General features: G+C 38.5%; 1 protein-coding gene and 1 pseudogene across 4 annotated transcripts; one reads left to right on the top strand and one right to left on the bottom strand.

The window, feature by feature from the left end:
- Positions 1–35,018: 35,018 nt before the first annotated feature.
- LOC120237983 lies at positions 35,019–35,445 on the bottom strand (annotated as a pseudogene).
- A 15,799-nt stretch (positions 35,446–51,244) lies between these two features.
- CPEB2 (cytoplasmic polyadenylation element binding protein 2) lies at positions 51,245–121,544 on the top strand. 4 transcript variants are annotated; one of them, XM_039241567.1, is made up of 12 exons: positions 51,245–53,118; positions 55,956–56,237; positions 57,066–57,155; positions 65,560–65,650; positions 82,112–82,162; positions 90,646–90,669; positions 104,978–105,148; positions 106,336–106,425; positions 110,827–110,945; positions 111,232–111,346; positions 113,805–113,986; positions 119,145–121,544. In XM_039241567.1, the coding sequence occupies exons 1-12, from the start codon at positions 51,460–51,462 to the stop codon at positions 119,370–119,372; spliced, it is 3,102 nt and encodes a 1,033-aa protein (XP_039097498.1). In that variant the 5' UTR covers positions 51,245–51,459; the 3' UTR covers positions 119,373–121,544. The 4 variants fall into 4 exon arrangements, with proteins under 4 accessions (XP_039097498.1, XP_039097499.1, XP_039097500.1 ...); XM_039241568.1 differs by lacking the exon at positions 90,646–90,669; XM_039241569.1 differs by lacking the exon at positions 57,066–57,155.
- The last annotated feature ends 22,605 nt before the right edge of the window (positions 121,545–144,149 follow it).

Here is a 144,149-nt window from a genome sequence, read left to right on the forward strand (position 1 = left end):
ATAAGTGGAACAGGAGAAACTTAACAGAGGACCATGGGGGAGGAGAAGGGGAAAAAATATTTGGGGAGAGGGAGGGAGGCAAACCATGAGAGACTCTTGAATACCGAGAACAAACCGAGGGCTGATGGGGGTGGGGGGGAGGGGAAGGGGGATGATGGGCATGGGGGGGGCACTTGTTGGGCTGAGCACTGGGTGTTATATAGAAACCAACTTGACAATAAACTATAAAAATAAATAAATTAGATAGATTACAGAATTATCGTTCTTTTGGGAGTGAGTGTGGGGGGTTGTAAATAAAATTGCAGGTTGCTTGCTGGTCTCTGCAGGAGGAGAGCCTCACAACTCTGACACAGGCATCTGTAGTTGGCAGTCAGAAAGTTTGTGTCCTGACTCTGTCCCTGATTATTAACTGGGGACCCTTAGGGTGTGTGTATAATCTCTCTGAATCTAGGTACTCTCATCCATAAATTGAAGATAATTAAACTTGCCTCACAAGGTTATAATGCAAATTAGTTTAAATGATGCAGTGTTTATGAGCATGCCAAGCAAGTACAAGGTCCTCAAAAAAATGACAAAAAAAATAGGCGTCTGCATTTATGTAAATTATACCGTGGAGCATTATACTTTCTTGAGGGACCAAGTATTATTTCTAAATAATATTTATTATCCTTTTTTCTTCTCATTATGAAGACATACTTACTGTAGAAATTGTGAATCCTCCATAGAAATGAAAGTCGCTTAGAATTCTACCTCCTTAAAGAACATGACTTAGAAAAGCTGTATTTGTTTCTTCTGAGGTTTCGCTGATAGTATATAGGGTGATTTACACGTTTATAATTATAATACTATTGTTAATAAAAATTTTGTGATTATCTCCCTGAGTGAAATACCCAAATGAAATAACTATAAAAGGGATTTGAAACCATTGGAACTTCGAATATACTTTGCCTAATTTTCTCCAGAAAAAGGTAGTATTAATTTATACCAAGACCAGCAGTGTAAGTTTTCCTATTTCCTCACATCCTCGTGAACTAGTGAACTGAAGCATGGGGGGAAAAGCACAAATACCATTGTGATACACAAACAAAAAATCCTATTATTTATGTTTATATTTAATACTATATTTTATTATAATTTTTAATAATGACATCATCACATTTGTAAAAATGAATATCATATTTTTGTTTTCAAATCAAAATGTAAAACCTCATCATCCAATAGTGATTTCCAACTCTTGCTGCTATGATTCCAGACATCTCTCTATGGATAGAAAGATATAAGGACAGGTAGGTAGTTAGAGAACAAAAGAGAGAAGGAAGAAGGGTGAAAATAGGTGTTATTAGAAATAGAGTCGATTCTCATTTCTCCTGGATTCTGTATTGGTTAATTTGTCTACATACTGTATCGTAGTGGTCATTTTACAATATATACAAATATTTAATCATTATGTTGTGTACCTGAAACTAATGTAATATGTCAATGTATCTCAATTAAAAATATTTTTTATTAAAAAATTTTTGTAAACTCAAAATCAATACTTATTACACTTACTTAAGTATTCACTGACATGCACGGAGCAGCAAAAAAAATTGAGTCATGCAACCTGAACGTTCCCAGTTGAGGTCAAACAAGCATTGCTCTGTCTTCCTGTTTCACGGTAAATAAGTGTTCTTTGTGCAGTCTATTTAGGGCCAAAGTTCTTGCATTTTTGTGCTGTTTGGTAGTGATTTCACTAAAGTGTTATCCTGTGCTCCTAAGTGCAAAAGGGATATAATGTACCTTATATCCTGTACACTTGGAAATGGGTACGTGAGATAAGCTGTTTGTGGCGTGACTTACAAAGCAGTCAGCCCTGAGTTCATGTTAGTAAATCAACAACATATGTTAAATGTTTTTAAACATTTAAACATTGAATGTATTGATTGGTTGATGAAAATGCTGTGATCAGAGGCTTCTAGGAACCTAACCCTGTATTTCCTCTAGGAACAACGATTCTGTATTTGTTAATTAACTTTTTGCAATGACTTCATAGAACATAATTACCATGGATATCAAGAATCAACTGTACTTAAGAAAACTTAGAAATAAAATTTTATCATCTTATACTATAAATATTTCTATTAATAATAGCATTAAATTTGTTTTTACTTGACTTAATGGTAAAAGTATAAATCATGTAGAATTAAAGGAACTGCTGAAAATTATTCAATTTTCTTCCCAACAAGAAATATCAACAAAAAAATCCCTCTATATGATTAAATCGAAAGGGATGAAAATGATTTTGAACTTAATGAAAGGCTGGAGTCATGTGTTTTTAAACTCTGCTTCAACTTTACCTTTATGGACTCTCTGATATGAAGCTATTGGAATACTTATATCTCTCCCACACACATCTTCCCTCCACCTCTCACTCTATATTTGTTAAATTATTATTGTGGCACTGTTAAAATCCGGGTCATATGTGTTTGGAGCTGTGACCATAAATTCTAAAGCTCTTCAGACTCGATCTGTTTATGATCTGATTTAATATTCATCAGCAGTACTTTGGAGTGTAGTTTCTCCAATCCTGGACTCTGACATTGCAATAAAGTGGTTTATCAGTTCTATTAGAATAGTAGTGTGTTGTTATCCTTAGAGCAGAGGGGCATGCCTTTACAGTGCACACACAGCACACACACACACACACACACACACAGGCACACAGAATACCAAATTACATCATGTGTGACAAGAACCCCTTCCTCCTGCTTCTCCCTTACCCCCCTGAGCAGTCCCTCTAACAGGTCACAACAGGCCTGGCAGCAACAGCTCCCAATGTCAGGGGAAGCTGGCCACCCTAGGAATACCATTTTCAGGTCCAGGAGCCACACTGCATGGCACACGTTGGCAATCTGAAGCTGCCCTAGAAAGAAACAATGCCTTGCTATATTTCACTGATTCTAAAATACATTTTTTTCACATTTTAACATTTCTGAAAATGAAGTGATCATGAATTCACGTTATGTCAGAATTTAATTGGCAATGGTTTTTGTTTGTTTCTTAGTGATACACAGGAACAGTGATGGCATCTTTAATACACTACTGTGGCACAGACCTGAAAGGCAGTCCGAGAAGAAGTGGGGGGGAGGGGACGGCTGCGGGTGATTAACAGAGAGAAAAGGAGGCTTGGGCAATTGGGGCAGAAAATGGCAAAGGTGAGTGAGTAGGAAGATTCAGAGTCACGGATGGAGAATATTTTAGTTGAAACACCGTGCAAAGGTCACTTGTCCATGATCATCATCCTCAAATATTTGAAGGGCTGTCATGTGGAAAGAGAGAACACACCCGCTTTGTGCAACTCCTGAGGGCAGAGTAAGCACCAACAAGTGGAGTAAATATTGCTGTTTGGGGCTCAAAAAAAAAATAAAGGATTTTCAAAGTTTTGTTTTGTAAACAAATTGGATGAACATCCACAGGGGAAAATGAGGTTTATTGGAAGGAGTCAGGAAGAGACATGCTTTCCCAGATATCCCTGCCTTGAATTTGAGATTTGATGTAGCAACTTTTTTTCTAGTCTTAAGATACCAGAATTTTAAGAATTCATGCCCATTTTAGCCTCCACTAGGGAGTTATTTTATGTAAATAATCAAAAAGAATAATGGGGATATGTGTAGAAAAATGTTAATTATAAAGTAAGAAAGATTCAGTCAATATATCCATTCACTGGGATATGGTTATATAAATACAATGTGATAAAATATACAGCAGATTAGAATAACTACTATGAAAACCATGTACCAGCAAGGAAAACTATGTGGGATAAAATCTTCAGTGGGTAAATAAATCACAATACATCCTCACTGATTGTATGTAAAAGTATCATATCTGTAAATGGACAAGGACTAGATAGGAATAGATCAATGAAACAAGTGATTTTATGAGGGGCAGAGTTCTATGTTCAACTTTGTCTCTTTTTAATTTTTAATCTCCATGATTACTGTGGTTAGTAATCCCTGTTGTGAGGAATTTAGCGCCTGCTCTGAGGAACATAACCTGGGTCCTTTCTAATATGAAGACCATGCACTGTAAGCTCCCGGTGCTCCTTCCCAAAATACTTATATCTATAAAGGATAATCTTAAGTTATTTGGACCTAATTAGTCAATAAACAGACCTGGTATCTCTTTTGGACTAGGAATCCCATAAAGAAATAACTGAGATAGTATGGGCAATGTGAACCAAGAGAATTTGGGGAAACTCTCACATAATCCTTTTGGACAAAAAGCTCATCATTTAGTGGCAAAAATTGGGCCATAAATAATACAAAAAAAACCCCTAGCATAATAAATCACTCGATGTACATGAGCACAAAATAGGGGAGGGGGATTCAGCAGGGAGGAAACAGGAAGAAATTTAGACCCTGTGGGAGGCATCAAGAAAAAACTACACAGGAGGAATAACTGCTAAGGTTGGTTGCTTTATTTTATCTAAATAATATATGCCCCTTTTTAAAAGTCAAATAAACTGATTTATACTGAAAAATGATAATCTACTGTCCCACTCTCTTTCAGATCTCCAGTTCTAGTCTCTAGAGCCAACCTCTTTCAACTATTTTACCTACTTCCTCTGGTAATCCTTTCCCTATCTCTCCATAAGATGCTTATACTGCTATGCCTTGTTTCATGAACTCCTATTATAGAATTTAAGCATTAAACTTTTTTATACCATCCTTAACTTCTTAACTTAATTATATATCAAACACACTTAACTATATATCAAATACTGTGGTTTCACATGCTTTCTCATTGAATTGATAGGTTTTTTTTCTAGAGTTAACTGAGTTTTAATTTGTTCATTTTTAATGTATTATCAGTACTTTTTAAAATTAAGTTTTTATTTTAATTCCAGTATTTTAACACGCAGTGTGATATTAGTTTCAGGTGTACAATATAGTGATTCAACACTTCCAGACATTGTCCAGTACTCATCACAAGTGCATGCCTTCATCCCCATCACGCATTTCACCCATTCCACCACTCACCTGCCTTCTGGTAACCATCAGTTTATTCTCCATAGTTAAGACTCTGTTTCTTGGTTTCTCTCTCTCTTAATCTCTCTCTCTCCTCTTCTCTTCTCTTCCCTTTGCTCATTTGTTTCGTTTCTTAAATTCCAACTATGTATGAAATCATATGGTATTTGCCTTCCTCTGATTTATTTTGCTAAGCATTATACTCTAGCTCCATCCATGTTGGTTGGTTGGTAGTTTTTTGCTTTTGTTTTTGCTTAGGTGTGTTTTCATCACTTCCTGTCAAAACCTTCCCAAATACCTAGTTATCCTGGGTTGTCTATTAACTTTTTTTTATCTGAAGCACTATGAGCATGGGTACAGACTTAATTGTATGGTTTTATTTGGGAGTAATGAAAGGGCATGTCATCCTTGTGAATGAAAAACTCCATATGTCTGTCTCTGGAAATCTTTTTCTCTGGAGCTACTTCATTTCTCCACAGAACGATCTAATCTGCTGCTAGAGATATTCAGGAAAGGGATGTATGCTTGGATGCTGGCCTTCTGTGGCAATAGGGGAAGGGTGCTGAGGATTTCATGGTTTGTTATATAGATCATCCTTAATCTTCTGCTGTAGCCCCATTCCATACCACCTTGCTCTCTCCAGATCCTGGTGATCCTGAGACCAGGGTCTCACTAGTTTAATTCTCCAAAGGCAAGAAATAAACTGTCTTCTGACTATGAAGTCATGGAAGGATCTAGATGTCTTCCAGTCACCCAGTTTTAACATGTGCCTCCCATACTTCTGGTGCTCCTGGTGCCCTTCTTGGAGAGCCTCTTAGAGGCTCCATAGCAAGTCACATGCAGGTATTTAAGTGGGAGCTTTCTCTACTCTTCTAAATTGTTTGCCATGCCTGCATCTGTTTTCTACCTTCAAAAAAGGGGTTGAACCATTCCATTCATTATTGTCTCTCCCATTCTTTTTGTCCTTGCAATATCTACACTTCTGCCACTATTTTAAGGGATAAGGGAAGGAGAAGAGGTAAGCCTATGGGGACAGTGTGCTTTGGTTTACTGGACGCCTATGTCAGTTTCAAAGGCGCACTGGGGTTATCTAAGAGGAGGGAGTAGAAGAAGCAGGCGAGGCAGATTTCTAAATGATGGTCTTCTAGCAGATATATAAAATAATCTACCCATGGATAAAGTCTTCTGCCTGCACTCAACTTTCAAGCTCAAGGTCTGGAAGGATACACATTTCATCTCTGGTCTTTCACTTAGTGGCTGTGTATCTATTGGGAAAATATATGGACTTCCATTTCCTCATGTGTCAAATATGGAGAGTCACTGGACCTATATCATAACTTTGTTGAACCAATGAAAGGAAATGATGCCTTGTGAAGAGCTTAGAACCATATCTAACAAAATAGGAAGCACCAAGTAAACATCAACTACTGTCATCAACATCATCATCTAACTACACAAATAAACAGCAGTAGAGAAAATTTGGCTAAAGAGACTGGCAAAGATAATTTAGATATGCAGAAAAGAAAATTGTACGAAGAGCCAGTGATGGAGTTATGAGAGTCTTATGTTGGATTCTGTTTCCTAACTGAACTAGAGTCATTTGAAAGGTTAAACTAAGTATGAGTGTTTGTGTAAGGTGTAAGTTAGGAAACTCTCACACAGTTACTTATTAAATGGTAGCTATTTTGTTATCATTGTTAAATGTAGGAAGAGTGGGACAAAGAGGCACCATGAAAGTTCAGACATGGAAAGTTGGGATTATCTTGCAAAGGAGATTGGCTGTCAGGTTTCAAAGCTGGTCTATAGGCACTCTGATATGCCAGGCAACCCCTGGTAATCATGAGGAGCCCCACTGTTTTCTCCTACAGGGCCTCCGACTTGCCTCAATACCTCTCAATTCCTGTTCATCCCTTTCCCTCAAAACACTATAGCTGTGAGTGGGAGGCACCCAGTGGGTCTCCTATCACAGTATCCAGACACAATAGGTTTTGCTAATAAATTAAAACTGCTCAAATTCTCTACATAAACATTTTGAAGAAGAGCATGAGGGGATAAGGATAGAAAATAGCTGGTTTGACATGCTTTTCATTTCATGCTCATACCCCTAAATATCCCATATCCAGGCTTTTTTTTTTTTTAAACAAAGTCTTTAATGCATAAACTAGGCACATTGAGTGTCACCTAAGTAAGCAACCCAATTTGACTCCAACTCTTTTCACATATCCCCCAAATCCCACAGGAGCCTACCTGGCAGCACTTACCTCCCACTGTACAAAAGAGTTGATAGCAAAGTGTTTCAGGAAAAGCCTGCAGTGCTGACTAACTCCTTTTTACCTTCATGCATTTAACATTCTTTTCTTATTAGCTAGACATTTTGTTACAGATTATTACAATGAAACAATGCTTGTTAAAACAAATGAGGAAAAGATGCTCTCTGTAATGTCTTGAATGTTACTCTTTATAGAGTCACCAAATTGCAGGATTCAACAATGTTCCCTGTCACCAAAGGGAATGAGTAACTTTTTTTGCATAGTACCCAGGGTTGAGAAGCAGCCCATGATGGAACCTCAGGCTTTGAAGGTGCATTTATAGTTCTCAAAGTGTTTTCATGTATTTATATCATTTGGTTCTAGCCAACTATCTGGTGAGAATAAAATTCCATTCCTGCAGTGGAAAAGCAAGCACTCGGCGAGGTTTGGGTGACTCAAGTCAAGGTCACACAAGGTATTGAGAGCACAGAGCATGGCATACAAGTAGCTGGATGAAGAGCAATCTGGGTAGAAGGAGACCTGGGCTCTCTTCCTGGCTCTGAGTCTAATAAGCTATGCAACCTTGGGAAAGGCACCTCATAATTCTGGGCCTCAGCTTTATTTGACAAATGAGTAGGACAAGCTAAGAATTCACCCAAATTTAATATTCTGAAATTATAAGATCCATTCCAGACTTTCAGAGCTCCTTCAACAGTACAGGACAAGGCAGTTTATCCTCTGGGATTAAACCTCTTCTATTACCAAAGAGCCCGTTGTATCTCTGTTCCTCAATTTCTGTTGCTTACTTTGGATGACGAACTACAGACAGGTCTGTCTTTCTTTAGTGATGTTTGGATTGACTCTCGTTAACCAACAGGAACAACAGATAATAGCAAGTGCACAGTCAGGAAGATAGAATGCATCCAAAGAACAGTCAGTCCTTCTAGAATTGGGATAAACCTGATGGAAGGAAAAGAGATATATAACAAGAGATAACAAGAGGTAAGAATGGAGAAGGGGAATGAGATCCCACTAAGAATGACTCCTCTTGTTGCCATTTTAGCCTTGTTTTTATGCATGTTGTGATTTGCTCCCAAAAGGATTTCAAGTGGATTAAGTAAGAATAGAAACAAAACAACAAGAATTCCGAATTGCTTAAATACTAAGGATGGTATCTGGTTCAGAAGAGATGTAGTAAGAAATAACAGAGTTGCATCTTTCTAATGTGTAGATTTTTAAAATTTTTTAAATGTTTTATTTATTTCTGAGAGAGAGAGGCAGCGTGAGCAGGGGAGGGTCAGAGAGAGAGAGGAAGACACAGATGTGAAGCAGGCTCCAGGTTCTGAGCTGTCAGCACAGAGCCCGACGCAGGGCTCGAACCCAGAATGGTGAGGGCATGACCTAAGCCAAAGCCGACTGAGCCACCCAGGCATCCCTCCAATTTGTAGATTTTGACACACACACACACACACACACACACACACACACGCAAACACACAAATCTAAAATTTTTGAAACAATAGTAACCTTTTCTAGACACCAACACATTTTTTAAAACCCCATATGTTGATTAGATTCTGTAATGGATATTTATGTTTAGTTTTATTTTTTTTCCGAGTAGCAAGGAGAAGCCTAGGGACCAGTGAGACTTGAGGATTTATTAAGAGAGAGACTCTAGCTCAGCTCCTCTGCAGTTCTCTGATCATCTTTTCCCTAGTGTTTTTACTTCCCTCCAACTCCAGTAGTTTCCAATGTGGAGGCAGAAAGTGCCTGGCCCAGGAAACTAAACTACTCCTTGCCTCTCTGGCCTGAAGTGGGTTACACACTCATTCGTGACTCAGCCCTCAAGTCCAGGGAACTGCCAGGTGCTGACAGTCTTAGGCCTGCATTCCTGAACCACTGTGCCAGGTTGGAGGGATTAGCCTTAGTCTGCTCAACTCCACCTCTGGAACTGAGGATGGAGCCAGCATCCCTGAAACCACAGGCTGGGATGAGAAAGGGTGCATCAGTGAATGCAAGTGGGGTAATTTACAAATGGTGAAGAAAAGGATGGATACAAGATATGTAAACAACAATGTCCCCTACACTTAGAATATATTAGAAAATGATATAGGCACTGTGATGCAATACAATAGTATTATAATACTATCTTTCTTTAATAGTTTATTGTCAACTTGGTTTCCATAAAACACCCAGTGCTCATCCCAACAAGTGCCCACGTCCATGTCTGTAACCATATATACTAAGTAACAGTATATAATGGTATGATGTTATAAATACAAAAATAAAGATAAAGGGATAATAAAGAAAGATGGTAAGATGCAAACAATAAGGATGATACTAGACAGACTCCAAAAAGTAAAAGTCCCAAGCAAATATTGAAAATGAAATGGCAATTTAGTTTTGAGCTTCCTGGAAGCTCAAAGAGCAAAGATGGAAGAATGATCAGTTGAAAGGAGTAATGGAGTATACTTTGGAAGAGCAAATCTATTTCTGGCCCCGAGTCCCAGAGAAAATGTTTTTCCCATGGGTTTTCATAAAATGGTCACTAAATGATATTATGGAACTGTTCTTAACATATGTACAGTGGACATATTTTAAAGCATCTGTCAATACCAGCTCAAATTTAATTTAGGCTACTCTGAGATTTTTAATTCAAACCAAAGCCAATCCAAACTCTTGAATGCTTAAGATTAATCCAAGCATGAAGTCTAGACATATCAAAGCCATGTTTCTCAAACTGGGATGAAATGAGTACCCCAGGGGACACAACAGGAGATAAATGGCATACATTCCTGATGATTGGTAGGAAACCACTTAAGCCTGGATTTTCCTTGGTCATAAAGGATATAAAACATGAATTGTATATTTTAAAAAATAACACACATATACACAGAATGGAATATAAATGCATAAATGCTTTGAAAGAGGGAGTATGAAACCTCAATGGAAAGAATATCCCTCATGTTTGGACAGCCCCAGGTTTACATGCCCTGACCCCCAGGAGGCTATCATGCTCTTTTAGCCTTGTGGTTTGTTCCGGAGAAGACTTGAAAACACTTTCCCTTGCAATTCCTTTGCTGGCCAACTCCTGGTCACCTCTTGCACCTTGTGGTATTTCTCCCATTAGGTCACTCCTCACATTTTACTGCAGTTACTTGTTTAATATCTGTTTTCCCTGATATTGAGTCAGGAATTGGCTGCCTTGACACTTCAGTTCCTAGCACAGCGGCTGGTCTGGCATAAGAGGTCAATGAATTAATAATGAACTAAAGATACTTGCTTGCTATGGGTTGAATTGTTTGTCCCACACACAGATTTATAAAAAGTCCCAACCTCAGACTGTGACTTTATTTTGTAGATAGCCTTTATAGAGCTAATAGAGCTAAAATTAGGTCAATAGGGTGGGCCCTTCCCTAACCCAGTATGACCGATGTCCTTATAAAAATGGGGAATTTGAAAAGAGACGTGTGGGGAGGAAAGATGATGTGAAGACAGAGCCAAGAAGCAAAACCTTCTCTTCTTTGCTCCTGGCCCTCAGAAGGAACCAACCATGTTGACAGATTGATCTGGGACTCCTGGTCTCCAGAACGTTGAGACAATGATTTTCTGTCATTGAAGCCACTCCATTTACAGTTCTTTAGTGTGGTGGCTCTAGCCAAGGAACACAGTGATTTCCAGATCCTTCACATGACTGCCCCCTCCATGAATATGTTTCTTCCAAAAGGGCATTTGACAGAATAAGTCCTTTGCAAAGACAGTGAGGTTGGCATTGCCTTCCTCTGAAGCCACTGTTGTGGCAATAAGGCAAAGCCCCTTTTGGGAGATGGAGGTGTGCTCCAGGAAAAAGGGCTTCCTTCCCCCCTCATCCCCGTTCCAAGCCCTGTATCTGACAGATTCACATAGACCACCTTGCTCATACATGAATTCTAATGTTACTAGCTGTGTGACTTGGGGCCAGTTGATCAACCTTTCCCTCTCCCTTCATCATAAAGAAGAAATGGTATAATATACCTAAACAAAAAACCAAAGTACTGCACATAAAAACTCCTCATATGGTGCTCAATATGTGAGAGAACTCCAGAAATGTAAGTCTCCTTCCTTGCTCTCTTGCTGTTCTTGTAAATAGGATACACATTTCCCCATAGAAGGAGTAAACAGGCTTCTAAATACAATTTCAAGACATCTTTTTCCTTTAATCTGACTGCCTTCTACATTAGGCAGAAAATCAAGGAGATAGTTTGAGTAAAAGGATGACAAATAAGTGTCATTTTATTTTGGAAAGAACTAAATTATTATGAACTGAACATCCAAACTAGTATCTTAAAATTTCTCATTATAAAACAATCCAGGTCCATTGAGCTTCCTTATAAACTGTGGCTGAGGTTTACACTTCAAACAAATGTTTTTAATTTCATTATACACTACCAAACCAACCAAATCATTGCATGTGTAAACTCAACCTCCATATCTTGCAAATGTGCTTTTTTTTTATCCCTAATGCTTTACTCTGTGTGATTCTCATTGTTTAATTTTTTTTTTCCTTTATATTCTTCTCAGTAGCTGTTTGAGTGTTCCTCAAACCAAGCAGAGACCAAAAAAGAATAACATTCTCAGTCACAGGTTTGAGGCTATTTGATTCCAGTGATTACTTCATAAAGATTAAAGCCAAATAGAAACTCCTTTTCCAGAACTAACAATAAATAGATGATTTTGGTACAAATTAATTTGCCATGAAGGACTATAGAAAATTCAGTACTATTATTTACTTCAAGCCCCAAACATCTTTGCAAGAATACCAAAATCCTAGGTTAACATTCTGTTTTACTTACTATGACATTACTAACAATTATTAAGTAGGGCCAAATGTGATGTAAAAATTAAAGAATTCTACTAATATATACTTAGCATCATCTATGGGGCATTCAGTTACCTGCCACACATTTGAAATTCAGGTGTATATTATAAAGTGGTCAACAAATTTAAACTCATTATTACCTATATGCCAAATAACTTGGATGTAAACTTAAAATTTTTTTTAAATAAGAGAAGACAAGCTAGGACCACTCAAGGCAGGGGCATTTAGAGTCATAGAAGTGCTAGTTGACATCCTTACAACAAACGTGGGAGACAGGAAAACCACAGAACTTGGTCACAAGTCCATCAAACCCCAGTATTTGTTTCTTATAGAGGCAGAGAAGGTTAAATGTATAGCAAACCCAGGACTTTGCTATAATACAACTCAATAGAAAAAAAATAGGGAAGCTTCAGAGTTTCCTTGAAGGGCAGCGGTTAGTAACCATATACTCTAAAGGGCCCCTGACTGGCCAGATCTCTTGAGAAATAGCCATATAGTCTCTCAAAGCTCTTCTCTATCTCTAAAATGAAAATAGTGATTCTGTCACTGCTTCCTGCACAAGCTCGTGGTGGAGATCAAAAGTAAGTGAGCTGTGTAGAGTCACTGACATGATTTCACACCTTGACCTGCCCTTTCTCTTCTCGGCTTCCAGGGCCCCAGACTGTCTTGTTTCCTTTACATTTGTTGGCTAGTCCTGCTCAGCCTTCCATGCTGGTTTCACTCTCTGATCTCTAAATTTTGGAGTAACCTAGAGTTCAGTCCTCATTCTTTTTCTCTTCTCTATCTGCAGTCTCTCCCTAGGTAATCTCAAAGCTTTAAGCATGACTCATATTGCTGGTCACCTCCACATTTATATTGCCAGTCCTAACTTCCCTTCTGAACTCCAGACTTCTAAACCAAACTACAGACTTGACATCTCTAGTTGAGGTCAAATAGGTATCTCAGACTTTATATGGCCAAAATAGACCTCTTGATTCTTCATCACCCTAGCCCTCCCTATTTTAGCCAATGCCATCCACTCAGTTGCTCACACTAAAAATATCTAGGCGATATCTTGAGGCTAGTCTTTCTCTCTTCTCTCACATCCAAGCCATTGGCAAGACCTAACCACACTATCTCTAAAGCTGATCTCAAATCTGTCCACTCTGTCTACCTCTTCCACCACTGCCCTGGTTCAACCCACCATCTTTGCTCATCTGATGTCTATAATCAATTCTGAACTAGTTCCCCACTCTACCTATTGCCCTTTGCAATAATGTATTTACATTTATTATAACTTTTATATAAATTTATGACATGTAAACAATGCATATAACAAAAATATAATTTTAATTTAAAGATCTACCAAACAGTAAAAATATGCATGTGTATGTAAAATAATAAAACTGAACAAAGGCCTAGAAGGATACCTACAAAATCTATGATGCATTTAACTTCTTAGAAAGAAAGTAGGGTAGGAATAGAAGACAAAATGGACTTTACTTTTACACATAGTATTTCCTCAAAACCCATAAGAACTTTAAATGAACACATGAGTATGTTAAAATGTCAATTATCAGTTGGACATTTGGATATTATTCTCTGTAAATTTTTCCTAATGTTCCCAATAAAAAGAACATAAGCACATAGAAGGGAAGATAAAGAACAATAAGTTAAGAGAGGAAATATCCCTGAGCCCAAGAACATTAAAAATTTAAATATATTCTATGCATAAACAGCTGGCAAAATATTTCAACTCAATGAAAATGAAAAATCAAAGTCTTGCTCTACTTCCGATTTTAATCGGAATGTTTCTACTTGCCTCCACACTGTACAAAATATTGTAGATGTAAATCATATCATAACCTGTTTAAAGTCCTCCAATGGATTCCCAACATGTTTAGATTCAAATTCAAATTCCTTCCCATGATCCACAAAGTCCTACTGGCTTTAAACCATCTCTCCAACCTCCTCCACTCCTTTAACCGTCTCTCAACCTCATCTAGGTCCTGGCCATGCTGCCTTTCTCTCTGTCAGACACATGTTGTTTTCCATATGAAGCCTCTTGCCTTGGTCTCTCCTTTGCCTGGACAGCTTCCCCCCCACCCCCCGAATCTTCTTGTCATGCAAGCCTTTCCAGATACGGCAGCCTTAAAGAGACTTCCCTTGATCAGCTGATCTGAAGGAACCACCTTGGCATTCTCTATCATACCACCCTGTTGTCATTCTCTCCACAGCACTAACTGCAAGCTGGTGTTTCACTGTATGTTATGTGCTGGTTTTTCTTCACTGCATCTCCTTCACCCTCCATCCTTTTCCCAGAACATAAATTCAACGAATGCAGAAGCAGACACCATATGTCCCCAGCACCAAGAACTGTGCCTGGCACATAGAGGGCGTATGAGTGTACTCTGGGTGCATAACAAATCACACCATTTTAATACCTTAATCCAACATCCATTTATTACTTCACAGTCCTGCAGGTCAGGAGGAGTCCTGGCCCAGGGTGGCTGGGTTCTACAGCCTGCTCAGGGCTCTAGAAGCTGAAATCAAGGTGGGAGCCAGGCTAAATTCTTTTCTGGGTGCTCTGGAGAAGAATCTGCTTCCAAGTTCCTTCAGACTACTGACAAAATCCAGCCCCTTGAGGCTGTAAGATTGAGGTCTTCATTCTCCTGCTAACTATCAGCCAGGGGCCATTCTTAGGTCCTAGAGGCTGCCACATTCCTTACATGTGGCCTCCTCCATCTTCAAGCCGCAACCTCACGTTAAACTCCTCCTGTGCTCTGAATATCTGACTTCCTCTTCTATAACCAGCTGGAAAACTGTTTTCAAGGGAGTCATGTGATTCAATGAGGCCTAGCTGGATAATCTCCAGATCTTAAGGTCAACTTGTCAAGGAATACAATCCAGTTACAGGAGCAAAGTCTATCATATTCGCAGTCTTGGGGATTATAGAAAACACGCATGGCAGCGGTAGGGAATCTTGGCCTCCATTTCAGAACTCTGCCTACTGCACAGGGTACCACAGACATTTGCTGAATGAAAAGCAGTGAATAACAGATGTGCTCGTGTAAAATCATAAATAACATTGCAAATGTTAGCATTAAAGTAATTATGATTCGTAACGATGTTCCTGTGACATCATGAAAAGGCTAAAGTGGGTATGATTGCCATTGTGAAGACCGTCCATCAAAGCAAGGCTATTTTTTATTTAAATTTTGGGGCTCAGAAAGATATACTCTGGTCAGCTGGCAAAGTTAAAAAAGACAAAAATGAATACAAGTAAACAAAAACCATAAGCTAATTGACAAGGGTTGGTTTCCATTTGGCTCAGCTACTTGCTAGCTCTGACTTTGGGCAATTTATTTTAAATATCCAGTTCAGGTTTCTTCTTCCTTCCCTCCTTCCTTCTTTCCATTCTTTCTTTCTTTCTTTCTTAAAGTAGTGATGATAGGGACAGCAGTGATGAACTGAGACCTCCAGGCAGCCAGCTGCCCTGCCCTGCTGCACACACCTGCCAGCCAACGTCTCTTCATCTTACTCTAAACCTTGGCTTCTTGCTTAACCTTGGCTCTTCCAGTACAGACATGGTCAGCGTGATCCTTGCCATCCTGGTTCCTGAGTGAAGCTGTCATGCACGCATGCATCCATCTGTCCAACCATCCATCTATCCATCCATCCATCCATCCATCCATCCACCCCTCCATCTTTAATCAAGGATATAATTAAGCACAGAATTCATTTATATCATAATTTGTGCTAATATCAGTTCTCTTACACAATAAATATTATTTTGTCACATTAATTTGTAATATTAGCCACACATATCACTTTGAGAGTGAATGGAAAGATAAAGAAGGTAAATTTCAGTAATAATAAATGAACTGTTTTCTCAGCTATATTTTGCAGAGATGGCATTGCAAGGTTGAAAGAGTGTGAGCTTAGTGGCACAATCTCAGCATTTACTGGATGACCTGGACAACTTTGTGGACCTCATTTTTTCTATCATAATCTGAAAAGTAGAGATAACATCAGCCATCTTGCAAAGTAAGTGTTAAATTCTGTATGCAAAGGGCAAATAAAGTATAGTGATTGGATTAGAGCAAAATAAAATGCAGAAAATAAATGTATATACCTGCAAGAAAAAGGAATTTTGATTTTTTAAAATAAGCTGGAGGTAGGACAAGCCTTCTTAAACATTCATAAATTATAAAGGAAGAGTATAATAGGTGTGAATATATACAAATTACTAGCCTCTATATGGTAACATATGTATTAACAAAATTCTTAATTTTGTTAATTAATATGCTTAAGCATATAGCAGACCAGGAAAAAATAGTTGCAATGTATATAACTAACAAAGATCAATAGCTATAGTATCTAGTGAATTCCCTCAAATTAGTAAGAAAAATGATAATAAAATAATAATAATATATATTTAAAATAATAACAATAAAATAAAAAATTTTTAAAAAAATAATAGTCACACAGGGGCACCTACCTGTGTGGCTCAGTCAGTTAAGCATCCAACTTTGGCTCAGGTCATAATCTTATGGTTTGTGAGTTCGAACCCTGCATCAGGCTCTGTGCTGACAGCTTAGAGCCTGGAGCCTGCTTCAGATTCTATGCTCCCCTCCCCACCCCTTCTGTCTCTCTGTCCCTCATCAGCTTGCCTCTGTCTCTCTCTGTCAAAAATAAACCAACATTAAAAAAATTTTTTAAAGAAAAATACAACCCCACAGAAAAATGATCATTATATATCAACAATTCACAGAAGAATTACAAATAGTCAATAAAGATCTGACAACATTCTCAACTTAGTTCTTAAGGGACACAGACTTAAATGATAAGGTGGTATCATTGTTTTCACCCACCATATTGACAAAAAACTTAAATATTGATAATATAACTTATAGACAGATATATGGGAAAATGGGTACTTTTTTATATGTTGCTATAGATGAGATGCTATAAGTCAAAGTGTTTGCTGTACAGCGGGCTTCGCTAGTATGCTCTCGGTTCCAAATATGGGGGAAAGTCAGCTTCAACTAACTTGAATAAACAAATTTTAAAAAGGAAATTATTATAATAATCATTAAAAAGAAACTTGGATAATTCTCAAATCTCAGTGCTCCTGTTTGACTAAAACATTGGGAACCAGGCACTCAAACTGCATTTGGACTCTTCCCTTCTGTTCCTCTCTGCATGTTGCCTTCATATTTCACCTTCATGGTGCTGACTGGCTTTCTTATTTGGTGGAAAGTGGAGAATTCTGAATTTTATGTCTTATGGCTTCAACCAACCAAAAATGACTAATTCAAATTTCGAGTTCCCCAGGTCTAAAAATCCTAAGGAAGGGATTCACTGGCCCTGATTGGAATCAGTGATCACATCTGGACCAATAATTGATGAACTGATAAGTGGGATTCCAGGACTGGCCCAGCTTGAGTCTGGGCCCACCCCTGATACAATCCACTGCAGCCTTTGACTTGGCAATTCCCACCAGAAGGAAACAAGAAGGCATACATCCTAAAAGAAGGGAACGTTATTCCCAGAAACAACAAAGTATGCTACCCAGATACAAAAGTAATCAAAATATACAGGAATAAAATATATTTTTAAAATTAATTAGGCAATTAAAAGATAAATTAGTAGCTAAGGAGAAGTATTTAACACTATCAAGACTAAATGCATATAACTGTATGTCCACATTCTACAACTTGTCATTTACCCTAAAAAATTAACATATATACACAAAAAGAGGTTAATTTTAAAAATATATTTATGTATTTTGGGGAGAGCACATGCAGGGAAGGGACAGAGAGAGGGGGATAAAGGCTTCAAAGTGGGCTCTAAGCTGACAGCAGTGAGCCCGATGTGTGGCTTGAACTCACAAACTGTAAGATCAAGAGCTGAGCTGAAGTCAGAAGTCAGACGCTCAACCAAAAGAGGTTAATTAATTTTTAATTTATTCAAAAATATTGTGTGCATACCATGTGCCTGTGCTGTTTTAAGAGCTGAAGTAATAGTGGTAAAAGACATGAAAGTTTCTGCATGTATATTTGAGTGGGGAACACAGATGATAAGCAAGGGATTGGCACATTGCAATTGTTTATTATTAAGCATTCTGAGCAATTTCGATTTCTAGACTTCACAATCTCACAATATGAAGGTATTTTCAATTTATGCTCAGGGAGTTTTCATTATCCTCAAAGCTCCATTTGTGATACCACATACACTCGCAATTGGAAATGTATCAGGTTATGTCTAATTTTTATGGAATTGCACACTTTACAAAGAGCTTTCACATTTACTATCTCATTTCTCTCGTGTACCACCACTGTGACTTAGGTAAAGGCAGCCATTATTATTATTTTGATCAGCACTGAATCTCCAGAGCCAAGCAAAATGCAAGGTATAAAGCAAGCATCAAATAAGAGTTTCTTGGAATAATCAAAATTAAGAGGCACACTGTAAGCCTTCTAACTAGAACTGCTAATCCCAATTATTGGATTTTTCTAGCCACACAATATTTGCCATTTCTGCAATCATCTATGCCATTTCTACAATCATCTAATCATAAGATTTTAAGGTACTTTCATTATACTTTGTAGCTGTCATTCTTTCTCAGCTTAAGGACTTTGGAGTGTTGCTTTTTTATTCTGAAATAAATAGATATTTTGTTGATGGTCAATTTATAAAACATGAACTACTCTTATAGAAGCTGGAACCATTAGCAATACCAATACTAGAGCTCAAAGTATGGAGTGTAGAAAGTAATGCTGGCTGAGGACCTGAGCCTCCTGAGAAATCCAAGGCTTGTGTTTCCATTGAAACACTTATGTGTGACTTGGACAAGTCACCACCTCTCTACAAAATGAGGTGATTATTCTAATTGAATGCTGATCCCTTCTGGCTCTGAAATGTGATGGTGCATCAACTTTTTCAGCCACGCCTGCTGAATAATTGTGGAGATCAAGGGTTGTGTTTTAGTTGACTCTGAAGGGCAGGGATACACATTGCAAAACAAAGTCATTCCAGGCAGTTCTGTGAGCAACTGAGTTGCTCCACAAGTTGCAAACTGGTGACGAAGAACAAGTATGGGAATTCTGTTTCATGATAAAATGAGCCAACAGAGGAGAGTTTGTTTGGGCGACCCTCCTTAGAGAAGTAAGACCCATTGTAGACCGGGACAGGACTTTGCAGAAGCCTACATAAAAGCCATGGATGTGGACAACAGAAAAGGAAAATCTGCTCTTAGTCAATCACCTTGTACTAAAGGTTTGCTGACCAAACCAATCCTTAAACAGGCTATAACACCACTAATTACATCCTTCCGGGTTACAAAGAATAACAAATACATATAGCCCCCTCACCTAAATTTTCATGATAGCCTTCTGCAATGGAAAGTGAATGGGTTTTGGAATCTCAAAAAACCCTGGCTGCAAAGTCCAGCCTCTGCTCTGAATAACCTTGAGTAAGTCATTTAATCTACCTAAACCTCAAGTTTCTAATCTACAAAATTATGATAAAAATATTAACTTTCTAAGATGTTAGTCATAAATGCATTTAAGCTCCTACTTGAGTCCTGACAACAAGGACAATAGATGCTGAATAACTATATGGATGTACCACGGTGTGTTTATTCACTTATTGAGGGATATTTGGCTTGTTTCCAGTTTTGGCTACTATAAATAAAGTTTCTTTGGACATTCATATTCAGGCTTTTGTGTGAACATAAGTTTTCATTTCCCTGAGATAAACGCCGTAGGGTGGATTACATGGTCGCTGCACGTTTAGGTAGTAAAGAATTTGCCAAAGTGTTCTCAAATGTGGCCGCACAATTCCCAGCATTTGGTATTGTCACTACTTTTTTTATTTAATCAATTCTTATAGCTGTATAGTGATATGTCATCACAGTTTTAATTTGCATTTCCCTAATGCTAATGATGTACACATTTTCATGTGCTTATTTTCCGTCTATCTATCCTCTTTGGTGAAGTGTCTGTTCATGACTTTTGTCCATTTTCTGACAGGGTTCTTTCTTTGCTGTTGAATTTTGAGAATTCTTTATATATTCTAGGTGTTGGTCCTCTGTCAGCTAAGTGGTTTGCAAATATTCTCCTCCAGTCTGTCTTTTCATCTCCTTAAATAATATCATTCCCGAAGCAAAAATTCTAATTTAGCAATCCTAGTTCCTTTGCCTTTCCATGTAAATTTATTTTTTTATTTATTTTTATTTTTTAATGTTTATTTTTGGTAGCAAGAGACAGAGACAGAGCAGGAGCAGGGGAGGGGCAGTGAGAGAGAGGGATGCACGGAATCCGAAGCAGGGTCCAGACTCTGAGCTGTCAGCACAGAGCCCAATGCAGGGCTCAAACTCATGAACCGTGAGATCGTGACCTAAGCCGAAGTCGGATGCTTACCTGACTGAGCCACCCAGGCGCCCCTCCATATAAATTTTAGAATAGTATTTTCTACAAGAAGTATTACTGAGATTTTGATAGGAATTTCATTAAACTGGTGTTTCAGTTAGGGGAGAATTCACAGGTTTACTATACTGATTCTTCCAACCCATGAACATGGCATTCCTCTTCATTTGTTTAGATCTTCTTTGATTTCTTTCATCAGTATTTTGTCCTATAATATTTCAGCATGCAAGTCCTGTACATATTTGTTTCATTTACACCTAACTATTTAACTTTGTAGGCAATGTAAATGGTATTATGTTTTAATTCTGGTGTCTGTGTGTTCATTGCTAGTATATAAAAATACAAGAAGCAGATCAAGATGGCAGCTTGGGAGGATCTTCGACTCCTCCCTCAGATACAACAAATCTACAGTTACATACACAATTCTCTGTGAAAAAAAGCCTGAAGTGTAGGTGAACAGATCCTCCACAGCAAAGGCCACATCCAGAGGGGTAGGAGAGGCCTCCAGATACAGAGTGTCACCAAAGACCCCACCCCCTTGATTGGCAACCCACAGTCAGGCAGAGTCCGGAGGGATCCCACACATCAGGCATCCCAGCTGCTGGGGACCTATACTGGAGAGAGAAGCCTCCAAAACATCTGGCTTCAAAGCTCAACAGGGTCGCGTGCAGGAGAAAACCAGGGCGGTAGGAATGGAGGCTCTTAGAGCGCTCATGTGCAGACTCAGGAACCTGGTGAAAAGGCGCCTAGACCACATCTGAAGGAGATTCATTTGGTAACCCTAAGGCAGCAGACAGGAGGAGAAGCCTGTTGGGGCTCTCTCAGCGGGTGGAGGCGCTGGCAGCCACCATTCTGGGTGTACCCCCTCCACCTTACAGGCGCCAGTGTGGGTGAGCGCCATCTTCTCACTCTAGCAGCTGACTGACCAGCAGAGGGGAGGGTTTTCTGCGTCCATCCTTCGCCCACGTACTCCCTCCTGGCACCTGAGCTCAGGCAGCACTCCACTCCTCCCCCCTCCTCCCTGCTGTTCCCTGTGCTTGTGGATTCAAAGATTCAATATCATGCAAATGACTGGTTACCCAAGGCAATTTACAGATTCAATGCAACTCCTATCAAAATTCCTATGGCATTTTTCACCAAAATAGAACACATTAGAAATTTACATGGAACCACAAAAGATTATACAACTCAATAACAAAAAAATAACCCAGTTAAAAATGGGCAGAGGGTCTGAAGAGAAATTCTTCCAAAGAAGAGGTACAGATGGCCAATAGCACATAAACAGATGTTCAACATCACTAATAGTCATGGAAATGCAATTCAAAACTAAGATGAGATAACATCTCATACCTGTCAGAATGGCTAGCATCAAAAAGACAAGAAATAACAAGTGGTGGTGAGGATGTGGAGAAAAGAGAATCTTAGGCATTCTTGGTGGTGATGTAAATTGGTGCAGCCACTCGGGGAAACAATATGGACTTCTACAAAAAATTAAAAATAGAAATAACACATTCCACTCTTGGGTATTCATCCAAAGTAAATAAAACACTAATTCAAAAAGATATATGTACCCCTATATTCATTGCAGTATTATTTGCAATAGTCAAGATATGGAAATATACCTACCTGTCCACTGATGGATAAATGGATAAAGGAGATATGGTATTCACACACACACACACACACACACACACACACACACACACACACACTAGAATACTGTTTAGCCATAAAAAAGAATGAAATTTTGCTGCATGTGACAACATGATGGAAGTTGATATTATGCTAAGTGAAACAGGTCTGAAAGAGAAAGACAAATACTGTATGATTTCACTTATTTACATAATCTAAAAATCAAAACAGGGACACCTGGGTGGCTCAGTCAGTTAGGCATCTGACTTCAACTTAGGTAATGATGTCACAGTTCGAGAGTTCAAGCCCCGTGTCAGGATCTGGGCTGACAGTGCAGAGCCTGCTTGGGATTCTCTCTCTCTCTCTCTCTCTCTCTCTCTCTCTCTCTCTCTCTCCCCCCCTTGTGCTTTCTCTTTCTCAAAACAAAGAATCTTTTAAAAAATAAAAATAAAGACAAATGGGGGTGCCTTGGCAGCTCAGTCAGTTGAGTGTCTGACTCTTGATCTTTGCTCAGGCCATGATCTCACAGATAAGATAGAGGTCCTCCTCGGGCTCAGCCCTGACAACATGGAGCCTGTTTGGGATTCTCTCTCTCCCTCTTTCTCTGCCCCTCCCCCACTCACTCATGCACTCATGGGTGTGGGGGTGTTCTCTCTCTCTCAAAATAAATAAATAAATTTTTAAAAATAAAAAATAAAAACAAATGAACAAACAAAACTCATAAATACAGAGGACAGGTTGGTGGTTGCAAAGGGTGGGCAAAATAGATGAAGGGGAACAGGAGGTACAAACTTCTAGTTAGAAAATAAATAAGTCATGGGGATCTAATGTACATCATGATGACTATAATCGATAATATTGTATTGCATATTTGAAAGTTGTAGGAGTAGATATTGAAAGTTCTCATTAGAGACACCTGGGTAGCTCAGTCCATTAAGCGTCAGACTTCAGCTGGGGTCATGATCTCACCACTCATGGGTTCAAGTCCCGCATCAGGCTCTGTGCTGGTAACTCAGAGCCTGAAGACTGCTTTGAATTCTGTGTCTCCCTCTCTCTCTCTCCCCCTCCCCCACTCACACTCTATCTCTCTCTCAAAAAATGAAAAAATGTTAAAAAAAACTTTAAAAAAAGAAAGTTCTCATTAAAAGAAAATAATTTTTTATAACTTACTATGAGGACAGATGGTAACTAGCCTTATTGTGATCATCACTTCACAGTTCATACAAATATAGAATCATTATGTTGTAGTCCTAAAACTAATATAATATTAGATGTCAACTATACATCAGTAAAAAATAAATATGTGTAGAAAACAATTGGTTTCTGTATGGTTATCTTGTATCCTATCTTCTTTCTAAACTTATTTTTGAGTCCTAGGATAGGTTTTGGGAGGGGGTACGGTTTTGGTTTTTTGTTTTTGTTTGTTTGTTTGTTTGTTCTTTGTTTTGTTTTTTTTTTTTACAAATAGTTTATTGTCAAATTAGTTTCCACATAACACTCAGTGCTCATCCCCACAAGTGTCCTCCTCCATGCCCATCCCTCCTCCCCCCCACATCCATCAGTCCTCAGTTTTTGTCAGCATTCAAGAGTCTCTCATGGTTTGCCTCTCTTCCCCCACCATTTCCGCCCTTCTTCTCCCCCTTGTTCCTCCATCAAGTTCCTCCTAATCCTCCTATACGTGCAAACATATGATATTTGTCCTTCTCTGCCTGACTTACTTCGCTCAGCATAACACCCTCAAGGTCCATCCATGTTGCTACACATGGCCAGATTTCATTGTTTCTCATTGCCATGTAGTATTCCATGGTATAGATAAACCACATCTTCTTGATCCATTCCTCTGTTGATGGACACGTAGGCTCTTTCCATGTTTTAGCTATTGTGGAAAGTGCTGCTATGAACATTGGGGTACATGTGCTCCTATGCCTCAGCATTTCTGTATCCCTTGGGTAAATTCCTAGCAGTGCTATTGCTGGGTCATAGGGGAGTTCTATTGTTAGTTTCCTGAGGAACCTCCACACTGTTTTCCAGAGGGGCTGTACCAGTTTACATTCCCACCAACAGTGTAGGAGGGTGCCCGTTTCTCCACAATCTCGCCAGCATCTAGAGTCCTCTGATTTGCTCATTTTAGCCACTCTGACTGGCGTGAGGTGGTATCTCAGTGTGGTTTTGATTTGTATTTCCCTGATGAGGAGGGATGCTGAGCATCATTTCATGTGTCTGTTGGCCATCTGGATGTCCTCTTTGGAGACGTGTCTGTTCATATCTTCTGCCCATTTCTTCACTGGGTTGTTTGTTTTTCAGGCGTGTAGTTTGGTGAGTTCCGTATAGATTCTGGATATTAACCCTTTATCTGATATGTCATTTGCAACTATCTTTTCCCATTCCGTTGGTTGCCCATTAATTTTCTGGGTTGTTTCCTTGGCTGTGCAGAAGCTTTTAATCTTGATGAGGTCCCAATCATTTATTTTTGCTCTTGATTCCCTTGGTTTTGGGGATGTGTCAAGTAAGAAGTTGCTGCGGTGGAGGTCAAGGAGGTTGTTTCCTGCTTTCTCCTCTAGGGTGTTGATAGTTTCCTGTCTCACGTAAAGAGAAATCAAGAAACTGATCCCATTCACAATTGCACAAAAAACCATAAAATACTTCAGAATAAGCCTAACCAAGGATACAAGAGATCTGTATCATGAAAATTATAGAAAAATTATGAAGGAAATTGAAGAAGACACAAAGAAATGGAAAAACATTCCATGCTCATGGATAGGAAGAATAAATATAGTTAAGATGTCATCACTACCTAAAACACTCTACACATTCAATGCAATTCCAATCAAAATTGCACCAGCATACTTCTCAAAACTAGAACAAACTATCCTAAAATTTGTATGGAACCACAAAAGACCCCGAATAGCCAAAGTAATACTGAAAAATAAAACCAAATCGGGAGGTATCACCATCCCAGACTTTAGCCTCTACTACAAAGCTGTCATCATCAAGACAGTATGGTATTGGCACAAAAACAGACACATAGACCAATGGAACAGAATTGAGAACTCAGAAGTGGACCCAAAAGTATACAGCCAACTGATCTTTGACAAAGCAGGAAAGAATATCCAATGGCAAAAAGACAGCCTTTTTAACAGATGGTGTTGGGAGAATTGGACAGCAACATGCAGAAGAATGAAACTAGATCATTTTCTCACACCATGCACAAAAATAAACTCAAAATGGATAAAGGACCTGAACGTGAGACAGGAAACTATCAACACCCTAGAGGGGGTACGGTTTTTTTGTTTCTTTTTCATAGATGCTTTTGAGATTTTCTATGTAGACAATCATATCATCTGCAACTAATAGCAGCTTTATTTCTTCTTTCCTGATCTGTATACCTTTTATTTCCCTTTCTTGCTTTATTTGTACCAGCTAGAACTTCAGTGTTATATTGATTGAATATGATGAGCACTGACATCCATGTCTTGTTCCCAAATCTAAAGGGTTTTGGTCATTCACCATTAAATATAATGCTAACTGTAGATATTTTGTAAATTCCTTTTTTGTTGTTGTTGTTGTTTTTTTTTTTTGTAAATTCCTTTAATCAAGTTATGAAAATTCTCTGGTATACCTATTTTTCTGCAAAGAAATGTTTTAATCATGAATGGGTGCTGAGTTTTGTCAAATGCTTCTTCTGCACTGATTGATAAGATCATATAATTTTTCTTCTCTACTTGTTAATATAGTGGGTTACACCAATCGATTTTCCAATATTGAGAAAGTCTTGCTTTCTTGGATAAATATCATTTGATCATGAAGCATAATTCTTTATATATGTTGCTTAATTCTATTTGTTAATATTTTCCTTAAGATTTTTATGTTTATGTTCATGAGTGATATTCATCTATAATTTTCATTTTCTATACTGTCTTTTTTGGATTTTCATTTCAGAGTTATATTAGCTTCATAAGGTGAATAAAAAAGTATTACTTCTAATTTTTCTCTGGAAGAGATTGTGTACAACAGACTTAGTTATCCTCTAGTGTTTGGTAGAATAATCCAGTGAAAACATCTGGACCTGGAGATTTCTTTTTTGATAACTTTTAAATAACCGATTCAATTTCTATAAGTATTTTGGGGCTTTTCAAATTATCTCTCTTATTGGATTTATTGTGATGGCTTGTGCTTCTTGAGGAATTGATACACTTCATCTAAGTTGGCAATTTTTTTCTGTGTGGACTCATTCACTTATTATCTTTTAAATGCCTGCAGGATCTATAGTGATATGCTCTGTTTCATATGGATAATCTGAATCTCTTCTCTGTTTTTGTCAGGTTTGCTAGTGGCTTGCCGATTATACTGATATTTCCAAAGAGCCAGTTTTTTGTTCATTGATTTTCTCTGTTTTTCCTGTTTTCAATTTTATAAATTTCTGCTTTCATCATCATTATTATTTACTTAGTTCTGTTTGCTTTGGGTTTATTTTTCTTTTCCTTTAATTTCTTGATATGAGAGCTTTGATTATTAATTTGAAATTTGTTCTATATTCTAATGTAAGCAGTTAGTGCTATAAATTTTCCTCTCAGCATTTTTTTAGCTGCACTTTCACAAATTCCTATTTTCATTTTCTTTCAGTCCATGTGTACTTTTTTAAAAAATTTCCCTTGAGATTCCTCCTTGACTCACGGGTAATTTAAAAGTGTGTTGTCTAGGGCAGTGGGTGGCTCAGTCAGTTGAGCATCCGACTTCAGCTCAGGTCATGATCTCACAGATTCTGGAGTTTGAGCCTTGCATCGAGCTCTCTTCTGTAAGCACAGATCCTGAGTTAGATCTTTTGTTCCCCTCTCTCTCTGCCCATCCCCTGCTCACACTCCCTCTCTCAAGAAATAAAAAATAAAGTGTTGTCTAGTTGTTAAGTGTTTAGAGAGTTTCTTGTTATGTTTCTATGAATTATTTCTAGTTTGATTCTATGTGGTCAGAGAACATGCCCTGGGTAATTCTAATTCTCATAAATTTGTTGTGGTTTGTTTCACGGTCTAGCATATGGTTAGAGGCTTAGTATATGTCTCCTAGGGTGCTTGAAATGAATGCATATTCTGTCGTTGCGTGGAGTGGTTTGTAAATGTATATTAGATCTTGTTGGTTCATGGTGTGGAGTTCTTCCATGTCCTTGATGATTTTTGGACTAGTCATCCTATCAGTTGTTGAGAGAGAAGTACTAAAGTCTCCAAGTATAATTGCAGATTTGCCAGTTTCTTTCTTTTTTTTAAATTTTTAAAAATGTTTTATTTATTTCTAGGAGAGAGAGAGACAGCGTGAGCAGGGGAGGGTCAGAGAGAGAGGGAGTCACAGACTGAAACAGGCTCCAGGCTCTGAGCTGGCAGTCAGCACAGAACCCGACGCTGGGCTCGAACCCATGAACCACGAGATCATGACCTAAGCGAAAGTCGGACGCTCAACCGACTAAGCCACCCAGGCGCCCCTTTGTCAGTTTCTTTCTAGTTCCATGAGCTTTGCTTCCCATAAAATAATTATTCGTATGTTAGGACTTAGGTTTGTCATTTAATTCCATCTCTTCTGTTTTTTCTGTTTTTAACTTCTCTGCTTCTTGCCCTCCTAATGGGCTACTGATACATTTTCAGAATTCAATTTTGATTGATCTCTAGTACCTTTGAATATCTTTTTGCCCAGTTTTTTGTGGCTGTTCTATGTGACACATACATAATCTATCACGATTTACTGGTGTTGACATTTTTACCATTTAAAGTGATAGAGACAGGGGCGCCTGGGTGGCTTAGTCGGTTAAGCGACCGACTTTTGCTTGGGTCATGATCTCGCGGTTCGTGGGTTCGAGCCCCGCATCGGGCTCTGTGCTGACTGCCAGTTCAGAGCCTGGAGCCTGTTTCGGAGTCTGTGGCTCCCTCTCTCTCTGACCCTCCCCTGCTCACGCTGTCTCTCTCTCTCTCTCCTAGAAATAAATAAAACATTTAAAAAAAAAAACAAAGTAAAAAATAAAGTGATAGAGACATTTTATTTCTTTTATGTCTCTTAACCTTCCTACACTAAAAATATAATTGTCTTAAATATTTCCCCTACAGACCTTTAGCACCATACCAGACAGTACTACTATTTTTGTTACAACCATTTAACATAATTTAGAAAATCAAATGGAGGCCCCTGGGTGGCTCTGTTGTTAGGCATCTGGCTTTGGCTCAGGTCATGATCTCACAGTTGGTGAGCTGGAGACCTACATAAGGTGAGCTCAAGCCCTGCATCCAGTTAACAGGAGCCCCTCTTCAGGTAAAACACAAGCCCCTGGTGAGCTCCACTTCTCTCTCTCTGTCTTTCTCTCTGCAGGATTTTCTCTCCCTCTGCCCCTCACTTGCTCCCTCTTGAAAGAAAGAAAGAAAGAAAGAAAGAAAGAAAGAAAGAAAGAAAGGAAGGAAGGAAGGAAGGAAGGAAGGAAGGAAGGAACTGAAAAGATACTCATATATTTGCTTACTACATTCCTTCTTCCTTCCTTGATATTTCAATATTCTTTTTGTTTAAAGAATTTCCTTTACCCATTCATTTAGAGTAGTTCTCCTAGAAACAAATTCCCTTAGTTCTCCTTTATCTTAGAACATCTGATTTCCCTCTTACTCCTGAAGGCTGTTCTTACAGATCTAGAATTCTGCATTAATAGTTCTTTCCTTTTAGCAGTTAAAAAAAAGTCATGGCATTTTCTTCCAGCTTCTGTGATTTCAAAAGAGAAAAGAGCTGCCCTTTGAATGAATGTTTTTTTTTTTCTTATATAGTTAAGGTATTGTTTCTCTCATGCTTTAGGAGTTTTTCTTCATCTTTACTTTTTAGATGTATGACCATAATGTATCTTGGAGTGGATTTTTTTGTTTGTATTTGTTCTTGTTGTTGTTCAATCTATTTGGAGTTCACTAAGCCTCTTGAATCTATAGGGTTTATATTTTTTGCCAAACATGGGAAGCCAATATTTTTTCAAACACTTTCCAGTCTCAGTCTCTTTCTCCTCTCCTCCCAGGATGCTGGTGACACAGATATTAGGTCTCTCATTGTTATCACACAGGTTCCTGAGTCTGTGCTCACTTTTACTTAAGTCTATCTTTCTCTGTCATCAAGATTGAGTAATTTCTATCATTTTCTTTGGATTTACTGATTTTTTCCTCTGATTCCTCCATTCAGCTGTTGAGTCCATCCACTGAGGTTTTTTGTTTTTTGAGGTTTTTTGGGGTTTTTATTGTTTTCGTTTTGCTTTGTTTTTTGGTGTTTTTTTTGGTTATTGTATTTAGAAGTTCTAAAGTTTAGGTTTCTTTGCTGAGATTTTCATTTTTTAATTTGTCTCAAACATGCTTATAATTGCCATTGAAGCAATTTTAAGATGGCTGTTTTAAAATTTTGTCACTTGGGAGAGGGGAAGAGGGGTGATGGGCTTGGAGGGCACTTGTGGGGATGAGCACTGGGTGTTATATGGAAACCAACTAGACAATAAACTATACTAAAATAAATTAAAATAAAATAAAATTTTGTCAGATGAACAGGAGAGACAGAAAAAAATAATGTGCAAACTTGAAGAAAAATAATAAAAAGTTACTAATCTGAACAACAGAGAATAAACTGAAAAGAGAGACAGACTGACAGACAGACACTCAGGAGCCTATATGACTATATTAAGTGTTCTAACATTTGTAGCCCAGAATGTGGAAGAGAGCAAAGAAAAGAGCTGAAAGAAATAATGTCTGAAGACTTCCCAGATTCTATCATCTCAGTCATCTTGTTAGCACTCATTGTCTTTATTCATTTATGTTGAGGTTTTCCTGGTTCTTCATATTATAAATTATTTTCAGCTGGAACATGGACACTCTTAGTATTCTGTTAAGAAACTGCAGATTTTATTTTAGCTTTATGGGGGCACACGAGTGGCTCAGTCGGTTAAGCGACCGACTTTGGCTCAGGTCATGATCTCACAGTCCGTGAGTTCAAGCCCCATGTCATGTTCTGTGCTGACCGCTCAGAGCCTGGAGCCTGCTTCAGATTCTGTGTCTCCCTCTCTCTGCTGCTCACTCCTCCCTCTCAAAAATAAATAAACATCAAAATTTTTTATTTCAGCTTTCTTTTATAGTATGCTTTCTATGGTATCTCTGCTAGAGGAAGAGTAGGGTGTTGCCTCATTACTATTCCATTGACATTGACCAGGTTCCTCACGTGGCCTCTGTTGACACCTGAGGAGGTGGGGAGAGGAGCTTCATGGTACTGCTGGGAAGAAGTAGGATATCCAACTTCCCAGGAGGCCTCCCCAATATTCCCAAAGGGAAAGAGTAAGAGTACCTCATAAATCCTCCCCACATGCCCTCCAATGTCACTGTAGGGGTTGTAGGACCTCATTACCAAAGACACTGGTAAAATCTTGACTATCCACTAACTCCTCTGAAATCAGCCCACTAAGTGTCTTTCCCACAGCCCTACAACTAGGAGAATTAAAGTAATATCTTAACAGCAGTGAGGTGAACCTCATTACTGCAGGATGTGGGTGCAAGTCATGGTTTCACACATGGTATCCCATGACACTGTGTATGGAATGGGGAGGGGAGGAGGTGTGTGTGTGAAGGGTTTTCATAACTACTCAGCAGGAATGAAAGTCCTTCCCTAACGCCATCCAGTGAGTGGAGAGGTACCTTGTTATGTCTTAGCTAAAGTGGAGCCCTAGGCTACCCTCTTTCTTTGCTGACATGGGTAGGAAGTGGGGCCACAATCTCTTTCTTACAGTGTTTGGCTAGAGTAGAGCACCTATTATCTAAAAATTGTCGGGCCTCCTGGGTGGCTCAGTCGGGTAAATGTCCGACTTCCACTCAGGTCATGATCTCGCCGTTCATGGGTTTGAGCCCCGCATCAGGTTCTGTGGTGACAGCTCTGAGCTTGGAGCCTGTTTCAGATTCTTGGTCTCCCTCTCTCTGCCCCTCCCCCACTCATGCTCTGTCTCTCTCTGTCTCAAAAATAAATAAACTTAAAAAAATTAAAAATTGTCCGTGATGTGAGACTGTGCTTTCCTTGGTCCTTTGGTTTAAGAGAGCAGACTTTTGTTGGGGCTTCTCTTCTCTGGTATCTGTTGGTTTTCCAGTTTCTAGCTCCTCCAACTCCAATTTTGGGATATAAAAGGCAAAAAGAAAACCCAAGGACCTCAGTACCTCATTGTTCCTTGGTTTACAAGGTTCCTAGACAGTTTTCTCTCTTCTTTTGCCTAACAGACATTCTATGTTTGTTTTATATATAAAGTCAGGGGTAACTAGCTGTATTCAGGGAGAGAAACAGGGAAAATCATCTATTTTCATGGAAATTGATGTTCTGAATGTTTATTTTTATTAATATTTTATTGTAAACACAATTATGAGTCACATTAAATAAAGTGTGAAAGCTAGAAAAAAGAATTTTATTTTTTTAATTTTTTTTAATGTTAACTTGTTTTGAGAGAGAAGAGAAAGGGAAGGAGGGAGTAAGGGAGGGAGGGGCAGAGAGGGAGACACAGAATCCAAAGCACACTCCTGGCTCTGAGATGTCAGTGCAGAGTCTGATGTGGGACTTGAACTCACAGACCATGAGATCATGACCCGAGCTGAAGTCAGACACTTAACTGAGTGAACCACCCAGGTACTCCAAGAAAAATGAAATTTTAGATGATTGTACTAATATCAATGTTGTAATGACTTGCAGGTGGTGTTCATTTGCTCATATCAGTAGCAAAGGCACATATGTGGCCAGCCAAACTAAAAGCTAGTCTTGGTAAGCAGACAGATAACTGCCTATGGGTGTGTGGTTTGATGCTGCTAAGTAAGCCTGGCTTCCTCAAAAAAATCTTCTCTCTGGTTAGTGCATAGCATTACCAGGCTTATGCTTTATCCCCTAGCTCATGTCTATAATACCTTTTGAAACATAAACATCCATGAAGAAAATATGGTACCAGAGTAGACCCCAATAGTGCTGCAGGCTGAGAGTGCTTACCAGTAGAGAGAAGCATACAGATACTTAACAGAACCAAACAGAAATGAGGACAGGTCATCACAACCCCCAAATATGTCCTTTTAGACACATAGACAGTCATATACATATATCTCCAAAAAAACAACCAAATGAACAAAAATATCCAGTTTAAATGGCACTTTAGATTATAACTAACAGATTGACAACCGCTTGAGGTGTTCACAGTATGACAAGAAGTTGGGTGCATTATGTCTCCACATTAGCTGGAGAAGAGAAATTTTCATTCCCTTTGCTCTCTCTCAGCTATTTAGGAACTAAGCTTAGTAAGTATTTATTAAGCACTTCCTATGTGACAGGCACCGGATTATGTACTAGGGATAAGAATATATAAACACTTCTCTGTGCTTTCTCTTATTTGATGGCTCTTCTACCAACCAAAAGGATGTTTCTAGGAGATTGGCTTTCTTTATCATTAATCTGTTCTGCACTTTAGAAACTGCTTTTCCCTTCTCTCAACCCGTTAAATTTGAAAATAAGGTAGAAACCTCACCTGCTATTGTTCATATTTAACAAATGAGGCCAGTAAGGCCCAGAAATGTAAGTGTCTTTCCCACAGTCCCCTCAAACGAGAGAAAAGGAATGAGGTCTTAAATAGTGGCCTTAAACCCCCAAGTCCAGGACACTTTTCACCCCACGCCACAATGCTGCTCAGGCCCTGAGAACCATTTCCTCCTAAAGATCTGTCAGTCTTTGGTGAAAATCTCACCTATTAATTATGTTCATTTTTCTAAACCTTTCCCCAGAACCAAAAACTCCGCAAGAGTGGGGGACTTTATCATTATAATTCATTATAATTTTACTCATCTGTCCTTGTTGGTATCCTATTGGTATTTGTTGAGTTAACTTGGATGACCGCCAGAGAATCTAGATTCTGAAATAAAAAGATAACCCTGATGCTCTTCCTTGTAATCAATAGATGTGCTTCAGTCCCTTCCTAGCTTGGTGGTCCCAGCTAAATTAATAAAAGTCCCTTAGCTTAGGTTTCTTTTTGGAAAATGAGCATGATAATGCTTACCTGACAGAGCTGTTATGAATATAATAAATGCTGGATACATGGTAATTATTATTACAAAATATGTAAAATCCATAAGACAGTTTGGTTTTGAAGAGGTCCTCTTCTCTCCTCTCCACTGGGTAGCAAACGTCATGAGGACTGGAATAGATTATTTAAAAACCATAACACAGTGCTTTGTACTTATCAGTCATCAGAAAGAGAATTGCCAAATGAATAGACAATACAATACTGCAAAAATATTGCAAAAATACAACACTGTTTAATTATCAGTGTTACAAAATATTTAATTTTACTAAGAGCAATTTGGTACAGTATTTTGGCAGTTTAGTAAATCTTTTTGTATCTTTGTGACTAAAATAAAATACATGATCACCAATCACTCTGAATCTTCTTACTTTAACATACCTACTCTATTATTTATTTTACTTTTGAAGTCCCCATCAGCTCCCTCCAACCTGCCTTTATCCTTTCCTGGGAACTAATCATTCATTCATGCATGCAATTAACATTTGCTGAGCACTTACTGTCTACCACAAACCAGGTTGCAAAGATTCATAAGACTCTCTCCCTGCTTCTATAGGATTTATATGCTACAAGGGAAAACCAATGCATAAACAATTTATAATTAATGGAGGTGTTATGATAGAAGTACAAAAAAGTGCTCTAGTTATAAGAGTGATTCATTCTGCCTGGGGAGTTTGCCTATGGGAGCTTACATGTGGGGAAGTGATTTTTTCTCATTGTAGACTAAATTGACGTACTAGTAATAAAAATAGTTTCCATTTGTATAGTACTTTGCAAACTGCTTTTACATCCATTTATTCTTTCTATCCTCACAATGAAGGCTCGATAGTTTCGTGGTTTAAAAAAAAATACATCATCAAAAAAGGTAGCTAAGAGGCCAACTGATAAATAATATGGAAATTTATTTGAAAGCCCCTAGCTAGATGAGGCAAGCCAAAACTGCAAGCAAGGCTGTTAGAGCAGAAGTCATTCCAAGAAGGGTTAATTGCAAAGACCCATTCTTTCTTTTTCATCCTCAATTGCCATTGCCTGATCCTCCATCTTGCTCATAGGTTATAACAACCCTCTAAGTGGATTCCCTGATTTGTATATTATCTCCTTCCAAGCCATTAGCTACACTGGCCACAGATGATAATTTTTACATACAAATTGAGTCATGCAGTCTTCCTACTTAAAAGTCTTTGATCCTGTAGAGCTCCTCACTCCCTGTAGTATCAAGTCCAAATGCTTTTGCACTTGATCTTTGAGATCAAGTGCAAGCCAAAAGGCCGAGAAGTGATGTATCTGAATGCTTTTGTATCGTACATGAAATACTACATCATCCAAACATACCAAATTTTTTAAATTTGTTATTGGCTACTCTCCTCCAACCATCTTCTTGATTTTGCTCAAAGCCATCATACTATTTCCATCTCTGTGGCTTTATAGTGTCTTTGATCTGGAATGCCTAAGCTCTCCACCCATCTGTCTGGTAAAATGATGATAGACAAAGTGTGCATTTTTTGGTAGTTTTATGGTTTTACTTATTTTTTATTTGTCTTAATGTTTATTTATTTTTGAGACAGAGAGACAGAGCATGAGCAGGGGAGGGGCAGAGAAAGAGGGAGACACAGAATCTGAAGCAGGCTCCCGGCTCTGAGCTGTCAGCACAGAGCCTGATGCAGGACTTGAACTTGTCAACCATAAGATCATGATCTGAGCCAAAGTCAGATGCTCAACTGACTGAGCCACGTACGTGCCTCTAGTTTTATGGTTTTATTCACATAATATGACATGCACATAAGCGGTCTATTCATTGTCTTTGCTGTGCAGCTTGGCATTGGGATTGGTGACTCTGGTGGACAACTGGGCTGCTCTTTCCACAAGGGCTTTGTGGTTCCACAATGGCTTTGTGGTTCTTTGAGGAGACATTGTGAGCAATCTCTCTGCAGTGATATCTGTTGCACATCAGCAGCACTTAAAGCTCCTTGACAGTGTGAACTAGGAACTTCTGGAAGCCATTGGGAAGCATGTGCTTTGTTTCCTTGTTGGTCCTGTAACCAGTGTTGGACATCAAGATCTGACTTTTGAATCTTCTGTCCACCCTATTGTCAATGCTTCTGGTTTTCCATCAGTTGCACTTAATTTTGACACATTGGTCTGACTGGTGCCAGAAGAACTTCTTGGTCCTCCTTTTAATGATCTTGAGCTACATCAGAGGTCTGAGGGCAGCCATGATTCCAAATAAGAGATGGCTGCCACCACAACAGACAGCACCAAAGAAGAGGAAAAGTGTGCAGGTTTGATCTGGTTTATGTGTAGACTTAATAATAAAAACTCGACAACATAGTTTGTCTTTTGTTTTCTTTCTTTTTTATCTTAATTCATTACTGATTAAAATACAGTTTGGGAACCAGCAGTCTAGACTTTTTTCTTTTTTAAGGAAAAGAAAGGAAAGATCATTACATACCAAAGATTCATGATATTTATATTCATTTAACATAGAATAATTCTCTCAAGAGTATATTCTGTGCCATGGGCTAAGGAACCAGCTGGGGATAAGTCAAAACAAGGCAGGGCATTAGTCTGTCATGGATCATACATTTGGTGAAATAAATAGACCATAAAATTAATTAATTAATTAAATTGTACAGATTGGTGGTAAGAGCTAGCAAGGAAATAAAGGATGGCCTAAGAAGGGAGGTACTTTGGAGCAGATGGTCCATGATGATCTCTATGAGGAAATCCCATTTAGATGAGATATGAAAGAGAAGCAGCAAGCCATGCAGCTGGGAGAAGAGTCTTCTGGGCCAGGGGACATCTTGGAGTGCTTGACAAACTGAAAGACCTATGTGGTTGTGAGAGAGGGGGAGAACGGTGCAAGTTCACAGTGGATCATGCAGGGCCTCATAGGCCACGGCAAGTAAGACACTGAAAGATTATAAGCAAGTGAATGATGCACCTGAGTGCAACAGAAACTACAGGAGAAAGGGTTATAAGAAAAGATTATAAGAGGGCAGGAGCGGAAGTGAGGAGACCAGTTAGGAGGCTACCGTAACGTTAGTAAAAGTATCCAGTGTTTCAGGTAGTGTTGAGGTCTTAGATGAACTTCAGGGAATTTTTAAAATATGATCACCATTCACAGGTGTGGTTAGGTCCTGGAAGTGGATTTTCAGTGATGAGACTTCTCTTTCTCTCTCCTGGTCTGGCCCTTGCCTGCCTCTCTAGCCTCGTTCTAATGGCTGCATGTCACAGTCTGCCCTCATTCAGGTAAACTTCTCTCCACTTCCTCCAATGTGATCTACTGTTTTTCCTCCCCCAATAATTTGCTGTTCTTGTCGATCCCTCTTCCTGGAATGCTCTTATAGTTCTGCTCTGACCACCCCGTCCCCATCCCCATCCTACATTTTTAGGGCTAAGTTCCAGTACAGCCTCTTCTATGAAGCCTTTCCCAAAGCCCCAGATTGAAGTAACCATTCCTGCTTTTGCACCTGCTTATACCATGAACAGATGACCATTTTTAAAACAATGTTTGAGTCTTCATAAAGGCCAGGAACTATGTACATATGTATTTATTTAATCATCAGCACCTGGCACAGAGCCTGTCCATTGAAAGTAATTTCACTGACTTAGAGAATAGAAGGGAGGGAGGAAGGGAAGAAAGATGGAAAGGCATTCATTTGTATGGTGTTTAAGGGGTGTCATCAGTGGTCTGGAATGCATCAGTGGAAATTGGTGGCCCCTGTTTCAGTAAGATCAACAGGTAAACCATCCCAGCACAAAGCCATCTTCTGAGAGACCTGACACACCGTCATGACTCTGCTGCCTAGACATACATTGTTGCATATTTCAATGAGACTCAGTTATCTGAGATAAGTGGAAGAAAAATCTGGCAAAGCTACACAAAAGTGCGTTTACTGACAAGCACTGTAAATCCTCTAACTTTTCACTTTTCTAAATTTACTCCTGTCTTTGAAAGATTTTCTAAAGTCCCACCACTTTTTGGAAGTCTTTTCAGTTCAGTGGGGACGAAGTTATTGGACTCATCAATTATAGCCCAGCAGATCAAGAGCAAGAGCTCTGGGATTTTGGCTTTATATTAGCTCTGTGGTTTCAGGCAAGCTGCTTAACACTTCTATGCCTCCGTTTGTTCACCTGTGAAATGAGGACAATAATAGTATTTATCATAGAGTTGTAAAGTGGATTAAATATTTAGAATAGCACCTTGCATGTAAGAGAGTAGTAGGTAAATGTTAATATTTAACATTATAAATTGTTAACAGTTAATATTTTGTGTTAGTTCATATATAGACAAGAATTACGGAATTCCTTTTCTTCATTCCATCTTTTCTTTTTTTTTTTAAATTTTTACAAATAGTTTATTATCAAATTAGTTTACACATAACACCCAGTGCTCATCCCCACAAGTGCCCTCCTCCATGCCCATCCCCCCTCCTCCCCACATCCATCAGTCCTCAGTTTTTGTCAGCATTCAAGAGTCTCTCATGGTTTGCCTCTCTCCTTTTCCCCCACCATTTCCCCCCTTTCCATCTTTCCTTAAACAAGAAGAACACAGGTGCCTCTGTTTTAATCATCATAACATTGCTTATTTTAGAAGTCATGGGATTAAATATATATATAGGCCACACTGAGGATAGAGTTTCACCTTCTGCATAAATAAATATGTCTGCGCTTAACTTACAAAATAGGAGTTTTTTTTTTTTATCTTCAAATCCTCTGTGGTATTTGTTGTTTCTGAGTCTATATTGGCAATGGTGAAACTTGGCAATATAGCTAATCTTGTATAATGGCAGAGAAGTGGCAGAACAAACCTGCCTCTGATTCATAAAATTTAAGCTAAGGCAGTATCTGTCAGCTGCACCAGGACACTTTTTTTCTAAACTGGAATGAGCTGAACACAAGTAGAAAGCTTATTATCAATCTCATTTTCAGTTCCTTTGAAATCTTTTGTGAGTCTCTCCTATCTAAGGAGACCAGCCATCAGAGAAAAGTCTATGTGTGGTAGGGGATTAGGTTAAACAAATGCTTACAGAAATTCAGTACCCGTTGTTCTCTTTCCATTCTCCTATGAAGAGGGCACATCTTATGCTCCTTAGGAAATGAACCAACCACAGAGGCCTTTAAAGAGTGTGGCACCTTTATACTGTCAAGGGATGCCTGATGTTTCACCCATGGACAGATTCCAGATTATGTCCCCAAGAAGGATGAATAAATAACAAATCCATTGATTATCTTTCATTTACATTTAAAGTCAACAAACCAGTATTTTTTTTTTTTTACAAATGGGTTGTGTCTAAATTGTGAACACTTGTGATTATTAATAAAGGAGAGACTATGGTAGTATTTAACAGCAAGTTAGACCCACAGACATCTTACAATCTTACCAGACCCAATGTTCCTAATTTCCTCAAGGAAGTAGATCCTGCTAGTCAAAGAGTCTTCTTGCTTCTTTCCACACCCACTCTATCCAGATTCCTCTGGACACCTGCTGAGGCATTCCATCTTTTTGAATCATAAGGGAAACAGCTGGAGTCATGAGGATCAAGATGGAAAGAGGACACGGGGTATAACTCAGAATATGGTGATTTTGCTTAGTTTTGCTACTTATGAGGTGTGTTTCCTCATGAATTCAGTTAACTTTAGCTTTCATTTACTCAGTAATAATATCGTGCCCTCCCTCCATCTCACGCAGTTACTTTGAGGATATTTGAACTGTCAAGACAACAATTTCAAGCGGCCAAGTGACACGCAGTTGTCACTCTGACTCAGCTCATTCCATAAAGGGGGACTTAGGTGCAGGTGGCCTCTGGTGTTACATCACCTGAGTTTAAATCCAGGCTCCCAAGCACTAATGTGACCTTGAACAAGTTCACCCTTCTCTCTTCTCATCTGCGGAATATGAAATGGAAGGGCACTTGCATGGCACTTAGAACAATGCCTGGAACCTTCATTTTTCTCTTTAAACTCACATACCCATTATACTTTCTCCCTGAATTTTATATGTATATATGAAATCAAAACTGTGGAGCTGCATTTTAGCTCAATTTATGGAAACAGTCCATCACATGTCTTATTGGTAAACCAATAGGCCAAATCACACTTTCTTGCAGAAAAATTCTGCCTTCATCTTTTTATTTCAAATCAATGTGCTGAAAAGCATTGCGAGAAATATTATAAAAACATTGGGAAATACATTACAAAATGAATCCTATAAGATTATGAAAAGTAGTCAAGATTAAAAGAAGTCCAATATAAATAACCCATTTCCATGAATTATAAAAAGATGAATAAATATGCTAGTTCTCATTAACTAATTTGTAATGAGAGCAATGAATGTACAGTTGGTGCAATAATGAGGGCCTCGTTCTAATTAGAATGTGTGTCTCTCTCTAGTCGAAAGGCAGAATATGGTAGAATGAAGCATACTTGATCCAACTACATGCCATCTGGGAGAGACACACTAGATTCAAAGATACAAGTGGGAAGTAAAAGAATAGGGAAATATATATCATGTAAATGGTATCCTAAAGAGAGCTGGAGTGGCTATACTAGTATCCAACAAAATAGACTTAAAGACAAAATTTGTTCCTAGGAATAAAAAAAGGGGGGGGAGGGCAAAATAATAAAGGGGACAATCCATTAGGAAGACAAAACAATTATAAACATAATGCATCTAATAAGAGAGTCCCCCAAAACATGAAATAAGATGCAGAAGTTAAAGGGAAAAATAGACAATTCAACAATTATATTTGGAAACTTCAATAACCCACTTTCAGTAATGGATAGAACAAGTCGGCACAAGATCAACAAGGAAATAGAAAACTTGAACTCTGTAAAGCAATTAAATATAACACATTATCTATAGAACACTCCAATCAGCAAAGTAGATCTTCTCAAGTGCACATAGAGCATCCTCCAGTATAGAGAGCATGTGTTACGAAGCCATAACACAAATCTCAATAACTAAAATCATGTAATGAAACAAAGTATGTTCTTTGTCCACAATCAAATGAAATTCAAGTCATAATAACAGAAAGATATTTGAGAATTCATGGATATGCAGAAATTAAACAAAACACGCCTAAATAACAAATAGGTCAAAGAAGAAATCCGGAGGCAAATTACAGAATAATTTGAGACAAATGAAAACAAAGAGCAACATACTGCCACTTACGAAAACAAAATGCAACATACTGCAACTTATGAGACTCAACTAAAACAGCAGTCAGAAAGGAACAGCTATAATGCATGTTTTTATGAAAAGAATAAAGATTTCAAATCAATAACCTAAACTTCTGCCTGAAAAAACTAGCAAAAGAAGAATAAACTAAAACCAAAGCATGTAGAAAGAAGAAAATAATAAATATTAAAGCACAAATAATTGAAATAGAGAATAAAAGTAATAGTGAACACCAATGAAATCCAAAGTTAGCTCTTTTAAAAAAATCAACAAAAGTGACCATTGGCTAGGTTGACCAAGAGAAAAATAAAGGACTCAAGTTCCTAAAATCAGGAATAAAAGAGAGGATCTAGAAACCAACGTCACAGAAATAAAAAGGATGGTAAAGGAATACTATGAACAACTGTAGACCAACAAATTAAATAAACCAAGCAACTGAAACAGAAATAAGAAGAAATTAAAAACCTGAATAAACTTATAACAAAGACATTGAATTAGTAATTTTAAAACTTCCCGAAGAGGGGCCCCTGGGTGGCTCAGTTGGTTGAGCACCTGACTTCAGCTCAGGTCATGATCTTGCAGTTCATGAGTTTGAGCCCTGCGTCAGGCTCTGTGCTGAGAACTCAAAACCTGGAGCCTACTTCAGATTCTGTGTCTCCCTCTCCCTCTGCCCCTCCCTCTATCATGTGCTCTCTCTCTCTCTCTCTGTCTCTCTCTCAAAAATAAATGAACATAAAAAAAAAAAACTAAACAAAAGGAAAAACCCAGGCCCAATGGCTTCATTGGTGAATTCTGCACATTTCTAAAGGAGAATTAATACCAATCCTTCACATACTTTTATAAAAAATTAGGAGAATGAATATTTTCCAATGTTTTCAATTATCTTATTCTATGGGACCAGTATTGCCTTGATACTAAAATCAAAGACATCATAAGAAAACTACAGACCAGTATCCTCTATGAGTATATGAATATAGATGCAAATATCCTCAGCAATCCAAATCCAGCCATACACACACACACACACACACACACACACACACACATAAACAGTATAATGAAGAGGGATTTTTTCCAGAAATGTAAGATTGGTTTAACATCTGGAAATCAATGTAATACATTATATTAATAGAATAAACCACAGAAACCACAATCATATCAATCGATGCAGAAAAATCAATAATTACTTTTATATCGATGACATGATGAAATGATAACATTTTGCATGTGTTGAGTTAAAATGTATTACTCAAGTTAATCTCATCTGTCTCGTTCTCTTTTTCGTAGATGTGGCTACTAGAACATTTTACATTACAAATGTAGCCTGCATCTGTGGCTCACGTTATATATCTATGGAACAAAGAAGGTCTAGATGTGTCTCAGTATGAAGACCAGTGCTGTAACGGCATTGGGTATCTTTTGTGTGTGGCTCCCTGTATTACTTACTGGAGAAGAAAAGTGATACTAAGAACGGTTAATCTGCCTAGGTTAATAAACTCCACCCAGTAGGTGTCAGAACTGATACTGGAATTCACTTCTGTCCTGAAGCCAGAGTTTGTCCCATTTACATCAATTGTCTTCCTTAGGGATCAAGCCATTACCAACATCTTTGTGCATGTTTTGAATAATTGTTTTGTTTTCATTATCCATTGCAACTCACCCCCCACCCCCCGCCACTCCCCACACAAGGGTTACCACTAAGTTCTTGTATCTGACCTTGGAGTTTAGTCTTTGCTTTAAGCTTCATGAAGACACATAATAGCTAAGAGTTTTTATGTGCTTGTTGAAACATCTGTTCTGTGTCAAACATTATAGAAGACTCTCTACCTAAAATATTGCTAATCATTTTCACAATTTCCACTTTGAGATTATGGTTGTTGCTCTTTTCACTTTCACAAAGATGAGAAAAACTAAGGTCTCCAAAACTTAATTGCTGAAGTTACACAGTAACATTGGGAGTAGGGGCTAAAAGCCAGGTAGGTCTCTGACACAAGAGCCCCCATGTGTCCAGAATATCCCTCTTCCCTGTCTCCTAACGTGAGGGAAATATGGATCAACTGTGGGCCTTTTAAAAAATATTAGTATTGGGGTGTCTGAGTGGCTCAGTCGGTTAACCATCCGGCTTTGGCTCAGGTCATGATCTCACAGTTTGTGAATTCAAGCCCCGCTTCGGGCTCTGTGCTGACAGCTTGGAGCCTGGAGCTTGCTTTGGATTCTGTGTCTCCTTCTCTCCCTGCCGCTCCCTCACTCATGCTCTCTCTCTGTCTCAAAAATAAATATTAAAAATTTAAAAAAAAAAAAAATAAATAAATCAAAAACATTGGGGCGTCTGGGTGGCTCATTCAGTTAAACGTCCGACTTCGGCTCAGGTCATGATCTCACGGTTCATGGGTTTGAGCCCGGCTGTGCTAACAGCTCAGAGCCTGGAGCCTGCTTCAGATTCTGTATCTCCCTCTCTCTCTCTCTGACCCTCCCTGCTCATGCTGCCTCTCTCTTTCTCTCTCTGTCCCTCAGAAATAAATAAAACATTTTTAAAAAACTTAAAAAAACATTAGTATTTATATATATGGGATTCACGTACTTATTAAAATTTTCTAAAGTTTTTTTCCACACAAATCTATCTATAATTTTTTTCTATTGCAAATTGAGGCCTATTTTTCTTTTTCTTACTGTGGATTATGTTCTGTAAACTTACTACAATGACTTACACTTATACATGAATTTTGGATACAAGATGCAATGAACTCCTGTAGTCCTACCTAGAGCACAGTAAAAGTGAATTGATAGCAGCAAGGACAGTGCACTAACCTAGGCTAATATTAAATACCCCCCTTGCCTCAGAATGTTATTCAGACCTTGTCTTTATACTTACTCAATTCTTGTACAGAGATGGGGGAGTGTAATGTGTGGTATCAAATAAAGTTCATGATTTTTCTTTCCAAACATTCACAGTTTCCAAAATATGTTTAAACTTTTTAATCTTTCTATGATTCCAAAATATTAAGATCAAATTTGATAGATGCAATATTCTTCATCTACATAAAGTTTAAATATTTAATATTGAGTCAAATTCTTCTACACTTTTCTCTGCAGAGAATAATTTATCAATTGAAGGAGTTAGCTTTCCAAAATGAAAGAAAATAATTAAATGCAATATATACTGCCAGGCCTCATTACTCTAATAGGAGAAAAATTAGTATGCACATTTGAGAAGTATTTCTGAAGTTTTGTGGGCTATGTATTTCAAAAAAAAAAATGCTTTCAGTCTGAGATCACTACTGCCAACTGCTATTCATTTAGTTAGGTTTTACTGAAAAGTTTTAAAGGATCACTCTTTTCATCCATTATCCTTAAGTAGAAGTAATGACCATTGCTCTTAGGGTATGTCCCTATGGGTCTGTTTGGCTCAGATAAATTGCATTTCTCAGGTGATAGTCCAAGGGACAGCTAATGGTGCAGTAGACTGAGCAATGGGAAGATGGGGGCTTTAAGCCCAAGCTATGCAAACTACTGGAAGCAAATTACTTTATTTCTGGGCTTTGTTTTCTAACTATGAAATAGGAATACTATTTGCTTATCTAGTCACAAAGTATACTATGGCAAGTTAAGCAGATAATAAATGGGAATCCCTAGGGTTACAATATGTTTCAGTGTGTGATTTCTTCTGCCTTCCTGCTGAAGTCGCCTTGGTTCAATATTCCATATCCACCCCAGGGCTCCACCCATGACCAGCCCAGCAAGGCTATGTTGCAGCATGTAAGACTCCAATTTAGTAGGTCAGTTTCAGCCTAGAATCTCACTGTTTATGACTCTGTCTAGACAATTAGGGCTCGGAACTATCATAGCTGATATCAACAGCCTCTGTGATGCCACAGAATAATGTATGCGTCTTCAGTTTTGTTCATGGTGGTATCCCTAGCACCCAGCACTCAATAAATAGTTTCTGGCTAAATAAACGCATCATGAACTAAGGAAAGAAAGGAATATATAAGGCAGGCATAGCCACTACCTCCAAAGATTTATAATCTAGCCAAGTTAACTACACCTAGAAATACAAGTCAAGAAGCAATGGAACAGTTAAGTCTGTCTACGTGCCAATGAGCATGTGTCAGGAATTACTGCAGAGGTTGCCAGCTTGTCTCAGAGGTGGGAGTACTGGAATTGGATGACAAATCTCCCAGATTCCACAAAGGGTAACATAACCTGTGAAGACCTTTTATTGTGTTTGGAGTCTACACATTAGCAGCAGGGAAATATTCTAGATATTTTTCCTTTGTCAATGCATTCATCCTTGAATAGCACAATAACTGGAATGGAGTTTTCAGGTTGGTCTTGCAAAAGAAAACAATGAAAAGGAGAGTGAGATTTTGTTGTTGTTATTTTTATAGCCTATTCTTTTTCTCTCTCTCTCTTTTCTAGCAAACATTAGGTCACTAATGTTATGGTTCTCTAGTAAATGGCATATGTCCTTTTAGGTGTGTTTCAGAAACATTTTCCTTCTTCCCTCCCTTTTTCTTCACTCCTTCCTTTCTTTTCCTTCTTCCTCTCCTTTCCTGCCTTTCATCTCTCCTTCCTACAGCACTTACTGCAATTACAAATCCACAAACTTGTACTGAGCACTTGTACTTCAGGTATAATGACAGGCAAAGGGATGCAGAGATACATAAGGAAAGTCCATGACCTAGAGCAACTCAGAGATAAAAGGGCAGATAACTAAGGAGACAGATAATAATTGTCCATGTGACAAGTGTCCTACTAAGAAAACATTATTATGACAATGTTGTATGAGAACGTAGAAAAAGCTTTAACTCACTGTCCAGGAAGAGTCAGGAAAGGCTATGGCATTTGAACTGTCTCTTGAACAGTAAGGGTGCATTAGCGGATGAAAAAATGTAAGAGGCATTTCAGAAAGTGGAAACATCATGTGCAAAGGCCCAGAGCTATGAAAAGACTTGTCTGATCCAGAAGACTGGGTACTATGGAGAGTGACAGGAGATAAAGGCAAAGAGGCATATTGCAAATAACTTCTGAAGGGTCCTATTCACCAGCAAGTTTGGACATGATAGGGTGGAAGCTAGGGAGGTGCTTATTGACCAGGATGTGTGACCGGATATTAGCCATTTGTTGATGCTACCAAAGGGAAGAGATTCAGAAGAAGAAATGGTAGGGACACCAGCTAGAGTCTGCGCACCAGGGAAGGTCAGAGAAAAGACTGAGAGCTAAGACACAGGTAGAGGAGCGGACTGAGGAGACAACATTTGAGCACTATTTCTGCAACCGAATTGAGAGTATGGTAACTGACTGTTTTTGGAGGATAAGAGAGAGGGAAGAAGAGGATGACTCATGTTTCCAGCTTGAGCAATTTGTGTAATGATGCCATCAACCCAGAGAATGAGCAAAAGAGGAGGAACAGGTTTGGGGGAAGATGGTAAGTTCAGGTGTGGACATATTGAATTGATGTGTCTGATCCAAGGTCAAGCTGTTTAATAGGCAGTGGAAAATATGAGTTTGGCACATTAGCATATAGATGATACTTGAAAACATGATAGTGGATAAGGTCACCTAGAAAGAGCATGTAGAAGTAGAGAACCAACAATATAAGCCTAAGGAACTCCAACATGTGAGGGATATGTAAAGAGAAGGAAGGCAACGGAGAAGAGTATGAAGAAAGGTTTAGAAAAGTAGAAAAAAAAAAACAACCAGTAAGTACTAAAGACGGTGGTACTCTGGAGTTGTTGTGTCAGTAAAGCAACTTGAAGTTGTATGAGATCAGTATGGGCCTTAATTTATATTTTTACACCCAATGCAAAGTCAGGCTAATGAGCTTCCACTGAAGAGTAACCCTCTCCCACCCTATGGGGTCAGTAACATTCCCAGGGTGGGGAGCCCTAGGAAGCCAGCAGCTTGGCTGCTCAGCATCCGGTTGGCCTCACTGTCATTCTACATGAATTCATTCCCTTTCTATGAGCTGGAGCCCTGACTCCTTGTCTTTGCTCCACTCCTGTAAGGAACCCTTCTATTTCACTCTCCTTTCTCAGTATCCTAGTCCCTCAAGCCTGGGGTTCTTCTCTAGGTTCTTAAGCCTGAATCCTGTGTCCTGGAGTCCAGGGTGATCTATTCCTTTGTGTTGCGATCTTGAGCTGCCCGATCTGTGCATCCTCACACATTTATCCTGTTGATGTCTGGAACAATCTTGCCTTCCGTATAATTCCTAGGCGCCTGTGGGTGGTGTTTGGGTAACTTCTGCCAACATATAAGTAGCTGGTAAGTGGACCCTCATATTGCTATAGTGTACTTATAGCTATTATTCAGTGCATGCACAATTAACAGTTGCCTACTGTGTGCCAGGCATCATTGTTCCAAGTGCCGAAGATGCAGCAGTGAACAAAACAGTGCACCTTTCCTTGTGGAGTTTGTGATCTAATAGGAAGATAAACAATGTAGGTACATAGAGTGTCAGACCGCGGGGGGGGGGCGGGAACAAACCATTCGTGAATAATAGGGAGACTGGAATGGAAGGAAGGGGCTACTATTTCAATGGTGGTCAGGGAAGATATCACTGAGAAAATGAGCAGAGAGACCTGAAAGAAATGAGAGAAAAAGAGCTGAGCTGAGACCTAAAAGAAATGAGTCAGAGACGTGAAAACCATGAGAGCCCTGCTGGTACTTTGGGGACAAATATTCCAGGGAGTGAGAATTACAAGGGCAAAGGCTCTGAGGCCAAGTTGGCTTGGAGTATTAAAGAAATAAGCATTCCATTGTGGGTAGAAGTGGTCATAGGGTTAGTGGAGGCAGAAGGCAATTGTGAATAACCATTTAGTCACTGAAAATGTTTTGACAGTTATTCTAGGAAAATATAAGTATTTGGTCAGGGAGGTTGACATGATCTGTCTTCCATTCTGAAAGGAGACTTTTGGCTGCTGTGTGAATAGGCTGTAGGGAGATGAGACCACAAGCTGGGGGGCTAGATAGGAGGTGAAGGCGACAAGCCAAGGGACAGGTCATGTTGCCTGGTCCAGGTTGTTTGTGGTGGGCAGTGGTTGGATTTTGGGTATAACTTCAAGGTATGATAAGCAGCAGGTAATAATGGTTTGAATATGCTGGAAGAAAATAGAAGTCAAGGATGACCTATTTATTTATTTGCCTGAGCAGCTATAACAATGGAGTGCCATTTACCAAGATGGCGGGGGGGGGGGGTTCAATTTTGGACATGGTAAATGTAGGATGTCTATGAGACCCCTGGGATGTCTGTGAAGCCATGCCCTGAACAGGTGCAGGAAGGATCTGGTGCGTCAGTGGAGGGGCTGGCCTTATATGGGAGTGTGGGATGTGGGCAAGATCTCCATGTAGCAGGAAGGAAGAAGGTGCATAGGAACAGATGCACAGTGACTAGAAAAGGGTGCAGTGAAGACCTGGGGAAGCTCTCCTGTAATTCCTTCTTTTTTCTCAGTGAAGTAGAAAGCCAGGTCAGCAGCTCAGAATGAGGGTAGGAGAGAAGGTGTGAGGAGGCTTTGAGATAGAGGAGAAGGTATGAAATAGTCTTCTAGGACAGTGATAATAAATTTCAACTCATGGCGCATGTGCCTGGGTAGCTCAGTTTGTTAAGCATCTGACTCTTGATTTTGGCTCAGGTCATGATCTCCCAGTTCATGGGATAGAGCCCCTCATCTGGCTCTGGCTTTGCGCTGCCAGTGTGGAGACTGCTTGGGATTCTCTCTCTTCCTCTCTCTGCCCCGCCCCCACTCATGTGCATATGCACTCTCTCTCACTCCCAATAAATAAACTTTAAAAAAATAATACATTTCAATTCACGACCTAATGGTGGGACTTATAAATCAGCTTAATGATTGGAGATTAACTTGGTTTAAAACAGTAAATACAATTTAAAAATAGAGTTCACTGCATGTATAAAGAGTAAGAACTGCTTACAGCTTTCTTTTAGCTGCACATGTGTATGTGTATGCTAGGTTGTAGCAAGAATATTTTAAAGATACTGGCCCAAGAAAGTGGTAGAAAATGATCAAGAGACTGTTGAACAAGGTCAGGGACTGAGCTGATGATCATATAGTTAACGGAGAATATACCCTCATAAGATTTTGGCATTGGGTCTGCTAGAAAACCACAACACACCCCCCTCTGGTCCCCCTGCACCTCCACTATAGGAAATCTTTGTTTGAATATTTTCATTGATGGTATGCTCGCAAGCTTAAAAGACAGAGATTTCACGATATAACTTTCCTCTCAAAAAAAAAAAAAAGGATCCTCACAACACTCTCTGAGATGTTAAAGTGGTGAGCAGAGGGTCTGATAGTTGGATTTTGGAATTTGGTGTACTTAATATGAAATTTGACCTTATTGTGTAATACCAAATGTGACAGCTTTTTTCCTGTTTTGGAGGTCTCTAAATCCAAAACAAAACCAGTATCAGAACACCATGAAATCTTGTTTTTATTCAAACTTTAGCCCAGAATTGTAGCATTTGGCTTGTAAATGTATGCTCTCTCTCCTCCTTACATCACACTAACTGCAATTTTAGTGGATGATTGAGCTAATTTTCATGCCTATATTTTCTTCCTCTTTCAAGATTTGTTGTTGGATCGGCAGATGATTCCAAATATAACTTCACTTAGAAAAAAATGTGTTCATTTTCAAGACTGTCTTATAGTCTTCAGTTGTGAAGCAGTTTTTCCCTACCAAATATATTAATGAATAATAGTTAAGAATATGTCAATGGATGCTGTGAAAATGGCCACTTATATTTTTAATTGTAATGAGCCTAGGTTATTTTCTAGACATTGTAACTTAGAACAATAAAAGTACTTCTCCTGTTCTATATTTTGCCTGATTGTTAAAAATGGTTTGCGATTATTAACTCAAATCAATTTTCTGTACACCTGACCAATTTCTGAATCATTTGAGTTTTTTTAAAACCCTTTTTTCTATTGTAAAGGCAATATCAAACTTCATTAGACAGGCTATCAGACATAAATATAATACATGAAGCATAATTCCCTCTGCAATGTTGTTCTCTTTCTACTGTATTCATTTTGATTCACAAAATTTGAAACACTGAAATAACAAAAGCAGAAATGAAATTTAATAGAATGAGGACTCATCACAAAGTACACTCTGCCTACATCAGTACTTTTATAATCTATAACACTATTTAATTTTAGACCAGTTGTAAATCAAAATCAAGTAGAGTCTCACCAGGAAAAAAAAAATTAACTATGTGTGGTGGTGGATATTAACTAAACTTACTGCGGTAGTTACTTCCCAGCATAAATAGATATATCAAATCATTACGTTGTACACCTAAATCCAGACAGTATTATAGGTCAGTTACATCTCGATTTAAAAAAAGAATTAAAAAATCAAGTATTCTGAACACCCCCTCTATTGCTTTTGGGATTGGACTGCATTCTAGGGTTCTTTCAATAGTTTCACTTCCTAAGTGCCAAGAAAAAGTTAAAACTACAAAACAGGATCATTCTGTTATTCTTTATCTAGACCCTCACTGTAATTTTTGTCGCTCTGTTAAGTGCTTCTTTAGAAAAGGAAATACACAGGATTAGCTCCTCTTCTATCGCTTCCAACAAGAGCTGTACCATGGAAAGCTCTCTCCCCTTCCATTTTGCAAGCCTCAACAAGTCTGTTGCTGAGTCAGAACCTCTTTTTTTTTTCCCCTGATGTGAGAAATCTCTCTCACTTGAAAACTCCTAAAGCTTAGGAAATTAAATGTTTGAGTCTCCCGGGGGGGAAGGGACACGGGAGCCAGATGAATGTGGTGAGGACGAGCCCCACACACAGCAGCCCTGATGACGGCATATTTAATGCTTTTGTGAAATACGAAGACTTGGAGCTGGCCCAGGGTTACCATGGGACTCGCCTCGTAACCTGTTAGACGCATACATGTGTGTAAAAAGCCACCCGGAGCCTGGTTAGGTTCCCGGGACTTTGCTCCTCATTGCTAAAGTGACAACGTTTGGTGTACAGCTGGCGAAGCTTGTCTGCCCTGCAGAAAACACCTTCACGCAGCTGCAGGAAGGGCCAAGACGGCACACAGCACGAGAAACAGAAAACAGAAACGAGCCCCAGAAGGCGCTTTCTAGGGCGCCCAGAAGGGAGCACGCGTCCCAGCCTGGGGCGTGGCGGAGCACGAGGTGCGGAGAGCCGCTCGGCGGTCGCACGGCAGGCAGAGCCCGCACGGTCCAGCTGGCCGAAGGGCCCTAAGGGCTGAGCCTGGCGGGCGAGCGCGGCCACGGTCACCTCCCCGCTCGCGCCGCCGTCACTGGGAGCCGCTCCCAGTCTGGCTCTCGGGCCTCAGTTTCCCCTACGGGCCGGCGCCCCCTGCGTCCCAGCCTCATGTGACCGGGGCTGGGGCGGAGGTGACAGGAAGGAGGCGGGGCCGCCAGGGCGACTAGGGAGAGCGCGTGCGACCCAGGGCAGGCTGTGCGCGGACCCCGCGCCGGGAGGGGCCGTTGCCCAGGAACCGCCGGCGCCGCCCGCTCGCGCTCGCCTTCGTGCGCGCGCGCGCGCGCCGGGCGCTCGGACTCCAGTCGGCCGCCCTCCGTCGCCACCGGTCTCTCCTTTCCCCTGGATGCCTAAGAGGCCGGACGACCGACCCCGCTCGCTCCCGCGCTCCCCTGCCTTCCTGGGAGCGCAGGCGCGCCCCCGGCCGACCTGCATATTAATGAGGGGCGGGGCGGGGGCGGGGCCGCGGGGGCGCGGCGGCCTCGCGCCCGCGCGTGCCGGGACGCACCGCGGGGGGCGGTGCGATTGTGAGGTGGCGCTGACGCACGTTCCGGAGTTCTTAAGCGGCGAGGGTGGCGGCAGAGGCGGCGGCGGCGCCCGAGCAGGTCTCGGGAGGCGGCGGTGACTGCCGCGAGGGGTGGCGGGGCCGAAGTAGGTGCCCCTGGCTCCGTCACGGTGTCCCTCTTTCACTGACTCCCCCTCCTTCCACCACGGCCGCGCTGCCCCGGATCCGGCGGTTTCCGAGGCGGGGCAGCGGACGGGGCGCCTCTCCTCGCGCTGCCGCCGGCCTCATAAATGAGGGACTTTGGGTTTGGGGTGCTGCAGACCGCCCCGCTCCGAAGCAGCAGCCCCGGGTCCCCGTTCAGCAGCGGGCCGTGCCGTCCCTGCGCCGCGGGGCCCGCCGCGGCCGCTGCCCCGCCGCCCTCCGCCACGCCCTTCGGCCCGCTCTCGCCGCCGCCGTTGCCTGTCACCGGCTTCTCGGAGGCCGCCTCCCCCTTCTCCATCCCCCTCGGCTGCGGCGGCGCGGGCAGCTCGGCAGCCGCCGCTTCCTCTTCCTCCCCGTTCTTGGCGCATCAGCAGACCATGCAGGATGAGCTGCTGCTGGGGCTGACACAGCAGCCGGCGCGGCCGCTCTCGGGGGCGGCGGCCGCGGAGCAACTCCCCAACCACCACCCCAGCGGCGGCACGAACGCGGGTGTGACCCACCTCCTCCCCTCCCAGGACTTCAAACCGAGTCTGCACCACCCCTCCTCCTCCTCCGCCTCCTCCTGCTGCTGCTGCCGCACCTCCTCCCCGCAGGACTTCAGTAAGCGGCAGCAGCAGCAGCTGAGCAGCCAGAAGAGGAAAGAGTTCAGCCCTCCCCACCTTCCCCACCCTCCGGACTCGAAGCCGCCGCCGCCGCCGCCGCTCCACTGCCCCGGCCGGTTCAGTCCGCCGCCGCCGCCGCCCGGCCCGCTCCTCCAGCCGCAGCCGCAGTTCAGCGTACCGCACCCGCAGCACCTCCCGCCGCAGGACTTCGCCCCGCGGCAGCGCCCGGCAGACCTGCCCCCGCTCCCGCAGCTCCAGCCCTCGCCGCCCGCAGCCCCGCGGCGCCGCCACGGAGGCGCGGGTAGCCCTCGCAAGACCCCGGCCGCGGGCGAGGGCAGCGCCGCCGAGCCCCCCAATGCGGGCTTGGCCCCCTCGACGCCGCCGGTGAACCCCGCGCCGGGCTCCATGGAGTCCCCCAACCACCCTCTGCTCAACAGTCCCAGTAACCTCCTGCCCGGCGGGGCGCTCGGCGCGGGCGCCTTCAGCAGCCTGCAGAGCCCGGACCTTCCGCACCCGGGCGGCGGCGGGGGCGGGGGGCCCCCCGGAGGCGGAGGGGGAGGCGGCTCCGCGTCGCCGCCGCCACTGCCGGGCTTCGGCACCCCCTGGTCGGTGCAGACCGCGTCGCCGCCGCCGCCCCAGCCCCAGCCGCCGCCGCCGCCGCCGCCCCAGCAGCAGCAGCCGCCTCCGCCCCAGCAGCCGCCGCAGCCGCCGCCGCAGCAGCCCGGCTCCACGGCCGCCACCCCGGGTGGCGGCGGCGGCGGCGGCGGCGGCGGCTCGCTCAGCGCCATGCCGCCGCCCAGCCCGGATTCAGAGAACGGCTTCTACCCCGGGCTGCCGTCGTCGATGAACCCGGCCTTCTTCCCGAGCTTCTCGCCCGTGTCCCCGCACGGCTGCGCGGGACTCAGCGTGCCGGCGAGCGGCGGCGGCGGCGGCGGCGGCGGCGGCTTCGGCGGCCCCTTCTCGGCGGCCGCGGTGCCCCCGCCGCCGCCGCCCGCCATGAATTTACCTCAGCAGCAGCCCCCGCCGCCCGCGGCGTCGCAGCAGCCGCAGAGCCGGAGGTCGCCCGTCAGCCCGCAGCTCCAGCAGCAGCACCAGGCGGCGGCCGCCGCCTTCCTGCAGCAGAGGAACTCCTACAACCACCACCAGGTACGGCGGGCGGCGGCCCGGCTGCGCCGCGGGGCCGGGGACCAGGGCGACGGCGGCCCCTCGCCCCAGTGAGAGTGGGACTGGGAGGGCGGAGGAGGCTGACAGGGCTCGGGACGCCAGCCCCCGGCGGGGCGGGAGGACGGGCGGGCAGCGGCCACCGTGGGCTGCGAGGCTCCGGTAGGGGGGTCGCGCTGGCAGCCGCCGCGGCCGGGCGCCCCCTCGGACGCCCGGCGTGGCGGTGGGGGCTGGGGCAGTGGCCGAATGGCGCCCGGGGCCGAGGGCTGCGGCGGGCGGGCGCCCCCGACCCGGAGGACCGCTGTCGGCGATCCGCGAGGACGGGCCGGGGGCACGCCGGGCCGGCGGCCCCGGACGAGCGGCCGTGGGAAGCGAACTTGGGAAGGAAGGACCACGATCACCGCAGACGGTGCGTGCGCGGAGCCCGTGACTCTCCCCCGGCGTCCAATGAGGGGACGGGCGGAAAGGCTTTCTTCTCTCGAGTCCGTTTCATTCCGCGGGGGCCCGCGCGAGGTCCGGCCGGGGGAGGCGGTGGCCCGGCGCGGGCGACGCGCCCGCCGCGCCCGGGGCTCCGCGCTGGGCTGTCGGGCGGCGGGAGCGGGGAGCCCGCCCGCGGCCGTTCCCTCCGCCTCGGCCGAGGAGCTCCGCGAGCCGCGCGGCTTCTGCGCCTCTTCGCGTTTGAGGAAGATTTGGTGGCTTGTAAGGCAAAGCTAAACTGGAATCCGCGATTCGTGTGCTACCTCGAAGGGAGGATTCACATATTTTGGCAGCTTTAACCTTTTCGTGAATTACGGGCTGTGTATATTTTGAGTGGCTTAATGCAATTATGAAATAAGGGGCAGGTTTTTTTTTTTTTTTAATTCATCCGGGTCCTTTCCGATTCAAGCTCTTGTTTTGTTATGTCCCCAATACGGTGTTTGAATGACCGCTGGCTTGGTTCATTGACATTGAAAAGAGTATTTTGTTGTCTTTTTTTTTTTTTCCTATTGGATCCAGTCAGCGTTTCTTGTAGTGTGGTTCGTGTGTTTAAGGTCACTTTTGTGATCAGGGACTGAGACAGAAGCAAAATTGGACCTTAACCGGTGCTTGCTTACTCCTGTAACTTTTTCCGTTGACCAGTTAAAGTTTTCAAAGGTTAACCTTTTAAAGGGTGACTACAGTCTAACCAAAGTAACAGTTAAGAGTTCTCTTAAATTGATCAAAGTTAGCAGTCTTTATTTCGAGTCCCTGGTGCCTCCCCTGAGGAGGGAGAATGTGGCCTACGAGGATTGAAAATACGTAATTTTGAAAGAGTATTCCCCTTTCCCATGATTTTCATAATCTCGAGGAGCTGTCTTCTGTGTGTCAGGGTCTTCATTGTTTCACTGCAAACTTGCCACAGAAAATTACTGCGAGGCGCTTTTGTGTCCTTAGAGCCATGATACAGAACATGGGAAGACCATGTGCCATGATTCGTATTTAACCGTAATCTGCTTTTTGTCAGAAGATGGTTCTCGCAGTGAAGTTTAAGAGGTCACACAGCTGTCATATGGAATTTTAGATCACTGGAGGAGAACTTGAACCCTGTATCAGTAAGGAAAGTGAGGCCTTCACGAATGAGGTGATGTCCTCATGGTCCCTGAGCTGTGCCTTTGAACTGGGTGGAGGGCGAAATGGCAGCATATATTCGTGATTACATTGGCATTAAAAAAGTTTTTTTAATAGTTTCTATAGATCAAGTTCTTTAAAAAGAAGAAAGAAAGCTGTCTTACAAGAAGCAGGTTTCGTCTGAAGAATACTTGGCTTGTAGAACTTATTGACATGTATAGTAACTGCATGGTCCATACTTCCTTTGGCTAAATGTTAGGACAAGCTTACTGACAGCGTAACTGCTAGCAATTAGTATTTTCAGAAACCTGCCGTTATTGCCTCTTGGTGAATTTTCCGTTCTTTGGTGACTAAACTTCTATCATAGGTCCTAGTTTGGAATAGAATGTATTTTTGAAAATGAATGAAGTTAATGGAGACTTGTATTATTAAGGTCTCTGCTAGAATAATGAAAGCACATAGTTGTTTTTCTTTAGTACATCTCAGTGGATCCACCTATGGGTAACATCAGATAATTGCTTAACATGGATAATTAAATGAAAGAAAACCAAAAACACTGTAAAAGAAACTACATTAAAATTGGAATAAAATATCTAAAAGTTGAATACACAATACCAGAAAAAGCAAGAAAAAACCCAACCCACATATTTCCCATGCACCCCCTATTCCGAAAGACGATTTTAGTTCATGCAAGATAATAACACCAAATGTTATTACAATCATTCACTTTTGTAGTGGTGCCGTTGGTTTTGGAAACCTAAAGTCTAAACATCTTACTCCTGTTGTTACTCATATCTATTAATTAAAGACCAGATTTTTAATTGTATGCCTAGCAGAATATGGTTGCTTTAAAATCACGATGTAGATTATATTTTCAAGGATCTTTGAAGTTAATTTCAATTTTAAAGTATTTATTTTTTCTTCTTACGTACATGATTCTGAAAGGACAGAAATGTAACTGCCTGGTTCTATTTTAGCAATTGTCATGAAATATCTGCTCGATTCATTATAACTTACAGTGGGCCAGAGGATGAAAACTCACCTAGCAGTAAAGGAGTATGTTTTCATACAGCAAGATCACAAACTTACTACTTTTCATAAACTAATAAGATATGTTTTATTGTCTTTAGAGATTTTTTAAAGATGATGTATATATTCTTAGCTCAGGCCTAAATTTGAGTTTGAATTATAAACTCTTGAAACGCCTATAATTTAAACAGATGTGTTTTTCTCAGCCTCTTCTGAAACAATCTCCTTGGAGCAACCATCAGAGCAGTGGCTGGGGCACTGGAAGTGTGTCGTGGGGAGCAATGCACGGCAGAGACCATCGCAGAACTGGAAACATGGGGATTCCAGGAACTATGAATCAGATATCTCCACTGAAGAAACCATTTTCTGGTAATGTCATAGCACCACCGAAATTTACTCGCTCTACTCCATCCCTGACTCCAAAATCTTGGATTGAAGATAACGTGTTCAGAACCGACAACAATAGTAATACACTCTTACCCTTACAGGTAAGAATGGTATGTAAATGGTCTTATTTCTAATGTTTATCTTTCAAAATAGGAAATTGGGTGGTGGTGGTAGTAGTAGTGGTAGTAGTAGTAGTAATAGTAGTAGCGTTAGTAGTAGTCATAGTAATAGTAGCAGTATGGTAAAATTGACAGATTAAAAAATAAAAAATTTCTAATTTTAAGCATATAATTTAAGAATAAAATACAAAATGATAGAGAAAATGGATATTGTACAGAATTCTCTAAACACACGGTAGAAAAGAAGCTTCCTAAAATGTAGAAAAATCTGCTTTTTCTCCAGTGCATATTGAAGCTTTTAATTGGCAGCTCAAGAATGCCTTAATTTATTAATGTTTAATAGGCCACCAAAATGAGTTTCTCCTCCAGTATAACTAAGCTAAAATGTTAAGCAATTGTGTGTAGGTTTGCCTGTGATCAGCTGTATGTATATTAGAATATACCTAATACAGCTGTGATTATGGCAAAATAATATGAGAGCTTTTTGCATCAAATTAAAATTTGTCGTCACTGGTTCAGTGACTATTTTTTCCTAAATGTGGCCTAATACTTAGGATGATTGGACATTTTTTCAGGCCTTTTTAAATGCTTTATTCATATTATAGTCTAACAAAGGGCCTCATAGGTATTTACGATGAGACTTTTTTTTTTCTCCTGAGACCGTTAGAGGACCAAAGATACAAGATAGAAGGAACTTTGATTGTTTTATTTTCTTTCTTTCTTTTCTTTTTTTTTTTTTTTTTTTTTTTTGTGGGTGGGTGTGGGGAAGAGAACTGCTTATTTCTGATGAAAACTTCTATGCTATTGAAGGTGAGATCTAGTTTGCAGTTACCAGCTTGGGGCTCAGATTCACTCCAAGATAGTTGGTGCACTGCAGCCGGAACATCCAGAATAGACCAGGTAGGCTGCACAGTGTATATTCTTCAGGATCTTGACTAGGAGTTTAGTGTATATATTATGAGTAAGATTTATTATTAACTTTCCAATTATACCTTTTTAAAGCCTATGTCAGAGAGCATTAAAACTATTTTTAAAAGGTCACTTGACTTAACTATCTAATATAAAATGCTTCATTTTCAAATTTATAAGTAATTTATAATTATTTTATTTTACTATTTCCAAGAGTTAAAATTTTGTTTTTGGAAAAAGGAATTATATACCCAGGAGCACCTGACTTTAAACATCAGTCAAACTGAACAGATTTTATCTTTCAGAGTTGTATTCAGTTAGGGACAAAACTACGGATTTGCGTATCATTCAATTTTAAGTGTCATCAGTGTTTCACAGAATTTTTTAGTCACTTCTTGTCATGAAATCTGCTATATTTGTCTTGAGGCATATTTCTAAAAAAGCCAATCTTTAATTTTTTCACCTTTATAAAAACCTTCATGTGTAGTATTTCTTTATTCTAAAATTTGTCACTGCTCATATATACTATCTTCTTGCATATTATCAGTTTCCTATAGAAAAACCGTAAATCAGAAAGCTAGGAATCAGTCTTAATCAAATTACCTTCAAGTCCTTTGTGGTTACAAATTGCTATCTCTTTTCCTACAGACTAAATTTGGATTCAAACTGGGTACCCAGTGGTGAGAATTATTACAGTATGAGTAGCAAACTCAGTCCTCCATGAGGATTCTTTACTACAGAGCTGAAGCTTGAATGAGCATAGACTTGACATTGTGGGAGCCCACTGAATGGAGCTATGTTATCTTTAGCTAAGGCTCTTCTTTAGTTAATTTATCAACATGAGATGATTTTACAAGTAAGAACTGTATAAATAGATTAATAATATGTTTTTAAATCGCTTTCTAACCTGGAGAGTTAGGAGTAACTTCAATAATCTACATTAGCACTTATTTTAGACAGGTCCTACCTATTTACCAAAATAGTCCTGCCAGGATCTCCACTTAGAAATAAGTAGTTATCTCATGTAAATTGTCATTTATTGTTTTGTTAATAATGTAAGTTAGCTCTCCATGTGTTTCTACTCTCTTCTCCACTCTGGCTCAGTTAGGCCATATTAGTGACATTTTTATGGTCGCCCTTTTATGTCGTTCAAATTGAATACGTAAATGCCTAGGAGACGGTATGTTTGAAGAGGAAAATTAGGATAATCATTTTGAAGGTGGCAAGGGACTTGTTTTTAGAAAGGAAGAGACCTAATTATTTGAAGAGCAGGTGTAAGAAGAAGCAGGAGTATCCGTCTATAAGGGATATTAACTGTGGAGAAGAAAGAAGACAGACTAACTGTCACAAAGGGACCCCGGGGGCGGGGGCACATGTTGGGAAATGAGGTTATTGAGATGGTGTCAGCGGGTGGCGTGCTGCAGTGGATAGAAGTGATGACGAAAAAATGAGTTTTCAAACTGGGCTCTACAGAGGTGCCCTTGGGCTGCTCTAAGAGCAGCGCCTCTAGCGCTCCCACGTAGACGTCCGTCAAAGCCTCTCTTACCTGTGTTATAACCGAGTGTTTCACATAAATTCATTTTACCAAAAATGATTTAGGTGCTTAAAGATAGTTTTTTTTTTTTTTCCTTTTGGTTAAGTGTTGAGATATTGGCATTCCCTGCAGACCCTTGAAGCAGAGGTGCGATGTGACGAAGTTGAAGCGTGGTGAAGAAGACGGTAGTGGAAAGTGAACTGACCTAGAAAGAAAGGAGGTCTGAAACCTGAACCTCCTTCCTCTTTCTCAATCTTTATGACATCGGAGGGTATAGTTTATGGGCTTTCATCTCTTTGGGTCATAGTTTCCTGATCTATAAAAGGAGAACCTTGAACTAGATCATGTAAGGCCTTTTGAGCCAGCTCTTACACTTTCTCTGATCCATTTTGGCCATTTCTTTTCCTCCTTATGCCCTCACCCCCCACATACTTTATTTTTAGACTACAAGGGTCTTGGTTTATTGGGGAGAAGGGGTGGGAATTGGACTGAAGCAGTCTAGGTGTACTGTATGGGCTCCCAAATAGTCTTAAAAGCAATGTTGTTCTCTCTTTTGAGTGCCCTACGGTACTTACTATACAAAATTTGTTCTGTGTTTCTATCTTTCCATAAAAGGTTGAGGTATTTGGAGTTGAGGTTCTTAAAAATACAGCAACAGCTACAAACTTTAATTGGTATCTTAAACCATTGGATAGTTTCTCACTATTTGGCAAAGTTAAAATTACAGAAAATTCTTAAGCACTTAAATATCTGGGGAAATGTTTTCATTCTGACATTTCCCCCACAACGTACAACATTTTAATACTAATAAATCTCAGTTAACAAATAATTATTTTAAAACATTTAACTTTCTTTTTCTTTTAGTCTCAAATTGAGTAGGCCTATAAAATATACTGAATTTTAAAACCAGAGACTTAATTCTTGTACCTGCGTACTTGAGGCCTTACCTATACCAAGAACTGGACATGTAATTAATATTCAGTAAATGGGAAAGAAATAGTTTTGTAGATTGGTTTTATTTCAGTTGTATATAATGTTTTTAGGGTTGGTTGGCATTCCCTTATTTTAAGTAATTATTTTCTTATGGAAAGGCTTCAGATTTAAAGCTTTTTAAAAACAAGGGTAAAGTTTTATGCACATTTCTGACTTTAAAATTAATATTGGTATTTCTTTTAATTCCTTTAAGTCTAAGAATACTTTTCTTCAAAATGCTATTAGCTAGTTACGCTTGCAAGAAATCATACTTAGATGTGTGGTTTTTAATTACCTTAAAATTGAATTTTCAATTAGATGTTGAGATTATGGTATATTTATTCATTAATGCTTGAATTTTTTTAAAACAAGTAAATATACTTGTAGCTGAGATTATTACTTACAGGTTTATGTTTGGGACATTAGTTCTCTGTAAATAAAGCAACGTGATACCTTTGAAAGTGTAACATAGCCATAAAGCCTATGAGATGGTATGTCGCCCTGTCCTCTGGCTAAGGGATTATCGGTATATTTAGTTGTGTATTTTTGTTCCTATGGAAGTTTTTGAGCATGTCACATAAACTACCTTAAATTAATTGCAGATGCTTTCCATCAATCTTTAATATCCAGGCTGTTATGACAACATGATGGATGATAACATGGGAGTCTCTCAGAAAATTAGTCTTTGGTGTCTGTATTCACTTCACGCAAAAACAACATATAATAGCAGACCAAGTCCAATTTTTCATTTAATAAAGGATTCCGTAAATTGTGGTTCTTAAATGAGATGAACCTCACTTAAGGACATTGGTAGTCATCAAACTGTAAACATTACTGAAAATGGGAGAATGGGTTCTCTTGTAACCTGCTTAGGTAATGGATGCTTTCTTTTTAAGTTTTGTATCCTGCATTCACTTCTTTAATTGTACTTGATCATTTTTTTAAGTTTATTTATTTTGAGAGAGAGAGCCTGCATGTGCAGGCTGCGTGTGCAGGAGCTGGGGAGGGCAGAGAGAGAGAATCTCAAATGGGCTCTGTGCTGTCCCTGCAGACAGAGTCCTAGGCGGGACTCAAACACACATGACCTGAGCTGAAGTCAAGAGTCAAAACACTCAACCAGCCAAGCCACCCAGGAGCCCCTGTATTTGATACATTCTTATACTGGGTATTTTCTACTTGCCTTTTCATTTAACCCTTATGGATACCTTTGGCCATTTGGGGTCTTTAAAAATTTGAAAAAAAAAAATTTTTTTTTTCAGGCCCCTGTCATAATAATCCTTAGTGAACGTTCAGATTCAGAAAGGAAGCTCAAAACATGTTATGTTCTTTATGTATGAAGTAGTGTTTTAGCTACCCTTGGGATGTATGGGGAGAAGTTCTGTTCCCTCCCTTTGAGAAGGTGAAAGTCGGGTTGGATGAAGAAGGGGTGTCTGTGTGGAACAACCAGAGACTGATGAAGGAGACGGGGAGACAGTGCTGCCTAGTGCGGCAAGACAGTAGCATATCGTCTGCTGCTTGTTCACTGTGGCGCAGCAGCAGTGCATCATCAGGAATGTAAAATCCGTATTTACTTAAAATTGAGGACAATATTAATACAACTTTGCTCTTTTATTTTAAAGCAAAAATTGGAAAACCAAACACAAAAATGCAACAAAAGCTGATCTCTCTGCTTAGCCAGAAGGTTTTATGTTAAAGCATCTGGCATATCTTTAAAGATGACAATATAGGGTTTTTCTATAATCCATCTCCTTATTCTTTGGGATAATATTTCATTTTCAAGAAGCACATGATCTACTTGACGTTTGAAATGAGACAGGGTTTTGCATATATCAAAGTAAAAATATAACATCCCATTGAAATGTTCCCTTTTAATTAAGTTCAAGTTCTTTTTGTACTAATTTTAATATTCTTGACCACTTTGGTTATTTTTCAGCATTGGTAATCTTTTTTTAGGTTATCTTATTTAAGATGAGTATTTAAGATTAGATTACGTTGTTCTTTCTGTGTCTTTCAGTCTTTCTAGAACCGTATAGTTGCATCTCTCAGTCTTTATGGCAAATGTCTGGGTTTAAGAAAATAAGAAAATATTAGAATGTAAGAGGTTACAGTTTTCCCACCAGTGTTTTCTGAGTTTTGCCTGTTCATTGTCGTGGGATTCTGTAATCTCAGTTTATGAAAACCCATTTAAATCAATTCTTTGCCAGATAATTTTCATATTTAAATTAGATTGTTCATAGTGATTCTTACTTTCATGAAACTTCTTGGCTGTTTTTAAATAGTTATGTAGTAATAAATGTAGGTTAAGTTACATTGCTATGATTTTCCATATGTAAGGTAGTAAGTTTGGGTGTGTTTATGTTTACCTTAAAATGGTTTCAGGATTTTCACTTAGATTTTAAACCAATGGCAGTTTTTGTGAACACGAATTTTCTAATATCGTTATTTTAGAAAAATACATGAGTATTTGTTTTATAATTAGATTTATTTCTGTTGTTTTTTTCCAGAAGGTATATTTTAATACCAGTACTTTATTTAATGGAATTATCTGTAATTCAATTTTTAACATGAGCCTATAGGTTTCCTTAAATCCAGAAAGCGATTTTGAGATGTCAGGATTTCTTTATCTGCTCAAGGCTATTTTGTGTTTGGTGCTTTAAAAATCATGTGGGATGCAGCAGCTGCTTACCAAAGTATAAGTAAGCTAGTATTTGTATAATAGCTTTGTTATTTTCTTTACTAAAGCAAGAGTTTGTTTCCTGATGAAAGACTTGAAATGCAAGAGGAAATAAGGGATCTGATAAGTGGGCATCACACCATTTCAATTAGATTTAGGCATTAAATCGAAAGCTATTAATATATGCCGTTGTTTTGAATGACCATTGTCAGTTGATTATCTAGTGGTCGCTAATATTTATTGAATAGCTTGATTATATATTTCCCTTCTTACCTTAAATAATTGCCCCAGTCCATTGACAATGCATATGGAGTTACTTCATGGGTATTACTCTAAATTTTGCTCTAAAGCAAGATCAAACTCAAACTCCTTGAATAGAGTTAGAATGTGACTAAAAAACTAAAAACAAAAAGCAAAAGCCATTTGGGTGGTGGTAATTAGTCACCATTAAGTTCATAGGCAATTAAGGATGAGGAATAGTCTGATTGTGTTAAAAAAAAAAAAAAAATCGGGCGTCTGGGTGGCTCAGTCTGTTGGGCGTATGACTTCGGCTCAGATCATGGTCTCATGGTTCATGGGTTCGGGCTGTCGGGCTCTGTGCTGGCAGCTAGCTCAGAGCCTGGAGCCTATCTTCGGATTCTGTATCTCTCTCTCTCTGACCCTCCCCTGTTCACACTGTCTCTTTCTCTCTCTCAAAAATGAATGAAAACATTAAAAAATTTTTTACAAAAAAAAAAATCAGCCTGAGAAGATAGCCCTAAACCATAACATATTTTTTGTAAGAATTTAAGGTAAATAGATTAGCGTATAAAGTATTTATAATATATCTGAGAACCTATTATGATACAGCATCCCTAATGAGGTTTCTTTGCTTAATTATGTGAACAGTTTTTATCATGATAGTTTACATTTTTTAATTCTATTAATTCTATTTTAAATACATCTTTAATACATCATGTCTTAGTTAACATTTGAGTCCCTATTCCTGGAAGATTTATGGTCCTCTATAGTCTTTGCCCTCACAGAGCTCAACTTAAGTTTGCAAAGTTTTTTTTAAGTAGAGATAAAGTAATGTTCATTCAACAAATATTTGAAAGTCAGCTATATTTCATAATTAGAAGGTCCCTACCCCTAATTAGCTTAGTTTAGTGGGTGAGGCAGGAAAATCAATAAAATTAATTATGCATAAAGTCTAATGGAAGCACTGAAGATGGAAATATTTGGAGAGATTACTAAAATTGTATGTCATTATTGTCCAAGGGCCATATTCTTCTCTATTCTAGTTTTATTTCACTTACTACATAGTACTCTGAGTCTTTTGCTTTTCTATTCTTTCTAAAGTAGACCTTAGGCATTGTCTAGTCTGAAATAATTTTTTTTCTTTTCTAGAAGATAGAGCAGAGCCTAAAGAGGTTTAGTAACATATAAGATCAAGAAGGCCAGCCGTTCTTTAAGTATGGTCTCTGGACTAGCAGTCTTAAGTATCACCTGAGAACTTACTATAAATACACATTCTCAGGGGCCTCTCTAAACTATTGAATTTCAGACTCTGAGCAGAGTCCCAGCAGCAGTCTGGGCCCCAGATGATTGTGAAGAATGCTCATATGTGAGAAGCACTGTTGTAGTTCAGTGATTATCTGTGCCTCCTTCACCAATCAAAGTCATGTTAATGATGTAAAAGAAAGTAAGTAAAGATAAGGAGTACCAGTGTAGCTATATTGTGGTAATGCTAGAGTAAGAACATCTGGTCTAGCATTGTATCTTCAGTATTACTTTGCACACTTCTAAATTCCTCAACAGCAACTTGTTTAGTCTATGATACTGATTCTGACCCCCTAGTTTTAAAAAGTTCACAACCCTAATGTAAACCTCAAGTGGAGTAAATAACTCAACATATTTTCAGGAAAGCTTCTTGGGTTTTTCTTCAGCTTTCCAAAAGACTGGCTCCAAATCATCCCTGGATTGTGGATTCCTTTGGAAAACTGATGAAAGCCATACCCTTTTCTTCAGGAGAAAAGTTACATGTATACACACATACTTGATATTGTGTATAATCTCAGAGATTTCATGGTCCTTTTTGGAGCTCATGGACCCAGGTTAAGAAATGCATAATTCTGATTTCTGCAGGGTTTTTCTCCTACTTTTTTGATTTCTTCCTTTTTCTGTGTTATAGTCTTTTTTTTTTTTTTTTTTTTGAGTTAAAAATGGCCTGCCCTGCCTCTCCTTCATATACAGACACTTGCACAGACACCTACACACACTTAAATGGCGGGGGGGGTCGCCACTGACATGTTTTCGTTTGTTTGGTGATTTGGGGGTCATGGGCCAGAACTTGCTGTGGTAGTTCCCCGTGTGTATTTGTTCAAGTACATTGAGGGTGTGTTGGGCAGAATAACAGTATAAATTCATAAGCATTAAAGATCAAATTCCTTCTAGTAAGCAAGTTGAGAGATTTAACATTTAGCAAACAAGACTCCCAGCTACACAAAAGACTTTGTTCTGGGACTTGATGAGGCAGGAAACTTGTGAGGTGGGAATACTGTCACTCTTTCCTCCCTCCACCCCCTGCCTTTTTTGCAGGGTTTGGAGGGAAAGCGGATTTAGAAATGCAGAGACCAGTATGTGAAGACTTCAGACAGCCAGATTTGAATGTAAATATTCTAGGTGTTAATCTTTCTTCAGATATTAGTAGTTTTCATGCTTTTGATTTTTACTGTATGAGATGTTTATGCATTTATTAATGTGAAAATCTGACAAAGTTAAATAATGTACACTATTTGAAAGATATTTAAAGTGTGGTGCCATTATGGGATTAATTCCTTTCCCTCAAAATATTTATTTTTCAAATGTCAGTGTCTTCCTGGGTATATGAGTAAAGTTTAGAAGTTAAATAACTAAAACTGCTTCCTATGCGTATAACATCTCAGAAATCTTTTTAAGTTGAGAGTGATAAAAATAGAAATTATTTTACTGTATTAATGCTGCCAATGAAATAAGATTACTTTTGGTATGTGACTTTGGAGATATTAAATGTAGCATTCTCTCTACAAGAGATACTATAGCTCCTGAGATTTTCAGTTACTGATAACTATCTTGGCAGTGTATTAATCAGATGTCCTCTTTCATGTAAGTAGGTTTAGATGGTATATTTATCATCAGTTTTTGAAAATTTGCATAGATCATACTGAGTCTTTTTTTTTTTTTTTTTCTCCTAGGATCGAAGCAGAATGTATGACAGTTTGAATATGCACTCTTTGGAAAATTCCCTTATTGATATTATGAGAGCAGAGCATGATCCTCTTAAGGGTAGGTGACTTTCTTTTTCTTTTATTATCCACTGCTTTGTGTTTATCTCACCATTTTTTATAGGAAAATGAGCACTAAGTAGCACCTGTGTTATGTATAAAATTGTACTATGTTAATAACAACCTTTGTGAAATGCCCTACTTTTACCTTTGTAGCTTATGTAGATATATGCTTGATTTATGCAGAAAGAAATGTAAACCTATGTCTCCTGTTATTTAAGAAAAAGTCACTGTCTAGAGATATCTTGCAGTTTACTAGAGGTTGAAGAATGGATCTGAACTTGTTTTGTTGAGGGGTGCTTGGGTGGATCAGTGGGTTAAGTGTCAGACTCTTGATCTCAGCTCAGGTCTTGATTTCAGGCTCGTGAGTTCAAGCCCTACATTGGGCTCCGCACCCAATTTAAAAATGAATGAAGAATAAATACATAAATAAACCTATGTGCACTGTATTAGCTGCAGCCCACACACTGGAAAAAAAATTACGAAGTAACTTTTCTAGAATTCTGTCAAAAACAGAAATAAATAAATAAATGCCTTGGAATACTTGTATTTACAGTTTGCAGTGATTCCAACCTGTAATTGCCCTGGGTTAATTTCCTTTCCCCACTTTTCTTTTACTATCATAGGATTTTGAAAGGGGATATTTTATAGGAGCTTCTCTGAGGGCTCATAAAAGTTGAGGTGAATTAGGAAAAAGAGTCCGCCCCACTGATCATACAGTATCAGTCTTATTGTTAACTATTTCTGAAGATACTCCATTAACATACTTTTTTTTATTTGTCTGTACATTACTTGTTACTAATTATTTTATGTTTGTACAATATATCTCTTTGCCTTTTATAGTAACGGTGAAAATCTAGCAAACTGTGTGCACTTGGGTAATAAGAGATATGTTATTTATTGCTGCATAATAAATTATTCCACAATTTAGCAGCTTAAAACAACAATAAACACTTACTACCTCACATAGTTCTGTAGGTCAGGATTCAGGAGCAGCTTAACTGGTTGGTTCTGGCTTCTTTGAAGTGAATGCAAAACCATGGGTTACTTGGTAATTTTTCCATATTTTTAATTTTATAAAGGCAAGTAAGAATTCCCTTATAAGATTTTAGCCCAGAACCCTAACATTTCAGTGTTGGCAGTAAGGTGGTGGCTTGAGGCTGTGTTGGCAGTACTGGTTCAGTTACCTAAACAATTTGTTCTGTTTCTGGATTTTGTTTGTAAAGGAGTATCTTGTCTCTCTAATTCCCTTATTTTTAAGGAGCTTAAGAAGTTCAAGGGATCATCATTAGGGATTGTTAACCATGTGTGGGGATGATAATCCTCCTCACAAACTAATAAAGACTATTATACTTTGTTTTTCTTTTGGGGGGTTTGATGGGGAGGAGGTGCTTCTAACCAAAACCCAATCTAGTTTTTTGAGTATCTGTATATGGGGTCTTTTTCTCTTTCACTGTTACTCCAACAGTCTCAGTGGCATTTATCTTAGATCCACTGTTTAATAATAGAATCCAGTAGTTTATAATTATGAAGAAGTACCCTTTGTTTACTTCTTTGGCTTACCTAGAAAGAAAACTCTTAGAAATTCTAATGTAAGATAAAGTCATCATCAGCTGTTAGCAGCGAATAATGAAAAGGTTTTCATTGTTGTTTCTCCCAGTCTTCTTTAAAAAGGCCTTTTGAAGGTGTTAAGGGAAAACATTCTCTGCTGAAGAACTATCTCAAGTTTTCTTTTTTTCTAAAGTCTATGTTATAATAAAACTGGAGGGAAACCTAGAAAGAGGATTTTAAAAAAGAAAGTGGAAGCAGCATGAGACCCAGAAGAATTTAATAATTAAAAAAACAAATCTCAAGTGAATGGAAAATTCTTTTTAGAATTTTAGAATTCATTTAGAATGGGAAGGGGGAAATGTTCTCAATACCACCTTTAGGAATTATGGTAACAAATCTCTGGGGTTTTCTTTTTTTATGTTTATTTATTTTAAGAGAGAGAGCAAGCAGGGAAGGGGCAGAAAGAGAGGGAGAGAGAGAATTCCAAGCAGGCTCCACACTGTCGGCACAGAGCCAGATGTGGAACTCAACCCCACCAACCATGAGATCATGACCTGAGCCAAAATCAAGAGTCAGAGGCTTTACTGACTGAGCCACCCTGGTGCCCCACAACTCTCTGTTTCTAATTGGGAGTATTTTATGTGCTACATTTATTATGGTAGGGAATGAAAAAGAAAAAAGTAAATAAAAGAAAAACATTGAGCAATCTTCTCTCTATAGAAGAAGTAAGACTGGTACTTCTGCATACTGCCATCACGTAGCTGTTTAAAATGATCCTGATACACCACGGCTGCTACTTAAAGACTTTTCATTTCTTACTCATACAGACTTCACTGCCTTCTGGAATATTCTGTCATATATCTTACTCCTCGTACTCTGATCGTGGCATGTTTCCTCTGGGTGGGACCTCAGTAAAATCTGCTAAATCAAGGTTGTGACAAGACAGAAGGAACCAGTCTGTGAACTTCCCCCATTTCGAGTCCTCGTCTTCAGGACAGCACTGCCGCCTCTGTCCTGTCTCTTCCATCTCATCTTTTCATTCTTTGCGGAATGAAAGAATGTTTCATTCTGTCCACTGTTTAATACAAGAAAATTGTTTCTTTTTTCCCCCAAAAATAGAATTAATCTTATTTTGCCCTTTTTAAATATTTTCAAAAGTCAGCCATGTGCTTTGTCTTCCTTACGGGATCTAATGGAAAGGGAGAAGGGAGTTGCAGTGTAAATTTTTTAATGAATTTCTTGTTTACCTTTCTATTAATGATGAAAGTTTCTAGGAAATTTTCCACATGCAGTTAAGTGATGAGAGATTATATTGTTATGTATTGCTCTGTAACAAATCACTCCTAAGTTTTAGCAGCTTAAAACAACAATAAACGTTTATTAGCTCCATAGTTTCTGTAGGTTAGAATTTAGGAGCAATTTAGGTGCTTGGTTCTTGCTGAGGATCTCGTGAGGTACTAGTCATGTGAAGGCTTGACTGGGGCTGGATGCTCCTTTTCCATGGTGACTAACTCATGTGGCTGGCAAGTTAGTGCAGGCTGTTGGCAGGAGAACTCAGTTACTCAACATGTTGAGCTTTCCACAGGGCTGCTTGGGTGTCGTCACAGTGTATTTTCTGGATCTCCCCACCACACACACCAGAACAAAGATCAGGCTTGAGGTGAATGTTCCAGGATCTTCTGTGACTTAGCTTCAGAAGTCTTACACCATCATTTCCATGACATCCTTGTCAGCAACATAGATCAGCCCTACTTAACTAGGGGGTGGGGGCTGCTACTCAAGAGATGTGAACACTGAAGGCAAGCATTAGTGGAGGGTCATGGAGGCTGGCTTCCACAGAAATAAAAGGCAAAACCTATAAATTTGCATTCAGTTTTACTTTTCTAAAGGAAAGAGAGTAAACTACTCAAGGTAAGAGCTAAGTCAGTAGAAAGAGGAACAATTGAGCAGCTCCCTGGAATCCAAAGGAAGTCTGGCAGGTTAGTGGCCTAAGAACTGACTGATTGTACTAACAGAGGCACCTTGCATTCCCACTGAAGCCCAGAATAGTTCACTTTACAGCTTCTTTCCATCTTCCCACTCTCCAGTGGTTTTTACAGGTCAGTAGTAGAACCTCTAATATTTACTGTTAAGGTTCTGCGGTTTAGCATAGTAGGTAGGAAGGGTCTTGTCTCGTTGGGCCCCGCAGATGTGAAGTGGCAGCAAACAAAGATGGAGCTCTGGATGCACGTTAGTCCATAGAGTGTGCCTACTTTTGTTCCAGCCAGTGTCCAAGACCTTGGCTGTAATTGTGCAAAACAGATATAGTCTCTGTTCTTATGGGATTTGTAGCCTACTAGAAAGAAAAGACCTTATATGTATAGCGTACACATGTACGTGTGATATACTAGTGTTTATATACATATAATCTATAACCAGAGTGTTAGAAGTACTGTGGAGGGAGATGATAAGGTGCTTGGGTAGGTCATAAGCAAGGGGAGAGAGGTACTTAATTCATCTGTGGAGTGAAGAAAGCAAAGACCTTAAGCTTGAACAGCACAAAGATGAAAACTACCGGGGGAAAGTGTTAACGAGACAGAGGAACTGGGCTATATGCAAGAGTTTGTCACATTTGAGGAACTGAAAGCAGACAGGTCCTGGCATAGCTCGTTTAGGGCTACCTGATGCTGATGGGGTGTATCTGCTCAGCCAGTTCTAGGGAGCGTGTACGGTCATCTGCTCCAGATCATAAGCACTAACACCCCATTTTATGCTTTCCTTAGTATTCGTGACACTGATCTGTTTTTATTTATTCTGCATTGGTTTCTTGCCATTAACATCTCATTTTGTGATGACTGTCTTCATTCTTGGCAAATACTTTTCTTTCAAAGGAAGAACAAATATGGATTCTTTTAATTGTTAAAGTAAATTACGCTTTGCCAACTGCAGTTTTGTGATTTTGCAGTTTTGTTTTTGCATACCTATATTAAATAATCTGTGATCTTTCTGTGTATGTGTGGGTCAATTCATTCTGCTTTAAACAAAAGAACAAGACAGTGATTATTGTTAAGCTTTCTTCCCTCCCTGCCCTCAGCAGTTTGCAAAAAGGTCTTACTCTGTAAGCATTTTTACCAAAAATTGCTTTTCCCCCTTCCCAACCGTATAAGAGTAAGCAAAAAAAAATTTAATTTCAGTTAAAAAAAATGATTTGAAAACTGTGGGAAGCAATGCAGTTTAATATAACAGTTCTTGGAAGTATTTGCTTTAGCAAGTCACAGTGACTTTCCCAGTGTTTCCTAAACAATTTAAAGGAATTCAGGAAAAAGGATTTAAGAGTATGATTTTACGCGAGCACATATTTAAACATGGATGCCTTTAAAATTTATTTACTATGTATTTTCATGTCTAGCATAATTTTTATTACCTGACTGTTATGCTCCTGTCTTCCAAGACTCCTGAAGTAGAACGTCTGCTATTTTAAGGAAAATAACTACTGAGACGATAAGGAATTGCTTCTGTGTAAGGTGCTAAGTGGCTGTGGTAGCACCAAATCAATTCTTGCCTCTTTTCTTTTAGACTCTCCTTTTCCTTGGGTTCTCTTCAGCCGGCCATAGTGTAAATTAGAAGTACTAAGTCAGAAAATAACTTGTATAAGTTTCTGGAAGTCTCTGATGTCAGAATTTACATTTTCTTTCTTTTTTCTTTTTTAATTTTTTTTTAATGTTTTATTTACTTCTAGGAGAGAGAGAGAGACAGCATGAGCAGGGGAGGGTCAGAGAGAGAGAGGGAGTCACAGACTCTGAAACAGGCTCCAGGCTCTGAGCTGGCAGTCAGCACAGAGCCCGACGCGGGGCTCGAACCCACGAACCGCGAGATCATGACCTAAGCGAAAGTCGGACGCTTAACCGACTAAGCCACCCAGGCGCCCCATCTTTCTTTCTTTTTTTTAAATGTTTATTTATTTTTGAGAGAAGGACAACACATGAGCAGGGGAGGGTCAGAGAGAGAGAGAGACACACACAGAACCCAAGGCAGGCTCCAGGTTCTGAGCTGTCGGCACAGAGCCCAACGCAGGGCTCAAACTCACAAACCATGAGATCATGACCTGAGCCAAAGTCAGACACTTAAGGGACTGAGCCACCCAGGTGCCCCCAGAATTCACATTTTCAAACCTAAGAACTTTTAAGCCAGGCAGAGATAGTCAAACTCTGAGAGCAAACTTATTAGGCTGGTTTCAGGAGCCCAGACCCAGATATCTTGCCCTGCGGCCTGTGTAAAGAGCACACTTGGAGACATTCTGGAACAGGGGGACAAGATCAGAGAGATCTGTTGGCAGTTGTAAACATTTTAATGACCTTTATTAAAATACAGCAAAGTGCAGAATAAAGCTAATACCGATCATATATATGCCCAAGCAGGTATGTTGATTCTCTTAAGCTCCTGGTACACTGCCTTCACTGATTCTCTGGCAGAGAGCAGATTGTATCCTTCAGAACTGAACTTACTTTTCTTAAACCCACTTGTGTTTCCTGGAGTCAAACTTTTCACAAGCTCCAGAAAATATAAATGAAAATCCTGTTTAATAGCATGTCTTCAAAAAAAGATAATCAAAGAGGGATTGCTATATATGCTTTCAGTCTTTAGAGCAAATGTTTTTTTTTTTCTTTAATGTTTATTTATTTTGAGGGAGAGAGCACACACAAGTGGGAAGAGGCACAGAGAGAAGGAGAGAGAGGACCCCAAACAGGCTCCACGCTGCTGGCACAAAGTTCAATGTGGGGCTCGGACCCGAGAGTCAGACACTCAACCGACTGAGCCACCCAGGCACCCAAAAATGTTTCTTTTTAAAAAGAAGTCAAATTTACATATTCTTTCTTCTGGGTTTCATTTGTTTTTCTTTCTCCTATAGACCATAGGCCTTGATGAATAAGAAAAAAATCATTAACTTTGAAATAAATCATATTTATATAGAAGCCATACACATTTCATTATTTTCACTTTAAGAGATGCCTACTGTTGATGGTTGTAATATACCTGACACTTTAATAACTTTACCCTTCAAATGACTCAGAATTTAACTCCTTTTAAGAAGAATACAGTTTTCAAGATTGTAAGTTTTGTTTTCTGTGAGAATGTCTGCAGATTGAAGAGGAAGTTGTGAAAATGTGGTTGTAAAAGTTCTTGTTTTGGGAAACTTACTTGAAGTATAGTATCATGAATAGAGGTTTTTAAGTTTTATTTATTTACATTTCTTTTCAGGTAGTTGTAACAATAGATAATTAGCAACAATATTATTAAATTTGAAAACATAGTTGTTACTTCTTCAGGCATTTTTGGCTATTTAAACAATTCTTGAATTACAATAATACGCAGTTTTTCTTCTTTAAAAACTAAAGCCATTCAGAAACCACAGTGAATTTTTTTAAATTAAAAAAATTTGATTTATTTAAATCACATTTATTTATTCAGAGTTCATATGGGTTTACTAAAAGCCTGTTTTCACCACAAAGCTTCATTAGGACTTTAATTATGGACTTATAAAAATTTTTAAATTGAAAATAAAGCAAGAAATGTAACATTTTACATAGAGAATTTGTCATGGTTAAAGTGAGTTCTTGGGATAATTAGGCCTATGAATTTTAGTTGCTTTTACTATTTGAAGGGTATCTGAGAATCTCTAATGAAGGTTACCGTAGGACTTTATTATGTTTTAAATGTTGTCTTATTACTGGGCGCCTGGGTGGCTTAGTAGTTTAAACATCCAACTTTGGCTCCTGTCATGATCTCACAGTTTGTGAGTTTGAGCCCCCTGTCGGGCTCTGTGATGACAGCTTGCTGCCTGCTTCAGATTCTGTATGTGTGTGTGTGTGTGTCTCTCTGCCCTTACCCTACTCACTCTCTGTCTCTTTCTCAAAAATAAACATTTAAAAAATAAAAAATAAAAACAAATGTTTTCTTATTTAAAAAATGGTGTGTTCAATAAAGAAAATTTGGGAAATTTTGGGAAAATTTTCCTGCTGCAGATTCTGTGTCTCCCTCACTCTCTGCCTCTCCCCCACTCATGCTCTGTCTCTCTCCATCTCTCAAAACTAATAAACGTTAAAAAAAATTTTTAAGTCAATAATGCCATAAGGCTTATATAAACAGAAAACAGAAGTCTTCTTTCTCATTCTTTTGTATTTGCTTCAGATTCACATTCCTTAGAGGTAGCTACTTTCAACTTTTTTTAAATGGATTCTTTATGTAATCATGTGTTAATAATATGCTGAGGCTTCTAAATTTTCTACATTTTAGGTATAATCTGTTGACTGAGTGTGTACTTTGACTTACCCATCCCCCAACACTTACCCTGCTCTGTCCTCTCAAAATGATCATATGACCATTTTTTGTTTAAATCAGGAAGTGTATTGCTGTGATAATGCAGATACTCATGGATGAACCTCATGTTTTGTACCATAATCGTAACTTTTTTCTTGGAATTAATCATTATCCCTTTTGGCTTGATTGCTTTGTTATCTAAGTACTTGTCACTGATTCATCCCAAAATTTATCAATAGAACCCTGAAGCTTCCTTCAACACATCTAAAAACATCAAATAATCTTAGATTGACTTTTTTCCCTGCCTTTGAAGGCATCGTTCTGTAGCCTTTCATAACTGTCACAGTGGGACTTTCCAGAACGTTGGGAGTTCTTTTCCAGTGGGATCCTTGTCCTGATCTCTGTATCCTTTTCTTAATGGTCTATACCTTTGTTTTACTGGGCCTTTTTCACCATACCTTCCTTCAGGTGGGACATACATTTTATTTAGCTCTCATACGAATGAAAACATGTTTATTCTACTATGTAAGAAAACAGGCTGGTGTGGAATTACATGTTTGTAATTGAGAATCCTGAAAGCATGCTGTCTTTTACCTCCCAGGTTGCCATCATGATACCTGTTCATTTGTATGATTGATTGCCTTTGTGTTTTTTTAATTTTTTGTCTTTCTTTCTGGATGCTTTTAGGATATTTTCATTCCTGGGGTTCTTAAGTTTCATAATAATGAAATATAGATCTGATGTGTGTATGCGTGGGAGCCCTGCCTGTCTTCCTTCCTTCCTTCTTTCCTTCCTTCCTTCCTTCCATTTCTTTGTTTTATTTCCTTCACTGCACATCCATTGGGCCTTTATAATTTGGAGATGTATTTCTTTTAACTCTTGGACATTTTTGCCATTTGGATAATTTCTTCCCTTCTATTTTTAATATTTCTATTTCTGGAATTCCTGTTCTTTGAATAGTAAACCTCCTATACTCCTCTACTTTCCTGTTTTCCATTGATTTATTTTCTGTTTTACTTTTGGAGACATTTCCTCATTTATTATTTTTCAACCCTTTTATTGATTTTTCTATTTCAAAATTTTTCTCTGAAGAACTTTCAGGACCCTCTTTAAAAAAGTTCATTGAACTTTCTTTTTCTTCCTTGATACTGGTTTTCTGGTATGCTTATCTTTAAACGCTATATTATAGTGTTTGAAGTTTATTTTTCCATTTCCTTGTACTGTTTATACTTCTTCTAAGTTCCTCTTTTCTTTTTGTTTGGTTTTGTATGGACCTTTGCTGTCTGTTCGTTCATTTTTATTTATTTTATTTATTTATTTATTTTTTTAATGTTTTTATTTATTTCTAGGAGAGAGAGAGAGAGAGAGACAGCATGAGCAGGGGAGGGTCAGAGAGAGAGAGGGAGTCACAGACTGAAACAGGCTCCAGGCTCTGAGCTGGCAGTCAGCACAGAGCCCGACGCGGGGCTTGAACCCACAACCGCGAGATCATGACCTAAGCGAAAGTCGGATGCTTAACCGACTAAGCCACCCAGGCGCCCCTGTTCGTTCATTTTTAAAGATAAGACATAAAGATGATGATTGGGAGCTCTATGTCTGTAGTTGGGGTTGACAAGCTAGTGAGCATTGCTAGAAGCTAACCAGGTGGAATTCTCACCATGTCTGTTTCTAGGTCTTTCCTTGTAGTCTGGGAAATGAGCACCGGACGTATGTCATCCATTCTTCTGTCTGGGAACTGGAGGCCTGACTTCTCACCTTCTTAGAAAAGCCAAAGACCAGGCTAGTGTCTCCCTGATTCTTTTAAAAACTAAAAAGCAGGGGCGCCTGGGTGGCTTAGTCGGTTAAGCGTCCGACTTTCGCTTAGGTCATGATCTCACGGTTCGTGGGTTAGAGCCCCGCGTCGGGCTCTGTGCTGACTGCCAGCTCAGAGCCTGGAGCCTGTTTCAGAGTCTGTGACTCCCTCTCTCTCTGACCCTCCCCTGCTCACGCTGTCTCTCTCTCTCTCCTAGAAACAAATAAAACATTAAAAAAAAAAAACTAAAAAGCGGTCTTACTTTCCTGGGTTCAGTTCCACCCCAGCTCTAATCTCAGTGATAACTAGAGCTTCTTATTTTGGAAGCTTTCCAGGTATCTACTATGGTAAATGGCTTGTTTCTGGTTAGTCTTCCCAGGCACACACCAGTATAGGTGTCAGAGATTTCCGTGATTTCTGGTCTACAAAAGCAGTTAACCACTCAACCATTCCTGTTTCACAGCTTCCAAAAATTTGGTGACCTAGTTCTTCTGTGATCCTGTCTCATTTTCTTTGACCTGATAAGGTTATGCCTCTTTAAAACTTCCATAATGTCATTTTTAGGTGTTTCAAAAAGCAACAAAGATAGAAGGGCATTCAGTCCTCCATGTTCAATTGGAAGTCTCTGTAATCCCTAGTCTACTTAAATCTTTAGGGAGGTTCCCCCAACACGCCTAGTCAGTAGTAGATTACTTTATTTAAGACGATTAAAGAATTCTTTTCTTTTTAAATCGAGTGCCTTACTAATTGAGTTTTGATTTAGTAGCTTGTTTTCTTTTTCAACAATTTTCCACACAATACTGTGATGAAAAGTACTGTGACACTGTGTCCTGGGAGCAGGGAACACCTCTGTTTTTACTGTATGTTGAATCAGCATTTATTATAGTTCCAAACAGATAGAAAGGGCTCAATAAATTATTGGCTGAATGATTGAACATTTTTCTATAATATTTCATATTTTTGTCAGTATTTACTTAGAACTTTTAAGAATTATTTACATGCATTTAAAATAGTTTACATAACCATTTCCCTACAGTTGGAAATTTAGGTATTTCACATTTTTAAATTAAAATCAGTGAGCTTTTTCTATGTTTATTTCCATAGAATAATGACTTAATATTTTTGTTTTTGAGTTTCTAGACATTTTTCCCAACTTATTTTTAGGTTTTATGCCAGTTCACACTGCCAGTGGCAATGCTTGATTGCCTATTTGTTATTCTTAGTATTATTTTCATTTATAAAACTTTATAGGTTAAAGTTTTGCAATCATTAGTTCAACTTGGTTTTAATGTTAATTGTGTAGATCTTAATTAGTACCAGTTTTATTGTAATAACTCTATGATGATACATTATCTTACCAGATGATTAATGACTTAAGTTTAGTCTTCTGTTGTTGTCTTTGTTTCTTTCTTGTGTTTACTTGAAAGAAACTTTTTGATATTCTATATTCCTTGATGTTTCTTAGTTTATTTTCTAATATTAATTAGATAAAAAGCTTAAAAGTTGTAAATAATTCTTCAGTGAAAAAAATTTATGATGGGACCCTGCTTTAAGAGTGAGTTAACTAGATTAATTTTCCTGGAAAACTCACTTAAATGGCTTTTATTAAGGAATGATTCTGTTGCTCTCTTGGGATCTGGTACTTTGGATCTAAGGGTCTTTTCTGCATTTGTATGATCTTATTCTTAGCCTTTTATGAGGCTTGTGTTGAGATTTGGGAGTGAGGTCAGGAATGACTGTCCTCCCCTTGGATCTGAGCAGAGATTAGAGTTATTCAAGGTTGGTAATAACCACATTCTAAGTGGATTTTACCAGACCTCCTATGAACCATTTTTTTTCTAATTAGATTTGGAAATAAAGGTAAAGCACAGACAATGATAAAATATTAGGAGAGTCTACCAAACCAGTGGGAGCAATGCTTTATATTTAAAGCATGTAAGAAGGATCTTTTTATTTATATAATATGTTCATGTGTATAATAAACACACATACACACAATATAAGAGGTATGATGCATATCATGTATTGAGCACTTGATGCATGCCACACACTGCTCCGAGGATGTCACATGTGCATATTAACTTACGTGATTCTCACAGCTAAGATGTAGATATTTACTCTTATTTTACACTTGGGTGACTATGGTGGCTTACTAACAATTGTCCAAGTTGCAATGCTAGGAAGTGGTGAATTCTTGAGTTTGTGCTTTTAACCACCTTAGCATACTGCCTCTCTTAGTATTTGGTTTAATATTAATTCTAACCCAATCTCCTTATGATTCTAATATGTGGTTTAAATTTTTTTTTTTTCTGTTAAAAGGATTTGGCAGAATGTGTGACACTGTTCCTTAGTAATTTTATCATCACTAATGAGGAATGGGTTGACATCATCAACTGTGAATATTGGGACTTTGGGGGATCATGTTTTGGATGTGTTCATTAAAAAAAAGAAAATATTTGTGGAGAAAGGAAAAAATTTATCTTGACAGAAGGCAAAAACCAAGACTTGTCTTCCTCCATCTCCTCACCATTCTTAAGAGGTTTAGAAATAAACTGATAAAAACTTACTCGGTAATTTTTCCATTTACTGAGAGAATGTCCTTCCTTTGCCCCACATACAAATATACATTGAGTACTGTGCTTTCGGTTTTTTATTTTTGAGAGACAGAGAGAGAGACAGAGAGAGAGACAGAGCACGAGCTGGGGAAGGAGCAGCGAGAGAGGGAGACACAGAATCCAAAAGCAGGGTCCAGGCTCTGAGCTATCAGCATGGAGCCAACGCAGGGCTTGAACTCACAAACCACAAGATCCGTGACCTGAGCCAACATCAGATGCTTAATTGACTGAGCCACCCAGGTGCCGCTACTAGGCTGTTTTAGATGGTAGAGATACAGTGGAGAATAAAAAAGATAGAGTCCTGCCTTCATGGGTCTTCTGTTTTAATGAAGGATGGGGGTAATAAGAACCCAGCTATGAAGAAAAAATGGAGTGTCAAGGGGATAGAGAAAAAAAGAAACTGCTGTTTTAGGATGGTCTCTGATGGCATGTTTTAAACACCTGAATGGAGTGAGAGGTACAGGCTTTGGTCATATCTGGACAAATGCATTTTAAATAGAAGAGGAAATCTAAAGATCCTGAAATGGCAATATGCTTGCCATGTTTGAGGAATAGCAAAGAGACCAGCGTGGTTAAAATGGTAGGGGATGAGAGGCAGATACTTCTTCTAAGTTTGGGAGGACGTGGGGTAATAGAGAAACCTGAGCTGATTGAGGTTTGAAAAGGAACTCGTGGGCTGCTGAATGGAGACTCCACAGTCCGGTTACTCTGGGAGTTGGTGGAGAGATGGGGGTGGCTTGGGCTGGGGAAACCAAGAAGGAGTCGTGAAGAGCAGTCAAATCTAGGTCTATGTTTATAAATTGAGCAGTCAGGATTTGTTGATGGATCTGTACACAGGTTACACACAGTGAAGTGTGGAGGTGACGCAGGGTTTGGGGACGAGCAGCCATATGGAGGGAAAACAGAGCTCTGTGCTAATCCGGGGAAATATGGGGCTGAGGTAGAGAGGTTGCAGTTAGAAATACAGATGTGGGAGTCGCCAGCTTAGAGATGATGTATGAAGCTTCAGGAGAGGACACCACCTAAGGAGGCCGTGCAGAAAGAGAAGTGCCAGGACAGAACACTGGGCTGCAGCATTTTTAAAAGCTGAGGAGGAAGACACAGCAGAGAGGATTTAGGGAATAGCTAGTGAGAGGAAACCAAGAGAGTATGGTATCTGGGAAGGGAAGTACGATGCCTTAGCAAATGGGTTACTAGAAGTTACTTGTTCTAGGGGCTTTCAGCTTAAGACCACCACCATTAAAAGATTTTGGGAAAGCGATTGCTGCGTTTTATCCTTTCTAATTCACATTTGTATAATTTTAAAAGTATGTTTAAATCTGAGAAGTGTCATAAGTGTCATTTTTATCATCTCTGTTTTCAAGTTCTTTTTATTGAGAGTAAGTAGGTAGTTTGGTGGAAGAACTTAGATATATATGAAATAGTTTTTAGCACTGACTTACTGCGTGTCTTTAAATACAGCGTTGTTTCAAATTTTAGTAATTGGTTATTTGTCTATATGTGATGAGTTGTATGCAGTTGTCATACTTCTGTGTTTTTGCTGTTTGAATATACATCTGCAGCGGCCAACATGAATTGCCTTGTATTTATGTGTTATACAGATAATTAAAATCACAATAGACCAATGAGATAATTTTAAGGATACTGTAGGTCCCCTAATTATTCACCTGACACCTAAGAATAAATATATACTTTTCAAAATTACTTATTTTAAATTTCATTGTGTCTTACTGTAAAAGAAGTGCCAAGAGGTAGTAGATACCCATTAATTATACGCATATTACAACTATAATGAAATTATACTTTATCATATTTTCACAATAATAAATAATAACCTGCTTCCCTAAAATTCAGTTTGCATAGGTTTTTACCTGAGGGCTTTATTTGCAAGGTAGGTTCTTCTGGGATAGCAGAAAACACATAAGCAGCTTAAACAAGACAGAAGTTTCTTCCTCTTCCAAAAGAATACAGCTCCTAGAAGTGGGGTAGTGATGTTTATGGATCTAGGCTCCTGTCTTTTTGTTCTGCCGTCCGTACCACACCCAGCTTTGGCTGAATAAGCTAATATGGCTGATTCAGTTTAGCCATCACATGTGCATCCTAGCAAGCAGGAGGAAGGTCGAGGAAAGGGAATACTTCCCAGAAACTGCATGACAATTTTGGTTTACATCCCGTTGCCAGATCTCACTCACACGGGCACACTTTAACTACAAGGGAGGCTGGGAAATTTCATTTTTAACTCTGGGCAGCTCTGTACTTATCTAGGGTTTGGGGTTCCCATTATTGACAGGTACAGGTGTTAGTGTACAGCCAGCAGTCTCTGTGCCACAGGGCTTTTACACAATAGGGGGAAACTGATTTTGTAACAATGTGTGGTCACGTGCAACAAGATGTTTAGAAATGAGCTATGGTGCTTCAGGTAAAGTAATGCTCCCTGCTACTGAAATCCAGTTTAGAAAATGTCTGCTTTCTAACTCTTTGTATTTGGTAACTTTTGTATGTACTCTCTTATTTCTCATTCCGCACTAAAGTATTAACAACAATAAACCTATTTGTGTGTGTTTAGAGTATGACAGCTTTATTAGTTTAGCTAGTGTCATGTGAAATGCAGAAGTAAATAAGAGATAGTATGGTGTCTTTTGAAGGTTAGTAACTTTGTTTCGCCATGTTGAGTTTGAAAACAGAACCTACAACAGTTAAATTAGAGCCCAGTTGAAGTGTGTGTATATGCATAGGTGTGTATGTATATCTATAACTGTATTGTCTGATATGTGTATTTTAAATTTTTCTAATGTTTTATTTATTTCTGAGAGAGAGAGAGACAGTATGAACAGGGGAGGGTCAGAGAGAGGGGGAGACACAGAATCCAAAACAGGCTCCAGGATCTGAGCCGGCAGTCAGCACAGAGCCCGACACGGGGCCCGAACCCACAAACTGTGAGATCATGACCTGAGCCAAAGTTGGACGCTTAACTGACTGAGCCACCCAGGCGCCCCTGATATATACATTTTAATGTCAAAATCGGATTATCTCCTCCATTGGCAGATGATCGAATTCTTTAGTTTCATAATTAAAACAAAGCCTGTGTTTTGTATGGGATGTTTGGGCATAATACAGGGCCGTAGAGGGTAGAGTGCTTGCTGAGGTGGTAAAGGCAGACACGGTTAACCTTGTACTCCTTACTAATCATGTCAGATTCATGCGGATAGTTCTTGGTCACCATTCTGGCGGCCATGCATCCTGCACAGTCACGAGTCTGTAAAGGGGCTATACTGAAAACTGCTGACGCAGACATTTCATTCTAGTAATTTTCTCAGTGGATTTTAATGAACCTTTCTAACAGTCCATCAGAAATGCAGGCATTAGAGGAAAATCCTGTTTAATGGACTCTAAACAATGATCATCCTTACTGTTGGCATTTAGTCAAACAAGCGTTACAATGTAGAAATGCTGAAAAAACAGCAGTGTGTCCACGTGCACCTTCTTCCCTGCCACAGGGCTCTAGGGTCCTGTCCTCCTCCCCGCGTGTACAAAGTGCAGAGCTCTGTGTGAGGAATGGCTGGGAGCAAATAGGAGGCTACTGTGCTCTTAAGCCTTAATATTTTCATTTTTTATATTTTTGTTGTATCAGTTATAAACTTTGAACTTGTCAGATTTGCAATATCATTTGTAATAATATGTTTAAGATTTTTTTAAGCAAATTTCTTTATTTAAATACAACTATGTATAAAATCGTTGAATTAAATGGCAAGTTGTGATGATTTTTTGCTGCTCATTTTTTATTTTAATATTTTGGTTGTTTTCTAGTTAGGAATATAAATTCCTTTAGATTTTATTTTTGGAAAAAGCTATGGAGAGAGTTATAAACAGTTTTGAAACTTTAAAAATTTTTACATCCTATATTAAGTTTGAAGGACTAAGATACCTACATTGTTTTTACATTTCAAAAAACAAATGGGTTTTATTTATTCTCTAGGCATTGCTCCTAAATCACATTGTGCTCTTATGATCTGGGAACTAAAGTTCACTGTTTTATGTTTTGTTTTCAAATCTCAAAGATGATTTTGATTAATATGCTCTGAGTTAAACATTAGCTTTTTTTTAAAGAAATGCTGTGTTCAGTAATTTGCTCCTTATTCATTTTCCCATTTTTTGCTTTTCACATAGCTCCATAATCTTCAAACTTCTCTTTCCTGTCTTTTTAAAGGTCGATTGAGCTATCCACATCCAGGAACTGATAATCTGTTGATGTTAAATGGTAAGTTTTCTACGGACATTTTATGTTTCCAATTGACTTTCATAAGTAAATGTGATTGACTGCATGGTTCTCTACACCTTCCATATACATAGAAGTTAATTATTTTATAAGTATAAAGATAAAGCTACAACATTTCCTATACAAAAAGCAGAATTAGGAGTTTGGAATGTGCCTGTTTCTAAACTCTAGAATATAGAATCTAGCTGTCAAAGCAATTATTGCAGTGTATTTGTGACAGCGTGATTTAATTCATTGACTACAGACTTTGGAGATAGTGCTGAGTTTGAATATTGGCTTTCTAGTTTTTGGTATGACTTTGTTTAGAAACTTCTGTGAGCCTTCATTTCCCATCTGTGAAATGAGAATAAGAATTTCAAGGATTATTATGAGAATTAAATGAGATAATGTTTGCAGAGTACATAGAACTTGTTACTTAGTATAGCACGTGTGCTTACATTAACTAAGGAATGAATATACTTGTGACTGTGTAAATATGGTGCTCACACTAAATTTATTCTAACTAGAAAGTTTACACAGTGAACTTCACCAGAGTTAGAAACAGGATAAATAAACTTTCATTAAAGATTGTTTTCTTTCTGATGTGGATAAACATTGTTTTCATGTCACAGTACTTAGCACATCCATGACTGTGGGAGTAGACATAGGGGATTAAAATATCCTTCACAAAGGTATTTTTAAATCAGAGGGAGAACAAAAAGAAAGGAGTAGAAAGAAGGAAGAATAGAGGTAGTACTTACTTTAAAATACATAATTATATCATTAGAATGACTTGGCTCTTCTATTTCAACTAAAGCTTTGTTGAAAACAGGTGATAGTGAGGTTGGGGAACAAAGACCGAAAAAAGGCCAGTGTAAAGCTAGACCATGTGAACTTAGAACTAAGTAAAGACTGTAGTGACAGAAAGGTGGGAATGATGTCCAGGCTCCCTGGGAGATTGTCAAGGTATCAGATGGGATTTTGGAATGAGAGAAAATGTGAAGAAGTGGTGTGTCTGGTGATGTGATTTATTGCTTCATTCAACATTAGATTGTTATATACTGAGCTGCCTACCACGTGCCAGCCTGATCTGAGCACCCGGGGTAGGTGTTAGGATCTCGAAGGACAGTTAGAGGTCAGATTGTCAAGGTTCTAACACTGGGGCCTGATTGTGTTTCTAGGCTGAGGCCATGTCTGGGCTGGATCTTACAGCAGTCCAGCAGGCCACAGTCATGAATTCAGCAAATTATGGTGCTTATGTAGACTTCAACCAGAAAGGTTAAAGAAATCACATTCCAGGACTTCTTCAGTCAACTTTTTTTCGACCATGGAATTAAAACATGTCACTTGAGTAGCTGGTCTCTAAACTCTGTATTTGTGACTGAAACTTACATTGATGAAATTAAGTTTACAGACTGAAAATAGATCATAATTTTTATTATCCTCATGACTTGATTGATAAAATGATGGGATTGAGTAACAAGCTATTTATATATTTAATCCTGACTTCCTTAAATAATTTTCTTTTGGGACATTCTGTGTGATAAATAAAGACCATTCTATTTTAACTTCTAAAAACAAGACAGTAGAAAAACTTGAATTTGTGTATATTTCACATATTCGGTTAAGATCCATTTGAAGGAAGGTACCGTGTGAGACAGTTTGTCAGATCATTCACAGATGTTCAGGGATTGCTGTGTGCATACTACGCTAGCACGATTCAGAAGTATGTTGTAATCACAATAGAAGACCTCAGTTATGTACTAGCAAAGAGCATAGGAGCCGCATTGTTTTTACACTAAATATTATTAAACTAATTGAGTTCGTCAGTTGTCTAAAGCCTTCATGAATAACCCAGATGTTAGGTTACAAGTGTTTTATCACCTAGTAGACACAAGAATATTTTATTTTCAGGCAGGAGTTGAAACTTGTGGACAAATCTGCTTTTTCATTATGTGAGCACTCCTCATAGCCTGCCACCTCAGAGCCATGTTACATGCTCCATGCACTAAGCTGACCTGGATATCCTGAAGTTTTTCTGGCAAGGGACTAAGGGAGTGGAAAGATAATGAAACTAGGACATCAAAATGTGCTTAGGTCAGTAGGGACAATTTGATCCAAAGAGAAAAAAAAATTATTTTGCTCACTTGGGATCATTGTTAAGGGGGAAGCAGAAGTCAAGAAATTGGGTGTATTTATATGACAGGGAAGTATTTGAATATTAAGGATTTAAGTAATTTTTTCTAGACATTAAGGTCATTAAAGAGAGAAGTGGGCAAATGGCAATAAAAAGTAAGGGAAAATTTTCCTTGAGCAGCTTTTGATTCTTACAGTTCAACTATATTCTTAGCATATTGTCTCCCTAGGAAATACAGGAATTAAGTGATGTCAATACCAAGCCTCTGCCTGTTCCTAAATATTATTGGTTAATGGAATTATAACATCTCAATACATAGATCTACTTTTTAAATTATGTCACAGATTTGAACTCAGTATTAGCAATTAAGTAAGTTGTTTTTCTTAACCAATACACATAGCTAATATCATTGACTTTGAAAATCAATATTTGGTAATAAATTACAAGTCGTTGTTGTGTGTGTGTGGTGGTGGTTTAGCAATAGTTAACAGTAGTTGGTATCACAGACTCTGGAGCTAGATTATCTGGATTTAAACCTAACTTTGCAAATTCTAGCTGCATTACCTTGCACAGTTTACCTAACTTCAATTCGACTCAGATTCTTTATGTCAAAAGGAGATAAAATGCTGCCTGTTTCAAGGGATTGTTTTTTGAGAAGTGAGGGAATTCATTCATGTAAAACGTTTGGAACGGTTCCTAAAAATAAATGTTAGCTGTGGCAGCGGGTGGTGGTGAACAGTGACAAAATGACTTTGAAAGAGTATTAATCATGTCTTGTGAATACATAAATTGTTGGAGAATATAAATTAAAAGAAGATGTAACCAACATTTTCAAGTACTTGAAGGATGTTCAATGTATATATAGTGACCAAAGAAGGTTTGTTTTATGTTACTGCAGAAAGTCACACTAGACCATTTGGAAGAAGCTGTATAGGAACAAAATGTGGGTCAAAAGCAAAATGACTCTCTGGCACTGTTTCCTAAAGTGTGGTACACACATCCCATGTGGCACCCACGACAACCTTTGGTGGTGAACAAATACATGTTAAAACAAATGCATGACTATTACAATTTATGAACATTCCTTAGAACATACAGAACTGGAAGAAATCTATGAAGTTACTAGGCTCTTACTAGGTGCTAAGCTTGAGTCCACTTAATAAAAATAATATTAGAAATTCTAGTGTAGTTTTATGCAGATAAGGCAAATGTTGTAAAAAGCTTTCAAGATTCTACCTTCCTGGTCAATTAACATTATAGTTAAACTGTGAGATATTCCTTTAAGGGATAAACAGCGAATGGGGTGAAGGTCAGGAAGTTGGTCAGACTCGGTGACACTGTGAAATACCTCAAGCAGGTCCTTATATTTGAACCTCTCTTAACTCAGAAAAAGAGATATAATCCCACACCTAAAAGTCTGTTGAAGTTATATAGATAAAATAAAACTTAACAATAAAAAATGCCATAGAAATATAACAGCAGGTAGGCTCCTGAACAGACCATGTTCCTTAGTCTAAGTAGAAATCAAGTTGAATTGACTGGGGGCACCTGGGTGGCTCAGGCAGTTGAGTGTCCAATTTTGGCTCAGGTCATGATCTCACTGCTCATGGGTTCAAGCCCCACATCGGGCTCTGCTGACAGCTAGCTCAGAGCCTGGAGCCTGTTTCAGATTCTGTGTCTCCCTCTCTCTCTGACCCTCCCCTGCTCACACTGTCTCTTTGTCTCAGAAATAAATAAAACATTAAAACATTTTTTTAAAAAAGTTGAATTGGCTGGTTAAGACTGCTACCATTAAATAAATATTGTAGAAGAGTCCAAATCTAACGTCGAGAACCACTTTAGAGAAGTAACATGTAAGTACTATCTGACTTTAGAAAGACAGCTTGAATGTTTGTCATTCTCATTGTATAAATCTAACATATTTTAGGGGAGCCTGGGTGGCTGGATCAGTCGGTTAAGCATCCAACTTCAGCTCAGGTCATGATTTCATGGTTTGTGGGTTTGAGCCCCGAGTCAGGCTCTGTGTTGACAGCTAGCTCAGAGCCGGGAGCCTGTTTCAGATTCTGTATCTCCCTCTCTCTCTCTGACCCTCCCCTGTTCACGCTGTCTCTCTCTCTCTCAGGAATAAATAAAAACATTTAAAAAAATTTTTATAAATAAACCTCATATTTTATTCTCAGTAGGAAATAAATAAAATAAAACAAAACCACCCTGTTTTCCATAAGAACTTGTTCCTGTTTGGATCATGTTGTGCTCCCTGACCCCTCTCCCAAGGAAAAAGAGCTTCTATATATATATATTTTTTTAATGTTTATTTCTGAGAGAGAGAGAGAGAGAGGCAGTGTGAGGATCAGAGAGAGGAAGACACAGAATCTGAAACAGGCTCCAGGCTCTGAGCTAACTGTCAGCACAGAGCCCGACACAGGGCTTGAACCCATGAACTGTGAGATCATGACCTGAGCTTCAGTCAGACGCTTAACCGACTGAGCCACCCAGGCGCCCCAAAGAGCTTATATTTTTATAAGCTTTTCAAAAGGAGGACAGATAGCAGAACTATAGGGGGATGCATGCCAGTTTGAAATTTAAATTTGCTGTGCTTAGCCATATACAGCTATGTTTGTAATCATGAGCTTGCTCTGTTTTTTGGGAGGAGAGAAGTTATGTTTATCTTTTAATTAAGAAAACTTAGTAATGAAATTGTATTTCTGAGAGCAGATACTCTAAAGGTACTAAGTCCTAAAAGTAGGAAATTTGAGTATGCAATCAGTTCTTTTTTATGCTAGTGGAAATAAGTAGAGTAGATAACAGATTTATTTTAGATCTTGAAAAGGGCAATTTGTGGGTATATTTCTCTCCCTGGTTTTGGCTTTTTAGAGCAAGAAATAAGAATTTCTTTAGTTTCACACCAAGAGAACTTTAACCTAAATATTTCCAGGTTATTTGGAAACGTTTCCCTACCTGTTCTCCAGCTGCAGTAATTCACATATCACAGCCATTGCTAAGAGCCTGTATATAAGGGCACAAAGATACTAGAGAGAATGTCAGAATCATCCTATTTCTGGGGCGCCTGGGTGGCTTAGTTGGTTAAGCGTCTGACTTTCGCTTAGGTCATGATCTCGCGGTTCGTGGGTTCGAGCCCCGCGTCGGGCTCTGTGCTAACTGCCAGCTCAGAGCCTGGAGCCTGTTTCAGAGTCTGTGACTCCCTCTCTCTCTGACCCTCCCCTGCTCATGCTGTCTCTCTCTCTCTCTCTCCTAGAAATAAATAAAATATTAAAAAATTAAAAAATCATCCCATTTCTGTTTTAGTAGCTGTAGGTTAGAACCTAAATAAGATTATAGATAACCCAGGGCCAAATTTTAAAATCACTTGTGTAAGAAAGGTCTTTTTTCATAGCCTTCTTATTATCTTCATTAAAAAACATATATGTAGGGGCCCCTGGGTGGCTCAGTCTGACTTCAGCTCAGGTGGTTAAGTGTCTGACTTCAGCCCAGGTCATGATCTCACGGTTCGTGGGTTCAAGCCCCATGTCGGGCTCTGTGCTGCAGTGCAGAGCCTGGAGCCTGCTTCAGATTCTGTGTCTCCCTCTCTCTCTGACTCTACCTCCCTCACACTCTCTCTCTTAAAAATAAAATACACGTTAAAAAAATAATAAGATATGTAAAAAATGTAATCTAACACACGTGCATAAAAATGTATATATACATATATTTACACATGTATATTAACTAGCCAGTTCCTCACTTCCAAATGAGCTGTACTTTTAAATAATGTTTTATAAAACTTATGTGACTAAAATTTAATATTCTAAATAGTTTTTATACAAAAATTGCTCACTTTTTTTCCCCCTACGTCCTATTCTAAATGAGTTTGGAGGGGCATATTGTTTAAATAAGTCTTCTTTAATTAAAACATAATGAATAGTAATTTAATGATTTTCTTTTCTCATTGGGGGTTTTTGATAACTCTAAATCATGGTGGAACAGAAATTCACATAAGAACACAGGTAGGAAAGTGAGTCCATACACCATTGTTGAGTGTGATGATAGCAGATTGGTTATTTCCATGACAGGGGATAGGAAGTGTTTCACATGGTCTAGCTTCATCTGCACTCAGTTCTATTTTTGGTAATGTAGAGAATTGGAATTTGAGAGTTGTCCAAAAAATAAGTGGAATAGCTAGTTCTTTACAGGATTCTAAAATTCCTCAGGTATGAGATAGTTGGAGAAATTTTCTAAATAATGTGTTCAAGTCTAGGAATGAGATGAGACCTAAGATGCTATGAACATTTGTACATATTTTGACTATTTTAGTATTGAGTAGCCTCAGCAAAGAACATAACAGCTAAGAATATAAACTGGTTGTGATGTCATTAATGTTCTCAATAGGTCAGGAATTATGTACCACATTATTACTTCATTATAGTTCATAATTTGACTTTTAATTTGATGAGAGTAGTTTTATTTGCTTTATAAATGACCCATCTTCTATACCCATGAGTGAAATCCATAAAGCAAATTTATACTGGCTTAATATCATTTCGATAATGCCTAGAGAAAAGTAGGAAGTCTGACTTCTTAGACTTGTGCTATGACTGTTTGGGAGGCTGTCGATCATTTCCACACTTAATACAGTGATTAAGACTGCAGGGAATTCACCCTTGTATAGTCTGTTCTTCACAGCTTTTTAAGAATTCTTATTATATTTTCCATAGTTGATCTCCCATCTCTTTGAGACCCGGTGTTTTTAAGGCCTTTATAAGCTTGCAAGATTTCCACAGCAAAATTCTAAATGTCACTTCCACCCTACCTTACCCTAAACTATTATATCTGTCAGGTAAGCTATATATAATATATACAGAGAATGTACATATACGCTATATAGACACATAAAAACACACATAGGTAAGCTTATATATAAACTAATGTACAGGTCAGGCAATCTGCTGGGCTGTGAAGTAGTTGGAGCTCCGGAAAAGGTTAAATCTGCAGTAGTTATAGCTAAATAAAGACAACAGAGAGGGAGAGATGCAAATTAAGTTGTTTTGTATAAAAGACTCTGATGTAAGGCTTGTATTTATTGACTTAAAGTGTAATGACTAAGCGTTGACAAGTTTGTTTCTCCCACTTTTACTGTAGGGGAATTAATCCTATATTTTCACCTGTCGATATACTTCTTTATATTAAAGACTTACCTTGTAAGGGAATGTATTTAAATGATGTGATATATCTTCCTTTGGTCTTTGCTTTATACTTTCAGGGAGACTACATTTCAGATAACCATTAACATATGTTTTGATTTGAGATTTATTCAGAAAGAAACTTTTCTAGGCCTAAAAAATTTCATGAAATGTGGATTAAGATCTTGATTTTAACAGCGATTTTTTTGTTTTGTTTTGTTTTAGTTTACTGCTTTGATTTCATACGTTAACTCCAGGGTAAAAATACTCATTATATATTCAGATTTGTAGGGAGGAGTTATTTAAAAATAAGTTGTGGATTTTATCAAACTGGTAGTTTATTATGGAGAATTAATTGCAGTATTTTTTTCTCCATATGGAATTATGTAAACTGCTATTAGGGTAGTTTGAAATGCCTTTTTGCTTTATGCTTTTAGAGTACTTAGCATCTGTGCTATTCTAATAATAATTTGTATCTGAATCCCTTTTACCCCAGAGAGAGAGAGAGACATAAGCACTTAGAAAGAGGTTATAAAATGCACCAAAAGGATTAAAAGCATTGTTAACTGTAGTATATCATTAATCATTTTTTCAACTAAGCAAATTTGAACATGGATTGATTTCTTTACCTTCTATCTAAGCTCTACAGGCTTAAGAGTATCAGTTTAACATTGTTATATCTTTTCATTCCTCTGTGTCTTCCAGTACTTTCTCCACACAGGGCTTAGTATAATGTGAATTGGATTGGAATAGCTGTGTGTTGGACTATATCTGCTATATCTCTCTTTATAATTATTAAAATGAGGATTTAATTCATATTGTTTGCATTCATTGCTTGGGATGCTATTTAACTGTAAGGTGTTACATATTACCATACTGATCAAATGAAAGAAATATTTATTCATGAATTTGAACATGTATGAGAATAAATTGTATATTTCATGTTAATTTCGTTTTTTTTGGTATATTTCAGAATATATATATATATAATAAAAGTGATTTGTAAATGGTAAAACACATGCAGATATTACACAGTAATATTGTCCTAGCTCTTAAAACAAAGTAGCCCTAATTACTAGATGCCCACTTAGTTTTTCATATCACAAATACTTGTATGTGTGGGCTTGTTTTTAGTTCTGACATTTTACAATTTGTCCTTTGTTTACATGCAGCAAGGAGTTATGGGCGAAGACGAGGTAATTCATTTCTGTTTGCTATGGTTTAACTGTTTTTAATTGGGTTTTACTGATCAACTCTATAATTAGCCTAGATTTTTTTTATGCACTGTCTGAAAACTCACAGAAAAGTTATATTTTGATTTGCGCACTTGTCAAATTTTTGAATCTTATTATCTCTTTAACTTTAAAGCACATTTTCCTACTAATATGGTTGTTTGATAAATGTTTTCCTTTTAAACTGTCTAGATTTTAACATTTTAAAGTTATTTTTTATACCTTTTGAAATAAAGCTGCTGTTTATAGTTTGCTTAAGAAAAATGTTTAATGAATACTAGTGAAAGTGACATGCAATACGATTTTTCTACTCTCTAAATCTATGGCTGGTTGTCATTTCTATAGTATATAATTTACAACTCTAGTTTATTAGTTTTATGTTTGACCCAGTTGAAAATAAATACCAAATAGGCTTTTGTTAACACTGGTGTATAGAAATCATGTTGCTAACATTTCTCTGTGTCTTCTGAGAATATAATGCTTTCCTTCTCCCTCCCTACACCATGCAGGCACACTCAGTCTCGTTCACACACCCTTTCTCTCTCCCCCACAACAGTCTTCCTCTTTGGGTTCTTGCTATCTGAAGGACAAAACGAGAACTGTGAGATGCCGGACTACTAAACCTCTTTGGAAAGCAGCTGACAGTGTCTGTGGGTTAAACTTGGCTTCTCTTTTGTATGTGCAGAGAGACTGAGAGGGAGAAAAGTAGATGGGATGAGAAGAAGCAAAAGTAACTTTACACTACTAGCTTATCCTCTAAGTGTGCAATAATCACTATACTTCGAGAGCTGTCATAAGTAACAAAATGAGTGAAAAGGATTTTCCTTGACCCCTAAAATCCCCCTTGAGCCCTGGAGGATTGACTGTAATAATAGTGCCTTTTGATACATTTTATAAACGTGTGCCAATGCTTCACTGTCTTTTCATGTAGTCATGAGTACATGCACTTTGAAAACAAACAAGCTAAATCTTTTGACCACCGCTGATGACAGGAACGAGTATTCTATATTCTTAAGTGTATTTCTAGTTTTGTATTTCACACTGTCTGAATTTAACTTCATTTTTGGAATCTGGGTTTTTCCAATGCTTGACTAAATCTCTTGGTTCTTTAATTTTCTAATGAAAAAATTGTTGGATATAGAAACTCAGAACTCAGAAACTAAAGCTGAATTACTTCCTGAAGGTTGTTGTTAGCGACTGTGAAGAGTGGGGGAAGGTTAGAACTTTAGTACCTGTTTTCATGTCTGTGAACTATCCTGTCTCACTGTGCTTTTGTAATTGGCAGCTTCAGTCCTTTGGGGAAAACCCACTTACTAAGCTGTGATTTTTAGGTATTTTTGAAACTCTAGAGCAATTTAATTTAGGGCCTTTTTCTTTTATACACTTTTCATCTTTTAACCTTAGTGATTTATTGTTAATCTAAGTTGGCATACTCCAACGTAATATCATGACCTAGGAAATTCTCAGGAGCAAGGTATCAGAAAGTCCTATTACTGCTTATCTTCTTTTTTCTCAGTTCAATAATTGTAGACTATGATTATGATATTGAGAAAAAGCAAAATTTTCTGCTTTCAGATAGAAACTTATTACTGTTCCTTATAGCTCTTAGAGGATAGAGATCTATAAGACTTCCTCTACTTCGGGACTGCCTGCCAGATTTAGAAGAAAGAAGACTCTCACACAGTTCTAAGCCTTCTACAGAAGCTTTCTTTAGGATGGAACTGACTATTGTCACACTTATTTGGCTTAGTTTGGAGGAATAATGCCTGAATTTTCCTCTCAAATTATATGGCATTAGTAATTTTTTAGTTGGTTCTCTGAATATTCAGAGTCTGCTTTTAAAATTTCAATTTTGATGATCAAATGAAAAGTGTATCTATTAGAAATACCTATTGAGAAGGTTTATGTGAATTTGAAAGTACTTTGACACAGTACGTAATAAAACATAAAAAAAAAAAACAAAAAACCCACGCACATACCAAAGGAATGACTCAGAAAAGACTAGAAGTAGCCTGGCTCTCTTCCTATTTTCTACTCATTTTTCCCCCTTCTATGCTAGATACAATGCCATTATCACACTGATAACTTTTTAACTACCAAGATCCCCCTTTTATGGGGTTCGTGTTTAAGGTTTCATCCATCAAAGAAACTGTGTTTATTAATTTTATTTACTCATTTTTCCTTCTTAAAAAAAAAAGTCTTACACATATCTGATCTACTGCTCATGGACAATGAGTTGATACAATCCTTACCAAAAATAAGACCTCAATGTCTAACAGCATAGTAGTGGGTGAGCAGTATTATTTTTTGTAAGACATTTTGACTTTGTAGTCCACTTGGGGAAGAACTGTTTTTTCTTACTTGCCACCTTTGAGTCACCTTTAAGCCCAGGCACAGAGGAGCTGTTTTCATTTGAAAGATTTCCCACTGGACTACAGTCAAACCAAATTACTACCAAAATGACTTTATATGTTTTAATTTCCTTAATAATGTCAATAAGAACTTCACATTAAGCTGGTTCTAGATATTAGTATATGATATATACCTTAGGAACATTTAAAATTTAATTGTACTGGAAGTAATTAAGAAAGAGCAAATATTTCTTTCCCTGTTTTTCAGTTCAACAACCTGCCCCAACTCCTCTGTGTCTCTGTAGCCTGGGAGCCATAGAAAGTTCTACTTCAGAACTGCCTGGGGCCCAGGATTAGGAAGGAGAAAGACTCATATTGGAGGGGGGGGGTACTTTAATATATGGAAAACTATCTTTTGTATTTTATTGTCTGTTCAGCATTTCTTCCATTCTATTCTAAGAGTGAACTTACTGGTCTGGGGAATAGGGTGGGAGTGTGAAGACAGGTGTGAAGTGTAATTTAAGTTCTATCTCTGCACTTCAAATATTTTTATATTGCCATTTATTCCTTTCGTAAAGGATTAAAGGGCTACGGTGCTCCCAAAGAAACAAAAATATGTGGGCTGTTTTAAATAATAGAAATAGAGCCTGTTTTAGTTAATAGGACTAAACATTACAATGCAATATTTTCTAGCAGGTAATCCCAAAGCTTAAGTTAAAGCTTGTATGTGGAATGAAGTAGGAAAAGTTATTTTAAAGGGAATGAAATTATTGAAGCTCAGTGAGGTTGAATTGATTTATACTGTGTAGCCATTCAGATTTATGCACTGTAACAAGCAAGGAATTATAAATAATACAGTACACTATGTATTGTTTTAAAATTGACCCCTGGGTGTTCTGAATTGGTTAGATTTGAATCCATTTGACTCTTAAACAATCTTGTGAAGTAGTCTGAGTAAGGGTACAACCCCTAAATATCACTACTATCAAATCCTTGATTTTGTAATGAAATCAAGGCTGAAATTCTTCATCTTTGGTAAAAACTTTTGATAATTGTTAAAGAATGGGCAAAATCTCCGAAGCGTAAGCAAAAGCCAGAGTAATACTGTAAGACAGAGGTCAGCAAACTGGCCCACAGGCCAAACGTCCTGTTTTTATAAACAAAGTTTTATTAGAAAACAGCAGTGCCCATTCATTTACTTTTTGTGTGGTTGCTTTGGAGCTACAACGATGACAAAGTAGCATAGTTACAGCAGAGAATGTATGGCCCACAAACTCTAAAATGTGTTTTACTATCTGGCCCTTCACAGAAAAAAGTTGCTTACCCCTCCTTGAAGAGACTAATTCTGCCAACTCTACACCTATACCCAGCCAGACCAGTTTCTAAAAGAAACAAAATTTTAGTGAACTTATATATGGTCATACTAGATGTAATATGGTGTGTCTAGAAGTTAATTTACAAAGACATACTAGGTTTTAGTTGATTGTTAAAATTAAATCTCTTATCCATCCTCTATGTGAAAAGGATGAACCTATTATTGGGGCAAAATCTCTCTAGGTGATAAGGGTACCTTAATAGCTTCTTCCTCAGTTCTTTGGAAAAGCATGCCTGATCAGTGATTCTTTCTGATTAAACAGGTGGTGCTTGAGAAAGTGCAGTCTCAGACCTACTTCTGTTGTTGTGATAGTTTTTTAAAATCCTTTCATATTAAATAAAAATAATGCCATCACATTGGTAGATTTTCTACTCCAAAAGAGTGACTGCTATGATCTTAGAAGATGGAAAGAATATTCATATTCATCCTTAATGTATATAGCTTTGTTTTTTTAATTTTTAGAACAACAGTTAGTAAATAAAAGTATAGGATAACGACACATTGAGATCAAAGAATTATACTTGGGTTCAAGTTGTAAATTGCCTAATTTTGTACAAATGTTTTCCTTTTCTGCCTCCCCCTTTTTGATATGTTGAGAAATCTTTCTGTTCTGAACTTCCAAACTAAGATCACAATCTGAAAAGTCCATATAGCTGTGGTTTGGACATATGCACATAGCCAGCGGAGTAAAATTAGTAATTGCTTACAACTCCTCTAACAGCACATACCAGAAAATCCTGTACTGGGAGCTAACCATCAGTCTGTTATACAAACAGCCTAGTCATAATTTAGCCTTTAGCCCCATCTTCAGTTTAGGAAGCTCCTAATCTGGCTTTTATTATCGTGAGAAGGAAACATTATTACAGGAATATAGAAAAATCTCATGCAGTCTCCAGTCCTTTTTATTTAAAATATTTTGAAATGGGGGTGCTTGGGTGGCTCAGTCGGTTAAGCGTCTGACTCTGGCTCAGGTCATGGCCTAATGGTCCATGGGTTTGAGCCCCGCATCAGGCTCTGTGCTGACAGCTCAGAGCCTGAAGCCTGCTTTAGATTCTGTGTCTCCTCTCTCTGCCCCTCCCCTGCTCGTTCTCTGTCCTTGTCTGTTGCTCTCTGTCCCTCTAAAATAAACATTAAAAATTTTTTTTAATGTTGAAATGAGTAATTTGAATCATAATTGTCCAGATAACAAATGAGGTTCATATTTGAGGTAGTGGTTGTGTTTCTTTACTATAAAACCTTTGCCAATTTTCTGTTTGGGGAGAAGATATATTGTTAGTCTTGTGACAGGAATATAGATCCTATAACATTGCCTTCATGTTAGAAGGATTTTGGTGACCTGTTAAAGAGCTCTGGCAACATGGAAGCCATCTTAGACCCTTTCATTGGCAATGATTGGGAAACCTTCATTTATTCTTTTTTTCATCTCTTTCATATCTCATTCTCCTCTTACTACTTTCTCTGTAATCTTTATTGTATCTACTATTTTACCTTTCAGATTTTTATTGTACATTTTAGGTGACTAACTTACCATAAAGTATTTTACCTGAAATTAAGTAGTACTTTTAAGCACATAGTTAAGAATGTCTCTAGTTTTCTATATTTTACTTTTGCTCAAGCAAATATCTTCTACCTATAAAGCTTTTCCCCTCTTCTCTCCTGTACACTTTTCTAAAACTATCACATTCTTTGTAAATCTCTTAAAGAATTCTTAGATGCTCACTCTAATCTTGGTTGTACCTAACCTCATATTATATTATAGTAATTCTCATGTCTATATGCATGTATGTGTTATATATGTATATGTATATTGTAGACATATCTGGATGTATATACATTTTAAGTATATCTTTGTGTAACCATTCATCCTTGTTGCCTTGTACTATGAGTCAAGAATGTCATAACAATAGTTAGCGAATATTAATGGAGAGTTTGATATCAAGGTCCAATATGATTTCTAAAATAGGAAAAGAAAAGAAAAACCTACCCCTTCAAATAATGCAGTCTCATTACAGTTTAAAATTCTTTTGATGATAGACCTTATTGATCAATATCCTTACTTAGTTGCTGGTTTTAACAGCATGGAAATCACACCTTTAAGATTATTTCTCTGGAGGAAAAAAAAACACTTCTAATTACTGTGGTAAGAAGCTTAGGAACAACCATATCCAGCTCTTCTTTTAAAAAAACATTTGGGGCACCTGGGTAGCTCAGTCAGTTAAACGTCTGACTTTGGCTCAGGCATGATCTCACGGTTCATGGGTTTGAGCCCTGCATCTGGCTCTGTGCTGACAGGTGGGAGCCTGGATCCTGCTTCAGATTCTTTCTCTCTGCCCCTTCCCCACTTGGACTCTGTGTGTGTCTCTCTCTCTCAAAAATAAATAAAGATTAAAAAGGAATTTTTAATAAAAAAATAAAAGAAGAAAACATTTTAAAATTTCATAAGTAATTGCTTTTAGATACCTAAAAATTTCAGTCTAAAGGGAAATTGTAAGATTGTGTAGGATAGAAATTACGGTCAGTAGTTATTTCTTTCTTATTGGTGAATATACCAAAATTTGTCCATTAACCTATTGATAGGCATTTGAGTTGGTTTCCATTTTGACCTGTTGTAAATAAAATTACCATGAACATTTTTTACATCCTTTTTTTCTTTTCCTATGTTAAATGTGTTAGTGCATAAGCACTCATTTCTCTTGAATATATAACAGAATGAAATTGCTGGCTCATAGAATGAATGCATATTTAACTTTATTAGAAACTACAAGTAGTTTGCCAGGTTTATACTCCAACAGAGTTTAAGACTGACTTTGAACTGTCAGCTTTTGAATTTTACCTACTCTAATAGATATATTTGACGTCTCTAATCTTCATCTTCTTGATAACTAACGGTGTTGTGAAGCACCTTTTCATATGCTTATAACCCATTCCATTATATTCTTTTGTCAAGTTTCAGTACAAGTCTTTTGTCCATTTTTAATTCAGTGTGTCTTTTGTTCATTTCATTTAAGGGAGGTCTTTGTATATTTTGTCCTGTTTTCTGGTAGTTGCTTGTCTTTCCACTTTACTAACACTGTCTTTTAATAAACAGCAAAATACTTAATTTTGATGGAAGTCCATTTTTTTCTTTTATCTTTAGTTCCTTTTAATCCTAAGAAATTATTGCCTATCCCCAAATATCTTGAAGAAATTTTAGAAACTTTATTGTTTTATCTTTCACATTTAAATCAGTGATCCTTCTTGAATTTATTTTTGGTATGGTGTGAGAATAGGGATCAAGGTTTCTTCTCCCCTTCCCCCCCCCCCCCCACTGGATATCCATCCATTGGTTCACCACCATTTTTTTAATGTTTATTTTTATGAGAGAGAGTGTGAGCAGGGGAGGTTCAGAGAGGGGGAAACACAGAATTGGAAGCAGACTTCAGACCCTGAGCTGTCAGCACAGAGCTCAATGCGGGGCTCGAACTCCCAAACCATGAAGTCATGACCTGAGCCAAAGTCAGATGCTTAACCAACTGACCCACCCAGGTGCCCCTGTTCACCACCATTTATTGAAAAAAGTCTTCCTTTCCACCTTAAACTGCATGGAGACTTTTGAAAACATAAAATGACTATAAATGTGTGGGTCTGTTTCTTGACTCTATTTTGTTATAGTTAGCTATTTGCCTATCTTAAGTGTTATATTCCTTTAAAAAAAAAAAAAAAACTTTTTTAACGTTTAGTTTATTCTTCAGAGACAGAGCGCAAGCAGGGAAGGGGCAGAGAGAGAAGGAGACATAGAATCCAAAGCAGGCTCCAGGCTCTGAGCTGTCAGCACAGAGCCAGACATAGGATCGAACCCACGAACCACAAAATCATGACCTCAGCAGAAGTCAGATGCTTAACTGACTGAGCCACCAATGCGCTCCCATAAGTGTTACATTGTTAATAATCATAGCTGATCAGTAAATCTTGAAATCTGGCCATATAATCCTCTGACTTTGTTCTTTTGTGTGATTTTTTAAAAACTGTTTTGAATCTTTGATTTATCATAAATTTCAAATCTTGCTTGAGAGTTTCTAGAAGACAAAATGTGCTTGGATTTTTAATGACATTGTATGAAATCTATACATAAGACATTTGTAGAGAATTTACATTTCACATGTTGATTTCTTCTCTCTATTCATTTATTTCAGTCTTGTAGAACTTCTGAGCAAATTTTTCTTTTCAGTGTAAAGCTCTTACATATACTTTGTTTAATTTATTCCCGGGTATTTGATGAGTTTTTATGGCATAAGGAATGGCACTATTTTAAACATTTTCCCTATTATTACTGTCATCTGGAAATAAATTGATTTTTGTGGGGCGCCTGGGTGGCTCAGTCGGTTAGGCATCCGACTTCAGCTCAGGTCATGATCTCATGGTTCGTGTGTTTGAGCCCCGTGTCGGGCTCTGTGCTGATGGCTAGCTCAGAGCCTGGAGCCTGTTTCGGATTCTGTATCTCCCTCTCTCTCTCTCTCCCTCTCTCTCTCTGACCCTCCCCTGTTCATGCTTTCTCTCTCAGAAATAAATAAAACATTAAAAAAAATTTTCATAAATTGATGTTTGTGTGTTGATTTTGTCCTGTAGCTAAATGAACTTATTTCTAGAAGTTTGAGTCTTTTGAATTCTCCATATAAAATCATATTCTTAACACAGTTTTACTTTTTCCTCACGAGCATTAGACACTTTATTTTTTTCATCTTCTTGCACTAGTTCTACTGCCAGTATAATGCTGAATATAAATAGTGAACAGCCTTCCAGACCTCAGGGGGAAAGCATTTAGAGTTTATCATTAAAGATGTAAACTGTGGGTTTTCAGTGCTTTTTATCAGATTGTGGAAATTCTTGCCTCTTCCTAGTTTGCTGGGCACATTTTTTACATCTGGGGAAATGATTGTTTGATATTTCTATTTCCTTCTGTTAATATGAATTACAGTAATTGATTTTCAAATGCCAATCAATCTTATATCGCTGAGACAAACTCCACTTAATCATGATATAGGTTTCATTTTCATGTATTTCTGGATTCAATCTGTGAATATTTTCTTTACAATTTTTGCCTGCTGTGTTCATGATGTATAGTTTCCTTGTAACGTTCTAGCCAGGTTTTTACTATCAAGGTTGCAAAACTAGTTAGGAAGTTTAGACGTTTATGTACACAGGCTCCCGGTTGGGTGATGTCCCCTTTTTCATGCTTAGTATTCGTAACTTGAGTTTTCTTCTTTTTCTTGATGAACTTGATAAGCTTTTCTTAGAAGTAAATCAATTTTATGTTTTTGAAGAGCCATTTTTTCTCTTTGTTGACTTGCTTTCATGTTAGTCTATGTTTTATGTCATTAAACTTTATTTTTTTATTTCCTTCATCTTACTCTCTTCGTATTTAATTGGCTATTCTTTTTCTGTCTTCTTGTGACAGAAACTAGAATTATTTTAACCATTTCTTATTTTCTAACATGCATGTAAAAGTAGAAGCTTTTCTGTAAATATGGCAATTTTCCTCTGAATATATAGCTTTTGCTGCATCCCACAAATTATATGCTGTGTTTTCATTATCATTCAGCTTCATTCTTTTGAAGTGTAGGAACCTGAAAATACCTCCCAGTTTCAGAGCAAAAAAGGAGAAAGCTAATTGAATTTTGGTTGAAAACCGTTGCAAGTATTTTAGTCCAAATTATTTGATAATCAAATTTTACTTCTCTCAAGAGCAAACATACTTCTGACTTTATTGTCATTCTCATGCACTAAATGTAGGAGTGTGTCATTCTCAGCACATTTATAGTGTACTGTATGTGAAGTAAGTCATTACTTAGTGGTTCTTCTTTTAGAGTTGTGTAAATTAGGTTATAGGGAAAGATATTGGCAAGATAAAACATGACATTTTGGGGGAACCTGGGAGACTCAGTTGAGTGTCAGACCTGACCTCAGGTCATGATCTCGCAGTTTGGGAGTTTGAGCCCTGTGTTGGGCTCTGTGCTAACAGCTCCCAGCCTGGAGTGTACTTCGAATTCTGTGGCTCCATCTCTCTCTTTCCCTCTCCCACTCATGCTCTATCTCTCTCTTAAAAATAAACGCTTAAAAAAAAAATTTTAGGTGATATTTTTGTTGCTGATGTATATACTCAGTTAACTCCTCTTTTAAATGAGATTTAATTCCATAGCTTTTATTGCTTCTAGAAAGAAAATGGTTATGATTTTCTAGCAATGAAGGTTCTTATTAATATGTGTAATATTTTCTTAGCCTTTCTATTACATCCTTTGTTTAGGTGAGCTTTGGTTTCTAGATTTTAGACATAGATTATAGATTTTTGATATTTGTTTTACTAACTATTATTTATTGTAGGTAAAATGATATTATATTTTGTAATACAGAATCATTGTTAAATGCAGTTATAATAGGAATATGCTTACAATATTACAGTTAACACACAAAAGATTAAATCCTTTTTGGGTCATGACCTCTCTTGTAGTATTTCCTTTGTCACTATACTTAACATTTTGATTTAGACTCTAAATATTTATGATCTGTGTTTTTTCTCAAGATAAAAATTTATTAGACTGCTTATCATATTCATGGGACTGCTAAATTCATATGTGTGTTAGGGTACTTTAAAGTGAAATAATTTCCAATGTATTGGCATGTCTGAAATAAGAATAAAATCCAGATTTGTAATTTTTTTAACTAAAAACTAATTAATATACATGTTTTTCTGCCTCATTCCTTTTAAAATAGAATTATTGAAGTCCACCTTAGAAGTTGAACCAGTTATAATATTATTTGTAATGGATCTGATGTTTATTTTGTTAGATAAAGGAATTAGATAAAATACTTTTGAAGGGCTTTCTTTCTGTTGATCACATAGACTATTGACATTTGTTTTTCATTGACCCTTATTTCCAACAGCAAAGGTATTGGAGAAGTTAATTATTCACTCAGTGAACATGGGCATCTTTCAGAACCTTTTATTTAAATTGAAATTGAGTGTGTGCAATAATTTCTTATTCCTATACAAATAAGGCCTTTCTACCTGGTTTTGATATTAAAAACTTCAAATTCTTATTTCCATCATCCAGCCAGCTATAGTTCACAGGCACACGAGTCCCCTTCTCATCCCATCTTCCAGTCTCTGCAGGCCATCACATTTCATATTGTCTTTGTTTATTATCACTTGCACTGTTATGTGTGTTATTCAAGATGATGATATACTGACTTTTTTTTAAGTTTATTTATTTTGAGAGAGAAAGGAGAGGGAGAAGGGAGAGCCAGAGAAAGAGGGAAAGAGAGAATCCCAAGCAGGCTCTGCACTGTCAGCACAGAGCCCAGTGCAGGGCTAGATCTCACGAGTAGTGACATTATGACCTGAGTCGAAATGAAGAGTTGGACACTTAGCTGAATAAGCCACCTAGACTCCCTCTTTAATGTCGTTTTAATGTTGAATATTACTTGTCTGTATTAAGGCACAGTGCTACAGATTCTATTCATTGTTTCTTCATCCAAAAAAAAAAGAACAAGAAAGCAAAAAACAAAAAAATCCTTTCGTTCCATCTTGAAAGAAAAACAATTTGTCTGCATTCTTATTTTCTCTTTTTCCTTCTCTAATAAACTTCCAAAGAATCATCTTTTGATGTCTTTACTTTATAAAATTCCACGTGCAGCATGACTCCCCTCCAACTTCACTAAAATTGCTTGTCTTCAAAGATCATGCATTTCTTCAAACACAGTTGTCATTTTTTAAAATTATGTTAACATCTCATGTTGTTACTTCATTGCTCTTTTTTTTTTTTTTTTTTTGAGCATTGATCACATTTTTCTTTGGAACTCTGTTATAATAATACTTTGGCTTCCCTCATACTTTTCTTACCAATCCTTTCTCAAGCTCCTTGAATGTTCTCTCACTTCCCCAAGGAACTACCCTCATCCTTTGTCTCTGGAGTTTTCATCAGTGATACTACAAAGAACTTTAACCTGTCACCTTTATAAGGTTGACTCTCGACTCTCGAAAATGTGGCTTATTTCCTTTCTCCACTCCATTTGCATCCTCCCACCTTACTTTTAATGCTGAACATCCTCTCATCATATGAAGCTGCACATAGCGACCCTTTCTTTTTCTTCCTTCTTTCAAGGTTTCATCTTTATTCCAGTGTGTTGACATACAGTGTCAATATTAATTTCAGGAGTAGAATTTAGTAGCTCATCACTTATATACAGCAACCAATATTCATCATTCCAAGTGCCCTCCTTAATGCCCATCACACATGTTCATCGCCCCACCCCCCTGCCCTCCAGCAACCCTCAGTTTGTTCTCTCTAGTTTCTTGGTTTGCCTCTCCCTTTTTTCCCCTTTGCTCATTTGTTTTGTTCGTTAAATTTCACATATCTGTGAAATCATATGGTATTTGTCTTTCTCTGCTTTATTTCACTTAGCATAATACTCTCTAGCTCCATCCACGTCATGGCAAATGGCAAGACTTCATTCTTTTTTTATGGCTGAGTAGTATGCCATGGTATATGTATATCATATGCACTTTATACATTCATCAGTCAGTGGACATTTTGGGCTCTTTCCATAATTTGGCTATTGTTGATAGTGCTGCTATAAATATTGGAGTGCATGTGACCCTTCGAATCCATATTTTTTATCCTTTGTGTAAATACCGCATAATTGCTAGATCATAGGGTAGTTCTATTTTAGTTTCTTGCGGAACCTCCACAGTTTTCTAGACGGGTGCACCAGTTTGCATTCCCACCAACAGTGTAAGTGGGTTCTCCTTTCTCCTCATTCTCACCAACAACTGTTGTTTCCTGTGTTGTTAATTTTAGTCATTTTGACAGGTGTGAGGTGATATCTCATTGTAGTTTTGATCTGTATTTCCCTGATGACGAGTGATGTTGAGTATCTTTTCATGTGTCTGTTAGCCATATGGATGTCTTCTTTGGAAGCATATCTATTCACGTGTTCTGCCCATTTTTTTAAACTGGATTGTTTGACTTTTGCATGTTCAGTTTGATAAGTTCTTTATAGATTTTAGATATTCACTTTTTATCAAATACGTCATTTGCAAATATCTTCTCCAGTTTAGTAGTTGCCATTTAGTTTTGGTGGTTGTTTCCTTCCATATCTATCCTTTTTTATACCAGCTTTTGGTCTTTATTGTCCTTATATTTAGTTAATGATTCTTATCATTCATGTTCTAACATCTTCTTTTAGTTCCTCCTTTCCATTATTTTTCTCTGTTTTGTTTCCCAGATATCTGCTGTTTGCTGTTACAGTATCTCCCCTGTCCTTCCTCCCTGATCCACTCATTTTTAACCACTTTAACCACATTTGCTGTAAGTTTTCCTACAGCCCCAGAAAAGTTCTCTTGCTTAAGCCCCTTTATCCAGTTTTTTGTTTTAATCACCCACTAAATAAAACCTCTCCTTCAACCTGACATTCAAAGCTAAGTATTCTGGCTAGTCTCAAAACTGTTTTCTTACCTTTACTCTCCCTATTTCCAACATGTAGTAGTCAACCTTGACTACTCCCTATTTCTTAAGTAAATTCACAAATTTTCTCCTTTCTATTATGTTTCTCCTTCCACTTGGAAAATTTACTCAAAACCATGTTCTAACGAATATTTCTACTTAGAAATATCTTACTCTCTCTCGTGCACTCAGTAAATACCACTGCCTTTCCCTTTTTTCCACAATTGCTATCCAGTTTCATTTAAGGATTTAAGAAATTACCCAGTTATTAGCCAGATTACTCCCTTCCTCCAGCAAACTTCCTCTGAAATACTTTGAAGCTTTCTTATAGATATGTGCCATTATTATATGTGTAGATCTCTTCTTTTCAAAATGTACATTCTCTGAGAGGAGGAGACTATATTTTATTAGGTCATTTTATTTTTTTGATCCCCATGGAGTCTAGCATCAGGATTGCTGTGCAGTAGAGGGTTAGACAGGATGTGCCCTATATAAAGGGTGCACCCCTGAAGGGTGGGCTCAGATGAGGACCAGAGGCCTAGAGGGGATGCCTTTTTCTGTTTTTCACATGTGCAGAAGCCCTGTCTACCCTCTTATATAATTGTCACATGTGTAATCAATTAATTCCAAACCTTATATGCAAGTCTTCTTGTTGCCTTGTCCTTACTGTAGTCTGCAAGTGGCTTTTTATTATGTCTTCTTATCTATTTAGTCTGTGCCATTTCCTCTCTGCCACCAATTTCTCAAAGGTTTCTCCTGTTACACATCCAGTTTAACCATCCCCATACATCAGATTCCTGCTGCTTTCCATAAAAAATTGAAGTGATCTAGTGTTTGCAGTATAATTGTTGTCATATGACTATGTTTACTTCTGAGTCATTCTTCAGACTGCTTCTCTTTTGAATCCAGGTAATTAAAACCTTAAACTATCTGAATTTCCCTTATTTTGTTTATGCCTATGTCACCTTCATTTTTTAATCCTTTGAATTTGTCATTCCTGCCTTTATGCTTGACTTTGTCATTTCTTTATATCTAAGATTCAAGTTATATTTCTTCTTATATTTTAGGTCGTTCTTCCCTCTTTCCAATAGATGATGGTCTCCTTGATGATGGTCATAATGATCAAGTTGGGGTTTTAAATTCCCCCACATGTTACTCAGCTCATCAAAATGGAGAACGAATAGAACGCTTCTCTCGAAAAGTTTTTGTTGGTGGTCTTCCTCCAGATATTGATGAAGGTAGGGTGACGATTTGAATTTAAAACAGATAAACAAACAGCTAAAATACGATGTGTGAATGGGTATATATAATTTTTTACCTCTAGAGATTTTCATTCAGAATCATCTCTGTTTAAATATTTTATCACTTGCTGAAATGTGAAATCGGTAATTGGACCCACTTAAAGTTTTATTCTTTGTCTGTTAAAATGTATATTGTTACTGTGAGCATTCTTTTTTTGTAAATAAGATTGTCATACAAAAATATTTTCTTATAAAACTTAAAACCTTTTGTATTGCCATAATACAACACACATGAAATAAAGGTAACCATGAAACTCTTCCTGCAGGGTGTGATAGTCAAAAGTTTAATTCCTTTAAGGATGAACAGACTCTTAGAAACAGATAAGAAAGAGGCAATAAAACCCCAAAGGGTAATGGAAACAGTATAAACAGGAAATTCAGGTTATATGAAGGCATGTATTAACATGTGTAAAAAATACTCATGTGTAATAAAAATAAAAGAAAATAATTCAAGGTATAGATTTAAAAATACTGAAACTGTCTAATGTTTGTGAGGTTGTGGAAAATTGGCCACTCTTATTCCCAACTAATAGGATATTGCTACACTTTGAGAAATTTTTCAGTTATGATTCAATATCCACAAACTTACTCTAAGGACTAATTAGTATAATAAGGTTTTCATGTGATGAAATAACCTAGACCATATCATTGGATTTGACCTATGTGTCAGTGTCAGACCTTAGTATTTTAGGAGTATGATAACTTTACATGTCTTGTTTGAGCAGAACTTTTCTTTCCCTATAAGATTTTACTTACCAAGCAGTAGCAGTCTCTTTATTTAACTTGATATGCTGTTGGCATGGTTTTCAAGGTAGTACTATTTATGGTTTGGTGTACTAAAATCCATTAGTATCCAGGCAATGTTATATAAAATTTTAAAACTCATACTGAATTGACTGCTCTGGCCAATGTGCTGCTTATAAATGAATTTATTTTGACTAAAATAGCTATTTAGTTCATGTATCCTTTTAGTAAGGATATTAGCTATGTTTCAAATTTTCATATTCTAGTTTATCTTAGGCTACTTGGTGCTTTCAAATATTAAATCTTTAACTTATACAGGATTTTTTTTAGAATGAACCATTAATACTAATTCCTAATGCATATTATTGTACTTTTTTAAGATGAAATAACTGCTAGCTTCAGAAGATTTGGGCCTTTGGTAGTAGATTGGCCTCATAAAGCAGAAAGCAAGTCCTATTTTCCACCAAAAGGTAAGAATTTGTATTGTAAATATTTTCTAGGGAATCAGTTTTATGAGAGCAGATAAGATATTGTCAATTACTTTGTGTTTCCTTTTAGAATTGAATATCCCTACACCTTTATATAAAACTAATAGAGTAATTTGTGAAAGCTGGTTATGTGTCAGGTGAGAAAGAATGGTCCTGGGGACTTTCCTTGTTTCCCTTTCAGCCAGTCAGGAATCATAAGACATTTGTTATGCTATTATATAAGGATATAATGGTTTGACAGTGATTCCAAAGACTCAAATCAGTGAATGTTTGAGTAATTTCTCCATCTGAAGCATCCTTCTAAGTAACTTGGGTACAGACATATAAAAAATGTGTTCCTCTACACAGTGAAATTGAAATCTATGTGAAGTGAGAAAAAATGTGTATAAACACATGAATAGTATAAATACTGCAAGATTTACTCAAGTGTTCCAAATTAGAGCAGATAACAACAGAGTAATACTCTGTTGGTGAATTTAGCAAAAGGAGAAAGTGTCTGCTCCAGAAACCCCATTATATGAAGAGATCACATGTGAGGAGGATACCTGGTTGAGCTAGTGACTTACTGCTAGGATCTGCCCGTGATGAGCAGGGAGGGGAGGGGAGAATTCAACATGAATCCAGTCAGGTTGCTAATGGCAGATTCTCTGAAGGTGAATAAAATGAAAGAGGGAAGTTGAGAAACGAAGACTTTTCTTTGAACAACATTGAAATACAATTTTAGGGGGAAAAACACTATCTTTCTCATGGCTGGATGAATTTTCAAGCCTGGAAAAGAGACTCCAGTAAACGTGTTAAATGGTCTGATTTTGGCTCTGGGAAAGGAAACATGTTAGATTAGTTACTGGCATATAAAAACTAGTTAAAGATTTCTGGTAATGAACTATATGGGCCATCTCCACTTTTTGTCACTGAGAAGTCTAGAACCTCCGTCACTAGTTCATGTAGATTTTTAGAGAAATGAAATAATTAAGTGATTCTTGTTTTACATCTTAAGATCTTAAAGAATCAAGAGTATCTTTTGAGTAGGGATTCTGAATCCCAGGCCACTCTAAGAATCTGATTAAAGCAATGTACCTTTTTCTATGTAAGCCTAAATTTTCACCCAGTTTTGGAGTTTACTGTACTTGGAGGTCCTGATGCTTGTTTTAGAAAGAAAATTAACTTCATATAGATCTAGACGTTCATTTGTTAGCTGAGTTGTAATCTGTTGTTGTCCATTGTTTTACTCCCTTGTCCTTTTATAAAACTTAACTGAGTGTTCAACAAAAATGCCAGTTAGTTTCCAGTGTTCTGCCTATGTTACCACTACCATGGCCCACTTCAAGAATGTGACTAGTCTGTCCATACCTCTGGCTAGCTCCAGTTTTTCTCCCACAGTACAGCTAGAATAATCTTCCTGAAAACTCATCTAATAGTGCTATTCCCTTGACCCTTGACTTAAAACCCTTCAGTGGTTTCTTTTATTGTTAGAAAAAAGGCAAAAATGCATTTGCCCTGCCCAGCCTCCCTATTTCTCTAGTTTCTTCTACCACTGTTGGCTTCTGTCTCCCATCTGGTTCTAAAAACTTGTACTTTTTTCCTCAGGGCCCTTATGTATGATGTTGTCTCTCCCTGAAAGCTCTTCTCGTGGGTCTTTATCTACTTACTCCCTGCTCAGCTCAGTTTAAATATTGGCTGCTCACAGGAAACTTTCAGGACCCACCTAACAGCTCACATCCTCCTGTCTTAGGCTCTCCCAGTACTGCTCAGTCCTTTCATACCACTAGTCAAAGCTGCAGTGATTTTGCAAATCCGTGACAATTTTACTAATATCCAATTCTTGCCTTAGTCTATAGGACTATGCCTTTAGTTATCTTTGTATTCTTGGTAATTCACACAATGATAATTGACTAACAAATGATATAAACAACAATAAATAACTGTAGAATAGAGAGAGTCCTTTGACCTGAAGTAGGTAATTAAGGCCTCACTGAGAAGTTTTGAAGAAAATCTAAAGGTAGACATCAAGGAATTGAACAACGTTCCAGAAAGGAATTGAAATACAGTTTAGAAAGGAAGGAGAATTGCTTTTTGTGGAGACAGGAGTACATTTTTGCCTGAGCTTCTTTTTCATATAACAGGATAGTGGACTCTAAGCCTGGAGAGAGGCGTTGTCACAAGTCTAATCCAACTGAATAGTTGCTGTCCTTGTTGCTCTTGTTGCCATTGTCATTGTCGTTGTGGTTTTTGTGGTGATGGTTGGTTTATTTTCTGAAACTGGAAAGCAAAACAAAACAAAACTCAAAAATGTAGCACTGGCAAATCACAGTTCTTTTGGTACAACTGTAGTTATTTGTCATCACCAAAGACCAGCGTTCCCAAGCCTTGTTCTCTCAGCAGTGTTGTCATTGCTGTAATTCATTTTCCATGGTTTGGAAAACACTGATATTCCAGTTAGCGAAGCTGCCTTGTAATTAAGGCAGCACCATGAGCCCTTGGATAGAGCCACATATGTACATGTGTTTCCTTTACAGTGAATGAGGCTCACCCTATGTGGGTATTAACTCACTGTATAGTATGTGTTTGGTAGGAGTATTTTAATACTAAAGGCTTTGCTTTAGCTAGATCATAAATTACTTGCCACACTGCTTAATTAGTTTTGTGATGCAAAAATTTCTTCCCTAATAATCAGGCAAATAATTAAGCAATATTAAGAACACTGAATGTAAAGTATTTCTTTAAAACTAAGTAAAATGAAAATATTAATATCAAAATTTAATATCACAAATCTTAACATTAAAAATACTGAAATTAAAATACGATTTTAGTAAATTGGTCTTATAACCTCTCAATTATTACAAAAGCTATAACTCTCAAATTTAACTTAGCTCGTATCAAAATTAAATAAAGCCTTCACTTTAAACCAGTTTTCATTTTTTATTTTCTCAAGTACATTTAAATTATTTCTAGCAAATGAAAAGGTCTGAGATGTTTTTTTTTTTTAATCTTGCATAATCAGGTCTTTGGAAGTTTCTATTTGCATAGGTTAGTTTGATGACTTATTTATGCAATCAGGTATTATAATTTTATTAAAATGAAGCACTTTTGTGTCACATCTGACCTTTGTGGCAATTACAGCCATTGTTGGCAATAAAGATGTGTGTTTTTATTTCAACGTAAAACATGACCTCACAGTTACCATTCTTTGTATGATGGAACAGATGTGCATGGCCTCCTGATGATTTCTTCATATTGGAACCAGATTACAGTTCTCTAGGTTCGTTTGCATAGAAATCTTACCAAGGCAAAGAAGTGTTTTTGGTCATTTAGTTCTCAACTTCTAGTAATCATGTAATGGTGAATTTGCAGTGTAAATTTTGGTACCTTCTTTTTATGATGAAATCTGTTCTGCTTAAAGATTGACCACTAGTTATCACAAAAAGAAGAGGAAGGGCATGTTTCCCAAAGGTAGAGGAAACTAAGCAAGAGCTTGGATCCAAAGTCCAAACATAGTCTCCAGACTATTTGAAAGGAGTGTCACTCCTCATCCAACTTGAGGCTTGATTTAAAGTTCTAACCCACGCCGAAGGAACCCATTTCATTACACCTCCTGAAGACAGTTTTCTTAGTATTCGAAGTGGTCTCGCTGACTGTGGACTTTTTCTCCTGCTAAGGGAAATTCGTGGGCCTTTCCAAGTATACGTTAGTCCCAAGTATGCTCCAGAACGTGTCTTACCCTGAGGGCATTGATAAGAATCTTCAGCTTCTAATATTCTCAATGTGTTAATCTTGCCAAGTTCTTTTTTTTTTTAACTTTTTTTTTTTTTTTTTTTGAGAGAGAGCGACAGAGCATGAGAGGGGGAGGGGCAGAGAGAGAGGGAGACACAGAATCCAAAGCAGGCTCCAGGCTCTGGGCTGTCCGCACAGAGCCTGATGTTGGGGTCAGACCCACAAGCTGTGATGAGATCATGACCTCAGCCAAAGTCAGATGCTTAACCGACTAAGCTACGCAGGTGCCCCACTTGCTAAGTTCTTTAAGAAGACAGTATGATGTGGGGGCTGTCCCGGGTTTGAAATTATTCCACCAGCTACTTGCTTATGTGACTAACCTTGGGCAAGTAATTTAGACTTGTTGTGAGAATCATATGACATAATTATGTAAAGTTCTTAGCACAGTATTGATAGCGACCACTCTATAGAAGATAGCTAATTAATGAGTATCTGTTTTTGTATGTATTCCATAGGATATCATGTTCTCCTTATAGAAAGTGTGATGGTTCTAGTTCTGTTTGACAGTTAATTTTTTTATTTCCAGTAACACGTATTTTCCAAACCGTACTGAAATTTGGGGTGAAATCACTTACGTTAACATAATTGTCCTATTTTTAATGGTTTTTACAGGCTATGCATTCCTTCTCTTTCAAGAAGAGAGCTCAGTTCAGGCACTGATTGATGCTTGTATTGAAGAGGATGGAAAACTCTATCTGTGTGTTTCCAGCCCCACCATCAAGGATAAACCAGTAAGTAAATACTATTTGAACTTTAGGCTACAAGTGCAAGTTTACCAAAAACTGTTTTGAGATCATTGTTAATGATAAAAAAAAAAAAAAAAAGTTAAACTGCCATGTTAAGGGTTATGTTTTTGAAAATCTGGGTAATTTTTAGTATCTAGATTTAAAAAATAAATGTTTTGAAATCCAGCTATCCAAACTTGTGAAAAATAAAAGGGCAGCTGTTAACTGGCACAAAGCAGCATAAGCTATCGAGGGAATAAGACCCATTGCAGTAATGTGATTTTCTTCATAGGTTCAGATCCGTCCTTGGAATTTAAGTGACAGTGATTTTGTGATGGATGGTTCTCAGCCTTTGGATCCTCGAAAAACAATTTTTGTTGGAGGTGTTCCTAGGCCATTAAGGGCTGGTAAGTAGAACGTTAAAAATGCGGCTTCTTTAAAAAATTTTTTTTTTATTATGAATTCAGTAAACATCTGGGAGCTGTTGTATACATGGCACTATTGGGTGGGCAGGGGGCAGATTCCTCATGTTCCAGTAGTTGCTCACTACAGAATTCTCAGAAGCATTCTTGAAACCATCAAGTCACTGGAGAAGTGGACATTTATCTATCAATATTAATAGTTAACTCCAAACAGACTCTATAAGAAGAATCAAAATGCTTCTGACTTCTTAAGTGTAATTCTCTAAGATAGAAGAATTTGAGGTCTGTTTGTTTTATGTGGGTTGATTCGGATATCTGAAGAAATACGGGATTTTTGAAAATAGTGTTTTGATAAGTAATAAACTTCTGTTTATCAGTAACCAGGAACTAGACTTTTAGCAGAAGATGTCAAATAGGAACATAATTATAGACATCAATGCCCACCATACAAGCATTTTCTGTGATCCCATATGCCCTGTGAAGTGTGTTAGTGCGTTCCACCACTGAGAACGTCCTCTTCCAGTATAGGAGATGCATGTTAAAAGAACCATTCACACATGTAAATACTTACAGAACATAACTGCTACAAAGAAAGACCACAGAGAATACAGAAGAGCATATAGCCCGGGAATGTGGTGCAATCTGATCTTTAAGAGACACTTGTATTTTAGCTGGCCTACAAGAACGGAAGGAGAAGAGTCGAAGTGGCAGGAGGGTTGTGAAGACTGTGTTTCACACAAAGGGAACAGCATGTTCAAAGATCATTAGTGGAGGGAAGCAGAATGCATTGGAGGAACTGAAAGAAGCCCAAAGTGGCTGACTAGGGGTGTAAGGAAGGAGGGGACAGACACAAAGGCATTGAGAATGTGAATAGGAATCTGGTCCTACAAGTTTAATAAGCTGATTAGGCATTATCCTCAGAGCCAGGGGAAACCAATGAAGAGTTTTAGATAAGTAGCTCGAGATACATTTTGGGGGCAGCTGAGCTGGGAGTAGATACTGGTAGATGATGTTAGAATCCCACCTTTGTGGGACAGGAGACAGATAATGGGAGCTTGGATAGGAGGTGGCAATGGTGAGAGATCAGAATGCACGCATGTTCATGTTCATTTGTGAGGTAAACACAAAGGCTGACTCTCAGCTTTCAGTCTTCAGCCACTACGTAGATAGTGAAATAGAGAACACTGAGAAGGAAGATTGTGGTCTTGGTTTTGAAAGCAAGTGTGTGGTACCATTTAGAGCTAAGTAGAAATTTCGGTACAGCCATTTGTATCTGATATCTTTTTTAAAAGAATTACTCTTGCTGCTGTTTTTAAAATAAATTTTGAGGGGGCTTGCTACTGTTTTGACTGTAAATCAAAAAGCAAAGAGATAAGGCTATTCCCACGATCCAGAGAGAAAATAATAATAGCTTGGAACAGGATGTTAGTGATGGAGATGAGATTGGATTTTAGATATGTCTTGAAAATCAAATTCATAGGATTACATGTACAGTGGGGAAAAAAGAAAATAGGATGAAACCAAGGCTCTTGGCAACTTCATCTTTTGTATTGCTTACCAGCTGAGTCAGCAAAAACTCATTGGAGCAGATTTAATGGCATGGGGGAATATCAGGAGTGCCATTTTGAACATACTGTATGATAAGGTCTGTTAAATGTCAATATGAGTTGTCCATGAGATGGTTGCATAAATGAGTTTGGAGTCCAGAGAAGAGGCCTGGGCTGGATATAGGAATTTAGGAGCTGGAATCCCATAGATGGTATTTAAAGCCATGACACAGGATGAAGCCACCAAAGCCACAAGCATAGAGAGAAATCCATGCACTGAAACTTAGGGTACTCTGACATTGAAAAGTCAAGGAGTGGAGGAGGAACCAGCAAGAAAGACTAAGAAGGAATTACAGTGAGGTCAGGAGGAAATTAGTGGAATAATGTCCTGGAAGCCGGATAGAGAAATAATTTCAGGGAGAAGGAAGAGTTTAACTATGTTCAGTGCTGCTTCCAGGTAGACTGACCATTGTACTTGGCAATGGCATGAGCGATTAAAATGGATTCATGGGGTTAAAGTCTGGTTATAAAGGGATGAACAAGGAATGGAAAGAGAGGGATTGGGTAGTATGAGAAAAGAAATAGCAGTTTGGCTCTAAAGGGGAGGGAGCGTAAAAACTAAGCACTCACTGAGAAAGAGAAAAATAGAGTTAAGAGATTTTTTTTTAAAAGATGGGGAATAACCCAGTATAGATGAAAACCTTGTGATACACGAAGGAGAGAAGAGAATTGCCAGGTAACTCTAGTGTTAGGTTGGGCCCCATATGCTGGTGAAAGGATTGGATTTAGAAAACAGCATGAAACTATCCTGTTGACTTTTCCTTTTTAAGAAAGAACTTAAATATTGATTTACAGTGTTGTCTCACATTTGATGGGAACTTCTTTTTCTTTTCAAGTGGAACTTGCTATGATCATGGACCGGCTGTATGGTGGAGTTTGTTATGCAGGAATCGATACAGATCCTGAGCTAAAATACCCAAAAGGTGCTGGTCGAGTCGCTTTCTCCAATCAGCAGAGCTATATTGCTGCCATCAGTGCTCGGTTCGTTCAGCTTCAGCATGGGGATATTGATAAACGCGTAAGTTGCATATTGGGAAATCATTTGACATCCTCTAATGTGCTGAGTCAGTAACATATAATTCAAACACTTTATTTTTTTATATTTTAATTTATTTTATTTTTTTTTTAATTCTTAGAGTTAAAAGAGTATTACATCAAAATATCTCTGGGGCGCCTGGGTGGCTCAGTCAGTTAAGGATCCAACTTTGGCTCAGGTCATGATCTCACAGTTCGCGAGTTTCAGCCCTGCATCGGGCTCTGTGCTGACAGCTCAGAGCCTGGAGCCTGCTTCGGATTCAGTGTCTCCCTGTCTCTCTGCACCTCCCCTGGTCGCTTGCTCGCTCGCTCTCTCAAAAAAAAAAAAAAAAATTAAAAAAAAATTTTTTAATATATATCACTGAAATGTAAAATCATTGAACATACTCTGAACTTTAGATACAATACTCGAAATATAAATGTCACTGTAAAAGCATGTCAAATTTTGTTTGTTGTTTTTATTTTTTATCCACCAGTGAAGTGTTGATATCCATCTTACTGTAGAGGCAGGGCTGGTTTTAAGAGCTTGTACCCTTGAGCCAGATTGCCCAGGATCCCATTTCCACCATTTGCTCTGTAATCCTCAAGAAATTAACCCTCAGTGTGCCTCCTTTTCCTCACTTATCAGATAGAAAGCAATAATAGTATCTCTTTCACAGTTATTTTGAGGATTAAATGAGTTCACCTATGTAGCAGCACTTAGAGGTTGGCCTGGTGAGTGTTATTTACGTGTTTTTATTTTTTATTTATCATAAAATTTAAAATAAAAATACACTTTGTATATTTCCCTAAATACACACAATAATAAACCTGCAAATAAACTAAACCTACAAAATAATTATCATATGGGCACCTGAGTGGCTCAGTCTTAATAAGCGTCTGACTCTTGATTTTGGCTCAGGTCATAATCTCATGATTCTTTGGTTCGAGCCCCATGTTGGCCTCTTTGCTGACCGTTCAGAGCCTGGTTGGAATTCTTTCTCTCCCTCTCTCTCAGCACCCTCCCCCTCTCAAAATAAATAAACTTTAAAAAACTTATCCTAAACTTTAAAACATTCACTGTTTAATAGCATTATTTAGGTCATCACAATAAGAACTTTTTAGGAAGCCCTATGAATGTTAACTAAAAGCCAGCCCGTTGAATAATTGCTAATTGCTAGCACTGATTACCATCCAAAATAGAGGAAAAGAGTGACCAAACTCAATTGTTCACTTACAAATCTGTTTCATACTAAAATCTCTTCATAGTTCCTATATATAGCTAAGTGGCATTCTAAAATAGTCATGGTTGCATTATAGTACAGATGAGATATACTAAGAATATGAGGTGAATTAGCTTTTTAATATCCAAATTAGTAGATATAACTTACGTGGATATTTATTATCCCAGTAACAGTTTCTTGAAGTTTCTTCTCCAAAGCTATCTATACATTAAAAGACTGTTTTGGAGGGGGAGCTGGTTAAGGAATATGGCTTGACTAGACCATGGATTCTAAAAGTAGTGTCAATTTAATTGCCAAGCCATCCCATTTAAACAAAAAGTACAGCATAGTTTGAGTTCATACATGCAAAGCTTTTTTGGTTTTTGTTTGTTTTTGCACTGTTACTTAAAATGTTGCAAAAAAAAAAAAAAGTGGAGGGTCTCTGCTTTAATTCCAACTTGCATGAAAAGTTGAACTGGAGTTTCTCTAATCCAGTGGCTTTCACCCTCAGCTGCATGTTAAAGTCACCTGGGAATTTAGAAAAATCTTGACATCTGGGTCCTTCCCCTCACTCCCAGATTCTGTTGTAATTGGTGGGGGACAGCAGGAATTTATAAAGCTCCCAGGTGATTCTAATGTGTGGCCATGCTTGAGACTACCTCTCTAGTCTAACCTTGACTTTTGAAGAGAAGTGATCCTGTTGACTGAGGAAATTACTTATACTATATGTAGCTGTAGTTATTTAACAGGCAGAAGCACAGGGAAAATTGGTGCAGGGTCAAACCTCATCCTTTTTTGTCTCCAAAATGATAGTGAAGGACCAATTATTTCGGGCAGAATATTGATTCTTAAAGAGCAACTCAAAACATATACATGCCTTCTTAAAAGGGTATTGAAATGTTTATTCTTTAGGGTATGTGTTACTAAGGTATATTTTGAACTCTATTTGAAATAATTTGAGGAGTGCCTGGCTGGCTCAGTCAGTAGAGCATGTGACTCTTGATCTAAGTAAGGGTTGAGTGTAGAGAGTACTTAAAAATTAAATCTTAAAATAAAAGATATTTGAGCCTTAAGAATTTTATGTCACTGGTATTGTTTATACCAAAAAACTATATTAAATAATTAACCTTTTATACCTTTCATGTCTCTACTATGAACATAGTTATGAAACCAGAAAAAGAGATTAATTTTACATTTATAACTGATAACCCAAAGATTTGGAGAAGATCGAAATTGTTTATTCAAGCTACTTTTTTGGCTCATGAACACACTGGGGTTTAATGCCCATCTCCCCAGTTGCTAGAAAGCAGTCACCACAGAGGTGTGTAATTCATTGTAATTTTTGTATGTTACTTATTCCATGAGTAATATCATTCACTGTGCCTTCTGGTACTTACCAAAGGGAGTTGTGTTATGCTCCAAGTTGGATAACTATTATTTCATTAATTATGACAAAGTATTACAGATAGGTTCTCTGAAGTAAAATAAGGAAAATCGCCATAATAGAAAATGATAGGTACAGAACTGATGAGACTCAAACTCCTCACGTATGCAAGAGATTAATTTTTAAAGATTATTAATCAAAAGTAGGGTTTGGTTATTCTCTAAAATCGTAAGTTTGAAATCAAATTTTCTATGTTTGAAGTTAGTGATTTTGAAGATGAGTAGATGAGCTTCATAATATAATATCTAGAATTTTAAAATAAAAATAACTGAAATCATTGCACTTTAAGATTTATTCAACAGTTTTACTTTAAGTCCTGAGCACCAGGCATTTTATGAGATTCTGTGGAAATGAAGTAAACAACACAGTGACACTCTGTCTTTAATTAGCTTAAAATCTTACAGTGAAGGCAAGAGATAAAATCATGAGAAAGAAACTTAGAAAGCACATATAAGCATACCACATTTCCTCAAATATAGTTTCTGCTTTGTGCTAGAGATTCTGCTAGCTCCTGGGAACTAAGAATTGAGCAGACGCTTTCCCCGTGCCCGTCTTGTTTATCATCTAGTAACGTGAAATCCAGTAATTCTCTTGGTACTTTGAGATATTCTTTGGTCATTTAATTATAGTTATGATACTATATCATATAATAGTTGAACGATAAAGATTGAGCATAAAAATTTTTTAATTAAGGTCATAGATCTTTTTAAAAAAAATTTTTTTTAACATTTATTCATTTTTAAGAGTGGGAGAGGGGCAAAGAGAGAGAGGGAGACACAGAATCCGAGGCAGGCTCCAGGCTACGAACTGTCAGCACAGAGCCCGATGCGGGGCTCGAACCCACAAGTGGTGAGATCATGACCTGAGCTGAAGTCGGACACTTAGCCGACTGAGCCACCCAGGAACCACTCAAAGATCTTTTTAAAAACCAAAAGCCAATGGAAAAAAAGTTTAAAATCTTTAACTGGCAAAGAGAAACTATCTTTTTTAAAAAGCCTCCAGCAGGAAAAGATACAGATAGTGAAGAAAAGCAAAATGTTCAGTGTACATAAAATATGTTTATCCAGCCCTAGTTCATGAAATGGAAATATAAACAACCACTTAATTCCATTACCTCTCTATCAAATGTTTATTTTACAGTTCTTGTCATCAACTTTTAGATTTTTTCCTGTTTGTTGTTGCTGTTGTTACAAATAATGCTTCAGGAAATACCCTTATAATAGTACCTGGGTGGCTCAGGTCATGATCTCAGTTTATGGGATTGAGCCCCACGTGGGGCTCTGTGCTGACAACAGAGTCTGCTTGGGATTCTCTCTCTCTTTCTCTGCCTCTCCCCCACTCACATGTGCGAGTACACACACATTCTATCTCAAAATAGATAAACATTTTTTTAAAAAAAGAAAATACCCTCATATACTCATTTTCTCCATACCTGCAAGTATTCACACATTCAGAATAGAAATTGTTGGATCGTTATTTTTTACCTTGAGCAAGCACTACTTTACCTCTAACCAAGCCCTTGAAACACTCAGTTTTCCCTCCTGTCCTCAGGAAAGGCTGAGGCCTGAGGCTGCCTGGCACTGTCCAGTCAGACAGAGGTGGTGGCCCTCCGTGTGGAAAGTTATTATAGCAGGCAGCACTGGGGTACAGAGTCTGCTGTGTGCCAGGCGCTGTCCTAAATGCTTTTACCTGTGTAATCTAATCCTCACAACTCTGTGAAGCAGGTTCTAGTATTTTTCTCACTTGACAGACGTGGAAGGTTAAGAGGCGTAGCGCTCCGAGCAGAGTCTGAGGTCTTCTCCTGAGTCAGGCCTTCTCAGTGTGCTTTTGATTTTATGTCTTAGAAATTCACCAAAGTCTAGACATGCCCTTAATGAGATTATTCACAGTTCTGGTCTATGTGTGCCAAGTAGTTACTAGCAGGGTACAGACAGAAGTGCTGCCCTGACCAGCAGTCGTGTAGGGTTGAGCTGGCTCCCAGGTGGTATTGAAAACCATTCATCTCCATGCCCTTCTCTTTCTCACTCACAATCACCACCGCTGCCCCCGCAAATATTAACACACACTTGTTTTAAAGATGGTACTCCACCAAGGTGAGGGCAGAATGTTTTATAAATCAGTTAGATTTATAATATTAACTATCTTTGAAAAACATAGGTAAACACCACTCAGTTTATAGTCCTCTGAAGAACACATCAAAATAAAATAAAATTACCAAATTTAAACTAAGTGCTCCTTTAATCACGTGGATATTTATGAACATGAAACATCTTATAAAAAGATGACCAGTGCAAGAACAGAGTCACTTCATTGTTGTTTTGTTTTGTTTTGTTTTGTTTTTTCCCCACGACATGGGAAAGCTCTTTCTCTAGGAACCTGCCTACTTTCTCAGTGTTAAATGCTGGCCCTTTTCTTGAGGACTCTGAACATTTTAAATTCTCTAAAATGATTTCTGAAGCAGCTTTCATGGGACATCTTTTTCCCTCTTGTTCCAGGTGGAGGTGAAGCCATATGTGCTAGATGACCAGATGTGTGATGAATGCCAGGGCGCGCGCTGTGGTGGAAAATTTGCTCCCTTTTTCTGTGCCAATGTCACTTGCCTGCAGTATTACTGTGAGTTTTGTTGGGCAAATATCCACTCTCGCGCAGGACGTGAGTTCCATAAGCCATTGGTAAAGGAAGGTGCTGATCGCCCACGTCAGATCCACTTCCGCTGGAACTGAGACTAGCACACCGGCCTCTGTGTAACACAGAAAGAAAGGGTGCATGTGGCTTACTGTGTCTGAAGACGCGACACGCGGAAGAAATAAGTGCATTCTTCTGCTCTCACCCCAGCTACCAGTACATGCATCTTTATCAGCAGCCAAAACACTACAAGCCTCTTGTGTTTCACCAAAACCCCACATCTCAGGCTTACTAATTTTTGTGATATTTTCATGTTAAAATAAAATGTTTTTTTGTATTTTCTCCAAGTTATTTTTATATGTAAAGTTAAAATTAGATACGAGAATGTTTTGCGTAGGGGCAAACAGTCTGCTGCTATATAGTGGGTGAAGTGTGCACTTATTTCTAAACGTGGGTTTTTAACTTCAAGATCTGCCCCAGTAATTTACCAAAGGTAGCAAAATAATAGTGAAGATGGAATATGTCTGCTACAAATGCTTATTTTTATTGTTGCTATTTTCAGTGTATACATAAACTAAAAATTAGGGTTGATTTTTTTGCTCTCCATTTTGACTTGCAAGAAATAATACCTCAAGATAATCTGATTTATTAGCTATTTTTAAACATTTTTAATCACAAGCTGTATTAGCTTTGCTGCTATATAGGTGTTATGTGTAAATGCCACCTATTAATACGGGATTGAAAACGTTAGAGACACACTGCATTGCAGACAAAATGCAGGCAGCACAATATGGCCTAAACTGCCATAGTTTTAGAATGTGAAAAAAAATGCATGTTTACTTACCTGTATACACCTTATGCATGCACTAGAGTTATTAACTTATAAGAGGTGAGGTATTGCAAATGTTCAAAAAAGCTCTCTTGAATCTAGGTAGCATGAACAAATTATAAAATTTGTTTAAAAAAAGCAAACTTGCATGCATTATTGTGACTTCAAGTTAAAAAAATTGTCCTACATGTGTACAATATGCAAATTAGTTTTAGATTAGAGAGTGCAGCCATTTTGTGATCTGGTCGGTAGTGGAATTCGATTTTATGCAGACTGGATGTAATATTTGTAATCCCTGTGCAATTTTGTGATGTGCGGTTCTAATTCATGTGCAGTGATATAGTATAGGTAAAAGATTGAAAAAAGAAAAACACTAGAATTTTAAAGAAGGTTGATTTTAGCCCCTTTGATAGTTCATGGTTAAGACATCCTTTATAAACCAAAGATGGCCAGCACACTGCTAACCAGTCACCAAATGTAAGACCCACAGGAAGCCCATATTAAATAAATGATCTTTATAGAAGAATGCAAAACTTTAGTAAACCTAAGTAAAGTCAAAATGGAGATGGGGAAATATACAGATGGCTAGTTGCATAAAATTCAATTTTACCTTAAAGACAATGGTGAAATCTGGCTTAAACTTGCTTACATGTTTGACCTATGTACATTGGGGTCTTCTGTCTAAACTGGGGTCACTGTTGCATGGAACATTGTTGTTCTTAATGGTTAAGAATTGCTTTTCTTTAGATTTTGATGAAGGAATTTTGGTAATGACTTTGCTTGCAGTTTTTTTGAGAAAGTGGCATGGAGACATGCCGTAGTTAATGAGTTTCTCTTGGTACTGAACACTATTAGAATATCGTTAGTGATATTTTTTCTCTTTAGAGCATTTTTAATGCAACTAGCCATTATATTTTAACGTAGAAGTTACTCTGCAATCTAAGCAAAGCACCCAACAATGGTGGATGTTTTTAAAAGAAAATGTGGAACTAAGGTTCTTGACTCTAAAGAGAGAAAATTACAAGGGTGTTGCCTTATCGCAGCCCCTTGGGACAATCCTTCACGTGAGCAAAGTGTTGATCTTATTATCGGTTGTCTCTGGTGTGCTTTTTTGTACTGTAAAAATATGTGGTTCATGTCTAACTCTGCTGTTTTATTGTGGTTGTGGTTCCAGTTTTTAATGTTTCAAGTTGATGCTGTTTTCAGAAGAGCTTTTTACTAATTTATTTGTCGATGTTCCCTATTTGTTACTTAACCATGATCCTCCAGATTTTTGGAGTATTCTTTTCTAACCTTAACCCTGCCAACCTTGATCCATTTGACATTTGTTATGCACTATTTTTATATCTCTGTGAGAGATTTTTCCAACAGTCAGCTATTTTATGGCACACTTTTTTTGACTGATGACATCTCCTTTGCTATACCTCAATTTTTGGAATTTAGAAAAGAAATCAGTAGTTTTGCAATGTTAATTATTTAGATATTTAATTTCGCAGATTTTTTAACTTTATTTTCATAATTTCTGCTTACTGTTTAAAATTGAAGAGCCTTTTCATGTATTAAATAATGAACACTAAAACAAATTATATGATGAAAATGATTGGAGATGTTGAAAAATCACTTTCCCTTCTTAAACAGAAATAAGTATTGGGAATGAAGGGAAATGAAACAGAACCCCTTTTCGCCACGGGTAAAAACGGCAGAAATGTATGGTTTGTTTTACCTTCATTTCTGTTATAGTTAAAGCTTGTCCGTCTAATCTTTCGTTCCTTCCCCACCTCACCCCTACCTCTTCTTTTTTTTTTTTTTTTTCCTTTTATGTACTACATTCTTATTTTCTAACTGTTAAACACTGTATTGGAGTTTTTTTTTTTAATTTACAGATCATATTTATTTTACTATTTTTGTAGAAAATTATTAATTTTGATTGTATTTTTGTATTTTCAAAGCTTCTTCATTTGTGTTCCCTAAATGTTCATATTGCTGCCCAAAAGTATGACTGTGGAGGAAAAAAAAAACTTTAAAAATCCACACTTTTTGTTAAGAAGGAAACATTTAGCATTTATATATTTGTGTATGGAAAACACTTGATATTTTATCCCTGTTGCATCTGGCTGCACAGAGCCTCTCCTCAAAGATGCTACAAAACTTGAATATAACACATTTTGGAAGGCTGACTAACCTCGATTCTGTGTTGTGATGTGCAATACTGTTTCTAATGTTTGTATAAAAAAAATAACAGTGTAAACCTTTTTAATGCAAATTTATTTTTTTCATTGCATATTTTGCAGATTTTATCCACAGTGTCATTTTTTACTGTCAGAAAAGATACCCCTTTTGTCATTGCAACTATTTTTTAAATCCAGAAATCTTTGTACTGATGTAAATGATTGTAGTTATTTTGGATAGTGTTTTGCTAACAAAAGGAGAGACTTTTTTCATGCATATTTCTATTTTGTTTTTTTGGGTTTTATTTTATTTTAATAGTAGTAAAATACTTGGAATAATTTTTCATATTCTTGTCATTAATATTATTTTGTATTTTTATGTGGAAATATATAATTTTATGACACTAATTGCTAAAGTTTATTTTATGTTGAATTATTTTTGGAGCTGAAATCTTTGTAATATTAAAGCAACTAGTTTCTAATTCCCAGTTTCTGTATAGAATCGCACAAGTGGTTTATGGAGTGTTTGGATTGTAATTATAAATGGTTCTTTGATATGCAAATTAATATTTTGAGTTGATTTTATTTTATATTCCTAATGGGGTGTTAAAGCCGTTTTTTATTTTTTTCTAAATAAAAAGAGAACCCATGCTTTTATGGACACTAGGTAAACGCCTTCAGCTTAAATTTTTTCGTTAAAATATTTTAGTTTATTTTATTGTTATCTTCCAGATGTCTAAATCTCCAGTCTGTCTGTTGTACTGGTAATTTAACTCTGTAATGGAATAGTTTGCTGCCAACTATTTATATTAAGTAATTTTTAAATATTTGTAATATTGTTGACTGACTAATAAACTATTAAGTTATTGGCATAGTTGTGGAATCTTGTTCTTCACTTTCAGATCTACCAAAATACTCCCCGAGGCCTGTAAACTCTTACTTAGAGAGGAATACATTACGCAGCGCAGGCCCCTCTGCAGCTCAGCGTCAGAACGGGGAGGGCACCTTGGAGACCACGTAGCCCAGGACTTTTCAGTACTTTGACCCCAGACACCCCTGGCATCAGTTCTCCTCCCCACCCGCGCCCTTAGCCCCCACGTACACTCCATAGACATTCTGGTGTGGAGGAGTCCTCGTCCCAGATCGTCAGCCTTCCCATCACTAAAGTGACGCTGCAATCAGACAACGAAAGCCAACTGATCACTTTGCCGTAAGTGCAGTTTCAAGGATGCTTCTGCAGATGCCCTCCAGTTAGAAATCATTTACCATTTTTCTACTTGTTTCCAGCACAGCGTATGAGTTCTTTCATGGTTCCATTATAGAGGGAGAAGAAGGAGAAGGAGACGTAGGAGTTCCTCATCCTAATGATCGCTAAAAAAGCTCTACTTTCCACTTGAACAAAGTTGGAATTCTACTTAAAGACTGGTGTGCAGGCATGGGGGTGGAAGGTTTCATTGCTTTTTGTAGAAAATATTGTAAAAATCACTGATTATAATCAATTTCTTGGCTTTACCTAGGAGGACATAGGTACCCCAGAGAGGCTAAAACGTAGGGTCTCCTCATATTCTCCAGGATGTGACAGAAACTCCTTCAATGGGCTGATCTTGGCATTATGAGCACCTCCGAGCCTGTCCCTGTCACCCATGCATGTCCTGCAAGCAAATCCTGCATCTCCACATACCTGCATCTTGGCGTATGCTACCGGTTTTCTATTGGGAATCTCACTTCCTGCTTGCCCAATGAATCTCCTTCCATAACAAAAACAAAAGGCCTCCTCTGCCTTCTGGCCTATCTTTAAGACTTAGCAGGAATTTCTCATGGTCTTTACTCCCCTGTTGCTGACGTGACCTAAAGATTATTTATCTTCCTGTGCTCCTCATCGCTTTGCTATTGAAGAATAAATTTTGAATATTTACCAAGTGTTGGACACTGTGCAGGATCCTTGGATGCCAGGCCATTTTATAGCCTTGTAGGTGAAAAACCAGGTCAATTCAAGTCAAACTCCGTGTAATATGAAGTATAAAATACACCATAGTTAATATGTAGCAAGGGCAAAGGGAAAGACTGCCAAAGTGATTTCCTGGCTTTGAAATGATTTACTGAAGAATTTCTCACAAGAGTTAGCATTTGGAGTTTTTGTATAAGTGAAGAATTAAAAGAACTCCTAACTTAGTCCTCAAACTATTTCTTAGAAAAATCCTTGCAGATCTATTCACCAAAAAGAAGGAATAGCAAGAAAGTAGCCCAGAATCAGGGAGACATGTGTTATTCTGATTTACAACATCTATTTGGTCTTCCTTCTGTTTCTGGCACAGAGCTCCTAAAATCCTTGAAATTTCCTAGGTGATAAGAAGGATAAAGGTGTCTTGATATTAGTAATAAACCCCTCAACCACACCTGAGTTGGTTAGAGAGGTGACTTTGGGAAACAGGGAACCAACCAACTTTCAGTTCCACCCGTTCACTCACCTCCAGGAAGAGGACTGGGACTGGAGGTTGAATGGATCACGCCAAAGTCGTGAAGCTTCCATAGAAATGCAAAATGACAGGGTTCAGAGAACTTCCAGGTCAGTGGACATGTGCAAGTTTGGGGAGAGTAGCTCAATTCAGAGAGGGCATGGCAGCTCCACACTCTTTCCTCATACCTTGCCCTATGCATCTCCTCCATCTGGCTGTCACTAGGTTATAACCGTTTAAAAGAAACGGATACTGAGTCAAACCCAAAGAGGAGGTTGTTGGACCTCCAATATATCTATAGCCAGTTGGTCAGAAGCACAGGTGACAGCCTGGACATTGATGTCTGAAATGGGAATAGGGGTGAAGTCTTACAGGACCAAATCCTTAATCTGCGGCATCTGATGCTATCTCCAAGTAGATAGTGTTTGAATTGAGTTGAACTGTAGGGCATCCATCTGGAGTCAGGGTGGTGTGTTGAAAAAAAAACCACGCAATTTGTGTCAGAATCATAACATGGGATAGTAGATAATGATGTGAGTAAAGATACCCATTTAATGTATAGTTAGGAAGTACAATGTGGCTAAAAAATTTAACATAATTTGCAAATAAGCCCAAATAGTAGAGACATAATTTAAAACATTATCAAGGTAATATGAAAAGTCAAGATAATTTAAGCAAAACAGAGCAAGTCCCTGATGAACATTTGAAATGATGACAAAGGTCTTGTTTGGAGTGGAGGAGGAGAGATTATAGATGTTGATTAGTTTATTGTAAATAACTTATTTTTCAAAATGCAATATATAATATGTATATGTTTTTTAAAGTGAAATATATAACTCATGCAAAGTAAAATATTGCCCCACTCCCTTCTCACCCCCAACTGATACACCCGAGAGGCAACGACTCCAAGTGTTAACACTTTACATGTTATTCACCTCCTTACATCTAAGGAGCTCTTTGCTTTTTAGTTTAAAACTTTGTTGACCTCCTGAAATGTGCATATTTTGTTTCCAGACACACCCCACTCATGTACCTAACATGTATACTCAAACTAGGCTGTTCATTTTGTGAATAATTTGTCACATCGATGTTTATTACTTGCACAATTTTCTGTAGGTTTCATACCCCGCTAAAAAGTTTCTTTTTAAAAGGGCAAGAAAACACCCTTACTTCAATAGAAAGGATGAGAGAGAGAAAGGGTCATAGCAAAAAAGGCAAAAACAGAATCAGAGAGTTTCCATGGTAACTGAATCCCAGGTCTATAGGATTTTTTAAAATCTTTTTGTGAAATGTAATGCACACATGGAAAATGGATTAAGCATTAATTGGCAGTATGAATAATTTTAAAGCTTTTGTCAACAAATAAAACTGTTGAAAGCAAGGACTCAAACAGATATTTATTTGTACATCCATGTTCATCACAGCATTATTCACAGTAGTGAAAGGGTGGATGCAGTACAAGTGTCCACCGATGGATGAATGGATAAAGAAAATGTGATAGACCCATACGGTGGAATATCATTTGGCCTCACCAGGCAAGACATTCTTACACAGGGTACAACATGGTGAACCTTGAAGACAGGATGCTAAGTGAAATAACCAGTCGCAAAGGACAAAGCCTGTATGATTTCATCACAAGAGGTACCCAGAGGAGTCAAATTCATAGAGACAGTAGAATGAGTGGTGATTTTTCAGGGACTGAGGACCAAAGGAAATGGGCGTTACCATTTTAATGAGTACAGAGGTTCAGTTGGGGAAGATGAAAGAATTTCTATAGATGGATGGTGGTGATGTTTGTACAACAGTGGAGATTACTTAATGCCACTGAACTGTACACTTAAACATGGTTAAGATGGTTACATTTTGTATTATGTATATTCTACTGCAATAAAAAATTTGATAGAAAATTGACAGCATCCAGAAACCTCTCTGTATCTTCTCAGGCATAACCACCCTTCCTGACCTCTTGGAAGCAAACACTTGCCAAGCTTTTGCATTTCTGTATAGCTTTACCATCCAAGCATGAATTCCAAAACAGTACGGTTTTTTACAAATTTTTATTTTATCTTTTTATTTTTGGGAGAGCGCCAGCGGGGGAGGGGCAGAGAAAGGGAGACAGAGGGTCCCAAACAGGCTCCCCCTGTGCGGACAGGTGGACTGACAGCAGCGAGCCCAGAGTGGGGCTCAAACCCACAAACTGAACCATGAGATCATGACCTGAGCTGAAACTGAGCCACCCAGGCACGCCCTTAAACTTTTAATAAAGGGAATCGAAATTATGTATTTATATCTCTGCTTTTAATCTACACTATTTTTTATAATATACACCTGTGTCGTCTGTAGCTGTGGTTCATTTTCACTGTTGGACAGCATTTTATTATATAAATATAAAACAATTGTTGATGGGCATTCAGATTCCTTCCAGGGTTTGGCTATTGTGAAGTGTGCGACTGTAAACATTACTGTATTTCCTCGTGTACACACGCCCCAGTTTTGAGAGATTATTACCCAGGAATGAATTGCTTGGGTCATAGGGTACACGAACTTGACACACTAAATAATGCAATCTGTTTTCTAAAGTGGTTGTACCAGTTCATACACTCACTAGCAATTTATGTAAGTGCTAATCTCCCACATCCTAGTGTATTCTATGCTGACAGACTTTATTTTATTGCCAATCTTGTGGTATTTTCATTTCTCAGATTACTGATCGGGTTGAGCACATTTATTAGTTATGTGCTTATTAGCCATTTGGACTTTCTCTTAAATGTTTTCTTTTTTTAATTTTTAAATGTTTATTATTTATTTTTGAGAAAATAGAGAGAGAGTGCACGAGCCTGGCAGGGGTAGAGAGAGAGGGAGACACGGAATCCAAAGCAGGCTCCAGGCTCTGAGCTGTGAGCACAGAGCCCGATGCGGGGCTCGAACCCACACACCAGGAGATCATGACCTGAGCCAAAGTCGGATGCTTAATTGACTGAGCCACCCAGGTGCCCTGGATGTCCTCTTTTGTGAAATGCCTCTTAAATCTCTCCTCTATTTTTGTAGTGAGTTTTGTTTTACTTACTGATTGGTAAGAGTGTAATTTTGGATATGAGCCCTTTGTCAATAATATGTCTTGAATATATCTTCATATTTCCATAGTTTGCATTTTCACTCTAATTAATAGATGTTCCTAATTCAATGCAGTCAGAGGTAGTCACCATTTTTTTTCTAAATATTTTATTTATTTTTGAGAGAGAGAGATAGAGACAGCATGAACAGGGGAGGGTCAGAGAGGGAGACACAGAATCTGAAACAGGCTCCAGGCTGTGAGCTAGTTGTCAGCACAGAGGCCGATGCGGGGCTCGAACCCACAAACCGTGAGATCATGACCTGAGCCGAAGCCAGACGGTTAACCGACTGAGCCACCCAGGAGCCCCGGTAGTCACCTTTTTAACTTTATCTTTACCCTAAGGTCAGATTGACATTCTTCTACACTGTCTTCCAAAACTTTGTATTTTAACCTTTTGTATTTTGATCATTATCCATCTGGAGTTCTGCATGCGTGCATGTGCACACGTGCACATCCTGTGCAACGAGATGTAATTGCGAGCTGACTTAAAAGGACTTGATGTCTCTCTTGAGATGTCTTCAGAGTCCTTATCTAGACCTTGTACTGTTGTCAGTGCTGGGAAATCCATTTGAAAGAATCTACCCCCAAAACCAAGAGCACACTATATACACTATATGCTAGCCAACTTGACAATAAATTATATGTAAAAAAGAAAGAGTGAGAGAGCGAGAGAGAGAGAGCGAGAGAGAGAGAGAGAGAAAGAAAGAAAAAGAAAGAAAGAGAGAAAGAGAGAAAGAGAGAAAGAGAAAGGAAGAAAGGGGAGGGAGGGAGGGAGGATAGAAGGGAGGGCCTGTGAAAAGACAGTTTTTGTCACTCTATTAAGTTTTTAGAAGTAATACAAGTTTATGGTAAAATATTACGACATGGAAGAGGTACCTATTACAAAGTAGTCTCCTCCTACTACCTGCCTACCTAAAATACATTCCCCAGGGGTAATTACTACTCACTTTTGTATACTTTTCTAGATTTTTCTCCTAAGCACAGGTAAACATATATGCAACCCCCATGTCATCTGGGGGCCTCCTCATCATTTTCTACGTCTGCTCTGCTTGGGTCAACCCATGTCAACCAGGGAGCACTATCAAGCTCAGCCACAGGTTTCCACAAGAAACTCTCCTAGCACAAACTGTTCTTGATTAGTGTAGACTTTACTAATGACTTGGGGTCAAGATGATATATTGTACTATATGCTGCTACCTTGTTGGCCTCCTTTCCACTTTCTCTCCCTTTACCCAGTCAGGAGCTAAGTTCCTTAGACCTGGAACCTCTTGTCTATCATGGCACTGATTACAATATATGATGATATGCCTCATATGTATTTATTCATTTAATACTTATCACCCCTCAAGACCAGGTGTGAACAAGCTGCAGTTCATGGTCCAAAAACCAGCCCACGGCCTGTTTTCACAAGTAAAGTTTTGCTGGATTACAGCTATGGATTCCCTATGGCTGCTGCCATGCTGCAATGGTGGGGTTGAATAGTTCCAGCAGAGACCATGTGGCCCACATACTACCTAGCCTTTTACAAAAATAGGGTGCCAATCTCTCTTCTAGACGATGGGCAACACGTCTTCACATCATCTTATAACCAGCATCCAGTACCATGTCTGGCCTGTTCAAAGGTATCTGCCACCGAGAATTCTCTGTAGTCATGAATTTCAAGGATTGAAATATCACCTTTAGGCCTTTTATTATTATTGCCAATTATGTGAAATGTTTGCTATACCCAAGGTGGGAACCATCCAACAAATGTATTGAGAAGCCCATTTATTATTGGTACAGTCGAGAAATTTCCTGCCCAACACAAGCCCAAAATCCAAATCCTACATATGTCTTTTCTTGACCTCAATCTTTAAAGAATGAAGTATTTATATACAAGCTAATTTAGCTAAATGCCATCTCATGCTAAGTAATCACTACAAAATCTATGCACCAAACAAGTAAATAACTGGTTAGTATTAATCTTGGTAGTGTCAATATTTTTAACCCTCTCTACCAGATGACAGAGCATTCACTGTGTACTGGCCTTGAGAAACACACGTTCCCTCTCTCTCCAGACATGAGGTCATGCAACAGCCATGCTGCCGTCAGGTTTGCTTTGCAAACCCAGGGAAGTAGAGCATCGAGGATCACGCTGCTGCATTCTATTACGTCACTGCCTAACCTTCCCTTTCACATATGTGTTCTGCACATTAATATCTTGTCTCTTCCCCTAAATGTTCATTTTTCCAGTAAGTGTTAGCTTGTGTTGTTTTCTTTTTTCTGTTTTTTATAGCGGTATTATAAAATTCATAAGTTTTAGAAGTATAGCTTGATGGATTGGGTAATTGTATATAATCTTAATCACCATTACAATCAAGACATAGAACAGTTCCCTTGCTCTAGAAAGTTCATCTCTGCCTGCCATACTTATTCTCCTCTGCCATTCTTCCGGCTTCTTCTGACTATGGTTTTGCCTTTGCTCGAATTTCATGTAACTGGGAACATACAGTACATAATAGTCTGTGCTTGACTTTTTCACTTAGAATTACGTTTTTGAGATTTATCCACATTGGCTGCATCTACCACTATGACATTCTCCTTTCATTGCAGTCTAGTACTCCACGGCACATAATTTGTTTCCTCACTCATCAGTTGAGGGACATTTGGGTTTCTTCCAGTTTGGGGCTATTATAAACAATGTCCACACATTTTTATGTGAATATGTCTTTTAATGTCTCTTGTAATAAATACCCAAAAGTGAAATCACTGAGTCATCTAATAAATGCAGCTAACTTTATAAGGTGCTGCCATGTTATTTTCCAGAGTGTCTATACCATTTTGCCTTCCACTAGCAATGTGTGAGAGTGTTTGCTCTATATTGTCACCACCTGCTGTATTGTTGATCTTTTTACTGTAATCCTTGTAGATGTGAAGTAGTATCTATCTCTTTATGGTTTTAATTTGCATTTTGTGGATTACTAGGGATGCTGAGCATCTTTTTATGTGCTTATTGGCCATTCCATTATCTTCTTTTGTGCATCTTTTGTGCATCATTAGTTCAACTTCTTGTGTTTAGTTTTTAGGGTTTTTTTTTTAAACCTGAGTTATCTTATTATTAAGTGATGAGTCTTCTTCGTACAGTCTGAATTAAGCCCTTTGTTGTATATATGTTGAAGAAAATATTCCTACCAGTCTGTGACTTGCCTTCTTGTGTTCTTAGCTATGTCTTTCAAAAAAAAACTATTTGTAATCTTGATAAAATCTATTTTATCTTTTTTTTCCTTAGAGTTTCTGTACTTGGTGTTCTGTTCAGGAAATCTTTGCCTTACCCAGTGAGTGTCACAAAGATTTTTTACCCCTGCTGTCTCTTCGAGTTTAATCATTTTAGTACTTACCTTTAGGTATATAATCAATTCAAGTTAATATTTGTGGATGATGTGAAATAAGTCCATGGTTAATTTTTTTTCATACAGATACCCAGTTAGCCCAGCTCTATTTGTTGGACTATCTTTTCCAATCGAATTACCTCGGTGTCCTTGTCAAAACTAAATTGATCACACAAATGGGGGTCTATTTTTGGACTCTGATCCATGGATCTGTGTGTCTATCTTCAAATCAACACCATACAGTCAATTTGCAAAAGAACAGCTGCTAAAACTGCTTGTTATTAACTGTTTCAGATTCTATAGTAGCCCTTGATCTCCCTGAGCACCTCCATCTCCTCAGCTTTTCAGAAGACAGAACAGCGAAAAGAATGTGTTATCTATAGGCATGGAAGGGCGGCACTCAAAACATGGAATGCCAGTGACAGCATGCAACATTTTGAAGCAATAGCCATGTCAGCAAAAGCTGTTACAACTACGCATTGTCGTGGGCTCCCGGTAAGCAACAGCCTGTGTGAAACACTACATTCTGGGGTTACAAAGTAAGGCTTTCCAATCACTTCTGGAATAAAGTTCAAGTTCACTCTAGGTGATATTAATCAAGGTTGCGTATTTTTTAGGTGAGTTTTGGCATAAAGTTACACTGCCCTTCAATTTGAAAATGTTTATTAAGCATTTAATGGTAGATACTAAGATTAGGCAGACAGATAAATAGATAGATATGGAGAGGGGAAGATGAGTATGTGTGTGTACCACATCTTCCTTAACCACTCCTCTATCAACAGACACTTGGGCTGCTTCCATACCTTGGCTATTGTAAATATTGCTGCAGTTAGTATTCGGGTACATGTATCTTTTTGAATTCATTTTTCCTCTTCTTTGGGTAAATACACAGTAGAGGAATTATCAGATCATATGTTATTACTAATTTTAATTTTCCGAGGAAGCTCCACCCTGTTTTCCACAATAGCTACACCAATTTACATTCCCACCAACAGTGCACAAGGGTTCCTTTCGCTCCACATCCTCACCAACACTTGTCATTTCTTGTCTTTTTGATGTTACCCATTCTGGTAGGTGTTACGGATGGGCCTAGAGGGCCATGTCAAGTAAAACAAATCAGACTGAGAAGGACAAATACCATAGGACTTGTCTCATGAGTGATATCTATAAAAACAAATGAAAAACAAACAGAAAGCAGAATCAGACCCACAAATATGAGAACAAACGGGTGGCTGCCAGAGGGAATGGGTTTGGGAGGATGAGCAAAATGGGTGAATGGGGTTGGGAGATACAGACTTCCAGTTATGGAATGAATGAGTCATGGGGCTAGAAGGCACAGTATAGGCAATATCATCAGTGATACTCTAATAGTGTTGTATGGTTGTAGGTAGCTACACTCATGGTGAACACAGCAGAAGATATAAAATTGTTGAATCACTATCCTGTACACCTGAAACTACAGTGACAATGTGTGTCAATAAGAGAGAGAGAGAGACAGAGAGAGAGAGAGAGAAAAGAAAAGGTATATATGGCCAATTCTAGGAACAGACTGGCCTAGAATTGGTAAATTCAACAGGTAATTTCAACGCCATGGCCAAGTAAGAATGAGGTATATACAATGGGCCACAGGAGTACAGAGCAAGGTAAGCAACCCAATCCAATTACTGAAGGAAAGGAAGAGATCAAAACTGAAATTAGGTCTAAAGAATATGTATGACTTACCCAAGAGAATAGAGGTGAGACAGAGATTTCAGGGAGAGTGGAGAGTGAGCAAAGGGTTCAAAACAGCCTACTGCATGCTTCTCTAGGGTGCAAATTGCAAAACTGGGCATGGCAGATAGTGAGATTGGAGATCTAACTGGATCTTGAGGTTGCCAGGTGATGGAGGTTTTCAAGTGCCAGCTCCATTGGCTACCTCCTCCAGGAAGCCTCCCATCAATTAGCTTCCTCTCCACCCTAGGCTCCCTTGAGCTGGGATGTACCATTTCCCCTTTTCTTGTCCTCGCTGCTTTGCCTTCTCTTAGTGGACACATCATGACCTGCATCTGTATCACTCATGAGACCCATGTGGGAACTGATGATGGCTGTGTCCCCAGGATCCAAGACAGTCCTCAGATCCATCAGAATCAGGAATCAATGATATGTTCAGCTTGTTGGAAAAGCAATCATTTCATAAATATTTGGCCACTTGCTATGTTCCGGAAAATTATTAGAACAGGCTTGAGGAAGGAGTTAGGCAAGTATTAGGAAGAGTAGTTCAGAGACATGAGGTTTAGCCCTAGAAACACCCCCTTATTTGGCTCTGTTCCTGTGCTTTCCCCTACTCACCTGAGATTGAAGATAAACTGCATTATGTTAGCACCTGGGTGTCTGCCATACACCAAATGGCAGGAATATGGTAATAACATCAAGGTACAGATAGTAATATAGTATCACTGAATAAGCTCTACTACAATTTAAAAGATTATAACTCTTACAACTATGGACACAGCTTTAATAATAATTGAAACTTAAAGTTAGACTTCTATTAATTAACATATATAACAATGTAAGTTTCTCTGACTTGAAACTTCAAGTAAATATTAATTAGAAAAGCCAGGCAGCTGAGATTTTGGAAAATACACCTTGGAACGTCTTATAATGTTTTAAGGTACATCTGTAAACTATTTTCTTTTCTTTCTTTTTTTTTTTTTTTTTTTTCTGAGAGAGACAGAGACAGAGTGCCAACAGAGAAGGGGAAGAGAGAGATGGAAACACAGAATCTGAAGCAGGCTTCAGGCTCTGAACTAGCTGCCAGCACAGAGCCCAATGCAAGGCTCGAACCCACGAACCGTGAGATCATGACCTGAGCCGAAGTTGGACGCTTAACCGACTAAGCCACCCCAGCGCCCCATGTAAAGTATTTTCTACCCAACAGTGAAGTTGGATGGTGTGCCTGTTCATCCAATTACCTCTAGAGACAGTACTTACCAAGTAAGTTTGGCAAATACCATTTGCACAAGAGATGTGCTGTGAGAGATGGTGTGTAGACACTTTCCAAGAATGGAAAGACGCTCCATTCTTCTACAACAAATTAGAAAGTTCACTGGATTTTAGCTGTCACCTAAATAGGGATCGGGGTGCTCAAAGAGACTTGCTTCTTATTCCAAACTGACCTCATGATCTCACATCCTGAGTTGGAGGCATCAATGTCTAGATAGGAGCCTGAGCCCATCTCCCCACAGTTTGGCAAATACCATTTTGCACAAGAGATGTGCCATGAGAGATGGTGTGTACATTGGCACTGTCCGACACAGACCATCTTGCTCTCTAGGTAAGTACACCCATTGGGGAATTGTTCTTCAACAAGATTAATCCTTTTTCTAATTTGTTTGGGGAAGTGTAAGTGGAAGGGGAGAAGAGCATCCCCAGAGGGACTCAAAGTGCTAGCCTTATCTCCTGATCTCCTGTTTTTTTATGTTTCTTCTCTCCACATGTTCTCCAACAGATCCCATTTCATACTTTCCCAGACACCGTGGGAAATGCGCTGGGGACACTGAAATAAATACTAGAGATTTGTCATTTTCCTCCAAGATCTCAGAGTAGGTAGAGGAAGGCAGACCTTGCAGAGCCTGGAAAAGCAGCAGAAGTAAATTCTTCTCTGTAATCACTTACAGATTTTTCATATTCATGTATCTTGTCAGTATATTGCTCTTGTGAACAAGAAATTTAATAATAACAGCTACTCATAGTGGAGTGTCAGTCACTGTACAGGAAGGAGAAGGGGGAGAAAGAGGAATTTTGAGCGCTTACACACAAGGCTTTACATGCCTGGCATTGTGTATTCCCGTAACAAGCAGATTAGATAAATACTATTAACCTTTTAATAGTTTTTTTTAAGTTTATTTATTTATTTATTTGAGAGAAAGATTGAGAGACAGAGAGAGGAGAGAGAGAGAGAATCGCAAGCAGGCTCTGCACTGTCAGCACAGAGCCCCATTGCTGGGCTCCATGTCACCCCTGATAAACAGTATTATTATTCTCACTTTGCATATGATAATGCCGAGGCACAGAGAGACTAAGGGACCTATTCAAGTCACACAGCTAATAAATGAGGGGTGTGGGGTTTTGAGTGCAAATCTGCCTGACTCCAGGAGCCCTGCTTCTGACTGCGACACTGTATTAATACTCCCACCAAGATGAGGAAACTGAGACTCAAGATGTAAAATAGATTGCACAAGATCTGGAAACTAGCTACGTGAAGACAGTAAAAAGAGAAAGATGAAGATGTTTGGTGGTCACAGGCACGCCTGCAAGCCTGGATGTGAACCTTAGGTCTAGTCTGTTCTCGTAAAGGCAACATTTATTGGGGATATGATATGTGTCAGAAATCATGCTAACTTGACAGGGTTAGCCAAATAACCTTCACATTAACCTCCTGGTGAAGATAGTACTTTCACCCACTTTACAAATGAAAAAGCTGGAGCTTGGGGATTTTTAAGCACCTGTTCAAAGCCACACTGTTTCTACTGTCTTCATTTAATCAGATTAGCCTTCAAACCCTTGTTACAAATGGGACCTTTTATGGAGGGTGGAAATTGGAATGGAAATCTCCAAAAGCTCCAAATTCCATGGCCATGACAATGGAACAAAATACTCAGAAGGCCCCAGGCGCATACCCAATATGTGGTAAGTGAATTTTGAAAACTCAAAATAGGCCATTTTCTCTTCAAATTCATTACAGAAGAGGGACACCTCGATGGCTCAGTTGGTTAAGGGTATGACTTCAGCTCCGGTCATGATTTCTTGGTCCAGGAGTTCAAGTCTTACATCAGACTATGCTGACAGTGCAGAGCCTGCTTGGGATCCTCTCTCTCTCTCTCTTTCTCTCTCTGCTGCTCCCCACCCTTCTCTCTCAAAAATAAATAAACATGTTAAAAATTAGCTGCAGAAGAAGGGAATGCATTCAAATATCTGGGTTTGAAATACAAAATCTGTTGGTGCTGAATAGTAATAGAAAGGCAATAAACTTACTCACCAATATCTTCCAGCCCTCTGTCTTTCCCATCCCAGTCCTTGATATGGCTTCCTCCCACCCATCTCTTCCTTCCCAACCTCATTTTTTCCAAGGCTCAACTCCACACACCCCACCGGTGGCTTCTAGATGGCTCCCCTTCTTTGATCTTCCTTCTATACGTATCCTTTCTGGGGTTGCCTGTGATCATGATGACACCAATATTCATAAACAGTTTGCACTTACTGAAATACTTACTCTGTGAAAAGTACTAAGCTAAGCACTTTATATCCATTGAGGAAAAAAATCCCTGTTCATGGATGAGGAGACCAAAAACCAGAGCTTAAGTAACTTGTGCCAGATCACACAGCTACAAGATGCTAGAGTTCATTTTGCAAAGGGGCTGGCATAATAAACAAATTCACAAGAAGACCTTAATGGTTGATAGCTTCCTTCAACCCTCTGTGAATACATTAAGTCAACAAATGATAATGACACACTTTTGTGTGCCAGACACTGGTATTTTCACATGCATTCAATTACTGAACACTCACATTTGAGTTAGGCTCTAGTTTGATCACACACAATTATAAATACGAAAACTATTTCACACAATCATAAATACGAAAACTATTTCAATATAACATAAGTTGTGTTCTTTCATATGTAAGATCTCTGAGGCAGCAGAAACTAGGATATAAGCAGGAATGGAATTATACACTCAAACAGAAATGGAAAAAACCATTAGCTAGACTGCTATACAGGCAGAAACACCTTCAGCTCTGTTTTTATTTATTTCTAAGTTACACTTTTTATTTTGAGATAATTACATATTCATATATATACACACATACATATATGTGTGTGTGTGTGTGTGTGTACACACACACAGTTGTAAGAAATAATACAGAGAGAGCCCATGTTCTCAGTTCCCACCAATGGCAACATCTTGCAAAACTAGAGTACAATATCACAACCAGGGTACTGACATTGATACACTCAAGATATAGAACATTTCCATTACCACAGACATTCTTGACCTTGCTCTTTTATAGCCCAAACCACCTCCCTCCTTCCTCTACCTCCTCCTTAAGCCTCTCATAACCACTAATCTCTTCTCCATTTTTGTAATTGTGTCATTTCAAGAATGTTATATAAACAGAATCATATAGTATGTAACTTTTGGGGATTGGCTTTATTCACTCAGCATAATTCTCTGAGGATACATCCAAGTTGTTGTGTATATTAATAGTATGTTCCTTTTTATTGCTGAGTAGTATTATATAATATGGTTGTACTGTTGCATGTTTAAACATTTACCCACTGAAGGATATGTCTGGATTGGTATTCGTTTATGTCTGTCAACAAAAAAAGATATTATCAACATTTGTGTTAAGGGTTTTGTATGAAAGTAAGTCTTCCCTTCTTTGGAATAAAAGCCTAAGAGTATAATTTCTGAGTTGTGTGATAGTTGCATGTTTTTTTTTTTTTTAACTGCCAAATTGTTTCCCAGAGCAGCTGTATCATTTTACATTCTCACCAGCAATATATAAATGATCCAGTCTCACTCATCTTCACCAGCATTTGGTATTATTTTTCTTATTTTAGCCATTTTGATAGATGTGTGAAAATATATCACTGTGATTTTAATTTGCACTTCTCTAATGACCAATAATATTGACTGTATTTTCATGTTCTTATTTGCTATCATTTATCCTCTTTCGTGAAATATCTCTTGATGACACTTGCCCATTTTCTAATTATATGGTTTATGTTTCTGCTGTTGAGTTTTAAGAGTCATTTATATATTCTGCATATTAATTCTTTTTAAAAAATTTTTTTAATGACTAACTTTGAGAGAAAGAGACAGAGTGGGAGTGGGCGAAGGGCAGACAGAGAGGGAGACACAGAATCCAAAGCAGGCTCCAGGCTCTGAGCTGTCAGCACAGAGCCCGATGTAGGGCTAGAACTCACAGACCATGAGATCATGACCTGAGCCGAAGTCAGACGCCTAAGAGATTGAGCCACCCAGGCACCCTCTACATATTAGTTCTTTATAGGCTGTGTGGCTTGCAAATATTTGCTCCCACTACATAGCTTTTCTTTTTATCCTTTTAGCAGGGTCTTTCCCAGAGTGAAAGGTTTTAATTTTGATGTCCAATTTATCAGCTTTTCCTTTTATGGATTGTACTATTGGGGTCAAGTCTAAGAATTATTTGTCAAGCTCTAGATCCCAGAGATTTTACCCTATATTTTTATGCTAAAAGTTTTATAGTTTTACATTTTATATTTAGGTCTGTGGTCTATTTTTAGTTAATTTTTGTATAAGGTATGAGGCTTAGGTCAAGGCTCATTTTCTTTTTTTTTGGCTATTGATGTCTAATTGCTCTAGCACCATTCATTAAAAGGCTATCCTTCCTCCACAGAATTACTTTTACGCTTTTGGCAAAAACAGTTGGGCATATTTGTTGTGGGTCTATTTTTGGGTCCTCTGTTCTGTTCCATTGATCTGTGTGTCCTTGACCCTGCTGCTGAGGCCACACTGTCTTGTTTACTATAACTACATAGTAAGTCTTGAAGCCAGATAGACAGACTCCTCATACTTTATTCTTCTTTTTCAAAACTGTTTCACTTATTCTAGTTCTGTTGCTTTCCATATAAATTATAGAATAATTTTGTCTATATCTACAAAATGTCTTGCTAGGATTTTGAGAGGAATTGTGTTTTACATGTAAATAAATCTGGGAGAACTGACATTTCACTAGGTTGAGTCTTGTACCCTGTAGACACACACAGGATACCTCCCCATCTCTCTAGCCCTTCTTTGCTTTGTTTTATTTTTCACCAGCATCTTATAGTTTTCAGGATATAAGCCCTAATAGGTTTTATCAGATTTACACCTAAGTATTTCTCTTTTTTTAATTTTTTTTTATTTAAAAAATGTTTTTAATGTTTTATTTATTTCAGAGAGAGAGAGAGAGCATGAGCAGGGGAGGGTCAGAGAGAGAGGGAGACACAGAATCTGAAGCAGGCTCCAGGCTCTGAGCTGTCAGCACAGAGCCCGACACGGGGCTCAAACCCACGAACGGCGAGATCCTAACCTGAGCCGAAGTCAAACACTTAACCGACTGAGCCACCCAGGTGTCCCAATATTTCTCTTTTTTATGAGTAATTATAAATGGAAAGGTAACTTTAATTTTGCTATTGATGTGTCAATTTCTAGTACGTAGAGGTAAAAGTGATCTTTGTGTATTTATTGTGCATCTATGATCACACAGAAATCACTGGTTCCAGGTTTTTTTTGTAGCATACGTGGGATTTTCTACACAGGCAGTTATGTTATCTGCAACCAGGGACAGTTTTATTTCTTCTTTTCTGATATGTATACCTTTTGTTTCCTTCCCTTGCCTTCATGCACTTGCTAAAACTTCCAACATTATGTTATTTATACACAAATGGTGAATGGGGGCACTCTTTACCTGCTCCTGATCTTAAAGGAAAAGCATTCAGTCTTTCATAGTTAAATAAAATGTTAGGTGTTTTTCTAGATGCTCTTTTTTTTTTTTCAAGTTGGGCAAGTTTTCTCCTTTCCTATTTTCCTGAGAGTTTTCATCATTCATGGCTGTTGAATTTTGTCAAATACTTTTTCTGCAACAATTTATATATCATGTGATTTTTCTTCACACTGTTATAAGGGATTATACTGATTGGTTTTTTAATACTAAACCGATTTTGCATCCCTGGAAGCAGCTCCACTTAGTCTTGATGTGCGATTCCTTTTATGGATTGCTGAATTCTCTGGTCAGCTCTATTGTAAGGATATTGATAACAAGCATCAGTGACTCAGACTCCCTTATGGTTCTTAGTTGTTGGCACTTGGCTTTGGCAGGTAACACGTCTTTCTGCGCCCACGTGGTTCAGAGGTCCACTTCCATCCATAGCATTTCAGTGCCCAAGAGCCACATCTCCATCCCATTGTTCCTCTGCATTTTAAATACCTTCTAAGTCAGCCTCCAGCTTCACTGAGCTGTCTACCAGAGGAGACCAAGGAGACAAAACTAAAACATATAATTTGATCTCCTAGATGGGATTCTGGAACATCCCATTAGGGGAAAACTGAGGAAATCTGAGTAAATATGAAATTTACTTAATGATGATGTGTTAATATTGATTGATTAATTGTGATAAGTTTGCCATACTAATGCAATATGTTAATAATAAAGAAATTGGATATGGGGTATAAGGGAAACTATATTGGCAATCAATCTATATAAATCTAGAGTTCTTCTTTTAAAAAAAGTTTATTTAGAAAAGACATCTCCCCTCAAACTTTTTCAGTTCACAGTTCATACCTACTTGTTTTTATTTCATAATTTCTTGGGTTGTTTTCCTTATGAATTTGAGATCTTCCTTTATTGTTTTGAGGATTTCATCTTTATCATTAAACTCCTTATTAAAAGATGGTTCTAATATTTATAGTTTCTTAGCAATAAATTCTTTTGTTCATTGAGTCCATAGGCAATCTTTCTCGATTGTTTTGATCACATACTTTGTAATTTTTGTTTTCAAATTCATCTTGAATAGGCATTTCTTATGTTTTTTCTCCCACTTATGATGTTCGGCCTCTGGGTCTTGTGGTTTTGCAGAGTACTAGATTCTTCAGTCCAGAACCAGGTTTTATATTGGCATCTCGGGCCTCCTACTTGATAGCACTTTCAGAGATGGAGATATTGGCTCAGATCCCACTCTTGTGCACCACCCAAAAGGGGCATAATGGTAGAAAGTGTAAAACAAACAAGCCTGGAGGGAGCCAGTGAAATAAATTCACAGTATGTAAGACCTCCAGGACACCAACTCACACACGCATGCCCTCGCCTCTAACCCCCACCATTGCTCTGGTGGACACTTTCATGCAGAGTTGGAGCTGCTTCAGGCTGATAGTGCCTGCACTAATGTGCATAATGATCTTCCCTTGGTTTTTGCCCCAGGTCTTCTCTAATGCCTATGACAGCCTGCTCAGCACGCATCCATGAGAAGTCATAAATGTGGAGGCCATGAACAGCCCAGGAGACAACCTTCAGGGAATGGAGACTGGAAACAACTGTCAACTGCTTCTTCCTTGCATCCCTCTGGTGAAAAATGCTGTGGTATATGGTTTTCTTCTCAGAACCACTGAGCTAGTGGGATTAGACACTAGTTGTTTACCACAGTAGCCAACTCTCAGGTCTTCTCACTGACTTTGCTTCCTCCCTTATTTTATGCTCCCTCTTCTTTTATCCCTATTCCCTGGTGTCATTTCCAAAATAAGCCACTTGCACATAAACCCTATTCTTGGACTCTGCCTTTGGGATAACACACCCCCTGACCTCAGTGAAGCCAGTAAGAAGTCAGAGGGCAAGGATGCCCACTAATACAGTCCATAAGAGTTAGCCTCTTCAGTCACAGAGCAGGGCAGAGGAGGGTTAAGATTGGATCTGGAGGGGCCAAGGGAAAATAAAAAGAATACTCCCCAAAAGTTTAATACCTCCTCCCTTAGGACCAAATAAATAAATTTTTGTCAACACCACATGCTCCTGTCTTACAAATACTTCTAATTCAGTGACATACGAAGACTACTATAAGGAAGTCATATGTCCACCTCATTCATGTAGAAAGAGCTTTTAATCAAAAGGAGGTTGTTTGAAATTATAGTAGATAGTTTATAGAATAGAATGAAGGCAGAGAAGGGTCACGACGTGGCAGTGATACTGCTGAGCACTGCAAAGCATCAGAAAGGAGATTCACAAGATGGTCTTCAATGACTCCTCCAATTCTAAATCAGGGCATAAGTTTCTACTAATAAAGTGGGAACAGCTTCCCTCCATGTCTCATGGAGGACGTGAGCGGTGCTTACTGAGACACACTCAAGTTTTTTGGAAGGGATGTGTTTCCACCCAGGCACCACCAACAAAGCGATTTCCTCAACAAGGAGGAAGGCCCACCATGCAATAGTAAAGGAAGAGAAGTTTCAAAACAGAGCTGTGTTGTGTGTGTCAGGGGGTGGGGTGAGAAGAGCTTTGTAGTCTGTGTTCTCTGAAAATATGTGCTAAAGTGAACAGAGATGCAACATGGAGAAACCCAAAACAGAATGTGACACTTGGTTTCGGCTCTCCAGTGGCAGGACCTAAACAGAGCCTTTGTCCAATATTTGGCACATTGTTCCCAAGGCAGTAATGGTCCATTTGGGGAGACATATGACACCCTCAGGGAAACTGGACTTGGAAGAAACAGAAGGACCAGCCCATGCAGGAGAAACAGTGATGGTGTGTTCTGTCACCCAGCAAGGCTGTTCCCTGCATACCAGGATGCTTCTCCCAAACAAAGATCCTTTGCAAAAGAAAGAGCAGCTCCTGGCTGATGTTGGTTATGAGCAGACTCTTTTATGCGCAAGGTAGTTGTGAGAAATTGGCTCCTATTAAATGTCAGATGACTGGGTTGATTTGATTTTCTGTAGTGGCATAATTTTATAGCAAGTCAGATAAGTACCAAGAACAGTACATTCACTTGGAGCCAGAAAGCCTGGGAATGAGCCTCAGCTCTAACAGCAACAACATCGGCTCTGTCCATCCGCTAAAATAACCCTCAGAGCACCTCTCTGAGGTAGATGTTAATATTAACCTATTCCGCAGCTGCGTACGATGAGGCACACAGACGTGGAGTAACGTCCCTAAGTTTACAAAGCTGGAAAGTGTCAGATTTGAGATTCTGACTCAAGCCTTTCAGATCTTGAATCACTGTGTTTCATGAACTGAGGGGGCTCAGTGAATCCACTCACTCCTTCTGAGGGACAGTTTCTAAATATTTAAAAATACCTAATAATGCTTATAGGACGTAAGGGAGAAGCAAATGAATTTATTCAACAAGTGTTTCTGGAGAACTGGGGGCGTGCATTGATTTGCTGCATACCAAAGAGAACTTTCACAGAACGGTGTCTGGTTGAATGGGAGTGTAAATATGTCACGCTTTGCCTGTCACAGCACACAACACACCTACCCCTCAAAATGATGCTTCCATCCCACAGATACAAGTCTCCATTTTAAGAAATCCCCCCAACTCCGGGTGTAACCTTGGTGTGAGACAGGTCTCACTTCCCACTATGGAAATTGGTTGGGAGAGGTCCTCTCTCCCAGCAGTGCACCCCCCACAACCACCACGTCACAGGAGCAGGTGAGGAACCATGCTACCCTTGGACAGTTAATGGCCCTTCATAATCACTGTGGTGCCAGCATGGAGACCAGGCTTTTTTGGCAGCTCTGCCCATTTCTCCAGACTTCCTCGGGACTTCATCCATGTCCCAGCCTCAGTCAATTCCCCCAGAGCCCTGGCCTCCCTTTGCAGAGAAGGGGAATACCTCTCACTTGCCTCTGAACTTTCCTCCCTGCTTCTACCCTTGTTTGCCCTACAGACGACTTTCCAGCCAGCATTTTAAGTATAAGTCAGATCAAGCCACTTTGCAGGTGTCTAGCTACCATTCACCGGCCCCCAGCGTGTCCTTGGAGTAAATGCCAAACCTCTGCCCATACCCTCAAGGCCACACACACTGCTCCTGCCCACCCTGTGACCTACCTACCCTTCCTGCACCCAGCGCCAGCCACCCTGGTGAGTGTGTGTCCTCCTGGGGACCTCCGGGTGATGTCCCATCTGCCTGGTGCCCTTTGTCAAGGCGCTCACTCGTTGACTTCATTTAGGATCGTGCTCAACTAGTATTTCTTCAAAGAGGTTTTTCCCACCAATGCTACTGAAAATAATGGCACCTTCACCTAAGTGCTTATTCTCCTTTATTTTTTTTCATGGTATGTTTCACGGACTAAAATTCTGTTCTCCCTCCCTCCCTCACTCCCCCTCCCTCCTTCCTTCCTTCCTTTCTTTCTTTCTCTTTCTTTCTTTCTTTCTTTCTTTCTTTCTTT

This window comes from Hyaena hyaena, unplaced genomic scaffold, assembly GCF_003009895.1.
Source record: "Hyaena hyaena isolate Hyena2069 unplaced genomic scaffold, ASM300989v1 scaffold_195, whole genome shotgun sequence".
NCBI classification, from domain to species: Eukaryota; Metazoa; Chordata; class Mammalia; order Carnivora; family Hyaenidae; genus Hyaena; species Hyaena hyaena.

What these genes read in the sequence shown, in the direction of transcription:
- CPEB2 (XM_039241567.1), top strand. Translation starts at nt 51,460, where the DNA reads ATGAGGGACTTTGGGTTTGGGGTGCTGCAGACCGCCCCGCTCCGAAGC. An exon ending in CCACCATCAAGGATAAACCA is followed by an intron (nt 110,946 to 111,231) that starts GTAAGTAAATAC and finishes TTTTCTTCATAG; the next exon opens with GTTCAGATCCGTCCTTGGAA. An exon ending in TCCTAGGCCATTAAGGGCTG is followed by an intron (nt 111,347 to 113,804) that starts GTAAGTAGAACG and finishes TTTCTTTTCAAG; the next exon opens with TGGAACTTGCTATGATCATG.